A 127,781-nucleotide genomic window follows, 5' to 3' on the forward strand; every position below is an offset into this window, starting at 1 on the left:
ATTGATGGTGCATCATGCACTTACATCCATCATCATGAAGTGTTTCGAGAGGCTTATCATGAGGCATATCAAGACCCTGCTGCCCCACTCACTGGGCCCCCTGCAGTTTGCGTATGGTCCCAACCGCCCAACAGATGACGCCATTGCCACCACCCTCCACCTGGCCCTAACCCACCTGGACAAAAAAGACACATACGTTCAGATGCTGTTCGTAGACTCCAGTTCAGCATTCAACAGAATCATCCCTCAGAAATTGATTGGAAAGTTGAGCCTACTGGGCCTGAACACCTCCCTCTGCAACTGGAGCCTAGACTTCCTGACTGGGAGATCTCAGTCAGTCTGGATTAGGAGCAGCATCTCCAACACCATCACACTGTGCACGGGGGCTCCCCAGGGTTGCGTGCTCAGTCCACTGCTGTTCACTCTGCTGACCCACGACTGTGCTGCAACACACAGCTCAAACCATATCATCAAGTTCGCCGATGACACGACTGTGGTGGGTCTCATCAGCTAGAACGACGAGTCAGCTTACAGAGGGGAGGTGCAGCGGCTAACGGACTGGTGCAGAGCCAACAACCTGTCTCTGAATGTGAACAAAACAAAAGAGATGGCTGTTGACTTCAGGAGGGCACGGAATGACCACTCCCCGTTGAATATCGATGGCTCCTTGGTAGAGATAGTTAAGAGCACCAAATTTCTTGGTGTTCACCTGATGGAGAATCTCACCTGGTCCCTCACCAGCTCCATAGCAAAGAAAGCCCAGCAGCGTCTCTACTTTTTGCGAAGGCTGAGGAAAGTCCATCTCCCACCCCCCCATCCTCATCACATTCTACAGGGGTTGTACTGAGAGCATCCTGAGCAGTTCTGGTTCGGAAATTGCACCATCTTGGATCACAAGACACTGCAGCGGATAGTGAGGTCAGCTGAGAAGATCATCGGGGTCTCTCTTCCTGCCATCACGGACATTTACACTACACGCTGCATCTGCAAAGGAAACAGCATTATGAAGGACCCCACACATCCCTCATACAATCTCTTCTCCCTCCTGCCGTCTGGAAAAAGGCTCCGAAGCATTCGGGCTCTCACGACCAGACTATGTAACAGTTTCTTCCCCCAAGCTATCAGACTCCTCAATACCCGAAGCCTGGACTGACACCTTACTGCCCTATTGTCCTGTTTATTATTTATTGTAATGCATGAACTGTTTTTGTGCACTTTTTGCAGTCCAGTGTAGGTCTGTAGTCTAGTGTAGCTTTCTCTGTGTTGTTTTTTTATTACGTAGTTGTCTAGCTTTTTGTACTGTGTCATGTAACACCATGGTTCTGAAAAACTTTGTATCATTTTTACTTTGCACTGTACCAGCAGTTATGGTCGAAATGACAATAAAAGTTGACTTGACTTGATGTTAAAACCATTATCTTTATTAGTATCTACTTATAATATTGTAACTTAATCAAGATAAACAAAAGTTAACAGTGTTATGTGTATAAATGTGTGTAAATATAACTCCCAAACTACTGAGCCTGGGGGAACAGGGCTTAGAGTCTTGAGATGGTAAAGTAGGAAAGTTCAGTAATCCAAGGAATAAATGATGGTTGAGAGATATTTGTAATCCAAGGTAAAATGTCAAGAGAAGGCAATTACATTGAATTCCACACATTCCATGATTATTATTAAATATCAGTTGTCAAAGATCCTCCGTCGAGCCATTCCAAATCACATACAAATTACCACCAAATGATCTGTCACAGGGATGTTGTCTTCAAGGGGTTACCACATAACATACCCGGGCAAGGGTTAACTTCGAGTGGTCCCACAGGACATTCCTAAATCCACTCCTATGGATTATACAAAATGACAGCCACACATTTGATGTGGACTGGATTGATAATCAACCCATCCTTGTGGGTATAGCAGAGTTCCAAATTCCCAGCTTCGACAAGCTGGAGCTGCTCCCCTTTTCCAGGTTTGCTTCTCTCCCTCTCCTCTTCTGACTGTGACTGTCTGTGTCCTTGTTTTAAAGGTAAACAAGCTGCGAGTCAGTCAGTGAACAACATCATAGTCCTGCCTCACTGCAGTGCTCTTTTAAAGTGACAGTCCACAGGAAAGAAAACCTGCGGGTTCGTAACACTCCCCCCCCCCCCATAAGGAAATTTTGATCCAGAAGAACAAAATTTTAACTGCAAACTACAATATATAAACCAATACAGGTGCAACTACTACATAACATATTGCAAACGCATATATTAAAAGAAACAGATTCTATTCCATACATTGCAAGCTTAACATCTGGAAAGACAATCTGCAATTATATTGTCCTTGCCTTTAATGTGAATTATCATATCATATTCTGGCAAAATCAGACACCAGTTTAACAATCTTCTGTTTTTATCCTTCATTTTATTCAAAAATACCAATGGATTATGATCTGTATTGTTACGTACTCGTGACACGTGACAGTGGTATCCTTGTCACGTGACTGGGGTTGAAGCTGTACTGGACTTGAGGTAATGGTCTTGTGATGGTGGAGTGATGTCATTTTCCCGCCAGTAGAGATCATGTGACAGGTTTTTTTTACAGGTTATAAAAGGAGGGGCAGTTCGTGGCTGGATTTGCCATGTTGACTTCATGCCGCTGCATGATTTAATGTGATGATGCTGTTAAGTTGAAGGATGAAGTTTTTATCTAATGCCTAAAGTTTAAAAGGTCATTGCCAGCAGTTTCTTTACAATACTGCTAGTTGAGGATCAGTGGAGAGTGAAGATCAGAGCTCGGGAGTTAAAGATCTAGGAGAATCTATTTCGACAGTGAAAACGGGTTAGACCTTGTTTAATCCTTATTCGGAAGGAATTCGTTGACTGTTCTCATGTTAATCTCTGCAGGATAGCAGAAGATTGAGGACAGTGTGATAAAGGAAAGGTCAGTGCCTTTAAGCCGTTACGTTTCGTAAATTCTTCGTGGGAAAAGTTCGACGTCGGGGATCGAAGCAAAACGACGTGAAAGAGAATTTAAATCGTCTTAAAAAGTCTCTCCTTTAAATGGACTGTGAGCATTTCGAACTTTTGGCAATACTGCTTTAAAGAACTGTTTTTGCAACATCGCTTTAAGAACTGTTTGAGCTGCATCGCTTTAAGAACTGTTTAAGCTGCCGCAGAGCAGCTGATTTCCGGTTTTGTTAGTGTTTGTTTACTTTTGGGGGGTTTGTTTTCAGTGTTTAATAAACGTGTTGTTTGTTATAAAAACCCTTGCCAAACTCATATATTTATTGTTGCCTGAATACGTAACAGTATAAACCACAAGGGGTTTCTGAGCTGCGCAAACATAAACATCAAAATGCTGCAAAAATAAGATGTGATAATAATTCTTTCTCTATGGTAGAATAATTTCTTTGATGCTCATTGAATTTCTTTGAAAAGTAAGCTACAGGATGTTTAACCTCATCACAATCATCCTTTTTTAGTAACACTGCTCCTGCAGCTTCATCACTGGCATCCACAGCTACAGCGAAGGGCTTTGTAAAATCAGGTGCTCTGCCCACAGGTTGATGACATAAAATGGCTTTCAATTGATCAAATGCCTCCTGACAAGGTTCTGTCCAAACAAACTTTTCACCCTTCTTCAGGAGATTAGTTAAAGGAAGAGCAATATCAGCAAAGTTCTTACAAAACTTACAACAATATCCAACCATTCCCAAAAACCTTCTAAGAGCCTTTTTAGCCATTGGAATGGGAACCTCAGAAATTGCCTGAACAGGAGCTAATTCACCTTGACCCAACACACAACCAAGATAGGTCACAGTGGCATGGCCAAATTCATTCTTAGCTAAGTTAACTGTAAGGTTGGCCTTTGAAAGTCTTTCAAACAACTTTCTACTGCAGAGATATGCACTTTCCAAGTGTCACTTCCTGCGACTAAATCATCAATATAGGCATCTATATGTTGTAATCTTTGAATTACAGAATTAATCATTCTCTGGAATATTCCTGGAGCATTTTTCATAGCAAATGGCAAAACATTGTACTCATACAATCCAGAAGGTGTAACAAATGCAGAAATTTCTTTACCTCTATCTGTCAATGGAACACACCAACACCCTTTAAACAGATCAATCTTTGTAAGAAACTTAGCTTTTCCAACCTTATCTATGCAAACATCCACTCTAGGGTAGGATAAGCATCAGTTTTTATTACTGCATTTACCTACCTATAATCAGAGCAAAACCTAATATTACCATCGGGTTTAGGTACTACAACACAAAGTGAGCTCCAATCTGATGTTGAAGGCCTGATGATATCATTTTTCAGCATATATTCAATCTCTTGTTCAGCCAATTTACACTTTTCTACGTTCATGCAATGTGGGTGTTGTTTAATCAGTTTGGCTTGACCAAAATCTTCGTCATGTACTGTGTCTATGGATTGACTGGGAACATCAGGAAATAAATATTTAAACTTCAGAATTAACTCCTCCAGCTGTTGTTATTGCTTTTGCTGCAGATGAGCCAACTTGTTGTCAATGTTTTTTAGAACATCCGAGTTCATTAGCCTAACTGGGACCACGTTTGGCTTGTGGAAAGTCTAAGACAAGTCAATTGTTTCACTCTTATGGTTGTCAGATGGTGCGTGCTTGTCAAAATAAGGCTTTAACATATTTATATGCACCACCTGTGTTGATTTGCGACGATCGAATGGTTTGACAACATATTTTAAATAATTAATTTTAGATATTTTCTGGGATGGTCCATGGTATTTCGCTGCAAGTGGGATTGTCATTATCGGAAATAAAACAAGCAACTTATCTCCTACTTGGAAATTCCTTTCATGAGCTTGTTTATCAAAATAACATTTCATCTTGTCTTGAGAGGCCTTCAAATTTTGTCTCTCTAGACTACAAGGTTGGTGTAGTTTATTTCTGAACTTTAAAACATAGTCTAACAAGTTAACATGTACGTCCCCATCAATCCACTGTTCTACTATAAACTCCTTCCTAGACAAAGATAAATCTTCCTCATCAAATTTACTACCTGAATCCTGTTGAAATAATGAAGGCAGAAAAGTTCCTGACAAGTCATCACATTCTGAATCCTGATTTTAGCTATCATGGGTAGCAGAATCATGCTGCACAGAACTATCTGCATTGACTGACTTCTAAGCCATGCTTTCAGTTACTGCACAGGAAGGATAAATGTTAGAATCCAGTTTGGAATCATCAGTGATTGGCTTAGCTGCCAGCTGCACTGCTGAAACAACTTTACCATCTGCTAGGTCATTTCCCAACAACAGAGAAACACCATCAACTGGTAAACTGGGCCAGAGTCCTAGCTTAACAGGTCCTGTCACTAACTCTGACTGCAAAATTACTTTATGCAGAGGTACAGGAACAACGTCACTCCCAAGTCTCATCATTAAACTTTAGAACACTGTCTGATATAAGTGACTGAGAAGCCCCAGTATCTCAAAGAAATTTCACTGGTACCGGGGTTGACCCTCCCTTCCTTTGCTGGTACAAACCCATCTGACATAAAATGATCAAATCCTTTCTTAACTTTGTCTGACTTCTCAGTTATTGACTGAGCCTCATCAGAACGTGCAGAACCCTATGGGTTTATAGGTCTTTGAACCTGCTGAATACAAACATTTGGGACTACCTTCTTTTCCTTTTACTTCTTCAGGATGGAATAATTAGCCATAACATGACCAGCTTTCTTACAATAGTAACAAGTAAGACCAGAATATTTCTACTTCACTTGCTTCTCTTCATCCTTACTTTTGTCATTAGACCCAGATTTAATTTCTGGTTTACCCTGGTTATCCCTGCTACTCTTTTGGAAGTACTCTTACTCGGGGTAAACTTAACCTTGTGAGTTAAAGCAAACTCATCTGCTAATCTAGCAGACTCCTGCAAAGTGGCAGCATCCTTTTAATCTAAATAGGTCTTTATGTCATCAGGGAAGCACCTTTTAAATTCTTCAATTAAAACCAACTCTTTCAAGCTGTTAAAATCATTATTTACATTTTTAGATGTGCACCATCTTTCAAAACACACAAACTTCTCACAAGTAAATTCCACATAAGTCTGACTCACAGTTTTCCTCAAACTTCTAAACCTTTGTCAATAGGCTTCTGGAACCAATTCATAGGCTTTGAGTATAGCCCATTTCACTGTCTCATAATTGGCTGCATCTCTAATTGACAAAGCAGAGTAAGCTTGTTGAGCCTTACCACTAAATACACTCTGTAACAAGAGAGACCAGCTTCCTTCCAGCCACTTTTGATTCTGAGCCACCTTCTCAAAATGCTGGAAGTATTTATCAACTTCATCTTAATTAAATGGAGGGACCAGTTTAACTTCCTGACTGGCAACAAGCTTTTCACCAGGGTCAATCGCTAAAATCCTCTGCTGCATTTTCTCTATCTTCTCCAACTCAAACAACCTCTGCCTTTCTGCTTCCAGCCTCTGTTTCTCTGCTTCCTCAGCCTCAAACTACCTTCGTCTATCCCCATACTGCCTTTGTCTTTCCTCAGCCTCTAACTTAAGTTGTTCTAACTTTATTTGTTCCAGCTGTAACTGCTGCTCAGGGTTAACTGGTTTACTTTCAGGAAACACCTCCAACTCCTCCACTTTAAACACATCCGTAGATACATAATGCTCAGCTATTATCCTTTGAATCTGTGCCCTCCTCATTGTTGATTTCAACTTAGTAAGTTTTAACTTTTTAGCAATACTCAACAACAATCGTTCTGGCGTCCTCTAATGCCTCAGAGGTTGGCTCTTCCAGAAATTTATCGATGTCCATTGCTGCTGATTTTCAAACACAAGTAAATCAAAATCAAAAAAAGCAGCCAATCAGATTGATAATCAATCGATCAATAAGCTTCAAAATTTGTTCACATCCCGGATGATCCCCCAATTTTGTTAAGAACTGTAACAATTTAGAGACGAACCAGCAGCAAAAGAGTTTACACTTGGAGTCTGGTTTTGATGTTAAAACCATTATCTTTATTAGTATCTACTTATAATATTGTAGCTTAAACAAGATAAACAAAAGTTAACAGTGTTATGTGTATAAATGTGTGTAAATATAACTCCCAAACTATTGAGCCTGGGGGAGCAAGGCGTAGAGTCTTGAGATGGTAAAGTTGGAAAGTTCAGTAATCCAAGGAATAACTGATGGGAGAGAGATATTTGTAATCTAAGGTATAAAGAGTTATATAGAATTTGGAACCTTTTCCAGGTTCGCTCCTCTCGCTCTCTTCTTCTGACTTCTGACTGTAGCTGTCTGTGTCCTTATTTTAAAGGTAAACAAGCAGTGAGTCAGTCAGTGAACAACATCATAGTCCTGCCTCACCAAAGTGCTCTTTTAAAGTGACAATCCACAGGAAACGAAACCTGTGGGTTAGTAACAACCTACTCTCCACGTCTGTCTCTCTTCTCTTCTGAGTTTTGATTTGCAAAGTTTAATTCTGGAAAGTCAGTCAGATCTGGGATGAATTCCTAAGGACCAGGATCCTGAAACTCAGAAGGAGGCCTTTCATCCCATTGTGCTGGTGCTATAACGAATGTTTTACAGATCATCCACACCCTTCTCTGTCCTCTTCCTCCCCATCTTCATCTTCTCCACTCTCAAGCGCTTCATCCCCTTGACAGAATGTGTTCTCTTCCACAGTCTGCTGGGTGCATCCATTCCACTGTTAGAAATCCAGTACAGAAAATCCTGTTTAAGATATTCGGGGGCATGATGAAATTTGACTGAAGGGATGAATTATTGTGTCCAAGATGAGACCTTCCAGCCCACTGCAGTGCTGTTAGGTTCTAGGTTCAAATTCACCAGGTCCTGACTTCAGAATCAGAATCAGGTTTATTATTATGGGTAAGTGACGTGAAATTTGTTAACTTAGCAGCAGCAGTTCAACATAACTTAGCAGAGAGAGAAAAAATAATAAATAAAATAAAACATAATAATAAATAAACAAGTAAATCAATTACATATATTGAATAGATTTTTTTTAAGTGCAAAAACAGAAATACTGTATATTAAAAAAGTGAAGTAGTGTCCAAAGCTTCAATGTCCATTTAGGAATCAGATGGCAGAGGGGAAGAAGCTGTTCCTGAATGCTGATGAACAGGAGGATCAGAGTTGTCACTTGAGGACTGAGTATACCTCAATGTCATTGTCCAAGGATCACGAAATCTGCAGCCAATATTGGGGAATTTTAACACATTGTGTCTGCACCAGCCTCCAGATCAGAAACATCCTCCGGCCATGCTCAGATTGGGTGTTCTGCCTCTGTTCCGCAGGTGATCAGAGCTTAAAACTTGTCATGGCACTGCTGCTCATTGTGATGTGTCAGAGTGGTCTTGTGATGTCAGGATTTGACCTCTCCCTGACGGGTCACTCATCAACATCTCTGTACTTAGTAAAAGCCCAAAGCCCAGGTCATTGGCTGGGTTACAACGCTGTGATGAGGGTGAATGGAATTAAGGTTTTCATGGAGACCCTGGGTCTGCTATTACAGCAGGATACCACCAGGTCAGAGAACACACACGCAAAGTGCTGGAGGAACTCAGCAGGCCAGGCAGCATCTATTAGAAAGAGTACACAGTCAACATTTTGGGCCCTTCATCATGACTGGAGAAAAAAAGATGAGAAGTCAGAGTAAGAAGGTGAGGGGAGGAGAGGAATAAATACAAGGTAGTGGGTGGCAGGTGAAACTGAGAGGGGGAGGGAATGAAGTGAACATCTGGGAAGTCAATTGGTGAAAGATATAAAGGACTGGAAAAGGTGGCATCTGATAGGAGAGGTCAGAAGACCATGGAGGAAAGGGAAGAGGGAGGTGCACCAAAGAGAGCTGATGGGATTCTTGGGGCATAAAATGACAGAGGAATGAGGAATTGGGAAGGGGGGGTTGTATTACTGGAAGTTCAAGAAATCAATGTTCACGCTATCAGGTTGGCAGAATATAAGGTGATGTTCCTCCAACCTGAGTGTGGCCTTAGCATGGCAATAGAGAATGCCATGGACTGACTTGGAATAGGAATGGGAAGTGAAATTAAAATGAGTGGTCACTGGGAGATCCCACTTTTTTCTGGTGGATGGAGCGTAGGTGCTTGGTGAAGCAGTCTTCCAATCTATGCTGGGTCTTATCGATATACAGGGGGCCACACTGGGAGCACCAGACAGAGTTTCTGGCCCCAACAGCCTCACAGGTGAAGTGTCACCTCACATGGAAGGACAATTTGGGGTCCTGAATGGTAGTGAGCGTGGTAGGGCAGGTGTAGCACTTCTTCTGCTTGCAAGGATAAGTGCCAGGAGGGAGAACAGTGAGGAAGGATAAATGGACAAGGGAGCGATCCCTGTTGAAAGCAGAAAGATGGTGGGGGCGGGGGGGGGGGAAGATGCACTTAGTGGTGGGATCCCATTTGTACAAATCCCACTATGACCGGATTTCCTAGCTTTATTTTAGAGTCTTTGTTTTCTACATATCGCACACTGGGTGGACTGGTTTACCCATGGTAAGTTGAAACTGGAAGAGCTCATTTTAGAGGGGACACACTTGTCAATTGCTGCTTGAAGGACCTCTTTAAGCAGCAATGTTGTGGAGTAACACCAAGTTGGAGAGTTGTCCACGGGGATCTGTCATCGCAGCAAGATGCCACTAGGAGGGAGTGTTGTCCACAAGTGATCTGTCATTCCAGACAAACACCATCAGGTGGTAGTGTTGTCAAAAGGGAGGATCTGTCATTCTGACTGAACACCACAAGGTGGGAGAGTCAGAGTCACAGAACACTACGGTAAAGAAGCTAGCTCTTTGGCCCATCTAGTTGATGCCAAATTATTAATCTGCCTAGTTACATCATCCTGCACCTAGACTATACCACTCACATCCATGTACATACACAAATTTCTCTTAAATGGTTAAATTGAACCTGAGTCCATCACTTCCACTAGCATCTCATTCTACACCCTCACCTCCCTTTGAAAGAAGAAGTTTCCCTCTAACATGTTACCTTTCATCTTTAACCCATAACCTCTAGTTCTAGTCTCACCCAACCTCTCAGTGGAAAAAGCCTGCTTGTATCTATCCTATCTATACCTCTTATAATTTTCAATACCTCTATCAAATCTCCTTTCAATCTTCTACATTCTAGGGAATAAAGCACTAACCTACTCAACTTTTCCAGCTAACTCAGGCCCTTAAGACCTGCGACATCCTTATAAAATTTCTCTGCACCCTTTCAATCTTATGGACATCGTTCTTGTAGGTAGGTGAGCAGAACTGTACATAATACTCTAAATTAGGACTTGCAACATCTTATACAACTTCAACATAAATCTTGACTCCTGTACTTAATATTTTGATTTATGAAGACTAATGGGCTAAAAGCTCTTCATACCATCCTATCTACTACCTTTGACTACCTTTTCAAGGAATTATGGATCTGCAATTCCTGATCCTTCTGTATTTTACACTCCTCAGTGCAATAACATTTACCATCTTAAGACATACATTGGTTTGTCCTCCCAAAGTGCAACACCTCACACACGTCTGCATTAAATTTCATCTGTCATTGTCCAGTCCATTTTTCCAGTTTGTCTAGATCTTGCTGCAAGCCCTGATAGTCTTCCTCACTGTCCACAACATCCCCAATGTTGGTGTCATCCAAAAATTTGCAGATCCAGTTTATTACATTATCATCTAGATCATTTAACAACAGTGGAGCCAGCACCAATCCCTGTGGCACATCACAAGTCTCAGACCACCAGTCAGAGAGGCAACCATCTACTAAATCATTTCCATAGATGCTGCCTGGCCTTCTGAGTTCCTCCAGCATTTGGTGTGTGTTGCTTGGATTTCCAGCATCTCTTGTTTGTGATTGAACATCTACTACCACTCTCTGGCTTCTCCCGCAAAGTTAGTATCTAATCCAATTTACTACCTCATCCTGAACCTTCCTGATCAATCTCCCTTCTGGGATCTTGTCAAAGGGCTTGCTGAAGTCCATGTAGACAACATCCACTGCCTTAACTTCATCAACTGTCCTGGTAATTTCCTCGATAAGATTACAACTTACCTCAAAATAATGTTGACTATCCCTAATCAGTCCTGGTCTATCCCAATATTGATGTATCCGGTCCCTGAGAACACCTTTGGACCTTCTGAATCAGAATCAGGTTTAATATCACTGGCATATGTTGTGAACTCTGTTGCTTTGCAGCAGCGGTACAATGTAATACATAGTAATAAAAAACTATAAATGACAAGAGGTATGTGTGCGAACACATACACACTTATCTATTTATTTATTTACTTAGTTACATACATAAATGTCGACCTGACGCTAACAATCAGGAACTTGAAACTGCTCTCTCCTTCTATTTCTGATACCTGGATGTGGACTGGTGTGTGTTTCCTTGAGTTTCCGTTTCTGAAGTCCACAATCAATTCCAATAATTTCCCCACTACTGATGTCACACTCACTGGCCTATAACTTCCTAGTGTATTCTTAAAGCCTTTCTTAAACAATGGAATGATGTTAGTTATGCTCCAAACATCTGTCACCTCTGCAGTTGCTAAGGATGTTTTAAGTATCTAGGCCTCCTGTAATTACTACACTGGCCTCCCACAAAGTCCAAATGAACACCTTGCCAGGCCCTAGGGATTTATACACCATAATTTGCCTCAAACCAGTAAACACCTCCCCCTCTGTAATCTGCACACAGTCCATTCCTGCTGTATCGCCTCACTTCTACAGACTGAGTCCATTTCCCCGAGTGTTGTCCACAGCAGTCTTGCTGTTGCGGATGGAGACCACCAGATGGGAGTGTTCCTCAGGGACTGCGATAGCGCTCGGTCACCACCAGGTCGGAGTGCTTGTTAATTGGAGATCCAGTGAGAGGAGTTTTGGAAGATTTGACTACTTGAGTTCAAGGTGAGTAAGTCAATCAGTCCATCCACTGAGTACATGACAAGGTGTCATGTTGCAGAGGCTTGAGACACTTATGAGACCATATTAAGAGTACTATCTGCAGTCTGGGTTTGCTAGAGGAAGGATCTGATAAGCTCGAGATGATGTTACTGCCCCTTTTTGGCCATACAATCCATAAGACATAGGCACAGAATTAGGCTATTGAGCCCCTTGATTCTGCTCTGCCATTGATCATGGCTGATTTCTCTCATGCCTTTTCTGCTACTTTTCTGTATATATGTGCTTGACGGTAGACAGGCTGGAGCTGGTGCTTTTGTAGAGCCTTTCTGTCAGCTGCAGTGCAGTTTCCATACTATAGCAACACACATAAGTCACTGGAGGAACTCAGCAGGTCAGGCAGCATCTATGGAAATGAATAAACATTTGCTGTTTCGGCACCAACACAGAACACCTACAACTTACTCATATGTCTTTGGAATGTGGGAGGAAAATCCACACCTTCACGGGAAGACCAGACAACTTACAGCATTGTGCCTTATGGACAGCAGTGGAAATTGAACCCATCACTGGCACAGTATAAAGCATTATGCCGACTGCTACACTACCTTGTTGCCAATTCAGTCTTGAAGTGGAGTTGCCAGATCTACCCTTCACCCTTACAGGAATGTGTTTCCCCTGAACTTGCACTATTTCATTTTGAAGGACTCTTACTGGCCAAAAATAGATTGACTGCATCTAGCTGTTGTCAGGTCCTGTGTGATGATATGGAAATCTGCCTTCCCCAAAATTATAACCAAGATTTCTGAATTATTCCAATCCCTTTCCATAAATACCTTGAAGATTAGTTATATCTTCTAAGCTATTTCCAAAAAGTCCCACACCTTCCCCTTACCCACCCAACTACTTGCCTGGTTATAATCCCAGAGATGACTTGTCCAGTACTGTCCATTCTCTGGTAGGACTAGCTCTATGCAAGCTTCGTCTCCTCTCAGCAGCCCATGGAGTAAGACACGTGTTGGCACTACTCCTTCCTTTTACAACTTACTGTACATTGCTAATTTTGTTTAAACTTTGAAGATTTATTACTTTTAGTGAAGGATTTACAATTTAATTACGATGGTTGGAACCCAAACTGGAATCGAATTAAGGGGTGGCAAAATTGTTTCTGAAACTGAACAAACAAAGGAGGCAGAGGAAGTCTCTACTTCAGAACGAATGTTTTCTTTGATGCAAAATATTAACACCAAGATCAGAATGGTGGACACTAAGATAGATAAACTGATGAATGCTAATGAAAAGCATGAAAAAACCATCTCTGCTGTCCAGGAATCTTTGAGGAATCTGGAATTTCAATATCATACGCTTAAAAAGGACACTAATAGAATCGGAAGAGAACAGGAGACAGTGAGTCAAGTGATTACAGAACAAGAGTTAAAGATATCTACTATGGAAAAGAAAATTGTTGAGGTTTCTTCAAAATGATCAAGAATTAAGAAGAAAACGATTGATCTGGAAACCAGAAGTCATAGGATGAATTTACACATGCTGGGTTTGTCTGAAAACATGGAAACCAGTGAGCCACTGAAGTTTTTTTATGAATATGCTATACTCATATTTTAGTGAGATACTCGAAGCTCCTCCGACGATAGATAGAGCTCACTGAATTCTCCTCCCGAAGCCTTCGGTGAAGATGAAACCTCGTCCGGTGATTTTACATCTGCATTACTTTGCTACTTAAGAAGCAATTCTTCAAGATGCTAGGAAGCGGGGTAAGTTAATTTATAATGGAGTAGAAATATGTACAGTTGAAGATTTTACCCCAGAGGTTTATGCAGAAAAAATTGAATATCAGGAAGTGATGGTTGAACTTTATAAGAAGAACTGTAGTCCCTCTTTGCATTACCCAGCTTGTTTGAGAATCTCCCTGCCTAATGCATGCCCAAAACGGTTTGACTCCCCAGAAGAGGCTTAGAAATTTATAAAGGAGTTTAAGCCTGTCTTGCAAGCAACTTAAACACTTAATCCTTAGCTGGGAGTCATTTGTAGCTGGATCACTGAAAAGTTCAATCTACGTTTTATGTCTGCCCAGACATCGTTTTGGCTGTTTTATTTTTTCCTTTAGGAATTGTAAGAACTTAACACTAGTTGTAACTTAGTATTTGGTTGGATTTATCTTTTTTGAATATATGATCAATTTTTATTAAATTAAGTTAAGATGGCCACTGTTAACCATGTTCTAACCTCTGTTAGACATAATATCAAAATATTTGGAATTCGTTTATTTCTTTATGTACGTTGTTGTGCCTTTAGTCGGTGGTGTTAGCATATAACTTTTTAAAAAGAGTCTGTCTGTTGGTGACAGGGGTTTAGGAATTTTAGTTTAGCATGCTGTCTGCCTATTGGATGGTTTTCGGGCTTTGGGGGGAGAGAGGTGGGGCTATTGGTTTAGGCTTTTTCGACTGGGCAGTTCTGAGAGGTTTTCCTGTCAATCATGTTGGTTTTTTTCCTTCTGATCGAATACATAATTTGTTCTTCCCTGCGGGTTTGGTCTGTGCTGGCGCATTAACTTATTTTATAAAATCTTAAATTAAAGCCTTATTATGGATGTTAATAAAATTAATATAATCTCTTGGAACCTGAATGGCTTCAACCAACTTATTAAGCATAGAAAGATCTTTAAGAAATTAAAAACACTCCAAGCTGATATAATTTTTGCGCAAGAGACCATATCCGTAGAGAGGATGAAAACAGTTTTTTTAAATTTTGAAAGGGCTCTCAGCTTCACTCTTCAACAGTAACTAAAGTTAGAGGAGTATCTATTTTTATTAATTTTAAAATCCCTTTTGTACATTTTAATACCGTCACTGATTCAACTGGAAGATACTTAATTGTTATTGGTTTGTTATGAGGTCAAAAGTTGGCTTTGGTGTGTGTATGTACCTATGTAGATAGCTCTGAATTTTTTGAGGTTATTTTCTGCATTGTTGAATTTAAATGAATATAAGTTGATCATGGGCGGTGACTTTAACTGTTGTCTCAATCCTTTGATTGATAGGTCATCAACCAAGCTGTGGCTTTCTAATAAGGCTGCGAACTGTATTAATTCTCTTTTACTAGAATATGGTTTGGTTGATATTTGGAGATTTCTCCATCCTAAAGATAAGGATTTTTCTTTTTTTTTCCACATGTACAACATAAATATTCAAGAATTGTTTATTTTTGTTGGATGCACGATTGGTGCCTTTTGTTGCTGACTGTGTGCACGATGCTATTGCGTTGTTGGATCATGCGCCCACGAAACTAATACTGAAGTTCCTGGATAATATACGAAATGCATCTCAATGGAGATTTAATGCTACACTGCTGCATGATTCAGCATTTGTAAGTTTTATTAAAGAGCAAGCTTCTCTATTTTTTGAATTAAATATAACTGAGGGTATGTCAAATGTTACTAACAGGATTAAAGAAATAGACAAAAGTTTATTCAGTAACACCTAGTGAAGATCTATAAAAGGAAAGGCTGGAACTTCAAACACAGCATGATCTGCTTTTGACTTTTCCCATTGAGCAGCAACTTTTGAAATGTAAAAGTCAATTTTATATACATGGGGATAAGTCAGGTAAATTGTTGGCCGGGCAACTTAAAGCAACTATGGCTAGAAGGCAGATTTTGAAAATATGAAGAACTGACAGAACTGAAATGTCAGATTATCAGGAAATTAATAACATTTTTGGATTTTTACTCTAACCTTTATAAATCTGATTTTCCAGACAACACTATTTTTATGAATAGATTCTTGCAAAGATTGAATATACCCAAACTTTCTATTCAAGATATGAATACATTAGATGCGCCTATTAAATGAGAGGAAATAGCAAGGGCTATATCCTCTTTTCAATCAGGACCAGATGGATTTACAGTAGAATTTTTAAAAGATGCTTACTGAAATACTTACACCTCACTTATGTCAAATTTTCACTGATTCTATATCCTCTGGGACCCTCCCAAAAACTTTCTATGAGGCATCAATTTCATTAATTCCCAAAAAAGAAAAAGATTTATCTGAATGTGCCTCTTACAGACCAATTTCTTCATTAAATGTGGATTCTAAAATTCTTTCTAAGATTTTGGCTAACAGGCTTGAGAATATTTATCTAAGGTTATTTCTAAGGATCAAAATGGATTTATTAAGAATAGATATTCATATTTTAATATTCAGAGATTATTGAACATTAATCATTCCTCTTCATCTAAAGAATCCGAGTGTGTTGTTTCCCTTGATGCAGAGAAAGCCTTTGATAGGGTAGAATGGTCTTATTTATTCAAGGTTTTAGAAAGATTTAAATTTGGTCCAGGTTTTATTTCCTGGACTAAGCTGATCTATCAAGCTCCTATGGTGACAGTTATAACTAACAATCAAAACTCTACTTATTTTAGGCTATACAGAGGTACCCGGCAGGGTCATCCTCTTAGTCCACTGTTATTCAACATGGCTTTAGAACCTCTTGCTATTGCTCTTCAGGACTCCAATAACGTTCAAGGTTAAAGAAAGGAGATAAAGTGCATAAAGTTTCGTTGTATGCAGGTGACTTGTTAGTTTATATTTTGGATCCTAAAGAAATCTATTCCTTCTATGTTATCTATATTTTCTGAATTTAGTAGTTTTTCTGGATATAAATTAAATTTGCACAAAAGTGAGTTTTTCCTATTAATAACTACTTGGATCAATATGATCAAATTCTTTTTAGCATTGCTAAAATAACTTTGCTTATTTGGTATTAAAATTACCAAAAATTTTAAGGACCTGTATAAATATAACTTTCTTCCATTAATTGAATACATGCAACAAATACTTTCTAAATGGTCTCCTATGACATTATCATTAATTGGTTGAATTAATGCTATTAAAATGATAGTGTTACCAAAGTTCTTAAATGTATTCCAAGCAATCCCTTCCTTTGTTCCTAAACTGTATTTTGATAGAATAGACTCTAAAATTTTATCTTATATTTGGAATAATAAAAATCTTAGATTGATCTCTGTTGCAGAAATTTAAAAAATCCATAGTGGTATGGCTTTCCCAAATTTTAGAATGTATTACTGGGCAATTAATATTCAATATATTTTGTTTTGGATTCATTATTCAGACATACATCACTGTCCTTTATGGGTGGATTTGGAGAAAAACTCAATGAAGGGGTATCCTTTGGCCTCTTTACTGGGAGCTCCTCCTCCTTTTTTGCTTTCTAAGATTGGTAGTCAAGACCTCAATCCCATTATTAAACATACATTAAGAATTTAGTTTCAGTTTTGTAGATTTTTTGAGTTTAATAACTTTGTTCTTTCTAAAAAGATTCATCTTAATTATTTTTTTAAACCATCAATTTCTGACTGGACCTTTTTAATTTGGAAAACCAAAGGAATAATAACTTTTTTAGACTTGTTTATGGGGGATTGTTTAATGTCTTTTACTCAGTTAGTGGACAAGTATGACTTATCTAATGCACACTTCTTTAGATATTTACAAATTAGGATTTTTTTTACATAGTTTACTTTCAAATTTTCCCTCTGCTTCTTCGTCCAATATGATAGATGCTGTTTTTCAGGTTAAACCATCTCAAAAAGGACTGATAGCTATCATTTATAAATGGTTATTGAATTTGCAAAAGGTTTCTAATGATAAAATTAAAGGTGCGTGGGAATTGGAATTTCGAGTCAATTTCAGATAAAATTTTTCATTTGGTAAATACTTCATCTATTTGTGCCCATCATTCCTTGATAGAGTTCAAGGTAGTACATCGGGCACATATGTCAAAGGATAAATTAGCCAGTATCTTTCTCAATATTAATTCTATTTGCGACGGATATAATATTGAGGTGGCTACTTTAACTCATATGTTTTGGTCTTGTATCAAGATAGATAATTTTTGGAAAGATGTCTTTAAAACTTTATCAAAAGTCTTGAATTTGGACCTACAACCAATTTTTGGGATCACTCCACTGGAAGCAGGATACAGTATTCCTGTTTCTGCTCAACAGATGATAGCTTTTACTTTATTGGTTAGGAGAGCCATTTTGCTTAAATGGAAGGACCCTAATCCACCTACTGTTTTTTATTGGCTTACTTCCATTAAGTCCTGTTTAAGTTTGGAGAAAATAAGAAGTCGGACCTTTGATACATCCTTTAAATTTGAAGAAACCTGGCGACTTTTTATTCAAAACCACGAAGTACACTGCAGATGCTGCGGTCAGAGCAATATCCACAACATGCTGGAGGACCTCAGCAGGTCGGGCAGCATCTGTGGAAACGAGCGGTCAACATTTCGGGCAGAGACCCTTCATCAGGACTGAAAAAGGAGGAGGAAGGGGCCCTGAAAAGAAGGTGGGGGGGGGGGAGGGTGGGAAGGAGAAGGCTGGTAGGTGCCAGGTGCAAAACCAATCAGAGGAAAGATCAAGGGGTGGGGGAGGGGATAGGCAGGAAAGGTGAAGAAGGAATGTCAGAGGAAAACACTATGGGTGGTAGAAGGAGGCAGAATCATGAGAGAGGTGAAAGGCAACTGGAAGAGGAGGCAGATTGAAACTGGGATGGGGGAGGGGGGGGAAGGGATGGGAAGGGAATTACCGGAAGTTGGAGAATTCAATGTTCATACCAAGGGGCTGGAGACTGCCCAGACGTTGCTTCTGAGGTGTTGCTTCTCCAGCCTGAGTTTGGCCTCATCATGGCAGTAGAGGAGGCCATGTATGGACATATCCAAATGGGAATGTGAAGCAGAGTTGAAGTGGGTGGCAACCAGGAGATCCTGTCTGTTGTGGCAGACGGAGCACAGGTGCTCGACGAAGCAGTCCCCCATTTTGCGGTTGGGTCTCACCAATGTAGAGGAAGCTGTACCAGGAGCACCGGATGCAATAGATGACCTCAACAGACTCACAAGTGAAGTGTTGCCTCACCTGGAAGGACTGTTTGAGGCCCTGAATGGTGGTAAGAGAGGGACAGGTGTAGCACTTATTCCTGCAGGGGTAAGTGCCAAGTGGGAGATCTGTGGGGAGGGACGTGTAGACCAGGGAGTCATGGAGGGAACGATCCCTGTGGAAAGCAGAGAGAGGTAGAGAGGGAAAGATGTGCTTAGTGGTGGGGTTCTGTTGAAGGTGGCAGAAGTTGTGGAGGATAATGTGCTGGATCTGGAGGCTGGTGGAAGACAAGGGGAACATGGTCCCTGTTGTGGTGACGGGAGGATGGGGTGAGGGTTGAAGTGCAGGAAATGGAGGAGCTGTGGGTGAGGGCATCATTGATGACGGCAAAAGGGAAACCACAATCCTTAAAGAAAGAGGACATTTGAGAAGTCCTGGAACAGAAAGCCTCATCCTGGGAGCAGATGTGGAGGAGACGGAGGAATAGGGAATAGCATTTTTGCATTTGGCAGGGTGGGAAGAGGTATAGTCGAGGTTTATTCAATATATTTTATTCAATATTTTCATATGGTTTGATTTATTGCTCTTCCAGTTACTTTCTCAAAACTTTGGATTTGATCAGAAAGTTTCTCTTTTTTCTTGCTTTTACTCTCAGTATGGGCTGCCCAGTCCCTTTTTTATTCTCTTTTTCCTTTTTTTTTGTTTTTTTGTTCAGTGTTTTTTTATGTATATAAAAATTATAAAAGTTTATCATTTTTCTTTTCATGGAATGGTAAAAGGAGAATTGATTAGCTTATTTTTTATTATATACTATTAGATTAATACTATGCATGATCTTGATAATGTTTATTTTACTTTTTATATGAATTGTTATCGATATAGATATTTGAGATAATTTTCCTCTTGTTTATATATATGTACTTTTTTTAAATTAATAAAAAGATTGATAAAGCTCTATACAAGCTTATAAAGCTCTCCTAGACATGTTCTAAAAATTCCAACCTTCCAAGACTTTCACATTAAGGCAATGCCAGTTGATACTATCACCCCACTGCTCCTACACCTCACTGTGATGTATCACTATAACTGTTCCTCCATCTCCTGTTCAAAGGAGGCCTTTAATACAACCCTGGCAAATCAACTACTCTCCTTTCATTCTTATGGTCTATCAATATGGCATTTTTGAAGAACCTTTGAGAATATCGTCCCACATTTTGAAGAACCTCTGACAACAGCTTCCCATATTGCTGTAGAAACTAATTCATCTTGCAACGCCATTTACTCTTTTACATCCCGTCACCCATCAATGCCCGATGCTGAGACACCAGTTCTGCTCTGCGTGGGATGTAAAAATACCATAATTCCATAATCTCATCCTCGCTTTGTCGATCTGCCCTATACATCAGACTCCTGGCATTAAAAGAGATGCTACTGATGCTGCCGAGCCCTACATGCCCCCTATGTGCTTTAGCATGCCTGTCTGCTCTACGTACAGGAGTTTGTCTCCTTCATAGCAAACACCCATCAGTCTACTTCCTGCCCCAATCTCAACAGTACATCTACACCATGGTTCATTCCTGTCAAATTGATTTCAACATTCCAAAAGCCCTTTCCCTCTGCAAGATTGTTGGACTCCTTCCATTTCAGGTGCAGCTTTTGCAGTTTCCCAGGAACAGTTCCAGTGTGGCAGAGATTTAAAGCCCATCCTGCTACATCACTGTATTCACTAACATTCATCTGATCTATTCTCCACAGATATTTGTGGGATGCACTGCTATGACTGGGAGTGGGAGCAGCTGCAATGGAGGTGTATACAAGGCTTTTCAATAGGCACCCAAATATGAAAGGGAAGGAGAGATATGGACCATGTACAGGTAGAAAGGATGAGTTTAAATTTGCATTGAATTTGGCACAGACACTGTGGGCTGAAGTGCTGTTCCTCTGCCCTACTATGTCACCAGGGTCAAAAAAGTTGTTTTATTAAAGTATATGCAGAATTGTTAACATAAAGACTGACAAAATGGTGTCAGAGGAGAGAAGAGAGACTTAAAATACTTTGCTTTGGAATTCACCATTGAAAGCAAAGGTTTCCAGTCTGGGGTCCACAGCATAAAAAACATTTGGGAATCTCAGAATGAGAAGGACCTTCACATTTGTGAAAAATAGGCTGATACTATATGCTATAACATATCAATTTTAAGAAAGAGGATGTGCTGAAACTTTTGAAAACCATTAGGATTGATGGGATACAGTATACCTCAGTCTACTATGGGAAGTGAGCGAAGAGGTTGCTGCACCTTTGGCAATGATCTTTGCACCAGCCATGAGATGATAGAAGCGTGGTAAATGTTATTTATTCAAGAAAGAGAGTTGGGATAACCTTGGGAATTATAGACCAGTCTTACTTCAGTGGTGGGCAAACTATTAGAGAAGAATCTTAGAGACAGGATTTACAAATTTAGTCTGATTAGGGGTAGCTAGCTTGTGTTGTTTGAATTTCCAGCATCTGCAGATTTCCTCGTGTTTGCTCTTGGGTTTGTGAAGGTCAGGTCATTGAATTTTATGAGGATGTGACAAACCACATAAGTGAATGAGAGCAATAGATGTGTGGTGTATATTGGTTTTAGTAAAAGGCATTTGACACAATTCCCCATGGTAGGCTCATTCAGAAAATCAGAAGGCATAGGATGGTTGTAGAAGGATTGTACTTTGTCTGGAGGTCAGTGACTAATGGTATTCCACAGGGCGTACGAATCTTGATTTGACCACAGCATCTGTGTTTGGTATTCCACAGGGTTCTTTTCTGGGACCCCCACTCTGAGATTTTTATAAATGAACTGGAGGAAGAAGAGGAAGGGTGGAGCTGTGGATAGTGTAGAAGGCTGCCATAGGTTACAACATGACAAGATGCAGAACTGGGCTGAGAAGAGGCAGATGGAGTTCAACCCAGTAATGTGTGAAGTGAGTCACTTTGGAAGGTCAAATATGAAGGCAGAATGGAGTTAATCGCAGCATTAACAGTGTGGAGGAACAGAGGGATTTTCGGGTCCACGTCCATAGAGCCTTCAAAGTTGTTGCAGACACAGTCTCTTCAGCCCATCCATTCTGTGCCGAACCATTTAAACTGCCTTGTCCCAGCAACCTGCACCCAGACCTCAGCCGTCCATCTCTCCCAGTCATGTACCAATCCAAACTTCTTTTAAATGTTGAAATCAAAAGGGCATCCATCACTTGCTCAAGCAGTTTGTCCACACTGTCGTTTCCAGGATTATTCTGTTTCTCGACATTTGAACTGTATGTTAAATCCTTTTATTTATTTATCTATGTGGCAATAAAGTGTGGAGTAGGGACTTCCAGCCCTTCAGTCACACCACCTCAGCAATCCTCAACAACCCCGATTAATCCGAACCTAATCATGGTACAATTTACAATGACCAATGAATCCATCTGGTACGTCTTTGGACAGTGGGAGGAAACCGGAGAACTGGGGAAAACCCATGCACTCCATGGGGAGGACAGGCAGAAACTCCTTACAGATGACACTGGAATTGAACTCTGAACTCCAATGCCCTGAGCTGTAATAGCAACACACTAACTGCTACGTTGCCATGGCAACTATTAATTTATCCCACTAATTGGTGAATGGTATCTGCAGACTCCCCCAACTCCTGGAGATTGCCCCACCACTGAAATGTGTCTGAGGTCATTGTAACTGCTCCGGGTCGTATCCAGAATGGGGTCAGTGGGCAGATCAGTTCTGTAACCCAACTCCAGGAAACTAGCACTCCTCCACCCAACTCCACGATGATACAGGACTATAGGGCAGTGTTAATGACTGTGGGGAAATCTTTGAGGGAGATCGGTTCTGTGAGCATGCTAGGGCCCTCTGAAAAGATCTGGGTTATCAGTTTAACTCTCCCCAAAAATAACTGAACCCCACTGATGTAAACTCTGAACTTAGTGTGTTGACCTTCATGAGGCAGGTGATCAAATTCAAGCACTGTGAGGAAATGTTACAGCTCTATAAAAACCTGGTTGGATCTCATTTGGAATATTCTGTTCAGTTCTGGTCATTTCATTATAGAAAAGATGTGAAAGTTTTAGAGAGGGTGCAGAGATTTACCAGGATGCTGCCTGGTTTACAGAGCACGTCTTACGAGGATAAGTTGAGCGGGCTGTCTTTAGCCTTTGGAGTGAAGGATGATGAGAGGTAACTTGATATAGGTGAGCAGCATAGATTGAGTGGATATTCAGAGACTTTTTCCAAGGCCAGAAATGACTAATTTTAAAGTGATTGTAAGGTGTCAGGCAGATGCTAGAAGCTCTTCATAGCAAGAACAGAAGGTGGTGTGTGCGTGGAACACTCTGCCAGGGATGGTGGTAGAGACAGATACATTCGGGGCACTTAAGAAATTCTTAAGACAGGCACATGGTGATAGCAAAACGGAGGGTTGTGTAAGAGGAAAGGGTTAGATTGATCTTAAGAGTTGGTTCAAAGGTGCACATTGTGGGCTGAAGAGCCTGTACTGTGCTGTAATGCTCTTTAAAATTTCATATGGCAGACTGATCAAAAAAGCTCATGGGAGAGCAACACTAAATCCAAAACTGATTAAATAGTAGAATGTGAAAGCTAAGGATAGGTGTGAGTTTCAGGAACTGGGAGGCTGGACTTGTTTCTTCAGTATGTATCAATGCTGTTTCTGATGGATTCTACAAAGTTGTGGATGATACTAAGATTGGCAGTTCCACTGGGGGAAGATTTCAATGAAGTAATATTGTGGACAAAAATGTGGCAGACAAATGGAATTTATTCCACAGATGTAAAACAAAATGTAGAACAAAGAAGCTTGACTGGATACCAGAAAGCAGAGTATGATATTGGCATGCACATCCTGATTCCTGAAGGTAGCGGAGCTGGTACCTAGAATTACCTGTCTTTATCATTAGCTGAGGACAGGAGTCATTTGGCCTATCATGTCCATACCAGCTAAAAGTAGAGCGATTTAGATTACTCTCACTTTAACGCTCTGCAGTACTTCAAATAACAGCTCAAACGCCTTGCCGGATACCATTTGTAAAGAGTGTCAGCCTTCATATTTTTTCAGTGACTTCAGAACCCCAAACTCTTTGGGAAAATAAACTTGTCAACAATGTAACTTTAATCTGCTGGTCTACTAAATCAGGGGTCCTCAACCAGGGGTCCACAGACCCCTCGGTTAATGGTAGGAGTCCATGGCATAAAGAAGATATTGGCAGATGTCAAGAAGATACAGACTGGATGATGGAATGGGCACAGTAAACATAGAGTGCTATATTCTGGAAGAACAATTTGTGTGAGAAAGTATCAAATTATGAACCATTTACTTAACAAAATTAAGTGTTCATTCAGGAATCAAACTAACAATCTAATCACTGAACATTTTTTATAATTTTGCCCAGCACCCAGAAATATCTTCAAAGAATGAGAAAAATTCCATGGCAATCTTGATTGCGTTTCTTACCACCACCTCCTGTAAAAATGCTATTCCCTTTATTCAGTTAATCTCTGCCATGCTTCCAGGCTGAAGTTTTCCTTTCCAGGGCATCAGAAATCTCCTCCTCCGTCAAAGAATGGGGTTTCCTTTCCTCTACTGATGCTGCCCTCAGCCGCATCTCCTCCATTTCCCAGACATCCGCGTTCAGCCCATCTTCCCACCTCAACAAAATAAGTTCCTCTTGTCCTCTCCTACCACCCCATGAGCCTCTGCATCCAAAACATCATTTTCTGCGATCTGCTATCTTCAATGGGATCTTACCAGCCCCGTCCACCCTCTGCAGGGATCATTCTCTCCATGACTCCCTTGCCCATTTGTCCCTCCCCACAAATCTCCTTCTTGGCACATATCCCTGCAAGCAACAGGGGTGCTACTCTTGCCCATTCAGCACCCCAGGCAGTTCTTCAAGGTGAGGCAACACTTCACCTATGGGTTTGTTGGGATTATCTATTGTATTAGGTGCTCTCAGTGCAGCCTTCATATTGGTGAAACCCAACAAAAATTGGGGGACTGCTTTGTCGAGCACTTCTACAAAAAACAATTTGCTAGTGGCCAACCATTTCAGTTCTTATCCTCATTCCCATTCCGACATCTCGGTCCATGGCCACCTTTTTTGCCACAATGAAGCCACTCTCAGGGTAGAGGAGCAACACAGGATAGTCTGTCCAGGTAGCCTCCAAACTGATGGCACGAATATTGATTTTGCCTTCCAATATTTTACCCCTCCCCCTTCCCTCTTCTTCTATTCCCCACTCTGGCCTCTTGTCTTCTCCTCACCTGCTTATCACCTCCTTTTTCCCTTTCGCCCATGGTCCACTCTCTTCAATCAGTTTCCTTCCTCTCCAGCCCTTTACCTGTCCCACCTACTTGGTTTCAACTCCTCGCTGCTGTCCTTCCCCTGCCTTCCATCTTTGAATTCTGGAGTCTTACCCCTTCCTTTCCAGGCCTGAAGAAAGGTCTTGGACCAAAATATTGCCAATTTATTTAGCTTCACAGATACTGTCTGACCCACTCAGTTCTTCCAGCACTTTATGTGTGTTACTTAGAAATACTTACATTACAGGTATGTAAGAAGCACTTAAGAACTGATAAAGTCTGAATTCAAAAGGGGTTCCATTCCTGCATGTGCTAATCAGTGCAGAAAATAACTGATGGAACTTACTACAGCAAAAACTTTTACACTTATGGGGGAGATGGAGGAGGGGAAGCAACACAGGCTTTCACTTAATGTCACTGGAGAGATGTGTCAGTTATAAAATCGGGATTGGGGTGTGTGTCAATATAGGGTTCAGTGAAACATTCTGCAAACATTTAAGTATTTTGTATTTCATTATAATGTCATCAACACAGAATTGTCATTTAAATAATGGCTGCATCCAAAAATGACTATTTCCTGGAAACATATTAGTACAAAACACAACCATCTGGTTAGGATTCCTCTCCCTTTACATCTCAACAGATGCACTGTGGAGGGAGAACAGCTCAGCATGGACTATATAACAAGGTTAGTGGGAACAGTAATTCTCAGGAAAAAAGTCAAGAGTACATGAGTTGTTCAAGGCAGACAACTAAAGTCACCATAGCAATACCAGCTCTTCTCATTCCAGAATTCTGAGACTACTGCACTCCTGCCGTTCCATCTGAAGGTAGGGCATCATCACAGATTTTTTATTTCTTCCCTTTTTTGGCAGTTTTTTTCCCACCTTTTGCAGACTTTCCACAGTATTTGGCCTCCATTGCAGTCAAGAAACTGTTCATTTCCTTCTCTCGGTCCTTCTGCTTCTTCTGAGGATATAAAGATAACATTAGTAACTTCAACTAAAGCTTAAAATATCTCCTTCAAACACAAGCTTCTCCCACATCAACTGAGGTGAGAACACAGGAACCGGAGATACTATTTCGACACTATTCTGCCAAAGTGCCCAATGGTTGATCTGAAACCTAATTCCACCTGCTTCTATCCCGTATACCATAACTTACTCTTTATTATGTAGGAGTGCTTCTGATAAGACTGCTCTAACTTTCAGACCGAAAACCTAATCCTTGGTTCCAAAGCTAAGCTTTTCTACATAAATTCACATAGCTAATTGAAAAACTTCAATCAAGTCATCCCTCAAATTCATAATAAGAGAAAAAATGGGTGAGACACATGTCAGGCAAATAATTCCAGGCTGAAGATGGTAAACTAAGTGACTTATTCATTGTTTTAAGAGGTAGGTAACACTAGAAAAGCCAGTTTTTTAAAGTCTGCCTTGAGGTGATGGTTGTGATAGATGGTGAAGTTCTTGCTGGAAATATAATTTGCCTGTTATCCAGCTGTGCAAGTCTTACTTGACACTTACCAGGCCACTACTAGTCCTTGTTGCAGTCCAGCATGGGCTGCTTTACTTAAGGAGTTGTATGTGGAACATTCTGTACAGTAACAATTCTATGAATTGATATGATTTTACCTGCCTTAATTTGCAGCCCTCCAGACAAGGTCTTGTATTCTTTTAGCAACTTAACTATTTTCCATGATCTGCATGCACAGACCTCTTTGGACTTCCACGGATTCAAGATTTTAATGCTTATAAGTGCTTTTCTATTCTTTCTTAGCCCAAAGTGAGGATCCCACTTTGCTGGCTTATCCAGCCATTTCACTCCTGATGCTGCGCTGAACTTGTTAAACAAAGGATATCTCATCCCTACTGCTGTACGTGGTCAACATCACACCATTCTCTGCATATTCAAGTCAGGCAGCATCTTAGGAAGTAGCAACAAAACTAACAAAGATCCTGTGTCTATTCTGGTTGACTGATGTGCTGCTTATTTCAAGTACTTGTTTTATAAAACTTATCCTCACTCCATCATGTCCTCCAGCTGATAGAAGCCACCTTTGTATTACAAAAACAGCGTTGGACCCAGTTTTTCTACTAGCCCTATCTCCCATGGGTTTTACCTTTTGAACCTGTCTCCCACGTTGGAGCTTGCTAGAGGCTTTACTAAAGTCCATGTAGGCTACATTACCCACACGGTTCTTATCAGCACATTTTGCTTTCTCTTTGGTAAGCTCAAATGTGCCAGGCAGGTCACTCCCCAACAAACCGAATATTTTTCTGTTCTAAGCACTGATTATCCTGTCCCTTAGAAATGAGTCTAATAACCGGTTAGTCTCAATAACCTGTAATTTCCCGTCTTATCCCTTCTGACCTTCTTGAATGAGGCCACCACACTTGCTGTGCATTTGTACCTCATTCATGACCCAGCAACCTTGTTCCTCACCTCCCTCAGTTGCCTGTGATACATTTCATCAGGCCTTGGGAAGTTATCCACTGTAAACTATGTAATATCACCTCCATTTCCCATGCACAAATTACCACTTGGACCATTATGGACTTAATTCTTCCCAATTATATTACTGTCCTTTATTAACTCACAAAACAATTCTGTTCTTAATTTTCTCATACTGATATTTCACACCCACTTTTTTTTTGCTCCTATTGCCAGATTAGATCGAGAGCCCATGAACCTTAGGAGTATGAGTTCATTTAAATACTTTTCAAAACTTAAGTGAGAAAATAGCCTGTATATTAAAGATTACAATGACAGCAGACAAACTCCAACGGAGGATTTCCAGGTCTGAGTGTGTCACCAAGCCTGCTGTCTCACCTGGATCAGTGCTTTGAGTGAGTCATCGCCATCCTCCAGCCCCAATTCCAGTCTCGCTGCTTCAGCCTCTTTAGCTTCTCTGTCACCCTGACATGAAGGTGTGCATGATAAACATAAATTAACATAATGACATTAGTGCAAGTTGAGAGAGTGAGAAATGGAATAAATGTAGAAACATGTAATATATATTTATTATATTTTTTCTAGTTTCTCTGCCTGAATATCTTGGAAAAATTAGATTAACCCCGAATTGAAGTACTTGCTTCCTTACCTGCCTCTTGCGTGCTCTCTGTTTATTTTTGCTCTCTTTGGTAAACGCAGTGTATGCTGGAAGCTCTTGTGCTTTGATGGCGCTCTCTAGGACTTCTCGTATCCGTGGTTCATCCCCAACTGTTGCACATAACACTGACTCCATAATGCAGTCCATGTCCCCTTTAAATTCCATATATGCCTGTTTTATATCCGTCATCTCCTCTTCAGATCCCTTGTACTTGTCTTCAAAGTTCTTAATATCATCAAATGTAATCTGGGCACAATAAATCACATGTGATAAGGTCACTCAGGAAACCGACGCCCAGTACAATGCAAAAAAAGAACCACATCAAACGAAACCTGCAGGACGACGTGCACATGCACGTACAGGTACCAAGAGCAGTGATAAGGCATTCAGTTAGAGTAATCCTGCATCCTGGTGACTTCTGTGGTGCCAGGTTCTGTGTTTCAGGATTATTGAATGTTACTCCTGTTGATACCCTCAAATACTAATTAATTTTGTTTTACATTTGTTACACAGTGGTGCAACATATTCAGCAGTGGGTTTAAAGGGAATAGACAGCAGAAATTGGCCAGTTGTTATTTGTAAATTTCAAGATATCAAAGTAAATTGAAAGAAGCAAGCACACTGGACCCTGGCTCTGGCCTTGTGCTCTGCTCACACTCATCAAAGGGTGAGCCCGATACCAAAATCAATCGGATTTCCAAGCGATCAATGTACTGGATTACAGGGGTTTTACTGTTTAGGCATCCCTGTAAATGAGTAGAGTACAGAAATGTTGGAAACACTTAGTGGGTCAGACAGCACCTGTTTTCAGAGGAGCAGAATCAATATTTCAGTTTGATGACCCTTCTGATGAAATGGGATGTCAATGATCTCAGAGGCTGATTTTGATTCTTACTCCTCAAATGTCTGACCAGCTGAGCATTTCCAGCATTCTGTTACCTTTATTTAAGGGCATCAGACACAAGTTAGGGAGTTACAGGCCAGTCTGTCTCATTAAAGTTCCTAAACACAAGGGATGGGTGGCACAATTGCACAGCAGTTAGTGCAACGCTTCACAGCAGTGCCTGTAAGATCGGGGTTCAATTCTAGCCAATGCCTGTAAGGAGTGTGTACATTCTCCCTGTGACTGTGTGGGTTCCTCTAGATGCTCACTTTCCAAAGATGTACAGTTATGTTTAATGAGTTGTGGGCATGTATGTTGCCAGAAGTATGACTGCCCAGTACAATCCTCGCTGATTTGATTTGACTTGATGCAAACAACACATTTCACCACGTCTTGATGTAAATGTGACATCTAAAGTTAATCTTTAAGATTCTACAAATGCTGGAAATTATGAGAAGCACACACAAAATGCTGGAGGAACTCAGCAAGTAAGGCAACATCTCTGGAGGAGAATAAATGGTTGACATTTCAAGCTGAGACTCTTCATTGTAAGGTTTTGTTCTCTAATAATTGTCCTGAGGCACAGCATTAATCTACAATTGGAAAGGAAGAGAATGATCAAGGATAATCGGCACGGATTTATGGGTGGATCACAGATATACACAAAATTATAACAAGCTCAGAAAGAACATTCTGACATGTCCAAGACCAGGGGGCATGATTTAAGGTGAGGACTAGGAGGTTTAGAGGGGCATGGGTAGATTGGTAGAGAACATTCATGGACAACATGGTTTTGCTTCGTCTATGATTTCATTATAAAGTGTATGTGGAGGATTACAACCAACACCACCTTCACTATATATGCTGTAATCCCAAGCAACTAATGCACAGAAGCTATAACAGATAGGTCTTCATAAACTATGACAACAAATCTCAGCACACCCTTTTCCCTTAAAAGGGATAAGCCTGATATTCCCCTCAGTGCCGTGAGATCCTAGGTGCTCTGGCCAGAATTATGTGTCGTGCTGAAGGAGCAATCTGGTAAGAGTGCTGTGCGAATGAATCTCAATAGGCTTTGTCAAACATTTCCTCAAAGATCCCCGATACTTCACATCAGTTCCCGAGCCTCTTAATTTCATGTCTGCCAGATTTTTATTGAAGTAATCTGTGCCAGTACCTTTTTAAACAGAAGTCTCCAATAAGCTTCCCAGTCACGATCCTGTGTTAAGGCATCTGTTTCGTCATCCACTATACCTTGCTCATCATACACTGCACGCTGCTCCTTGTCGCTCAGAACGGTGTATGCTTTACCCAGGATCTGTTAGAAGGACAAGCAATAATTAACTTGCAAATAATAACCAGGACTCGGGAGAGAGAAGATACATACTGGTTGCTTTGGGACCATAAGGAAGATTTCAGTTTAAACTTAACAATTGGGAAGAAATTGTCACTGGGGAGTCTCAGATATTGGGAGAGGTGAATGATTGAGATCCCTTTTCAATAGATGGAGTGCTGGGTAACTTTGGGGAGAATCAATTCCAGACATGATCCTAAGAAAACACGGAACTACAATGAGCGTTTAGTCCAGGATTGAGCATTACAATTACTGGGAATGCTACTATGGGGAGATTTCATCCCCTGGCTAGACGTTGGGAGAAATATGTTTCAAGTGATTTTGAAATTTTGAAAGCCTGTGTGTGGAATGAGAATGTGTGTATGAATTAGGATTTCCAATAATTTCAAAATTATGTACAATTAATCTGGAGGAGAGGCCAGACTAGACTTTGCATTAGGAAAGAAAGCTGGCCAGGTGATTATGATTTCCATGAGGGAGCATTTTGGGAAGAGTGATCACAACTCCTTAAGTTTTGAGATGGTCATTAATGACGATAAGTCTGGACTTTGAGCAAAAAGTGTGAAACTTGGAGAAGGAAAATTAAAACATTATTAAGCAGGAGCTGTGGATAGAAGATTGGGAGAAGTTGTTATTGTGCAAGGCCACATCTGACATCTGGGAGTTGTTCAAAGACCAGCTGATCAGAATTCAGGAGAGGCATGTCCAGTAAGTAGGCAAGACAATGATGGTAATATTCAGGAACCTTGAATGATGAAAATTTAGATAATTAGTTAAAAACAAAAAAAAAATGCATAGTCTAGGAAACTAAAATCAGACATAGCCCTCAAGGAATATAAAGAAAGCATAAAATATCTCAAGCAGGGAATTAGGAGGGTCAAACGGGGTCATGAAATGCCCTTGTTGAACAGGACTATGGAAAATCCAGACACATTATACATACATTAGAAATAGGAGGGCAGCTAAGGAGAAGGTAGGATCACTCAAGAATAACAGAGAAAAGTTGTACCTGGAGGCAGAGGATGTGGGCGAAGCATGAAACAAATATTTCACACTGGTATTCACCAAGGAAAAGGACATTGAAATCATTATGGAGTATGCTAACAATCTAGGGTACGTTGAGATCGAAGTACTTATGGTATTTGGTCCACTGAAGAACATTAAGGAGGGCAAGTCCATGGGTCTGACGTGATCTATACCTGGTTCTTGAGCAAGGCAGCAGAGGTTGTTGCTGGGGTCTTGACAAAGGTCACTGCATCCTCTCTAGAGATTAACCAACGTCATTCCTTTGGGAAGGGTTATGGGGATAATCCTAGAAACTATAGACCAGTGATAGGGAAGTTTTCAGATAGAGATTGAACTTACATTTGCAAAAGTATTTGCTTATTAGGGACAGTCAGTTTGCTTTTTGTAGGGCAAGTCACATCTTACAAACTTGGTTGAGCTTGAGGAGGTAAAAAAGACTGATGGGGGTAGGGGAGCGGATATTGTCTACGAGGACTTTAGTATTTACCAAGGTCTCTCCTGGTAGACTAAACAGGAAATTTTAAGCATAAAGGATCCATGGTGATCTGGTAGATTAGACTCAAAATTGGCTTAGCCATAAAAGACAGACATTAGTGGTTGAGAAGTGTGCTTCTGGCATAAGTCTGTGACTAGTGGCTAGTCCATAAGTAACTGTGTTGAGACATCTTTTATTTGTGATATCTTAAATATAAAATGTTAGACAAAAATGTAGATGGTTGGGTTAATAAATTTGCAATAACACAAAGATTAGTGGGAATAGTGAAGAAGGTTGTCAAAGGAAACAGATCAGTTAAAGGTGTGGGTGGAGAAATGGCAGGTGGCCTTTAATCTGGTTAAGTGTGAGCTGTCAATCTTACTAGGTCAAATGTAAATAGTTAATGGCAGGAACCATGGAAGCATTGATGGCCAGAGGAATCTTAGGGGCCCAAGCACAGGTAGGTACGGATGTAAAGGCAGCATTTTCATGCTTGTCTTCATTTGTTGGGACACTTAATCCAAGCTCAGAAAAACATATTGACACTGTATAAAACTTCGATTAGGCTACATTTGGGCACTGTGTGCAGTTCTGGTTGTTCCACTATGGGAAGCATGTGGAGGCCTTGGGTGGGTGTAGAAAAAGCTCACCAGGATGCTGTCTGGATCATACAGAGTTAGCCACAAGGAGATATTGGACAAAATTGTATTTTTTTTTCTCTGGATATTCAGAAACTGAGGGGAGACACGGTAGAGGTTTTATAAAATTACAATAGACAGGGTAGTCTTTCTCCCCACTAAATTAGAAACATCAAAAACTAGAGGGCATAGTTTAAGATGAGAGGGAGATTCTAAAGGAGATGAGCAGGGCAAGTTTATTTTTTACAGAGAAGAGCTGGTGCCTAGAACAGGCTGCTGGAGTGGTGATGGTGTTTCAATAGCCATGATGACATGCTGGGAATGGAGGGAGATGGATCATGTGCAGAGTTCTATTGTTAAATATGAAACCATGGTCAGCACAGACATTATGGACCAATTGGTCTGGTCCTGTTCTGTTCTCCAACTTCTTTCATATAATTCTAAAATAATCTGATGTGTATTCCATAACCAAAATGCAGGCTGTGACTGATCCAGGTATTAATTAGCTTCCATAACATAGTACCATGATGGAGACCAAACTCTTAAAGAAGGTCTCACACGATCTGATTTATTTCCAAACAAAACTGAAATGTTCATGTAACCTGTATCGCTCTGGACAACAATACATTAACCGCAGGATATACCTGGAACTTCTGAGTGGCTGTTTCCTTCTCCACCTCTGTAACTCGATCAGGGTGAACCTGCAGAGAAATTTTCCGATATCCCCTCCGGATCTCTCCTTCCGAGGCCCCTGTCTTAACGCCCAACACTTGGTACAGGTCTGAGGTACCAAACACCTCCTCACACTGTTCCAGGAGCCCCATAACCAAGCTAGGTTCAGCCACCTGTCACACAGCAGAACACAATGAGACAGCTCCGCTTTTACTGCAAGAGGGTTAAGTCAACTAGCTCTAATAATACACAGCGCTGGTGAGACTACAGCTAGAATATTATCCACCAGCAAACACGAGGAAATCTGCAGATGCTGGAAATTCAAACAACACACACAAAATGCTGATAGAACACAGCAGGCTGGGCAGCATCTATAGGGAGAAGCGCTGTCGACCCTTCGTCAGGGTCTCGGCTCGAAACGTCGACATCGCTTCTCCCTATAGGTGCTGCCTAGCCTGCTGTGTTCTACCAGCATCTTGTGTGTGATATTATCCACGAACCTGATTTCCCGACTGAAGGTAGAATGTACCTGTTAATATGGGAATATAGTTCCTAGGATGGTGAGTTTGGAAATATAACGAGTTAGGGCTACTGTAGGCTTTAAAAATGGGGGGGGGGGGGGGGTTCCTCAATGAAACAGAGAGAATTCACAAATGGTTTGACTGATGCCTCCCCTGACGGAAGCTTCCAGAACCTCAGAATAACGGGTCGGTCATTCAACACCAAGAGAAGGCAGCGTTCAGGCAGAAGGTGGGCAACCTGTGGATATCTGTAACCGATGGACGAGGGTGGGGGGGGGGGGGGTCTATGGAGCTCGGTCACCGGACGGACTCACCCAACGATTTAAGCGCCAGGGCAGGGGTGTTGAGGGAACACAGCTGACACTGGATGGGGAGGACGGGCTGAACGGCCAGGTCCCGGTCACCGAGTGACAGGGCGGCCGCTACATACAGACACCCTCACCCGGAGAGGTCAGGCCCAGCCATAGTCGGCCGTCAACTTCCCACCTTCAACACATCACGTCGTATCGGCACAGGGGCCGTCCTCGGCCCTCACACCGCAGCCATTCCCCCCGCCACCCGGTCAAACCCCGAAGAACGCCACCGGACCCAGTTCCTCCCTCACCACCAGCTTCGCGCCACTCCGAATTTTCCCGCACGGAAGGACTTGGGCGCGCACCGGAAGTACTGCTCCGCGGTTCCGCGACTCTACGGGTGCGCAGTGAGGGAGGAGTCACAGATCGCGACAGCGCACGAAGAAACCCTTCGGCCCCTCTAGTCCGTGCCGAACCATTAATCTACCCAGTCCTATCGACCTGCACCCGGACCCTAGCCCTCCTACCACTCCTAGGGAGATTTCGATCTACCTATCGAAATTTCTCTCAAATGCTGAAATCGAACTCGCATCCAGCAGCTCGTTCCTCTGAAGTCCCGGCAGTCTTAACGTGAGAGGGAGGTGGGGCAGAGGTAGGCGTGTGGAGGAGGAGGGATGTGGTCAATGGGCAGTGGAGAAGGTGGGACACAGATGGTCTGGATTTGGGGAGTGTTTATGAAAAGAGGGGGGATCTGGATGTGCAGCACAGGTAAGATGGCAGATGGGGAGGGCAGCGCACAGGATGCTTGCTTTTTTCAGCCACAGCGCAGAATACACCTGCAGAAACATGTATGGTGTACAGTTCTGTTTGGAGGTATGTGGTTACACCGGAGAGGAAGTAGAGAGCTTCACCAGGACGTTGCCTGGGATGGAGTTGGGTTTGTTTTCGTAGGAATGGAGGGGGAACCCGACGGGTGTAAAGTTACAAGGGTTGTTAGTGGGAAACCTTTACGCACAGGAGAGGTGTCTGAAAATAGAGGACATGGTTCTAAGGTAAACAGTATGACCTTAGGGGGATCTGAGAACTTCATCATCGGAGGATGGTAGAAGATAGGATTTTCTCAACATTAAGCAGTATCAAGTTAAAAGTTTATTGTCATTCAACCATACACATGAACACCGTCAAACAAGAATGTTCCTCCGGACCAGGATGCACAATTAAGTAAATATAACTCAGAACTAACACAAAGTAACATCACAAAAAATGCATATATGATACAAATTAAAAAAGTAAACAATATAACACTTCTGTTGCATTATGTGCGATAAGACTTAGATGGTGGCAGGGAGGTCAGTTGTCTTACAGCCCGAGGGAAGAAACTGCTTCCCATCCTAATATTTGTAGTAATGTTAATGTACCTCCTACTCGATGGTAGGGGATCAAATATTGTGGGACAGATGGGAGGAATCATTGATAATGTTAAGGGCTCTATGTCTTGATAAATATCTCTAATGGATGGATGAGAGATCATGATGATCCTCTCAATCTTTTGTAAGGACTTGCAGTCAGGTGCCATGTAATTCCTGTACCAGATGGTGACGCAGCTGATCAGGTCACTGTTGATGGTACTCCTGTAAAATTTGGTTAAAATGGTGGGGGGTGGGGGGCAGGAAGTGGAGATGCTGCTGTTTTTATTGACCAAAGATGGTGTTGAGGGACCAGGTAAGATTGTCCATTACTCTACGTGCACTTGGTGTTACTAACTCTCTCCACGATGGAGTTGCATAAGTGCAAGTGAGGAGTGGTCAGCCTGCACCTTCCTAAAGTCGACAATCATCTCTTTGGTCTCATCAACTTTCAGACTCAAGTTTTGCTCACGTCATTCTACCAGCCACTCTACCTCCTCTATGTACACCATCTCATTGTGATTGTTGATGAGGCTAGCCACTGCTGTCTCATCAACGAGCTTGATGATTCCGTTTGAACTGGATCTAGCAATGCGGTCACGCATCAGCGGAGGGCCGAGTAGGCAGATAAGCAGATCAATCACCCAGGCAAGCAGGCAGAGATTGAGTGCTGGTCTTTGCTGATTAGCCCAGATCTGATGGGCTGAAGGGCCATTTTTGCCATACAACTCTAAAATGATAATGCTGAACACAAATTTTTGACTTGTGTAGTTGGTATTTTACTGTGCACACTTGAGTTTGCCCTATCCTTGCACATGCAGATAATACAAGGAATGAAGAAATTTAGGTTAATTTTACATCGTGTTCAGCACAGAAATGGACTGATGTGTTCCTTGCTGTACTTTTCTATACTCTATGCACATTAATATGAATTTGATTTGATGCTAGGCAAGTTGTTTCCAATATTCAAAGTACATTAAAAAAGGAACAAAACACCACTGACTTTGGTGTTTTTATTTTATAATCAGTTTAAATACCATCAGAAATCGGCTCATCACAGAACTTCCACTTCACATACCAATATGCTCTACAAATTGTAGAGAGTTGTTGGATACAGTTTAAGTCAGTGCAATCTATGGACCGGGAAACTGCATACAGCAAAATAATGACATACAACAAAAAAAATGGGTTAAATAAATTTTTGTTTGGGGTGTGAGGATGCAAGGTAATTTAGCCAAGCTCCTCGAGTGGGCAAATACAAGGCAGGTACAGCACAAAGTGAAGTTATCAACTTTGAGAGGACAGACGTTGATATTAAATGGTGCAACACTGGGGGAAAAGATAATGTATTGACAGCTGTCCTCGTACACCAGTCATGAAAAGCAAATATGCAGGTACGGCAAGCAAGCTGTGCTTTGGTCTTCATTGCAGAAGTATTAGAATACAAGAACAAGGACATTTACTCCAACCATGCAGGGCCTTGGTGAGTCCACACCTGGAACACTCTGTGCAGTTTTGTTCTCCATATAAAATACAGGAATATAAGGAGTGTAATGCAAGTCAACTAGACTAATACTTGGAATGGCAGAGCTCCTGAACATGCAGAGAAAGGGACAACTTGGCCTGTATGCATGAGTTTTAGAAGAAAATAAAATAAATCTAACTGATGCGTACAGAACATTGACAAGGCTTGACAGGCTGGATGCAAGGAGGACTGCACCCTTGGGTGCAAATCTTGTTTAAAAATAACAGGATAATTTACTTAGATCCATGTAAAGAAACTTCTTCATTCTGAAGGTGGTGAAATCGTGCAGCCACAACCATGAACAGTGAACATATTTAAAGAAATAGGTATCTAGACACAGATATCAGGAGGGAGAGCAGAGTGTCATCTCTGATTGTATTAACCGGTGAAGCAGGTTTGAAGGAATAAATGATCTGATCATCACCTGCAAGTACTTGATGTTTTTCTTCCAATCATTTCAGCGAATGAGCAAAATGCCAGCTTGAAAGCAAATGTCCAGATCCCGCTGTACTAAAAGTACTCAGTAACCCCTCCACATGTTTTATCAACAGCTGTTATATATCCTGTTAATTATATAATTTTTTTGTAATAATTATATCTATTTTACATAAGTGCTGCATAAATACAACAGCTCAGGATTCCAGAGGGGAGATGAGACTGCTGCAGGTTATTGAAAACCTCATATTTGGAGCCAAAGTCTGCTCAAGGATGAATTGGCTTGGCACATTCATTTGCAAAGTTACATTTCAAGTGAGAAATTCAATCCTTCTGCCCTTTGAAAAAATAACGCTCGTGACAAGCCAAAGGTGCCAGCAGTGTACTTTGAATGTAGCAATGAGTGAATAGTGGTCACACCCATTGCTCAGCTCCCATCCTCTCTGGAACCTGCCAGGTTTTCCCATTTATAACACCACCAACTGCCGATATCAGCAAAAACGCAGCTTCGTCTGGCTGTTGCAATAGCAGAAGGCATAGATTCACAAGGCAAAGAGCTGACACTGAACGAAAGATGGCAGAAGAGATGCAAGAGTGTAAGGCAATTCAAGGAATGAAGAGCTAAACACTTTCTTCACATCCTGTAATGGGGTTAATGTAGGTGGGTGGGATTAGTATAGATAGGTACGCTGGCTGGGATAGACTTGATGGGCCGAAAAGTCTGTTGCTATGCTGCACTGCTCTCCTCAGTCCTTTCCCTTACACATCATGCTAAGGCAAATTCAGATTACATCTGCCCTCTTCCGCATAAGCACGTAAACATCAGCCCATTGACTCGTACACCAATGTCTGTTCATTCCACCTTTTGCACGCTGGAAGCTGTTGGCGTTCACTTGGCAGACCCTTGACGTAGAGGCTGAAATAGTCACTAAGTCCCCAACACCTCTTCATGTACACGAGCAGCTGTAAGTCAATCGATCAGTAGGGAGCTGGCAGGATCTGAACAGACAAAATCACTTTTCTTATCGCAGGCAAGAGGTAAATAGAATTACGTCGAATGGCTCCCTACAAACTAGAGTTGATGGGAATGATAAAGTCCATTCATTGTCTTTGTTTATAGATGCCAGTGCTTGTTCGTGGTTAAACCTGTTGGTCACTAATTGGCCCTCTGTTGGTACTGATAATGTTCTGTGATTCGCTTTCATAGGCACTGTCCACAGACTGCTTCCCATCTGAAAGAAACAAACTTCCATGAGTAACAGACTCGGATACAGTCATGAGCATGGGTGATTTGTTGATCAGAGCCCAACAACCCCTCATACAAGGACAAAGACACCACTGCTGCTATCACCAACACCTCAACCCAAAGCCTCACAGGAGTTATCAAGCGTGTCAGCAAATAGAAAATTACTTTGTACATTCCCTGGGTTGACAAGCTGTGAGGGATGGGATATGACAGGGACTGGTGCCTGGACCTCAGCCATTCACAGTCGGCACAGAGGATTGAATTCACTGATCTCAGGAAATGGAGCAGTGACAAGGATAGACAGCACAGAAACAGGCCCTTAAGATAGAGTGAAGTTTAAAGGGATATAGACAATGGAGAGGCAACATGCTCGATAGGGAACAATCAGAAGTAGAAAAAAAATCAAAAATATTCTGAGGATTTCAAAACGCGAGGGAGTGGGAAATATTGTTGTTTGAAGGGACGCGTGCGGCTAAAGGTTAACAGCAGGAACAGCGGAGGGTCTCGAGGAAGGCAACCGGCATGACCACAGCTGCAGCACTGTGGGCAAAGAGGGACTGCAACAAAGCTTCACCTGACTGGTTCTACGACTGGCACGCCTCTCCATCAGTGAAGGGAGACTGAATAGCCGAGCATTCCATTCTCCACAGCTTATTAGAGTGAGCGGTGACCTCAGCATTCTTAGAGAGCTTGTCAGGGTGCAAGCAGGAAGGGTACTCAGCCTAACCAGGAGATCACAGTCTCCTGAAATGGGGTCAGCCGCTTGGGGTTGAAAAGAGGAGACATTTCTTCACTCTGTGCATCTTTGGGATTCTGAGGCTCAGTCATAGAGACTGCTCAAAGAAATGGGGTTAATAGAGTAGGGAATACAGAGGGTAACAAGTGATTATGGGGGTCTGTGCAGGAGGAAAGGTACTGAGGTCAAATATTCATTAAAGATGGGCAGGCAGGATGGACCAAATTGTCTTCTGGTCAGAGACACTCTTCTTAAAACTCTCCATCCCAGCAGCAGTGCAGATCGAACTGAGAAGTTGATGCCTCAGCTCTCTCATCCTCTGTCGCAGCCTTGCTCTCTGATTCTGCGAGATCTCATCCAAATCCGGTTCATGGATTAACAACTTAGACTATGCTCTTTCAACCCATCACCTCACCTGAGGACTGAAGCACTTTGTAGCTTTCTGTTTTCTGGATAATATTTGCAGCTTTCTCCAAGCCCAGCTGATGTAGTGCATTAATTAACTGCTCAATTGTTCCACCTGAAATCTGAAGAGAGAGAGAGAGATTCATTCATTCACTTTCCAACAGTGGGTCGGCGTCAATAACATAGTTACAGCACCACCGCCATGCCCTCAATCTGACACCAAGAGTTACCAGGAGAGGGCAAGCCTGTTGTAGGGGTCTGAAAATCTCCTTGCTGAAAAGCTGTCCTTATGATCTGTCCCTAGTTATTCTAACGAATTAGCACTGCAACTTTCCAGCAAGTGTAGCGTGCAGTAACCCTGATGGGACCTGCTGAGCTCTGTTTAACATTTCTAACATAGCTTGGTGAGAGGCAGGTCACCCCATAACCCACCCACAATGACCCTGTACTGACCAGCAGTAACAAACTGCTCCAGGCCGTGAGACCCCAAGATCTCCCTGTCAAAAGAGGCCAGGTCTGCCCCTGGAAACACTCTAGCAGCCAGTCTCAGTGTGGTCAAACTTTCAAAAAATGTTGTGAATGCAGACAGTCAAAACTAACCAAACACCATTAACATTCATACAAAAAATTCAAAGTTCATTTAATTAAAAAGGACCTTTCCTCTTTCTCTCCTGAGGCTGCATTTCTCTACCAAATTACAGGGAGCTCCTGCACTTGATCTGGGCTCAGTGGGAGAGCTTCCTCGACAGCTGCAGGGAGTGCCGCTCTGCCAACAGGCTTCACCAGACACCCCAGAGACAACAGCAGCAAGGACCCAAGCAAGGCACTGGAAACGCAGCTCTCCAGAGCAGTGTGGATTATCAATCTGGTCTCTCCCGTGAGAGGTTGAGGGTTGCTGATGACAGGGATGGGTTTTGTGGTAGAGTTAGTGGACTAGAGATGAACTACAGCCAGCCCTAGACCTCTCTCGTGCAAGGTTCAGGGCACACTGAACAGCTGAGATATTTCCATTAGCCATGTTAGTGTAAGGAGGACACTGAGAAGATCTGGGGTGAATAGAGGAGAGAATGACATATTAAAATAAGAACAAAATTGTTTATATTTTGTGGTTTGTATGCCATACACTTGCAGGGCCAGCATTAAAAATGACCAATGATTCAAGAACAGAAAAAGGTTAACGTACATCAAAATTATCCAGTAGCGACTTGCTTGGAGACTTGGCACTTTTGAGCAGCTCGCTGAGAGAGCCCAGGCCCAGCTTGTCTGCCAGCTTCATCCAGTCAGCCCCTGAAACCTCCTGGTTCAGAACTTTGTTCAGTTCTCCCAAGGCTTCAGAGCCTAGAAATGTGATGCTGCCTGAAAGATCAACAGACAATGTTTAGTTTCCACACCGATAACCAGGCACTGCAGACGCGGCACGACTGATGCTGGAATCTGTAGCACCTGTTGACATTTTGAGTCCCTTCAACACAAGCAGCAGGGCAAACTAATCACTTGACGAGCAGTGAGAGCTAGACTTTGTCAGGAAGCTGGTCAGTTGCATGGAGACATGCGACAGGAAGGCTCCTGTTTCCTTATCACATTGGCGGTGTTTCCCAATGAATGCTGATTCCTGAAGCAGCTTGCGCCTCACTACAGGGAGGCACAGATAGCATTCAAGCATGGGCCACATCATACGAGTGCCGCACATGACACTTACCCAAGTACCCAACCCAGCTGTAGATACTGCTGTTAAAATTAAATCAACATGCAAAATCCACAAAGTCAGCATCTGAGGTAGGGATTGAACCGTGCCACTGGGTCCATGAGGTAAACGTGATAATGACACCAGTGTGCTGCCTGCACTGAAATATCGACATTTATGCAGCAGCCATATTCTATAACCCTCTATATACCTGTCCAAGTACCTCCTCAATGTCATTGCTGATACCACCTCTCCTGGCTGCTCAATCCAGATTCAAACTATTTTCTGTGTGAAACATTTGCCCCTTAGGTCTTTAAAACTCCTCCCTTTCATCATATACCTCTTCCCTCTAGTTTCAGAGGGAAATGTGTTCTCCATCTATACCTCTCAATATTATTAACTTCCATCATGTCACCTCCCAGGGAGAACAGCCCAAGCCCATCTAATCTCCCCAAAAACTCAAGCCCTCCAATCATGTGTAATGGCCTGGTTCACATCTTTACTGTTATGCTGTAGCTATTTTATTTAGCAGCTCTGAAAGTGCAGTCTATCCTGTTTTCAGCTTGTTTTGGTTATTGTTGAAGATAAGGGATGATGTGGAATGTGTGCCATCCAATTAGGGGGACGTTTTCGTGGTGTGGGACACTAAGGTTGGTCTTGAGGTTTTTTTTGGTTCGGTGTGAGATGGAGAGGGAAGACGCTGGGGAGAACCAGTCGCTGGATACGACCCGGTGGGAGACCCGTTTGTTCGAGATGGATTGCGAGCAACGTTCGGAAAGTGGTGTTTGCTTTCATGTTGACTGAGGGCCCAGCGCATGAGTGACACAGAAGTTCAAGATGAGCTCCAACTTGTGCACATTTTGACTGTTTAATTAGAATGGGTCCTTTTCTTTCTGTTATTCTTTACTAACCCTTTAGTTAAGATTCATAAATATAATTCCTTTAATTGTATGCAGCATACTGTCTGTTATTTCATGGCACTAAATTGTAACAGGGTAGTAAATTACACAGCATCCACACAAACCAGGGTTTGGGGTGGGAGAGCCGTCTCAATCTCATGGATTTGGTGAGACTGGAGAGCGTTTTCCCTAGACTTACGCAGCCAAGGAAACCAGGGGGTTTCACATGCAACACCCTTGTGAATTTTTTCTGCACCCTCTCTGGCTTAATCACATTTTTGTTTGTGAGAATCTAAAGCTGGAGGTCATTCTTCAAAAGAGGGTCACCCTGCTTAGATGGAGAGGAGTTGGAAATGTTTGAATAGTTTTTAAGGCCGAGGTCGAAAAAGAAAGCCTGATAAACAAGGGGTGTGGAAGGTGACCAGGTACAGGTGGAGATGGAGAGGTGCAAACACCTTGGAGCTAATGAGCCACTGCCAGAGACAGGTTCAGATTCATTTGTGTATGCGAGGTGCTGGGAGCAGTTAAGCAGGAGCTCTCTGAGTTACAGAATGCTGTGCTGAGTCTGTACATCAATGTACAAACCCAAATGAGTCTGGTGAGCAAAGTTCTCAGACTGATTTCCCAGGTCAGAATCCAGAGGGCAGTGAGGCACTGAAAACAAATAGTGGGCAACGACACTGGCATGTTTCTGTCTTGCCGGGCACAGTGAACGACCAAGGTGCCAGCGCCCACCAACCCTCATGGCCCACACAGGCAATCAGAGGCAATAAATACCTTGCTGAATCTCGGATGAGTTTTCATTTTGTTCCTTCCATCTCCAAGATTGTCCTAGTAAAATGTCACGAACCTGTGTAAAATATAACTGATTAGTTTCTATACAAGGCATCACTTAAAATACCAACAATATTTAAAATTTGCTTGTTTCTTATGGTTTCACTGTTCCTTTGTACAAAATGTGAAAACTTTTCAGTTTCCCATAGTCACCTTTGAATCTGATTGATAATTATTAATTAGCAAAAGAGGATCCATCTACCATCTCCACGATAATCATCTGTGGGTATGTACGTTACTTGCACTATCCAGCTCCTCCTCTGTACCCTTGTGGGCTCCTCAAGTTGTGCTGGGTTGTGTAGTTTAGCTGTGACCCTACTCCTGAATTCTGCACCTCAGCTGATATACCAAGCATCTTTCTTCTCAACTCTGCTGCCTTCAGAGATCTGTCAGCATGCATTCCAAGGTCCACTGGTGGTTTTCCAGATCTCGGCACCGGTCTACCATAAACATTGCTCTCCTTTGGTCTGGGAAATGTTCAGCAATGCTTGGGTGGGGTGCCAACCAGGCTGATTGCTCTGGATGGTGTCAAGCTTCTCGAGACAGTTGAAGCTGCGCTTATCTCAGCAAGCGGAGGATGTTTCACTGTGTCTTGACTGTGCTTTGTAGATGGAGGAAAGGCCAACAAGTCCCTCCACAAGGTGTCGCCAGCCTTTGAGCTGTTTTTGGTGCTGTTTTTTTTTGTGGCTGGTTCAATTGAGTTTCAATGTCAGACTGTTGATGTATGATTGGCAATGTTAATGTCATTCTGTACCAAGGGCAAGAGGTTTGGCTCTCCTCTTGGAGATGGTCAACTGCCTGGCAACTGAGGCACAAAGGCCAGATCTTCATTCTGTTAAAATCAGATTTCAGCACCTCCAAGACCAATATAATCTTAATGAGGCTCAAATCAGGGCTTCAAATGAAGCCAGCCAGAAATGAGGAAGTGCTGAACAAAGGAAATTGCAAAATGACTCTATGAGTGGAAGGATACAGCATCTGGAGTCCGAACATCAGTGCTTCTCTTCCTTATCCAAGGTTGGCCAAACAAAACATTTTCTCAATGGCGAGAAGTTAGGAAACTGGATGCTCAGTGAGATTTCAGAGCGGGTATAATCACTAAAAACTAGTGGCCAAAACAATTCGACATAAAGGTTACCTACCTGTTAAAAGAACAGGGAAAAAAAAGCCCACAATGTAAGAAATAGGAATGGAGTAGCCAGCCAGCCAGCCAACCCTTCAAAACTTCTCCACCATCCATTAAAGATCGGGTTCTCTCTCTCCAAAACATTTCCCCATCTCTCACTTGACCTCACATACCTTCTGGTCACTGGTGATATCGAGAGGCGTGTGTCCACGGCAGATCCCCAGATCCGGATCATCCTCTTCATCAGATTCCATTATGGGCTCATAGTTTTCAGCACTTCGATCAGCTCCTGGTGTTGGTGCCAGCCAAGTGAGACCAGAGGTGGGTGAGGGCAGCAAGGGGCAAAACAAAAGATCGCTGGTCAAATATATGGCACAGTCACTGACGTATCCTTCATAACCCAAGAGTTAGCCACGAGGGAGAAATACCATGAGATCTATCTGACGTTGGAAGGGAACGTGGATTAGGTCAGGGAGATATTGGTGTGGAAAGAGATATTGCACTTGGTGCTGTGAAGCACCTGGATGAGAGAGGGGATGGCTTCCAGGAAAACAGCAGAGGATACCAGTAGGCAGACAGTGTCAGAGGCACGGCACCATTCAAGTGATGCCCAGTTTACTCCACGAATCACTGTTGCTGATGAGGAACAGACACAAGGTCCATTTCCTAGTACATTTCTAGAAATCAGCCTTCCCATGGAAGCATGACTTCAGACTACAAATCCTTCCGCATCCACGAGCACCAGCTCCAAAGTCTCTGTCACTGGATCCAGTCAGATGGACACCGACAGACTCAGGGGAGCTTGGGCTCCTGCCTGGCGCTGCGTGCGGTGAGATCATTCTGGTTAGGCGATACCAGCGATCCAGGTTCAATCCTGACCTCAGGCACTGTCTGGTCTGTACGTTCACTCAGCGACCCTGTGGGTGCTGCAGTTTCCTCCCATATCCCAATGGTGCTGGTAGATAACTGGCCCACTACTGTGGATTAATGGCTAAGAAAGTAAAACAGGAAAAGGAATGGCTGCAAAGGAAAAAGTGCAGGAACAGGGAAACGACGAGGGGAGATTGTGGTCCCGGTACTGGCACAGCCCTGAAAGGCCCACTGGCCTCCTCCTGCACTTCTCCATGAGAAGATGCAGCAGACTGTCAGAAGTTGGTGACAGGTGTAAAACATACATACAGACATAGGGTGCAGAATTAATTTGGCAACAAGGATAGAATCTCAGGAACCAAGTATTGGAATGACCGATGCAGTGGGAGAGCTGGTGGCCTAGAAGTGAGATCCCAGTTTTGAGTGAAGGAACTGTTCTTCGCCTCCAAGTGCATGGATAGCTTCGACTGGGAGTAGGGTACACATTTCTGAACTTCATTCCAATTGACGGGGCAGATGCCTCAGGCCAAACATTAATGACTAAACACAAGGTTCTGCAGATGTTGGAAATGCAGATTCACACACAGATAATGCTGGAGGAACCATGGAGCGGAATAAACAGTCAACACTTTGGGCTTAATCAGGATAGGAATGGACGGGGCGGACACCAGAATAAGATGGGTGGAGGGGGAGTACAAGCTGGCAGGTGATAGGTATTGGGGAGAGAGATGGGTAGGGGGATGAAGTAAGAACCTGGGAGATGATGGGTGGAAAAGGTGAAGGGCAGAAGGAGAAATCTGACAGGAGAGGACAGGACCATAGAGGGAAGGCAACGAGGGGGTGGTATGGGCAGGTGAAGAGAATGGCTGAGAAAGAACGAGAATGGGGAATGAAAAAAACAGGGAGAGGAGGGGGGGAAGAGGGGAGAGAGAAGAGGGAGGAGGGAGGAGGAAAGGGAGGGAGGAGGAAAGGGAGGGAGAACACAAACTGGATGTTGGAGAAATTCATGTTCACGCCATCAGGTTGGAGGCTACCCAGGCAGATAAGAGGTGCTGCTCTTCAAAGTGAAGTTTGGCCTCATCATGACAGTAGAAGAGGGCTTATAGTCCTGCTCCTTCTCCCACCCTTATTTTGGCTTTTGCCCCCTTCCTTTCCAGCGCTGATAAAAAGTCATGACATGAAACATCAACTATTCACTCTCTCCACAGATGCTGCCTCACTTGTTGAGTCATCAGCTTACCGAGACATTTGACAAGGAACCCCATGGTAGGCTGGTTTAGAAGGTACGGCACAGTTGGGATCCAAGGCTGGCTGATTAATTGCATCCAAAACCGGCTTGGTGACAGAGGCAGAGGATTGTGATAGAAAGATGCTTTACTGATTGAAAGTGTGTGACCTGTGGTGTACTACACGGATCAGAGCTGCGACCCTTGTTGTCCACGATCTATTTTAATGACTTGGAGGTGGACACCGAAGGCTTGATCAGGAAGCACATGGATGACACAAAGTTAGTAGTGTTGATTTTAAGGAAGGTCGTGAAAGGACATAGATCAGGTGGAAAGTTGGGCAGAGTGTTGTCAGATGGAACTTAATCCTGATGAATTGATACATTTTAGGAAGTTGACCAGGGATTGGATATATACAATAAATGGTGGAGCACTAAGGAATGTTATTGAGGAGAGAGCCCTGGGGTTCAAGTGCACAGCTCACTGAGTGTTGTATGTGGTTTGGTCACTCACAATACGAAGGACAGTGTGTGGCACAGATTCTGCAGGGTGCTCATCAGGATATTCCCTGGATTGGAGGACATCCATTATGGGGAGAAGATGGATCGGCTGGGCTGATATTCTCTGGCATGAAGGAGACTAATAGGGGTTTCTCATATCGTGAGCCGTAGATAGGGTAGAGTCAGAATCTTTTCTCTCCATTGGTAGGGATGAAAACAAAAGATTTTACGTTGAAGGTGAGAGGAAGGAGATTTAAAGGGCTTGGAAGACCTTTAAATAAGACCTTTGATATCTGGAACTTGCTGCATTTAGACAAGCGGGGCACAGAATGTAATAGAGCAAGTGGGATCAGATGTGCAGAATGGTCAGTATGGCGATGATGGGCTGAAGAACCCATTTCAGCACTGGACAACCGGGTGATACAGTTAAGGGAATAACCAGAGCCCTGTGTGAGTAGTGAAAACACCAGATCGGAAGCCTATCACCACCATTTGATAATGAAAAGAAACCATTTCCACTCCCAGGTGGCAAAGTAAGAGCTTAATACTTCATGTTAAATAGTCTTGATTTTGAACAGGGAGATGTTTTTCAGTTAGGGACTGGGACAGAGGATTTATCATCAACAGGGCAGGAGAAATCTCACTGAAGGCTTTTAGCTCAGAACCTTTGGGCAATCCCCACATTTTATTGAAAGAGCCAATAATTATTCACAGAAAAGGACAAGGCCTGTGAGATAACATTACAGTGATCCAGCAGAGGGCAGACAGAGCAGCCAACAACAGGAAACCTTGAACAACGAAAGTCTCAGTGCAGTTTCCATCAAGACAGAAAGATACTGAATGTCAGGTGGTGACAAACTTGTGATTCAATACAACCCCACAAAGCTACAGCCACAGGAACAGAAATGACCAACAAACCTGCGCCGAGGAGCATCGCCGTCAACTCCGGGAAGCTGTAGCCAGCCGCCAGGTGCAGCGCAGTGTTCCCCTGAAACGTTGGCCGGTCCACTTCCACGCCAGCCTGCGAACAGCAACAATGGCACATCAGGAGCACACATCTACACTGGGTGCTACAAGCAGGCCAGATTGAGCTCATAGCCTTAAACCCAGCCGATCACCAGTAACGCCTCGCGTGAGTGAGACACACAGGGTACCACAGCAGTGAAGCCAGGGCCAACAAATCAAATCATGGAGCTCAAAGTTCATGAGAACAATTATGGAATTTGAAACTTTAAAAGTCTGACAGGGGGGTGGCAATGAAACAACACATCTGACTACATAATGTGTTAACACAGTCCCCATAGTTAGCTTTGAGCATTGACTTCAACACCCAGGTCAGAAATAGCAAGGTTCAGGAAACCCACCTGCTAGAGATGAAGTCCAAGTTCGAGTTCAATTGTCACTCAACCATACTTGAATACCCATGAATACCGCCAGAGAAACCAAAGTTCCTCCGGGGTCAAGGTGCAAAACAGCACCAACAGTCACACACAGCACACAAGAAAGCAGTAAACATACAGCTATACTTCCTTTAGAGAAGCAACAGATGGCAGAGCACGTAGATACATTGCAGATAAGATTCACAGTCCCAGAAATGTTACAGCATTGAAGATGACCATTTTCCTCTGCCACATTCCCATCATTTGGACAGGGTCATGGATAAGAAGGTTTTATGGGATGTGGGCCAAATGCAAGCAGCTTAGATGGGAATCTTGGTCAGCACGGATGAAACTGGCCAAGGACCTGCTGACAGATTTCCATGGAGTTGAGCAGTTAAATGGCCACTGTTGGCTGCTCACACAGTGCACAGGTGAGAAGTTGAATCTGCGGAGAGTTGAATTGAACGCAGGGAGGGTACAGCAGGATCAGTGGAAGCAGGTGGTTGATACTCAGAACAGGCTTGGTGGGCTGAAGGGACAGTCCCCTGCAAACAACTGAGCCCATTTACAGAGTGTTCAGGTGCCCAGTCTCCAGAGAGTCCCTGCAGGAGCAGGGCTGACCCAGATTCCCATCCCAGCCGCTCCCACTTACCCACATCCCTCGATCCCACAGAGACCATATCCCTTAGCCAGCACCTTCAAAAAAAAATTGGACAGACTGAAAAGCAGGGAAACAGAGGAAAATGGTACCGATGGCATTTCTTCACAAGGAATGGGCATGCATTCAATGGGCCAAATAGCCTCTGCCTATGCCAGAAGATTTAATGATTGTAATAATTCTTGTTTAGATTGGGCTCCTCTCCTGCACTGTACACTTCTGCTCATAACAACATAGCTGCACATGAAGGATTTGTTCCCCAGTAAATGAGCCATACTTCAGAAAGTTTCCTCTTATAAGCACATGTACAGATGGAACCAGACACTCCGATGTGGCCAACTGCTGTGCTGACGAATATGGGGTGCATCTGGGGGACATTATTACCAGTGCCTTTCCCACCAATGCCAGTCTTGATGTGGTGAGTCAGGGAATATGAAACGCACCAAGCTTCGGTGCAAGTGGGGGGGAGGGTAGGTAGGTTGGGAGAACCAGGACCCATTAGCAACCCAGGAGACCCTCACAAAGTGACCTTACATGTACAAGGTGTCCAACCATCTTGAGGCTCCGAATCTCCACGGCCAGGTGCAGCGGAGATCGCCCACTTTTTTGCTCGGCCACGTTTAGCTCTGCACCGTTGCTCAGCAGAAGATCCACCATATTCTCATCCAGCGCTTTCACTGCCAGGTGTACAGGGTACAATCCTGAGGGAAAAGGCACACGAGGAGATTCAGAGTGAGGCTGTCAACCCACATGTGCATCAACTTACAATTTTCACCTCAGATCCCTTTCAAAGCAAAGGCTCTGGCCGCCAGTTTCCAATCCTCTCTAAGGAGGACAGAACAAATACAGGCCTGATGCTGGTGGTGGTCAGTTACTGGAGAACATTCTGAGGAGCAGCACAAGCGGGGAACAAAGATGTGACATATTTTTTGCTCAGGAGTGATGACGTGATACTCAAATGCTGTACACACAGAGTCAGTGCCTTCAAAAAGGAATACATAGATTAGAAAGCAGTTTGGAGATAGCATGAAGTTGTCCAGCTGACCAACAATTGAGGCACAAGTAATGTGCTGGAGGAGCTCAGCAGGTCGAAAAGCATCTGTGTGAGGGGTGTGGAGGATGGGGAGGAGGGAATGCTGGTACTTGTAGTTGAAACCCTACACCAGGACTGAGCGGAGAAGAGATGTAGTGAAGGGCAAGACAGGGGCCAGTAGGTGATGGGCAGATGAAGGAGGGGCAGAGGGGGAGGTAGCTGCTGTGCATGTTGAGGGCAAACACAGTGAGTGGAGTCTGATTGATAAGGAAGCTGATAATGGGATCCATTCGGAGAGAGGTGAAGGCCGTTGGAACCTGATAAAGAAGGTATATGGGACAGGGGTAAAGTAAGTTGCTGGTAGGTGGATAAAACCAGGAGTAGGGTGTGTCAGGGGAAAATTTGATGGAAGATGGAACACAAATAGGAAGACTGGAAATAGATCGGAAGGAGAGCGAGAGAGAATATCTGAAATAAGAAAACTCACTGTACCATTGCATTGTAGATTCTACAGGATGAATAGAAGGTGTCAATTTGTATTGGGCTTCATCGTGGCAGTAAAGGCTGTGGGTGGACAGGTCTGTTTGGTTACGGGAGGTCAAATGGCATGCAACTGGGAGCTTGGAAATGGTCACCTACAGACACAGAGTGGTGTGCAAAAGAGTTGCCCAGTCTGAGCCTGGTTTCACTGACGTAGAGGTGGTCACACTTGGAGCACCAAATGCAATAGGTGAAGTTGGAAGAGGTGAGCATGGATCTCTGCCTCACCTGGAGGGCCATTTAGACCCCCAGATGGTGATGAGGGAAGGAAGTGGACCGGGGTGGGGGTACATCGAGAAAGGAGTTCCAGCTCCTGTGATTGCAGGGAAAAGTGTCTCCCAACAACTCAGCTCTTTGGAAGTAATAAGGACGGTTGATAAAGGAGTTGAGCAAAACCGCTGACACCTGTGAACAGGCAGACTGATCAAAGTGGGGTCCAAGAGACTGGGGAATGACTGGAGAAAATAGGCTGTGGGTGAACACAAACAAACACAGGAACAGAGCAACAAGCCCTTCGGCCCACAATGGGTGGGGGCGGGCGGGGGAGAGGTGGTTTGTCAGCGTGGCCTGCTTCACCTGCTGAAGAGCCGCGGGAAAGGCCGATTGAGAACACGGGCTCACCCATTTGTAACAGGCAGTTGCTTCTCCGCAGAAATGATCAGTTTTTGTAACTTTGCTGGTGGCGTAGCAGTGCAGCGGGTAGTACCCCACAGCTCTGGCAGCCAAGGTTCAATCCTCACCTTGGGCACTGTCTGTGTGGAGGTTGAACGTTCTCCCCGTGGGCTTGCACTGGGTGCTCAGGTCCCACCCACATTGCCAGGACGTGCAGGTTGGTTTTGGGTTAACTGGTCCCTGTGCAGATGGGTGGTAGGAGGAAGGAACAAGGCTTGGTGCTAATGGAAATGTGAGAGCAAACAGGTTTCAGGGAAACAGGGGAGTGCTCAGAACAGGCAGAGACCAGAAAACCATTTGGCCCATCAATATTAGTAATTATCCACATTTCCTTCTAATAACTTGTGGAGGGGGTGTCATTTAATGAAGATGATTTCTGATCTACAAGGAGTCCCAGATTATAGGGAATGAGAGGGAAAGTGAAAATCAGGGGAGCTGTGGTGGAGCAGGCTGCCTTCTGGCCTTGCCCAGGATGGGCTATGATTCAATCACTTCTTAACAATGGGGGTTAACATCATAACAGGTAGATTGCTGGGAATAACACTACAGTATATTAAACCAAACGTGAACAGATGGGATGGCTTGCTGAGCAACATGGTTGGCATGGCCTAGTTGGGCCGAATGGCCTGTTTCTGTGGTGCCAGTCCATTACCTACCGTCACAGTCTGGCAGCTTAATGAGCTTGTTGAGCACTTGAGGTTTCAGTTGTTGCACCAATAACTGCACCATCTGTTTATCCTTCCTATGCAGAGCAAGGTGGAGAATGGAGTTCCCATGGCGATCCAAAATCGCAGCATCGGCCCCAGCAGTCAGCAGCAGCTCGACCATCTTGTACTGCTGGGTGATCACTCCGAGGTGGAGCGGAGTCTGAGACACAGGAAAAGCAGTCACATAACAACTCGCGCTACTCTGCATACGGTTACTCTAAAACCCAGTTATCCTGAGCTGTCTCAGACATCATTGGTCCCAATAATGGTCTCCATAGGTCTGAGCATAAAATCTAACAAACCTGCCTCCAGGAAGCAGAGGTGTGAGTGGCAAAACCCACCCAACCGGGCTTTCATACTTCCGCAAAACAGACAAATAGCGAGATTAAAATAAAAAGCGCGTTTGGTGCCTTTGTGTGGAAAGAGTGAGGAGGCCATGTGCTCTTTGGATTTGAGAATCTGAATGAAATCAAGGAGCAAAGGGATGTGGAAGAGGCAACACCATCTGCTGTTCATGTGGCACTTGTCATTGCTGGGCAAAATGATGCCAACACAGAGGTGGCAAACTTATGGCACACATGTCCAGGGTGGCACACGTTTGGTGGCACATGGAACGCAGTGACACCCCGTTTCTTTCAATACCACCCATAATAATAAAACAATATATGCCAATACTGATTATATAGAGCATTGAGATGTTTTCACTGGAAGTGTCTCACGTCAGCTTGGTGCCAGCTAGGTGGTTGACAGAGCTCATGACACTGCATGATACTTCTGAAAAACTCACAGACCTGGTGTAGACATCAGCATTTTGGATAGTACACAATTACAGTATTGGTAATACTTAGAAATGACCTTATTTTTCAATTGTCTATTTAAAGATTAATATGACTAACTTTTGAACAGGTTTTTGAAGGGCTTCATTTATTTCAGAGTCTGTTATACTTTTACTAATAGTAAAGCAATGAAAGTACATAAACCTGCAACAGGATGCATCCCTTACCCATAAAATCTATAATTGTTACTAATTCATTAACCAATGATAATTTCCATTCAAAATTACCACGGCAAGCGAGAGAATATATTTTAGAAAATTATTACCAATTTGGACACAAACTCTGAGAAATGTTCACCTCCCCTGCCAAAGAACAAGAGTACCTAAGGAAATGGACCAGCAAACCACACACCATGCAAGGACAGATAAGCAACTCTGCAGTCCATGCTTGCAAGGGGCAACTTTCGAAAAGAAAGGAGGCAGCATTCAGTGAGCAGGGGCTGGCTGATCACAGAGATTGGAGAGGTGAGCACACATGTGATCTGAAATCAAGACTGAGATTTCTGGGGCGTTTTCCCCAAGAGCCAGCCTAGGCCAGAAGCCCTGGGGGAGGGTATGGGAATCTCAGCACAGAGCGACAATGGTCCTATATTGTCAGCAAGCAGATGGAGGAGGGGGGCTGTGAAATGTTAGATTGCCATAGTAATGCAAGTTTGCAGGAAGGTTTTAGCAGCTGGTGAGCCGAGGGAAGAGCAGATAGTGAAAACAGGTGAAATCACATCCTTGTCTCCCCACATCTCCCTTTGTCTCCATTCTGAATACACTTGGGGTTGAAGCCTCCAGAACCGAACATAGGAGAATTCCAAAGATTCTCCAGCTCCAGGTAAAGAAATAACCTCTCACTCTGTCTTGGAGGGCTGAGACTGTGAGTCTTGGGTGCAGACATCCAGACTGCCAAGGCCCAGGAATGTGCACGGTTCAATGAACGCAGGAGACTGGTAACATGAAGCAGGAAGGGCAGGAAGAGGCAGAACTGGACAGTAATTGCCATTTCAGGGAGAGGCGTCCTTGCAGCATGGCACACAGTTAGACGATGCAGCACCGAGGGAGACTGACCTGCCGCAGGTGGTTAGGGACGTTGATGATGTTCTGCCACGGGATGCTGACGATGACCTGCAGTAACTGTTGAGCCACCAATGGCTGCTGATGGATGACGGCCAGGTGCAGGGACCTGTGAATAGAGTGCCCTTTACAAGAACCATCTTAAGGTGCTGTGCAACAGCAGCCCCTACCCCCACACCGCCAGCTCCCCACCCACAGGACAGGAGAGATCTCGCACCACCCCTTCCCCAACCAGCAACTGAGGCTCCTCCATCAATGTGTCCTCAACCATACCCAGACCCGCCTTTCTCTGTGTGAGCTGCTGGCGGCAGCCTCACAGAGTGCACTCTGAATTATTCCACCTTCCCAACATGCTAGAGACACACTCCACCTGGGGCTGAGCACTGGGGAGAGGGAACTTTGCAACACCAAACAATTCCCCCCTCGGAAAATGGAGGCCAGATACCATGCCAACAATCAGCTAACTCAGACCAGATTGGATTATCACAGAGACACACTTTCTCCTACCCCTCTGGGTACCAGTAGTCCCAACCTGGGGTTCACAGACCCCTTGGTCAATAGAAGGGGTCCATGGCATAAAAAAGTTAGGGAAGCCCTATTGACTCTCTGCAGACGTGATTTAACTTCTCGAAGTCCAGGTCGCAGTCAGAGAATCGTTCAGCATAGTAACATATCTCTCAACCCAGCATGTCCATGTCAACTTTTCTGTTCATCTACACTAGTCCCATTTATCTGCATAGGGCCCTATCCCTCTCTGACTTGCCTACTGAAACATCTGTCTAAATGCCTCTTAAACACTATTATATCTGATTCTGCAATCTTCCTTGGTATTGCGGTCCAAATACACTCGGTGTAAAACTTACCCTCAAGTCCCTTTTAAAACTCCTTCCTCCATCCTAAGGGCAAGATCCTCTAGTTTTTGATAGCCCTGCCAATGGGAAGAGATAGACTATCTAGCCTTTCTATGCCTCTTGTCACTTTATGTCCTTCAATCCAGGCAGCAATCGGGTGAATCTCCTCTGCACTCCCTTCTTGCTGCAGTGTGGTGATCAGAACAGTATCCAAGTCTCCAGATTCAGCCCAGTTCCGTTTGTTTGGTAATCCCACCGGTTCGGCTGTAGCTCACTCGTTAGTCTGAAGAGTGGGCAGTGGATTCAGAGTGAGTGGAATGAGTGTCTGCAGCTGGGATCAGGATCCATAAGAGCAGGAGGTGGACACATGGAACCGTACTACACAGAAGGCCTTTCAGCACACAATGTCTGTTCCAACTAGGATGCCAAATTAAATCAATCCCAACAGTCTGCACATGGTCCACATCCCCTTCATTCCCTGCCTGTTTATGTTCCTCTGAAACACTGCCATCATGTCCGCTTCCTCTCTGTGCAAATAAAATTCTCACACATCTCCTTTAAACTCCCCCCTGACCTTGAAGCTATGCCCTTATATTTGACTCTTCACCAAAAGAAAAGGATTTACCCTAAACCTACTTCTCACAATTTTATACTCTTCTATTAGTTTGATTCTCAGCTCCAGAGAAGCCAATTTTGTCCAACCTCTATTGTTAACACTCTCTAATCCAGACAACATCCCGGTGAACCTCGTCTGCACTCTCCCCGGAGCCTCCACATCCCGGTGAACCTCGTCTGCACTCTCTCCGGAGCCTCCACATCCCAGTGAACCTCATCTGCACTCTCTCCGGAGCCTCCACATCCCAGTGAACCTCATCTGCACTCTCTCCGGAGCCTCCACATCCCAGTGAACCTCGTCTGCACTCTCTCCAGAGCCTCCACATCCCAGTGAACCTCGTCTGCACTCTCTCCGGAGCCTCCATATCCCAGTGAACCTCGTCTGCACCCTCTCCGGAGCCTCCACATCCCAGTGAACCTCGTCTGCACTCTCTCCGGAGCCTCCACATCCCAGTGAACCTCGTCTGCACTCTCTCCGGAGCCTCCACATCCCAGTGAACCTCGTCTGCACTCTCTCCGGAGCCTCCACATCCCAGTGAACCTCGTCTGCACTCTCTCCAGAGCCTCCACATCCCAGTGAACCTCGTCTGCACTCTCTCCGGAGCCTCCATATCCCAGTGAACCTCGTCTGCACTCTCTCCGGAGCCTCCACATCCCGGTGAACCTTGTCTGCACTCTCTCCAGAGCCTCCACATCCCAGTGAACCTCGTCTGCACTCTCCCCGGAGCCTCCACATCCCAGTGAACCTCGTCTGCACTCTCTCCGGAGCCTCCACATTCCGGTGAACCTCGTCTGCACTCTCTCCGGAGCCTCCACATCCCGGTGAACCTCGTCTGCACTCTCTCCGGAGCCTCCACATCCTGGTGAACCTCGTCTGCACTCTCTCCAGAGCCTCCACATCCCAGTGTACCTCGTCTGCACTCTCTCCGAAGCCTCCATATCCCAGTGAACCTCGTCTGCACTCTCTCCGGAGCCTCCACATCTCAGTGAACCTCGTCTGCACTCTCTCCGGAGCCTCCACATCCCAGTGAACCTCGTCTGCACTCTCTCCGGAGCCTCCACATCCTGGTGAACCTCGTCTGCACTCTCTCCGGAGCCTCCACATCCCGGTGAACCTCGTCTGCACTCTCTCCGGAGCCTCCACATCCCAGTGAACCTCGTCTGCACTCTCTCCGGAGCCTCCACATCCCAGTGAACCTCATCTGCACTCTCTCCGGAGCCTCCACATCCCACTGAACCTCGTCTGCACTCTCTCCGGAGCCTCCACATCCTGGTGAACCTCGTCTGCACTCTCTCCGGAGCCTCCACATCCCAGTGAACCTCGTCTGCACTCTCTCCGGAGCCTCCATATCCCAGTGAACCTCGTCTGCACTCTCTCTGGAGCCTCCACATCCCACTGAACCTCGTCTGCACTCTCTCTGGAGCCTTGACATTCTTCTGAGTGAGCTAAACACAAGACTCCAAAATTGGGACAACCAAAATGTTTCTGTACAGCTGCAACATGATGCAACATCTTTTATACTCAGGACCTCGACCAATAAAGGCCAGCATGTCATACGTTTTCTTTACCCATCTATCCACTTCTGGTGCCATTTTATGGGAGCAATGGACCCCAGGACCCCTCTGTACAATGATGCTCACAATGGACCTGCTCCACTGTATGACATAGGTTGATCTGCAATTGGAACTGGATCTGGAATGTTTGTGTATGTCCCACTGCTTTTAAACTTACCGGGATGACTGGAACATTTATTACATCAGTGTGTAACATGCAGGGAAAAGGTGAAAAGAAAATATATTGAGATATTACCAGAAATAATATCCCATAGCTCAGAGAATCCAATGATATGGTGCTATGCCAAAGTCCGGATGATGGGAGTTGTTTTGCAGCCAGATTACTGGAAAGGCATTACCACGGTTAAGGAACACCAATTCTCTACAAAGCAATGCTTACGTGTCTCCATTTTCATCCTGAATAGCAGTCAGATGTCTCTGCACGGCCAGCAGCATGCGCACATCTGCCGTGATGGCGTAGTCTAGTAAAGCACGGGCCGTCCTCTCAGTGATCTGCAGAGCCTTCAGACCAAACAACTGCTCTGCAAGGCGAGGGAAGAGTGAGTGAGCAAAGCTGTCAGACACTGGGCTAACAAGAGGGGGATCTGGAGTTCCAGTTGCAGTTTACAGTTTGCAGATTATACTCTGTAATCGTCAGGAACCACCGTCCCTTCCACCTTAGGTCTAGGGAAGGGCCGTATGAAGCAGCTGAAGATGGTCGGTTTCAGGGCATTGCACGAGCCTGAGATGATTGATTTCCAACCACAGTCTTGCTTTGAGTTTGGTGCGACTCCCAGCCTAGGCAGGGTTTCCCCAGTGCCCACTGAGGAGACTCGTTTGAGGCCACAGGGGCCCGTATGTTAATGGCAGTCACAGGTTTTATCCGATGTACCGTTTAGCTTTGAAGTTCTATGTTCAGTCAATAGAATACCAAATCCCACCTCATTCACATTAAGGTATTTTCATATTAATTCCTTACTTTGCAAAAATTACCTTCATGCTGACGGAGGTGGAATCTTTATTCATTCCACAACCTCACTATGTACATCCCTGAAGCCATTATCAACAAAGCTCTGTGGCTCGCTGATTAACACACTGGAATATCTGAGATTTGGAACCACCTTTCTCACACCCGACATCTTATCCACGGTTACCACACTACTGTGGCTCTCCTGAACTCTGGTCACCTACCGGAGTGAGAGAGAGGGGCCTGCTGGTCACTGCGCTGCTGGACTTCCTGTGGGCCTCTGTCGGAAACCTCCATTGACTGGGATGAAGGATCCTGTTCCACGGCGAGCTCCATTCCTCCCTGTGCTCCCCCCGTGTGCTGCATCCCCTGCTGGTTTACCCAGAGTGAGCCTCCAAAATTATTCGAGTAGTTTAAAAAGTTGAAACCTGAAAGGAAACAACACTGGCCCTGAGAATCTTTACTCCTGGTCTGTCAGAGAGTTTGGGTATTCCAACTTCCAAAAGGTGGAGACCTCCACCAAGATCACATGCCAACATGCCCAGGAATGCTTCCCTCCCCCCCACACCAAACACCCACCTTCTTGGGAAAGCACTGCCAAAATTCTTCCCACCACCCCCCGTAACTGTCAGGACCGGCTTCATAAATGTCCCTCCTGTGGCTCACCACACCCCCCGGACCACCTGTGCTGCGTCCCATGCCCAAACAACAAGGCTTGCCCAATCCCTTCCCTCCCCCATATCATGGGAGTCAAACACTGGCCCCTTTCCAAACCCGACAGTAAACACCACATTCTTTAAGGATGAAGAATAAAATCCAGGCCTTACCACCACTTCCTCCACCACCTGCTCCTCCTCCTCCCCCGATTCCTGGAGACCCTCCTGATGGACCTCCAAAGTGATCGGAGAAGTGTGGAAGCCTCTTCATCCTTTTCCGGTTCACTTCTTCCCTGTCTGCAGAGGGAGAATGAGTGGCATGAATTGTGATTTGGGAAAGCTAGGAACTCAGTGCAAGAAAGTAAGTTAAGCCACAACATACCCCTCTAGCTATTAAGGAAACATTTAGAGGGAAGGTTAGGTACAGGGAAGAGGATGGGATTAGACTGGGAGTGCTGACACTAAGACAGATGCCAGAACGATTAGCCATTTTTTAATCTAACAGCATAAGTGTGGGGAGAGCCAGCCACATGTGCATCCTACAAGTGCATCCTCTGGCATTGCGTGAAATCATCCCACCCTGACCTCGGTCCACCAGGCAAGGTTAGGGTCAGCTCGGCACTGTACACCAGCCCCACAAACAACACACTGCACTACCCCAAGAACCGAGTGAACCAACCATTGGTTACACTTCTCAAAATGCTTCTTGTTGCCAGAGGCTGCTTTGAGTGCAAGCTCTCCATTTCTTTCAGCCGCTCGGTTCAGACTTTAATCATTGAACCCATCAAGGATCACAGCGCCACCCACTCACCGCTGCTTCATGCCAGCTCCAGAGGCTTACCTTCCACTCTGGGGCAATACGTGAAGGCTTTGGCTTCACTCGTCTCCCCATCTTTCCTCCTCTTCAGTTGGACAAAGACTGTGATTGGTCTTTCGATAGAAATGTTCCAGTAGCGGGGAGTCCGGAACACTATAGCAAACTGAGAAAACACAAGAAATTACACCTAGATTGAATGGACTACAGCTGAGGGTGCACTACAGAGGTAGAGGCATCTACCAACCTAACCATGATCAGGGGTAGCCCTCTTATCTGTCAGGCGGCAGGTTTAAATCCCACTCGGGCACATCTCATGGTACCAGGGCTGGCACGTGGCCTCACAGATTCAGTCCAGCTGCACTTGAGAGACTGCTGCTGGTTCAGTAACAGTAATTAACTTATCCCAAAACCTCCTTGTTACCACCCACGGTACAGAGGACATCATTGTGTCGAGCTGCAGGAGATGGGAGAGGTCCTCCATGAGTGTTTGTCTGATTTTACTGTTGATACAGACAGAAAGACTTTGGGACTTGAGATAGTTAATGGGAGGTCTTGGGGAAAAGCTGACATTATAGCAGAGGTGGTACTGGATGTCTACCTTCATCCCTTAAATGCAAATCTCAAAGGCCTGACTAGGTACATTTAAGGACACAGTGGGAGACTATATAAGAAACTGTGGGAGTCTTGACTGAGATATTTGTAGTGTAGACTGGAGAGTAACAAATGCTGTGCCTTTATTTAAAGTTTGCAAAAAAAAAAAAATCAAAAGCTCCAACACATCCTTTCTTAATGTCTATATTCTCAAGCGTTTTAGTCTGCTGCAAGTCACCCCTACAATTGCCAGGGTCTTTTTCCCTGGTGAATACTGAAGCAAAGTATTCATTAAGTACCTCAACTAACTGCTCTGACTCCATGCACACGTTTCCCCTATCACACCTGATGGGTCCTATTCTCACACGGCTCATCCTCTTGCTCTTCACATACTTGTAGAATGCCTTGACGTTTTCCTTAATCCTGCCCGCCAAGGCCTTCTCATGAGGTGTTACGTTAATGTAGTACTTTCACAGTGAGGGCTCTGGAGAATGTTGTGGAGCAGAGGGAACTTGGAGTTCAGTAAAACAGTTCCCTTAAAGTGGAGTCACAGGTAAACAGGGCAGTGAGCAAGGCTTTAGGCATGTTGGCCTTCATCAGGCTGCGCGCGGAGCATAGAGGCTGGAACGTCATGGAACGTTTTTACAGAACGCCAATGAGGCTATACTTTGGAGTTCTGGGTACACTGCTACATTAAACTGGAAAAATTATATTAAATTGGAGAGAGTGCAGAGAATATTTAAGGATATTGCCAGGATTCAGGGGAGTTGAAATTATAGGGACAGCCAGAAGTATTACGCAAAAGAAACTCTGCTTATAAATGGATTATGGGCAGAAGGTGGCATACCTGCTGAAGACGTGGACAGAGCCTTCACTGTGAACAGTGCAAACAGAAGTAATACACAGGGGAGGGGAAAGAGGAGGAGAGGGAGGTGTTGAGAGGGGCAGAGAGAGAGGGAGAAGGAAAAATTGCACAGAAAATAATAGATCACAGAATGATTGACAAATCTGGGATCATACATTTTGCATCTAAAACTACAGGACAGAGCTCATTCTGAATGGACAAAACTAGAAATAAGCAGAATTAGGGCATTTGGCCCATTAAGTCTGCTCCACCTTATCAATCCCCTGCACCCCATTAAATAAATATTCTCCTGCCTTCTCTCTATAACCTTTGACATCCTTACTAATCAAGAGCCCATCACAATGACTGCCGCTGTCTATGGCAATGAATTCCATAGATTCGCCACTCTCTAGCTAAAGAAATGTCTCATCTCTGTTCTAAAGGGATGTTCTATTCTGACACAGTGCAAGATTGATTGTCATTCAACCACACACGTGTATACCGTTAAACAAAGCAGTGTTCCTCCGGGGGCAAGGAGCAAAACAGTACCAAGACACTCACAGCATACATCACCTAATGCTCATGTACAGTTACAACAGCAGAAAAACACAGTCACAAATTAAATAATATTAGCCCAGATCCCTGAGTGTCATGGCCTGGAGACTGATGGTGCATGGGATGCTGTCCTGAAGCCACGATTCTATGAGAACAGGCATGCAGCATTATGCACTGGTGGAGCAGCAGCACTCCAGCGAGCCTTCGCAGAGTGAATGCTAGAGCACAGCAGCGACGGGAGGGGCCAACCCCTAACCTAGCATGGGTTCCAGCCCGCTGGCTGCATCACTGCCTTCTACCACTTCGCCTTCGGCACCTCCTCCCCTGGGCAGCTGCAGCAAGTGAGGCCACGGCACAAGGGCCTGGTCTGTGCAACAACCAAGGCCTCGCAGCCGTCGGTCTCGGCAACGAAAATGACTTGCAGTATTCTACGTTACCAACGTCCAACAGGGTCTTTCAATCACAAGAAAAACTTCCGACACAACTATCTGCACCATTTGTAAGACTGTGACTGCATCCAATGCCTACTTCCCTGGGTGGCTGCAGCAGGCGATAACACAGTACACAACAAGCCCAGCTCCACTGCTTTCCAGCAGCTCTCTACCGGGGTAGACCTGCAGGACCTGGTGTTTTAATACGGGCAGTGCCTTGCAATTGTAAGAATGACAAAGGATGAACAACTACACCACTGGTTGGACCCGAAGAGGCTGATGCAACCAAGCAAGCCACCATCTTACAGGACCGAGACTCTCCCACTACAGGCAACATCTTCTCCACATCCACTAACTAGGACTTTCAAGATTCAAAAGGTTTCAATGAGATCCCCCTCCACGTTCTTCTGAACTCCAACAAGCACAGGCTCAAAGCCATCAAACACTCCTTATACATTAATCCTTTTATTCCTGGGATAATTTTCGTGAACCTGCTCTGGACCCTTTCTGAGATGAAGAGCCCAAAACTAAACACAATACTTCAAGTGTGGTTTGACCAATGGCCTATAAAAACTCAGCACTACATCCCTGCTTTTATATTCTAGTCTTCTCAAAATGAATGCTAACATTATATTTGCCTTCCTCACTATGGACTCAACCTCTGGTGAGGTGGCCAGATCCACTGGCAGCTGCAGTTCTGGAGGGGGAGCAAGGAGATGCAACAGGGACTCATGGGACATTTGGAAAGGAGACTCGAGATCAGGGAGCAGGCAATCTGAGGTTATAGCAGCTGGGAAGACTTAAAGAACAGATGTTATCCTTTCCTTCATTAACTGAGGGAGGCAATAAGGAAGTTAAACCTTTCTAAAATGACTAATTATACCTCAGCTGCTCACAAAGTGTGAACTTCCCTGACCAATTGGTGAACTTATTTTAATTTTGAAATCTTTAACCACTAACTTCCCTTCATTTTGTCATTTGAAAATGGAGCAATGTAGAGGAGATTTAGGCTCTCATTTTGTCGTTAACCAACCATCACTGTTCAATTGAAGGCAGGTGACTCCAGCACTGTTAGCTGGGAATCTCTCTGTTGGGCTCACCCATTTCTACCCTCCTATCACGTGTTACCTTTCTCCAAGTGTAGACTATAAGGGCAATTGTGTCAGAATTAAATAAGTTAATGAAGGTATCTGAAATAAATGTTTTCACGTGGGATGACAGCTGGGGTCTGTGGGATTCAACCTCCACCCGAATTCACTGTGACCACATCTACAGCTAATATCCGTAGTTTGAGAGGATCTTCAGTTCAAAGTTGATGCTGGACCCACACACTGCAGGACTGCTCAAGAGGCTCAGGAGGGGCTGACTGATAGAGCCAGGTATGGGATTCAGAAGGGAGGGTCCAAGGAACCTTAGACCTTGCATGATCCAAAAGACCAGTTCACGTGGAGACTGTGGGAGTATTCAAGCAAGGGCAGTGAAAAGAAACGTATTGGTGAGAATGCTTGGACAGATATATACAGGATTGAGGGATATCGGCCAAAAATAAAAACACAGGAAATTGGGACTAGGTGGGTGGACAGCATGGTTGACATGAACCATTTGGGCTGGAGGGAGTGTATCCATGCTATTGCTCTATGACTCAGTGGACAGAATCGTAGGGATTATCTGCAGCTACAAGTGAGAGGTTCCAGGGCTGCCTTGGACCAGAGAGTAGGGACTGCACCTCGGAAGGTGGAACACATACAAGACAGAGGAACACTCTGCTGAGGGAGTGTGAGCAGCCTCAGAGCCATAAAGGTAAATGCCCAGATTCCTACCTGAGCCATACAAGGACTGGCAAAAGGAGGAGTGAATTAAACATGTGGTTCAGGGACTGATGTGTGGGCAAACGGGTTTCAATTCATTGGACACTGGCACCAGTGGTTTGGAAGGAAGAAAGGCCTGGCACCCATATCTCCAGACCAGAATAATGGGGCTTGACTTGATCTTTAAAGCAAGTCTTGGTGGTGGATGAGTTGCTCGTATTTTCAGCTGATTAAGTCTTCACTTGGTTAAAAATAAATAAATGACTTTATTTTCCCTTGCACCCTGATTCAAAAAGATGATCATTTCCTTACAGGCGTACAGGAGAAGTTATGCTGGGGATAAAGGAAAAGATGGAGAAATTCAGAGGACAAAGAAAATCTCCCACAAATAATGGAGAACCATGGATTCAGAATGGAGGAGGAGCACAAAGGAATCAGCACGAATTTTAAAATATTGCAGAAATAGATTAGGACACTGCTAGAGGAATGAATCTCAATTGACTCCTACAAAACTGAAGATGGTATCTATGGTTGTCTTTTTCTATTTGCCCCAGAGTGGACCCATAGACTGGAACATAGCAAATAAGGGAGAGAAAACAGATTAGATTATCTGACACCTTCAGCAGGGATGATGCTGGACTTTCATTAATAAGGAAATACAGTACTGTGCAAGAGTCTTAGATATATATAGCGCGCTAGAGTGCCCAAGACTTTTGCACAGTGCTGCATATCAGGGAACTTAGAAAATAAAGATAGGATTGGTAGAGTCAAATTGTTAATCATATTTCACAATTCTGTTGAAATTACTTCAGGTTATAACTAGCAGTATAAACAAAGGTGAACTGGTTGCTGTATGTTTGGACTTTCTAAAGGTCTTCAATTAAGGCATCACAGGAAATCAAAACAAAATTAGAGTGGAAGGCAGTTAGATGAGTGATCTCAGCCTTAAATATTGACTGTTCATTTTCCTCCATAAATACTTACTGTTCACTTCCCTCCATAGATATTGCCTGATCTGCCGAGATCGTCCAGCAGTTTGTGTGTGTTACTTGAGAGTGCACAGTAACAAGCAAGCAAACAAATTTAACACAAGGCAGTTCAAGGTGGTTTACATGGGACAAGATATGCACAGTATTGGGCATTTTATGCTAATGTGGATTATGGACTGATTAATAAGCAGAAAACAGTGGGAATGAATGGGTCAGGTTTAAGATGACTGTCACCAGTAGGACTCCACAGGGATCAAAGCTGAGATTCAGGGACATGCATCAATTGAGGGGACTAGGGGCAAAAGAAAATCCGGGAGCTACAGAACTACAAATCTAAATTAAAAAACAAAGATAGTTGGAAACATTCAGTAAGCCAGGCAGCATCTGTAGAATTATTTACTGATGATACAATGTGAGCTACAAAGAATATGCAGACGGGATTCAGGGGATGCACCAAAAATCTGCATACAGGTCACAGGCACACGATGGTTATCAGGTATTCTTATAGGGACAGCAGGGTCTTTTGGCAGTCACCTCTGTAACCAAGCACCCCTTTTCTTCAGCGTCCATAATGGTGCTACACTTAATTGAAGACCCACTAATTTCAATGAATGTCAATCAGTTCCAAAGAACTGGTGATAGCAACAATGCATAGTACTGTCTGGGCATTAGTGCTACCAGGGAAAGTTTACAAGACCAATAACATGAGATTCTGCAGATGCTGGAAATCCAGAGTAACACACAAAAAATGAAGAACTCAACAGGCCATGCAGCATCTATGGAGAGGAATAAGCAGTCAATGTTTATCAGGACTGATGATGAGCCTTTGCCCAAAATGTCGACTGGTTATTCCTCTCAATGATATTGCCTGACCTGCCGAGTATCTCCCGCATTTTGTGTGTGCCGCTCAAAACTTCCAGCACCTGCAGGATCTCATGGTTATGGTTCAGCTCCATCCACCGCTGCAGGAACTCAGCAAGTACCCTTCCTGAAGCGTCTCAGCCTGAAACGTCAAAACTCCTCTCCACAGATGCTGCTTAACAGCATTTTGCGTGTTTTACTCCATGTGACCAACACCTAGAGTAGCTGGTGTTGCAATATGATTAAATAGGACAGGCGTGTATCTGCTAGGGTCTGGAGAGGTGAGAGGAAACTCAACTTGAGGGTTTTGACAAGTGGATACATCAGATCCTTGGTGGGAAGACTCAAGGCTGTAATGTGACACTCTTTGAAACTCTCTCAAAAAAAAAAGGTCGGAAGTAGAGACTGTGAATATTTTGAAAGCAGAGATGCACTGTGTTTAATTTATTAGCATGGATTATTGGGGTGGATGTGAATATAGAGTTGAGGTTGTAATCAGATCAATTGTGATCTTATTGACTAGTGGGGTAAGCTCAAGAAACCAGGCAGTATGTTTCTCATGTTGTTAAATGTAGAGACTTTGAAAGGTCTTGATGTCCAGGGGGATCTCAGTGACTTTCCACAGCAGCCACTGATGTCTCAATTTAGCCAGGCATTACCAAAACTGAGGGAGGGCCACTGACCTGCAACTTTGAACAGCTTCTCTCTCCACAGCTGCTGCACGGCTGGCTGAACTCCGAGCATTTTACATGGTTGTTTCACCAGAGTGAATATTGGGAAGATAAGCTTATCATTCAATTAAAAATGATCACACTGACCATTTACTCTCAAGTTTAGTTAAATGAAAGGTGATCGTACTGAATAGCTCCAGTCTCAGGAGCTAGAAACTACAGGACACCCACAGTCCAAAAATTAATCAAAGAAATTAAGAACCTTGGCAAGTGTATCAGATGGAATTGGTGAATATATTTTTATACTAATGGCGATCTGGATTGCACAAGGAATGGTGGAACTAGAGGAATTCAAATCAATAATGTAGAGATTTGAGTTGTAGAGAGGGAGCTCCAGAATGGGGATCTAAAACCTTTCAAAGTGACATCACAGCACAACCAATGGCTTCCTTCCAGCTCGTGACTCAGCGATGTTTGTTGATTACATTTACATTTGTGGGTATGACAGGGCAGAACCACACACATACCCAATGTGCAGTGTAGATGGAGTTAAGTAACAATTGCTTACCTGTCTATGAACATCCGTGGGACCAAAATCTCCATACGCTTCCCAGCCGTTTTCGTCATCCTCATAGAAACGGATCTGGATGTCATCTGCAAAGCAACGAGAGCTGCTACTTCCTCCACTGGAGATTGATCCACACCTGCTGCACTCCAACCCCCACCATGAACAACCAAGGGCAGAATTCTCTGCCCACTTTTCCATTCTCAGAGCAGCCGATGTTCTGCCATCCTTCTTGTCACTTGGATGGCATGGAATTTGGCTTCACTTCTCTCGTCATGGGAGAAAGTGAAGGAAAACAGGACTATGGGGAGGAATTATCAGCTATCACAAGGGAATAATATAGTCATGGAGTCCTACAGCATAGAAACAGGACCTTCAGTCCACCTAGTCCATGCCAAACTTTTATTCCTTTTGCTCAAAAAACTGACAGATCTGTTGGAATTCTTTGAAGAAATAACAAGCAGGATAGACAAAGAATTGGTGGATGTTGTGTACTTGAATTTTCAGAAGGCCTTTGACACAATGCCACACGAGGCTGCTTAGCAAGATAAGAACCCAGGAAAGATAACTAGCATGGCTAGAACATTAGCAGATTGGCAAAAGGCAAAGTGGGGAATAAAAGGAGCCTTTTCTGATTGGCTACCAATGACTAGCAGTGTTCCACAGGGATTGGTGTTGGGACAGATTCCTTTTACATTCTATGTCAATGATTTGGTTGACAGAATTGATAGCTTTGTGGACAATATGAAGATAGGTGGAAGGGCAGGACTGTTGAGGAAGAGGGGAGTTTGCAAAAGGACAGATTAGGAGAATGGGCAAAGAAATGGAATATACAGTCAGGAAGTATATGATCATGCACTTTGGCAGAAGGAACAAAAGCATAAACTATTTTCTAGATAGGGAGAAAATTCAAAAACCTGAGGTGCAAGGGGACTTGGGAGAGCTCATTCAAGATTGAATCAGTGGTGAGGAAGGAAGTGCAATGTCAGCATTCATTTCAAGAGGACTTCGATATAAAAATAAGGATGTGATGCTGAGGCTTTTAAAAGCACAGGTGACCCCTCACTTGGAGTATCCTGAACAGTTTTAGGCCCCTTATCTAAGAAAGGATGTGCCGACATTGGAGATGGTTCAAAGATGTTCATGAAAATGATTCTGGGAATAAAAGGTCGTAAATTTTGGGCTGAAATTCCGGGTACGAGAAGCTTTTGAATGCTCTGGGCCCGTACTCACTGAAATTGAGAAGAATATGATGGGGGTGGGGGGGGGAGAATGTCATTGAAACCTATGGAACTATGAAAGGCCTAGATAAAGTGGGTGTGGAGAGGATATATACTATAGTGGGGGAGTCTAGGACTAGACACAGCCTCAGAATAGAGGGACGTCCATTTAGACTGTAGATGAGAGTGAATTTTTTCAGCCAGAGGAGGGTGAATCTGTGGAACTAGTTGCCACCCGTGGCCATGGCGGTCAAGTCATTAGGTGTATTAAATGCAGTGATTGATAGATTCTTGCTAAGTCAGGGCATAAAAGATTATGACAAGGCAGGAGAACGGAGTTAAAAGGGAAATGGATCAGCCATGATGAAATGGCAGAGCAGACTCGATAGGCTGAACAGCCAAATTCTACTCCTATGCCTCATGTTCTAATTGCAAGAAACCACAGAGAGTGATGGATACAGCTCAGCATAATCTCAGAAACCAGCCTCCCCTCCATGGACTTCTTGCGCAGTCAGCGTCATCAAAAGCCGCACCCTCCCCGGATATTCTCTCATTGCCCCCCTTCCACTCAGCAAAAGATACAAAAGCCTGAGAGCAAGTACCACCAGGCTCAGGTGAATTTCTACCCCACTGTTATAAAACTACCGTATGCTTCCCTAGTATGATAAAATGGACTGTTGATCTCACAATCTACCTTGATGTGACCTTGCACCTTACCGGCTCCCTGCAGTACACTCTATGTTGTAACACTATTCTGCATTTGCTGTTGCTGGACTTTGTACTACCTCAATGCACTGTTGTAATGAATGGATCTGTATGAACAGTTATGCAAGAAAAATTTCTCATTGCACTTCAGTGCCCTATTTCAGTGCAATTATTGGTCCTATTCTAATGTGATTTCTACTCAGATCCACAACCCACAAATTGAATTCTCTGGTAACTGTGTGTGGACTGCAGCCTAGATTGGAGAACTCACTCAGTTGGACAGAACCAGAGTACAACTGGTGTAAAGAGGTGGCACAATAGCATAGGGATTAGTGCAAGCACTTCGCAGCGTCAGCTGTAAGATCGGGGTTTGATTCCTACTGCTGTCTGTAAGGAGTTTCCATGTTCTCCCCGTGACCATGTGGGTTTCCTCCGGGTGCTCCGGTTTCCTCCCACATTCCAAAGACACATGATTAGTTTAGTGAATAATGGGCACGCTTTGTTTGCACTGGAAGTGTGATGACACTTGCAGGCTGCCCCCAGCACAGTCCTCGCTGATTTGATTTGATGCAAACAACACATTTCCTGCACGTACATGTGACAAATAAAACTAACCTATCTTCATAGAATTTGTCACCAACTGCTTTTTGCCCAGTATTTGACGTAATCTGTGCAATGACAAATCAAAATTGTGACTGGCACTTGTTGAAAGTTATTGAGAATTAAACAGTGGCAAAAGTGAATGAACAAAGTCTCAGGTGTGGCAGGCTGAGTGTTGACAGTATGGGTGTTCTTCCCCCCCCCCCCCCCCCCCCACAAAGGTAGAGCGTTCCTATGAAACCTTTCTTAAGCCGAAATGGTGAAAAGCAAAGAACCATTAATTTATATGGGGAAAATTTTCGGAAAAGCAAAAGTGTGTGTTGCTTGAATTTCCAGCATCTGCAGATGTCCTCGTGTTTACTAACGTAGGTCTTTTTTAGAAGCGAAGTGGCTTAAAGCAAACATTCGTAAAGTGGGGGACACCTGTAAATGATCTACTTACAGGATCTACGCTTAGATCCCTCCTGCTGCAAGTTAACAAGGGGGTAGAGGCTAGTGATGCCTTGACAACTGGGCAATTTACACCAGTCCTCAGTCACTGCTGGTAGGGGGCATACAGAGAATAGACTGTGTGACTAGTCTTACTGTGAGGGTAACACTCAAGAGTGAATACAAAAACCAGGAAAAATGTAGTTCAGTGGGTATAAACTACCTGTTTCTTATGAAGGACCAGCTTTAATGGAAACTATTCAGACTGAGGGTGGAGTAAGGCAGAGAATGAGGACAAGTAGAGTAAAATCAGTAATGAGGGTGGGGAAAATGTAGCATTCTTTCTCTTAGTATTGAGCCACATCTTGCACGGAAACAGGATGAGCCACATGGACAGAGATAATAGGGCCATAAGACCTTTAAACTAGTCAGGAAGGTAGAAAAGTAGTCAGCAATAGTACGCAGCATTCAAATTTCAGGAAAAGCTAGAAGACACAAAATAATCAAATGTTTGAATAAAACATTAGAGCAAGATGTTAGAATATGGCCCCATTTATAAAAAATCACTGCATGGAGAATAAAATAACGCATCTCAGGTACAAATTCAACTTGCAGGGCATAACGTGTCAAGCACTGGGCTACGATTGTAAACTTAATATTGGAGGTTATGAGCATTGGAGAAAAATGGATAAATGACAGAACGGGAGTAACAGGTGAAAACTTCAACAATGAGTGAGGCTATAATCAGAAATGTGTAGATGGTAAAGATGAGAAAAATTTATGATTCCAATAGAAGTGATTGACTCTGTAAACAGGTAGCAGAACACCTAAATAGAGATTAGATGAACATGCAGCAAAATGGCTTTCATTTGGATATCAAAGTTCAAAGTATACTTATTATCAAAGTATACATAAACTTTTTGCTTTATGAACCACCAGTAGGCTGTCACCCATCTTTAGTGCTATCTTAAACTGTATACAAATTGACATAAGCTGAATAACAGTGAATTTTTAAGTGCTGAAGGATAGCCAGTTATTTCCGACCTCAGCTCCATAAAGCTTGAGTCTCTCATTAACTAAAATTCTAAGTCTTGATGAAGCATGATGGCTCAGCATACACCGTACTGTCGGACAATGCTGAAGATTCACAGCAATCAAACAAAATATCTGACATTTAACGAGGTCCTTAATTGTAGGCTGATCCAGAGATTAAGGAACATGGAGAGTTGGTAAATTGGACTCAAACTTTGTTTAGTCATTATATGACCTTTGGCCTTCTGGTAAAGATGGCACTGGCAAGACATGGCAATGTTTTACCGGCAGCAAACAAAACTAACTATTCTATTAATTACACTTTATCTGGATTACAATGACTGTAATCCACAGTCTGTAATTCCCCTTTAAGAGTCATGTTTTTGAACCATCTGTATGACCTGACATTTTTGTGGTATCCTGAAGGATTCAGCAAACTGGGCTCTCAATAACACAGGTATGGTTACAGCAGCCATTTATGGAAAAGACTTGGGGCTGATTGAAATGGTGGGACCTAGGGCCGAGGGTGAAAAACAAATCAATCTTTGCCTGAATTAAGCACTGAGCCACATTAAAAATAATAAGGTGTCAAGGCTGAGGGTGAAAGACAAACTGCTGTTCACTGGTCTGTGAGGTTTACTTGCCCCAGCACTGAACCTCACTTTTGGGGACTCTGTGGTTCATGCTCCATGTATTATTTGATTACATTTTTAATGTTTGCGTGATTTGTTCTCCCCCCCCCCCCCCAACCCACTGGGTGTTTGACAATCTGTTGTGTGGGATTTTATTTAAATGGATTCCATTCTTTCTTAGCTTTATGGCTGCTGCAAATCTCTTGCTTGTATTTAGCAGACATACTCCGATTAAGAAATACACTCTGAACTTTGAAGACTAAAGATGACAGCGGAAAAGGGGTATTATTCTGACAGAACAGTGATGTTCTGTATGGAACAGTGCTGGGAACTTGTTTATAAAAATGACTTGCATGAAAATGTAGACAGCCGCTTAATAAGTTTGCAGGTGACACCGAAGCAAGCAGAGTTGTTGAAAGTGAAGGAGGTTCAGAGAGAACGGAGGGATGTGGACAATTTGTAGGCAGAAAGCATTAGTTTAGTTAGTTGTTTAATTATTAGTTTAATTTGTTCAGCACAACAGTGGGCAGAAGGGCCTGTTCCTAGGTTGTGCTGCTCTACTGTCACAGTTCAACGTTACGTTTATGGGCAGAGAAACGGCAGAGTATAATCAGGGCAAGAGAGCGGTCAAGAGCAAGTGGGAAGTTTACAGTTAATGGCAGTACCCTTAACCGTCTTGATACCTCTGGCGTCCAAGTCAATAGCTTTTAGAAGTGGCATGACAAGTAAAGAAGGAATACTTGTTCTTCATCAGTTGAGTATAGCAGTTGGGATGTCATGCTGCAACTGTATAAAACTTTGGTTCGGCCACATTTGGAGTGTTGTCTGCAGCTCTAGTTGTTGCATTACAGGAAGCGCGTGAAGTTCTTTGGAGAAGGTGCGCAAGAGGCTCACCAGGATGCTGCCTGGATTTAAGAGCATTAGCTACAAGGAGAGGTTGGATAAACTTGGATTGCTTTCCCTGGGTCATCTGAGGCTGAGGGGAGACCTGACAGGGGGTAGCTCCAATAATACAAAATACAAAATGGGAAAGGTGAGGTAGATAGTCAGAAAGGAATATCAAATATTAGAGGAAAGAGCTTGAAGGTGAGAGGGCACAAAAGATCCTGTGCATGCCGTAAATCCAAAGCAAAACACATAAAATGCCAAGGGAACTCAGCAAGTGAGACTGCATTTATGGAAATGAATAAACAGTTGACTTTTCGGACCAGGACCCTTCAACAATCCTGATGCAGGGAATAGAGGGATACGGATCATGGCAGGCAGATATAGTTAGTGCTTTTTTATTTTAAAAAAGGATCTAGTGCTTTCCCGGTATATATGACAAATAAACTCTTCCCGGGCTTCCAGCCGGGTACACATATTGATTATATCTGACGCTTCAATGACAAACTCTGGCATCTTCATTGGGGATGGCAGAGTTTGTGATTGAGATGTCATTTATAATTGATACTTGTACCCGGCTGGAAGCCTGAGGAGAGTTTATTCATTACATTTAGTTTCACTTGGCATTACAGACAGCATAAACATTATGGGCCATAGGGCTTGTACTTGAGCTGTTCTGTAACTGTATAAAGTGGCTCACTCCTTTGAGAATATCCTCTAGGTTCATACTCTCCTGTTTAGGTGGAACACTCATAGCATCCACCTTGTGTTATTGAACACTTGGCCGGTGCTCAGCCTCATGCCAGCCATCACTCACTGAAATTACAGTTGATCTGTCCTTTGTCTCACTTCCATGTTACTGTTCTTTACCATAACTAGTTTACCTACCCTCCAAATATCTGTTCATCATCTTTCGCAATAGCTTGGCCTCCAGTTTTCTGGGGTTTGAGAAATCCAAATTCTTCCCGGCCTTGAATAATGCAGGCAGCCCCTTTCTCTGAAACTATGCCCACATGTTCTAAACAAGAACAGTAAAGTTTCAGGTCCCCTCAACTTCCTCCCCTGAATGGAATCATGCACACTCATTTCAATCTTCTAAACACTGTAGAGTGTGACCAGAATGGGACCTCCTTGAAGGACCCTCACAAAAGAGCCAACTTTTGCTACCTAGTAGGGTGACAACCCCATCTGTCCCTTTACCGCCACAGATGCTGCTCAGCCTACCGAATTCTTGCAGCTGTTTGCTTTATTACTCCAGATTCCAGTATCTACAGTTTCTCATCTCTTTTGTTTCCTTCAAATACATCTTTCCTTAAATACAGAGACCAAAATTCTACCAAGCTCACCATGTGTTGTCCCATCAAAGCCTGGTACATCTCCAGCAGGACTGACTTGCTTTTACATATCACTCCTCTTGTAACAAGCATTTGCTCTCCAAACATGAACATTTTCTGCACCGTTAAATATTATGCTTCAGTATCCTTTCCATCAAGGTGGGTAACTTCATGTTTCTCCATACCACACGGTTTTACTCCATTCACTTAGTCTTACATGACCTTTTTGGTTGCCTCTCTGACTTCCCCCACCTGCTGTCAACTGGAATGAAAATACCCAGCTCTTTCACCCACACCATTCCTGTAGATATAAATAGCCAGGCGCCAGCACCCAGTACTGTGGCGCCAAGCCTGGTTAATGAAATGTCCTGTTTATCCATATCCTGTGTATCCTATCTGTGACCAACCACTTGAACAGGGGATTAAAATATCAAACACCAACCGCTCACAAGATCACAGAAATAAGTCCTTCAGCCACCTGAGAAGGTGCTGGTCATCAAACACTCGTCTATTTAGATCATATGTTGATTGCACTTTAGTGTCCATCTTGCTCACAAATCACAGACAGTGACATTTATGCAGTCTTTACTGCAAAGGGAATGCTGGGCTGAAGTACAGCTGCGTAAGGGAGCGGTGGCACTGTTCTTTCAAGCAGGATGTACTTTCATTGGAGGCAGTCCAGGAATTTCACTACTTTTATTCCTGGCATGAAGTTGTTGATCTGAGGAACACTGAGCAGATATGGCCACTGCAGGGTGTGCCTAATGTCAACTTTTCGTAATCGTGTGTCTGTAATCCCCTCTTTAACAAAGAATTACAGAATTATCTCAACAACTGATCTTCACTTCCAGCCAATTCCACCTCAGTTACTGTCAAGGTGAACTCCTTGCCCACTGGAAGATGAAGCCAGCCAAATGTAACAGCTACAGTACACTTCCACACTCAGCTTCCCATAAGACACAGAAACTGAATTAAGCCATTCAGTCCAACGAGTCTGCTCTGCCATTCCTTCATGGTTGATCCCAGATCCCACTCAACCCCATAAATCTGCCTTCTTGCCATACCCTTTGATGCCCTGACTAATCAGGAAATGATCAAATTCCGCCTTAAATATATGCACGGACTTGGCTTCCACTGCAGGCAGCAGCAGAGCATTCCACAGAGTTACTCCTCTCTGGCTAAAAATATTCCTCCTACTCCTGTTCTAAAGGGTCTCCCCTCAATTTTGAAGCTGTGCCCTGTGGTTCTGAAAACCCCACCAGAGGAAACATGCTCTACACATCCACTCTATCTAGTCCTTTCACAACACTGACAGAAACAGTGGATTCACAGTGAAGACCTGGTTGCAAGGAGACACTAACACAGTGGATCTGCATCCCACCTGAAGCACGAGCTAGAGCCTAAAATGAACAGTGACCTGCAACAGACTTTTCTTTCTCTGATCTCCCCAACTCACCTTTTTGAACCTTGTCACACAGGAGGTAAATCTCATCTCCACCGAGCACGCAGCCAGATGTTTTATCCATCCTTACAATCTTCAAGTTGGAAGCATTTGGAGCCTCTGCCAAACAGAAGGTCAGAAACATTAAAATATTAACAGCAACATTTAAACTAGGAATGCAGTGAAGTGCATAAAATGTCTCACATGTAAACAATGAAGACCCTAACCAAGTCCCTAAAGCAGCTCTTGAGCAAAGAAACCCAAATTTCATCCTTCCATTCCCTGAAATGTCTGCCAGTTTCTACTTCAGAAAACGACCAATGGGAAAGAGTTATACACGTATAATTTCAAAAGTAATCGTAAAAGCAACTGCAGGGAATTTCCCGTTCTACATCCTTGATGTCTTAAGATGAATTGGTTGGAAATACCTCAGAAAGTCCACAGGCAGAACCTGTGATTAATAGCAATTTTTAAAAAATGGATAAAGTACATAGGTACCTTGTGTCTCACTACTCTCCAGTACTACTTCCTGCAGTCACTGTTTCTAACCTTACCAAACTCCAGCAATCTAAATCAAACCATGTGCCCCTACTGAAGTTAATACACGTTGCTACCTTGTAAGCTATGGTGCTCTCACACCAGCTAATGGTTTTACTCAAGATTCTTCTTTCAATTAACATTACCCAAGTCTCTCATCAAGTCAGATCATGTGCTGTTCTATACTTCATTGGAAAAAAAGTAAGTAGTAGGTAACCATCGATCCCAGGGGTTCATGAGTTTGCACCTCTGGTAGACTGTCTTCTCCTGGGTGCAAGCCTGGGTGGGAGGATTTGAAGAACTGTCTGTTGCCCAAGCAGCGGGTTCGCCCCCTCCATGTCACTGATGTAGTCCAAGGGAAGGGCAAGCACCGATACAGCCTAGCACCAGTGTCGGAGAGGTTGCCAGAGTAAAGTTGTAAACAACATCAAACTACCTTAGGGACACCGGCTCTGGACTTCTTCCTCAGAGTTTGCTCCCGAAGCCTTTCCCATGGTGGATATGGCCGCAAGGCAGCGGAGGTTTTCCTTCTCCCAGGCAGGCTGCTGTCCATTGCTGTTGAACCCCACCTGTCCGAAGCAACTGGTTTTGAGGTGCCAGTGGTCTGCCTTTGCCTGTTCTCTTGTCAGTATAAACAGTTTCACTGGGCCTAGTGGCTACAGTGAAGGCCTAGAGTTGGATTTGGTTGTCAAGGACACATGCCATTTGGACCACTTTATAGTTAGTGGGAACTTATCCCCACTACCACCCCCGACTATGACAAAAAAAGTATAAAATCAAATAGAGAAATCAGGTCGCAAATGGTTAGGGTTCCAAAGGAAGATCTGTAGTTTCTATGGTGGCACTGTCTTGTTGCTCAACTTTCAGTCATCTTTGTCAATGCCTTGAAAGATGCCCCAGTTACCTTCCCTCATTCTGATACTTATTAGGGTGGCTGCTGGCTCATAAGAGGCTTCTGCTGGACAGCAAAAGGTAGAAGCTAACAAAAAAAATTCATAAGGTGCATGGGATCCAAGACAGACAGACACAATTGTTAACGAGCTGGAAAGGGGATCAGCGACAACTAAAGCCCTTCCGCCAACCACTCAAAGTAAGTTCAGACCCTTTAATGGATCCATTTGTTCCCAGTCTATTCTCCCAGAAACATCTTCCAGCAGCAGGTTACATGACAGATTTTCCTCACTGACGTTTATAGTTGTGATCAGAGCTGAAGAATTTTAGCTAAGAACACCTCATCACTTCAAAAAGCATGGTTCTGAAATTATGAATTATCTTATTAGTTAAAATACAACTTACAAATGCACAGGATATTCATCAAATGAAACATTGAAGCGCTCTCTCTCTCTCTTTCTGGAGAGGTGGCAGAGGCAGACACTTTTTCATAACATCCAAGCTTCTAGTCAAGGACTTGAATTACCAAAGCATCAAAGACTATGAACCTAATGAAGGTAAATGGGATTAGTGTAGATGGGTACAAAGGATAGCATGGACATGGTGGGCTGAAGGGCCTGTTTAAAGTGCTGTACAATTCTGTAAGAATACTGCTGGTCCCTTTACCCAAAGGTGGTGTATATTCTATAAGGAGCACGGAGAAGATTAGTTACATTGGAAATGGGGATGTGCTTTGCCATTAGAAATATTGACAGACAGACAGACATACTTTATTGCTCCCGAGGGAAATTGGGTTTCGATATTGATCAAACTATTCTCCATAATGAAAGGAGGTCTCAGTGAAACTTAGATTTTGTGGGTGGTTTTTTTTTGCTCGGCTCAACAGGCTGGACTCAGGTAGGACATCTACCCAGCTGAGGGGTCTGGGGCCTGAAGGCACAACTTCTGCATAAGGAGTAGATAGTTTTGGACCGAGATGAGATAAAGGTGGTGAATATTTAGTAACTTGATCTCATGGTTGGAAACACTCAGCCACTGTGTCTTGTCAAAGGAAACATCAATAGATTTCCCATTATTGAGTGAATGTAGGGGTATGGTGATGCTGGAAAACAGAAGTGAAGTAAAAATTCAGTAGTGATCCAGATCAATGGAAGAACTGTCCCAATGTGCTACTTACTCTTCTTTTTCTAACAGTCTTAATACATTTACTTATTTCAACCAGTTACAGTCCTCTGGCAGAGAAGTGTCCATCATGGCTTGAAATGGCCTCGAAGATACTCAACAGTAAGTTGGCTCTGCAGTCAGCCATTCCCTGTCTAACATACCACCACAAACCCCACTTTATTCTGCCTCAATGAAGCCACCCTGTCTTGTTCCTCAGTCTCACAGCCTGTCTGAAGAACATACTACATCATGCCCAGGAACTCTAACACCACAGAGATCAAGCAGGCAGATACCCAAATATATACCCAAGTCCCACAGTGAAGTCCCACAGTAAAAGTGAGCACTTCAGCACCAGATCCTGGTGTTGGGAGCTGAATAAAATGTGCAGAGAAGGGGAGTTGAGGCCAGCATAGATCAACCATGGTCATCTTGAATGGTGGGGCATTCTGAGGGTCTGGTGTTGTGTTCTTACTCGCACCAACAGCAAAGCTGTGATGTGGACCAGCATCTGCAACCGATTTCCTACCTTGTTGAATTAGGTTTTAGGAATCCTGCTCACACCTTGCAGCTTCAGCAAACCATCACCATCCCTATCTGCTACCCTCACTGTTCAGTTAACCCAACAACAGCATGTTAGGATCCCAGGGAGTTCTAAATAAATCCACAACATTTCCACAGTAAGGAACTTGCTCAGATTGGTAACATTGCAACAATAATCATTCCAATCCCATTCTTTACCAAACATCGGTTGGATGAGGTCGTAGGACAGTGGTAGTAGACAAATTATTTTCTAGCTCAGCCACCATCTCACTGGCCTTGGTTTCTCCCACTGACTAAGTCTGACCAATTCCAATACTAGGTACAAACGTCAATTGAAAAACCCAAGAACAGCAGTGGGAATTTTCAGTGAGTCATGACCGTTGCCTTCTGAACAGACAAATGACAATTTTTACCTCAGTTTGTTAATCCTAGTATCAGTCAGTCACAGCCATCCCACACCAACTCAGATCCTTGTCCAGGACAGAGCTCAAACACATGAAACTCTGTTGACTCGTGTTCAAACTCTTTACCAAAATAGTGTCCTTTTCTTCAGCAGCAAAGCATGAGATTCGGTGTCTGCTCATCTGCTACATAAAAAATTATGAAAGGGATAGACAAGATAGAGGCAGGAAACTAGAGGACAGAACCTCATGGCTCAGGGAAGTAGATTTAGGAGAAGAGGAACTGCTTTTCCCAGAGAGTGGTGAATCTGTGGAATTCTCTGCCCAATGAAGCAGCGGAGGCTACCTCAGTGGATATATTTAAGACAAGGTTGGATCAATTTTTGCATAGTAGGGGAATTAAGGGTTATGGGGAAAAAGGCAAGTAGGTGGAAATGGGTCTATGGCCAGATCAGCTATGACCTTATTGAATGGCAGAGCAGGTTCGACGGGCCAGATGGCCTACTCCTGCTCCTATTTCTTATGTTCTTACATTCCTTAACCAGCTGTATTATAAAAGGAATTAATATTCTCCAACCCGGATTGAAAACTCAACAAACACTGTGGGGTAGGAGCCCAGTGACAGATGGAAACTGCAGCTGATCGGGATGGACTGCAAGGTAGAATGTGTAGTTAGTGTTAGATTACAAAGACAGGTGAGAGAGGCAAAAATGGGGGATTGGAAGGAGCATGAAAGAGACCCAATATTGGAAGACAATGTTCGTGCCATTGGTTTGCAGACCACCCAGAACAAATACGAGGCTCTGTTCCTCTCTCAGCTTGGTCGTGTAGGATGGACAAATTGGTGTGGGAAGAGGAATTGAAATGGCAGACAGAGCACAAGGTCATCTGCAAAACGGTCACACAGTCTGCGCTTGGTCTCTCTGCTGTGGAGGCCACACGGAGAGCACCAGGTGAGGGTTGCAGGAGGTGTATGAAAATCTCTGCTTCACCTAGATGGGCTGCCTACTTCAAACCTCAAACTCTCTCTCCCACCTGTGCCCATCTAATTTTGGTTCCACCTGCCCCTCAACCCTCTCCTGATGGTTCCTATTCTCACCACTTTTACACATCAGCCTTCAGCACTGGTAGCTTTTGTGTCCTTGCCAATCACCCTTCAGCAGCTCTCCTTCCTCCATTGATTGCAATTCTCCAGTGGGGGACCTGCATGTCTCCCAACTCCACCTCCCCCTTCCCCCACTGAGCTCCACCTGCCCATCACTCTTCACTCCTTCTCAGTCGACCAATCACCTCAGGCTCCTAATTCACCCTTCCCCCCCTTCTCTTTATAATGACAATCTCTCCTCTCCATTCAGTTTAGACACACAAAACATTAACAATTCCTTACCCCACCCCTACCCCAACAGAGGCTGCTTGACTATGTTCCGCCAGCAGATTGCTTGTTGCTGCAGATTCCAGAACCAGCAACCCCTTGTGTCTCACTCTTTTGAATGGGCTATTTCATTGAAGCTTCACCTACACGTCAGCTCTAACTGGCCCACCAGTGAATTCACACCTGCAAGTGCTGTGTGACCTTGCCTGGACCAGTTCAGCACCTCCACATTTACAGCACTACTGTGGCCCACTGTCATGTCTTCAGCTTTGACATTAACTGTGATGCAAATTTCTGACTGAACTACAGCAAGGGACTAAGAACAAAGTCCTTGATCCTGTACCTCACAAATGAAGGATGAGCACAAAGTAACTTTGGGATGTTTTTTATTACCTCAAAGATAATAAATGAATGCACTTTTCTGTTTCAACCCCGAGTTATTTGTTTGCCAATTTGTTCTATTTCAACAGGGACAAAGCACAGGAATAGACTCTTCAATAAATACATCATGTCCACACCAACAATCAAATACTCAACCAGACTAATTTCACCTACCAGCACCTGGTCTGAGGCCTTAGACCAATACTGGTGATTAAGTAGTTGCACAGATATTTCTTAAATACAGTCAGAGCAACCTGCAAGCATCTGTTGCTGCACCTCTGGTCCCATCCACACTTTTACTGCTTCACGTTCTGATACTTACTGCTGTCAAAGATGGGATTGGAGATAACTGGTTCGAGAGGCAATGTGTACATGCCCTCGCCGTCAGGGAGATACGCTGTGAACTGCAGCCTCACAACACTCAGGTCCATTTCCTTGGCCAATTGTTCAGACTCTTGTCTGAGGTGCTGGAGCTCTTGTGCTGTGAACGTTGGTTGAGAGAGAGTCAATATTGATTACTGATGTACACAGATCAATTCTCACAGTGTGCTCGGTGAACCTTCAGTAAGCCAGGAATAAAAAAAATACCATGCACTAACCACCCATCCAGGAAGTAAACTTCACAGTGCACCCACACAAAATGAAATACTACATCTGGGTAGCTCTGCATAAGATTGGGAAACCATGGGCTTCATTTCTGAATGGCCAAACAGATAATTCCAATGGTCTTTGCAAGGCAATAAATACAGGTGAGCTAATAAATGGACAGGAGCTACCAATGCCCACGTTGCTATTTGTCGCATGTACCCCAAGTGTCCCATGTATTTATAATTCAACTGGGCTGATCTTGGCTTAGTTTTCTACCCATTTGACTTCTTGATTGACAAATTCAGATTTTTGTTGTAAAGGACCCTCAACTTTACAGATCTATCCTGTAGAACTTGACCAAAGACCAAACAAACAAATAAATAAATGGTAGAGTGCAGTTAGCACAATGCTAAATCGTACCAGGGACATGGATTCAACTCCCGCCAGTGCCCATAAGGAGTTTGCACATTCTCCCTGTGACCACATGGGCTTGCTCCGGGTACACTGATTTCCTCCCACAGTCCAAAGATGTACTGGTTAGTAGGTTAATTGCTCATTGAAAGTTGTTCCCTGATTAGGCTAGGATTTAATTGAGGGATTACTGGGCGACATTGCTCAAAGGACTTAATCCACAATAAAAAAAAAATTATGGATTCACACACTCACAACTTCTAAACTTCATGCTAATTACTAGGGCTTTACAAGAACCAGTATTGGACTGGCCAGTGAATGAACAGAATGGATGTAGGGTTGATTGATCAGGATGGACACATTTGATAAACAATTTGCTCCATTCCAGAATAAATGCCATCATGGACGGTGTCTGTAGAACACACGGGGACTGTGTTGCAACTGATTTGGAAGCCATTCTTGTCTCAGATCCTCAAGTAAGCTCACCCTGCCCCAATAATAATCCTGTGTCCAAATTCAGAAGAATTCAGAGTATTTATAACGTTGCACTATTCTAACCTATTTCCTCACATCTCAATGCCCACAGGACTGTAGGTCCTGGTTTGTAGAACACTGCCACTGGATGCAACCCCCACTGCTGGCACTAACTCCTTCTTACCCTAAAAAAAATTCTTAAATGAAAGTAAACCCTCAATAAAGTTAGGTTTATTGTTAAGTGCTAAAAAGTTTGTGAACCCTGTAGAATTTGTTCTATTTCTGCATAAATATGACCCAAAATGTGATCTGATCTTCACACAAGTCCTAAAATTAGATAAAGAGAATGTAATTAAATAATTAACAAAAACATTATACTATTTATTTATTGAGAAAATATTACACGTATTTGTTGGAAAAAATGTGAACCTCTGGGATAATGCCTTCTACAAAAGCTATAGGGAGATAGGGAATCAATGAGATAAGATTGGAGGCATGGATTGTAGAGGTGCCCTGCCCTATAAAAAAGACACACAAAGTTAGGTTACTGACAGCCTGTTCTCAAGAAAAATCTGTTTATGTGCACCACACCTCAATCAATAACAACTTTCAGAGGACTTCAGAAGAAATGTACAGGAGCATGAGGCTGGAAAGGCTATAAAAGCATTTCTAAAGACCTGAGCGCTCATCAGTCCTCAGGAGTGGGCATTCTGCAAAGATCATACCAAGAGCACAACATGCAGTGCTGAAGGAGGTGTAAAAGAACTCAAGAGTAACAGCAAAAGACCTGCAGAAATCTCTAGAACTTGCTAAGGTCTCTGTTCACATGTCCACTCTAAGAGAAACTCCGAACAAGAATGTTGTTCATGGAAGGGCATCACAGAGGAAACCACTGCTCTCCCCAAAAAAAAAGAAATTGCTGCACGTCTCAAGTTTTCAAGACCACCTGGATGTTCTACAACAGTTCTGGGTCAATGTTCTGTGGACAGGTGAGACAAAAGTGGAACTTCTCGGCAGAAGCGCACATTGCTATGTTTGGAGGGAAAAGGGCACTGCACACCAACACCAAAACCACATCCCAACTGTGAAGCATGGTGGAAGAAGCATCATGGCTTGGGGCAGCTTACAATTGTTGCAAGAACAATGATTTCAAAATGATTACAGGAGAATGCTAGGGTAGCAGCCTGTCACCTGAAGCTTAATAAAAGCTGGATAATGCAACAAGACAATAATAATCAACAACAGAATGGTTTAAATAAAATTAAAAAATTCGTGTTTTGGAATGGCCAAGTCAAAATACTGACCTTAATCCTATAGAAATGTTGTGGAAAGACCTGAAGCAAGCAATTCATGCAAGGAAGCTGACCAACATCCCAGAGTTGAAGCAGTTTTGTAAGGAGAAATGGCCTAAAATTCCTCCAAACCAATGTGCCAGGACTGATCAACAGTTATCAGAAATGTTTGGTTGAAGTTATTGCTGATCAAGAGGATCACACCAATTACTGAAAACCAAGGTTTACATACATTTCCAACAAATACATGTAATATTGGACCATTTTTCTCTAAAAGTAAATGCTTTTTGTATTTTTTATTTGTAATTGGGTTCTCTTTATCTAGTTTTAGGACTTGGGGTTCACAAACATTTAGCAACTCTGTAACTACATACATGCAAACCGCCAAACAAGACATTTCTCCAGACAGAAGAGACAGAGCAAACTGAAATACGTATACAGACACCCAAAGATCTCACCTGATAGCAAAGACTTGCTAATAAAATTTGGATTCAAGGGATTCTTGTGGTATCTCTCATTAAATATCCTGTCCAGCAGCACCTCTGGAACGTTCTTCTTTGTGACATGTAGAATGCCCAGGTTAGTAAACCTGGTGACCAGAAACACAGTTATATTAGTTTGGCATTTTTCTCTGACCAGCTTCTACCAGGGAAACAGGCTCAAATGATTTGCTTACTCGTGTTCCCAACACTGATCCCTCAGCAACAGCACTCAAGAGATTTGCGGGTGATTTATGGAAATTTGCTCTGTGCTTTTTGGCTGTCACGTTTCCCACAGCAGAGACTACTCTTGACCCCAGGACTGGTGTGCTCTGGGTCACTTTGAACTTGGAACGATGCAAATGCAAATTCCTTTCTCCATCGTGCTGGATTGGTGGGTGCAGGAGAGTTCCTACAACATGGGGTCTCTTCATGGGAATTATGCCATGAATCGAGGCAAAATGCAAGAATTGTGAACTCACTGTGCTGTCATGTCCTTTGGTCCAACTTGCACAATGCAAACACCGTCATCGGTGCATTGTTTCCCAACCAGGCTGTGTGCATGCAATCTGGGTGGGTCTTTGGCCGTCACCAGCTGCACTACAACCTTTGCGTTACCCGTGTAATTGCAGATCTGGAGAAAAATTCAAACAAGTCAATTAGTACTCACTCTGTGACATTTGCTCTCTGCCAAACTTTGCTCTCGCGTTCACTTACCTTGACACTTGGGTACGTCTTGCGGTTTTTTTCACTGGAAGCTCCAGGTAGGCCCCCATGTGAAGGCCCCTCACACCCATAGCGGAACCGGAATCCTCTCTGCAAGGACACACTAACATTATAATGGACCATGATAGACGGGGCAGAGATACAAACAGTTGACAGCCATGGAGCAGATTAATCTTAACAAAGGAGCGCGAAGTAATATAATGCAATGGGAGATCTGAGATAGTGCTGTGCAAGGGAACAAAAGAGAGACAGAGTCCAGATACACAGGACAGTAGGACAAATCTTTAAATTACTTAAATAAAAGTACACAAATAGAATACTGCAACCTTTTCCATGCCATGGATCACTACCATTAAGCAATGGGTCAGTAGACTCAAGGTTGGGAACTCCTGGGTTACAGTAATCTGCTTTAAGCTGTCAGTTAGGGCCAAGCCCGAGTACGGTTCAGTTCTAGGACTTAGAATCTTCTTTAGTGGGCAACTTGATTCCAATCACCCTCAGGTTGGAGTGGTAGGAAGTTGTCAGGAGGGAAGTGGGTAGTTTTATATGCAAGATGCTCTGCATCTGCCACATAGGGGGCTTCATTGTGCTCCCAACATGTGGATGAGACTTTCAATACCACCCCCAAACACTTCCCCATTTTGAGCTATAATGAGCTTGGAAATCCCAGGAGTGAGAGGACGTTTCACTTTTCTGCACCCGTGGCATCGAGCAGAAACATGATGTTGTGCTGAACTAACCGAAGTAACAATTAAATGCTTATCTAATTTCATTCTTTTTGTCCATATCCATTCATCTCTGCATATTCACGTGCACAAAATCATCTGAAACACCTCTGTTGTATCTGCCTCCATCACCACCCCTGACAGTTCATTTCAGGCACCACTGAACATCTCCTTTGAACTTACCCCCCTCACTTTAAAGGTATGCCCTTTTGTATAAGATATTTCAATTCTAGGAAAAAGATGCTAGCTGTCTACTTTATCTATGCCTTTCACATCTTTGCAGTTTTGTTCCTGTCTGCTTGGTAATCTTCTCCAGCAACAGAGTTTGGAAGGGAGTTGAATCCGGAAGACTGATCAGCCAGATGATCAATGCAACCTGCCAATGCAGCCAACTGTATCTAAAACAAACCCAGCTATGGGTGTGGCCTTGAGAACTTATGCGAAATGGTTTATCATAGAAGAAGCACTGTCCAGATCCAAGGCTTCCAGAATCTCAGGAGTTGTGGATGACGCGTGCACTTGTATTTGCTCAGAGGCCAAGTTGCAAGACAGCTTCTCTGCAATTGATTACGTGGCCTCCATTCTATAGGATGTGGACCTCATCTACTCTCCCTATCCACAATCTGTTCAACAGCCTAGGGATTTTCTACGGGTCCTTGACCTTCACATGCTGGTGGAGCAGTTTTTCCACCCTTCCTTTGATGGAGCTTCCAATCCACCTCTTGTGTTAATAAACTCTTGGCTACCCTCATTCTGTTCAGTAGAGAACCCAACAGTCCTTCTGCATGGCCCAATAATGTCAGACTTTGGGAATGCCCAGAAGCTGAGGACACATCACAGCTGCTGGCTGTAGACACTCTGTATGCAAGCTGCTGCCTTTGTCCAATGCTTGAGAGCTTCAGTATTGGTCCAATGCTCTTGATGCAGATAATGCACCAGATTATGTAGCAGCCAGACCAGCAGTCACCAGTGTAGTGGAAACACTGGAAACTGCAGAAGTTGGAATCTGAAGCAACTGATTTCCTCTATTGGAGGAAATCAGTGGGTTGAGAAGCATCTGAGGGAGGAAAGGAATTTTCGACTCTTACAGGACTTTGACATGAACCATTGACGATTCCTTTACTCCAAAAGATGCTGCTTGACATGCTAAATTTCTCCAGCAGATATGGTGATCATCAGCACACATCTTGGTGGGCAATCTGTCACTCAGATGGCAGCTGGCAGTAGTTAGTAGGAGGGAGGGTACACTGAACTCCCATTCCGAGTTATTGGGGTTACAACAATCTGATTCAGTCTTGCTGATGAGTGGAGATCAGGAAACATTGACCATCTCTGCAGCACTGGTGAGTGAAATGCCAGCACAGACAGCTGTCAATGGTGATTCTTGTTCCGTGAAGACCGCGCCCCTCTTCCAGTCTATACCCCCAGAAGGTGCTGCCTTCACCTTGCTCTTTGAGCCAGCTTTTAGACAATAGACCACAAGACACAGAAGCAGAACTAGGCCATTTGGCCCATCGAGTCTACTTTGCCATTCAATCATTGCTGATTGTTTTCTCGCCGCCTCAACCTGCTCCACAGCCTTCTCCCCATAACCTTTGATGCTGTGGCCAATCAAGAACCTATCAAGCTCTGCCTTAAATACACCAAATGACCTGGACTCCATAGCAGCCTGTGATAACAAATTCCACAAATTCACCACCCTCTGGCTAAAGAAATTTCTCCACATCTGTTTAAATGGACACTCCTCTATCCTGAGGCTGTGCCCCTTTGTCCTAGACTCTCCCACCATGGGAAACATCCTTTCCACATCTACAGTGTAGGCCTTTCAACATTTGAAAGATTTTAATGAGATTCCACCCCCCCCCCCCCCCAATCATTCTAAATTTCAGCGAGTATAGACCCAGAGCCTTCAAATATTCCTCATACAATAACCCTTTCATTCCCAGAATCATCCTTGTGAACCTCCCCTGAACCATCTCCAATGCCGGCACATCTTTTCTTCGGAGTACAAAAATGTACACAACACTCAAGGTGAAGCCTCACCAGTGCCTTATAAATCCTCAGCATCACATCCCTGCTCTTGTATTCTAGTCCTCTTGAAATGAATGCCAACATTGCATTTGCCTTCCTCTCTAGCGACTCGACCTACAAGTTAACTTTTAGGGTGTTCTGCACAAGGACTCAAGTCCCTCTGCATCTCAGATTTTTGAACTTCCTCCCCATTTATGAAATAGTCTGCACATTTATTTATTCTACTTAACTGCATGACCATGCATTTTCCAACATTGTATTTCATTTGCCACTCTCTTGCCTATTCTCCTAATCTGCCCAAATCCTTCTGGAGCCTACCCGTTTCCTTCACACTACCTGCTCCTCCACCAATCTTCGTATTCTCTACAAGCTTGGCAACAAGGCCATCTATTCCTTCACCTTTCTCCAGAGGTAACTGTCCCCAGCATGGATACAGACTATGGAGTTTTGTAATGGTGATGAAGGGATCCTGCTCCCACAGGAAACAGTCAGGGTGAGACAACTTCCACTCTGCCACAGTAGAAATGTGAACTCACAGACCATTCCAAAAGCATCCAGTGAGCCATCACTAAAATCCCCACTGTGGCTTTTCACCTTTCAGCTTCCAGCTGACTGCAGTCTGCAGCAGATTGATAACAGTGTGGTCATTAGGAGAGGTTCCATCTCTGGTACCCAGCTTCCTAGGACCATCAGCACAGTGCTCAACACCCTCTCATCTCAATGACTTCCAGCCTCCTACTGCTACCTGCACGTGGGATTTCTCAGAGGCATTCCCAGAGATCTTGAGCAACATACGCCACACACATCGTGTTCCGAGCAAAACTATACTTTTCTTAAAAAATCACAGCCACCCAAAAATGTTGTAGCTTAGAGGACTATTGTAACTCTATGCCCAGCACACTCTCAGCTCCACAAACAATCATTCAATTATTTCCACTTCCCCACACTTGGCCTATATCCCTCTAGCCATCTTAGCCATGTATCTGTACAAATGCAGTTTAAGTATTATAATTCTATCCACCTATATCACTTCCTCTACTAGCTCGTTCCATATACTTGTCATCCTCTGAAAATGTTACCCCTCAGGTTTCTTATAAATTTTTACCCTCACTAATTTACCTCCAATACTCCCCCCTTTGGCCAGACATTTCATACCCCGCCACTCACTGCATTAAAAGTTCTCCCTCAAATCTTCTTCCTGTGGCTGTCAACTGCTCCATCCATGGGAACAGTTCTCAGTCTACTGTTTAAACAACCCCATCAGGTTCCCTTGTACTCTACCTACTTGCACTACACTTTACTTGTAGCTGTTACACTGCATTCTCTTATTGTTGCCCTTGTATGCCTTCAATTCCCTGTTGTAATGAATTGAACTGTATTAACGGTAAGACAAATGCTTCCAGTGTTTTAGTACAAATAATATCAATTTAGCTCATTCTAACTGTTCTGTTTTATCTTATTGTACATACTACTTATTACAAGTTACTATAATTTGCACATTGCACATACAGGCATTTTTACTTCTCATGTACGTGAAGGAGGTAAGAAAGTCAATTCAACATGTTCCAGGGAAAACGACCTAACCTCCAGTCCACACATGCAACTATGGTCCTCTCACTCTGGAATGATTTTGGCAAATCATTCTGCACACTCTTCAAAGCCTTCACAAATTTTCTGATGTGCATTTCCTCAAGCAGGACTGTCTTCAAGTTGCTGCCAAACCATTGTTTTATAAAGGTCATCGTGAGAGTCAGAGCACTACAGCACACAAACAAGCCCTCTGACCCAGCAGGTCCACACTGATTGGGATGCCCATCTCAGCTGGTCCTACTTCCCCACACTTGGCCTATATCCCTCTAGCCATCTTAGCCATGTATCTGTACAAATGCAGTTTAAGTATTATAATTCTATCCACCTATATCACTTCCTCTACTAGCTCGTTCCATATACTTGTCATCCTCTGAAAATGTTACCCCTCAGGTTTCTTATAAATTTTTACCCTCACTAAATCTATCCCTCTAGTTCTGGACTACCTTGCCCTGGGAAAAAGACTGACCATTCACTTTACCTATGGCCCGTTATTAGGTCACCTCTCAGTCTCCTACACTCTCGGGATTAAACCCTTGCCTATCCAGTCTCTCCTTATGACCCAAGCTCTCTGGTCCCAGGAACATGCTCATAAATCTTGCATCCACATGGCTCGTTTGCTCTCCGCCTCCATTTACAAAGCTCAGGATCCTTCACTCTTCAGTTCACCATTTCCTTAACCTGCACTGCCACTTTCAGTGACATACCCCACCGCATACACCCACTGTTCTCTTTTCCAGAACCATTGCCTCACCCTGTCCTTCTAGTTAAATATTAACTTGCTGCATTTTGTAGCATCAAGCTACAACCATTTCTTCACCCTGACTACGTCTAACACACTGCCAAGTGTTGCATCATATAGAATATACAACACCCAAGTTATTAATTTACTAATGCTGGGGAATTCCATGAACACCCCCCCGCCAGTTCCCAAGACATCCATCCCTCCATTGTTTTTTGCCACTCAGCTCACTCTACTGCTGTTCTACAGTCCGCTAATTCATCTGGAACCAATTACTGTCACAAATTATCCCTTTATTCCCTCATGGAGTAGGATTTACCTGCTTTGGCTGTTCACAGATGTCAATATACGGACCACCAGCTGCAATAGGAAGACAAGAATTGGTCAGAGTTGCACCAAGAGGGCATCATAGCTTCTCCTAGGTCAGGGGTTCCCAAACTGGGGTTCACAGAAACCTTACTTAATGGCATTAGCCAATAGCATACAAAAGGTTGGAAACCCCTGTCCAAAGCCCACCACTCTACCAGAGGCAAAGCCCAGCCCATGACCCAAATCCCTCCCAACACTCAGCCAGACCTACACAGCCCTACATCTCAGATTGGCACCCCTTCACCCAAACTCTGCTTCCCCATCAGGAATCTCTGTACCTCCCATACTCATCCCACACCCTAACAACCAACCCAGGCCTTGAGACTACCTTGATCAAAGCCATACTCGCCTGCATCCCTGTTCAAGGGGACACACAGCTCCAGACATCCCTCAGCCACTCCCACACTCACAGTACACAGATCACTTATGCCAGCTCCCTACTCCACCCGCAGCCCGTCATTGCACTTACTGGGGACAAGGGAAGCCTCCGAGCCAGTTAACACATTCAGGTCCAGCTGCCCAAAGTCACTGTCAGCCTGGGGGAAGGACACAGCAGTCAACAGGCTGAGCAGAGGCAGGGCCAGATCGAATTATCCCCCAACACCACATCATACTCACATCTCGTGTCCCAAGGTTATAGGCATCCTCCATCCTGGAAGAAATCAAAAGTTATCACTTTAGACCAACTATGTACATACTAATATATTAGTTTCAGAAGAGGAGAGCCACTCACTCCTGACCACAGGACTTGTTTACACAGAAACCTTTGGAGCTTTCGCCTTGCCAGATGTGACAACCATGCCCCACTCTCTCCTCGTTCCTCACATCCCCATCAAGTTCTGAATGGTTCATCAACCCATGAACATTATCTTATCTCCTTTTTAGCTCTATTTATTCTTGTAATGTATGGACTTTTACCATACATCTTGCACAGTACTGCTACTGCAAAGCAACATATTTCACGACACAAGTCAGTGACAATAAACCTGATTCTGATGTAGAACAGCACAGCACAAGAACAGGCCCTACCAGTAGTGCCTTCAGCTGACAGGCCTCCAAGTTAGGCATTAAAAACTAAGCGACACACAAAATGCTGGAGGAACTCAGCAGGTCAGTCAGCATATATGGAAAAGAATAAACAGTCGACACTTCGGGCAGAGAACCTTCTTTAGGAATGGAGAAGACATCAGGTTAAGAAGGTGGGGGAGGTAGGAGGTGAAGGAGGACTAGCAAGGTGAAGCCAGGCAGGTAGAGGAAAGGTAAAAGGCTGGAGAGGAAGGATCTCGACAGGAGAGGAGAGTGGACTGTAGGAGAAAGGGAAGGAGGAGCCAGGTGAGACACTGAAGCCTGAAAGCACATAACACTAAGTGCAATGACAGATCTATCCTGCATTCGCCACACTCTCAAATGGACCTCTTCAAAGTAAATTTATTATCCAAGTACATACATGTCACCATATACAACCCTGACATTCATTTCCTTACGGTCATTCTTAATAAAATACTAACCATAATAGAATCAATGAAAGGCTGCACACCTGGACTGAATTGTTGATGGTGCACTTTATTCAATATTGTCCTTGCAACTTGTGCTCGACAAGATCAGCCTGGACGGTATCGGACCAGAACTCTTGCCTTGCAACAATAAACCAATTCCAATAACAGAAGGTGTGATGGAGAGAAAGGAGCCCATAACAGGAAGAGGAATTGATTCCACAAGCTACTATGAAACTGAGACAGAATAATGCTGAGACAGGAAGGAAAAGCCCCAACAATACCAGCACTGCAACAGGATGTGTTCATATCAACCCATAGTCTGCTTCTCCTTGCTGAACAGCTCAGCCCAACAGCATGTACGCAAGAAACTACGTCTGCGTAGCTTTCTACCATCAAACCTGGCTTCATTACTTTTTTTTTCAAAACACCAAATCCCCAATCCTACAGCTTCTCAGCCATCAACAGTACCTCGCAAACCTACAACTTCTCCCCCAACAAGGAGAGGCACAGCACACACCCCATACTGATTTGGGAATGTATCACTCCGTCTGCATGCTGGAACACTCTCCCCAAGAGGGGGAGAGTCCCTCCACTGGTCCCACAGTGGTCCAAGGAAGCAGAGCCCACCTCCTTCTCCAATGCAGTTATAGATGGACAATAAGGAAGGAAATCAGCAGTAAAGTTCAGATAAAGTCATAGAAAACTACAGCACAGAAGCAAGTCCTTCGGCCCATCTCGTCAATGCTGAACCATTTAAACTGCCTACTCCATTGACCCGCACCCGGACCATAGCCCTCCATGTCCCTCCCATCCATGCTCCTATCTAAATTTATCTTAAACACTGAAATCGAATCTGCATCCACCACTTGTGCTAGCAGCTCATTCCACATTTTCAACACCTTTTGAGTGAAGTTCACCCTTATGCTCCCCTTAAGCATTTCACCTTTCACCCTTAACCTGTGACCTCTCGTTGTAATCTCACACAATCTCAGTAGAAAAAGCCAGCTTGTATTTACCCTTTCTATATCCCTAATAATTCTGTACACCTGACCAAATCTCCCCTTCAGTCTTAAGTTCTTGGGTATAAAGTTCTAACCTATTCATCCTTTCCCTATAACTCAGGTCCTCAGGTCCCAGCAACGTCGTTGTCAATCTTTTCTGCATTCTTCCAATCTTATATACATCTTTCCTATAGGTAGGTGACCCAAACTGGGCACAATACTCCAAATTAAACCTCAACAACAACTCAACACAATTTTAACATAACATCCCAACTCCTGTACTCAAAACTTTGATTTATGAAGGCCAATGTGCCAAAAGCTTTCTTTATGACCCTACCTACCTGTGATACCACTTCCAAGGAATTATGGATTTGTATTCCCAGATCCCTCTGTTCCACTGCACTTCTTAGTGCCAACCACTCATCGTGATTTGTTCTCCCAAAGTGCAACACCTCACATTTAACTGCATTAAATTCAATCTCCCATTGTTCAGTTCATTCTTCCAGCTGGGTCAACATTGTGCTGCAAGCTTTGATAGTCTTTCTCGCTGTCCACTATACGCCCAATCTCAGTGTCATCTGCAAATTTTCAGATCCAGTTTACCACATTATCATCTACATCAACAACCTGAATGATAAACAATGATGGACCCAGCACCAATTCCCTGCAACACACCACTAGTCACAGGGCTCCAGTCGGGAGTCAAGCTACCACTCTCTGGCTTCTCCCGTGAAGCTAGAGTCCAGACCCTCAAATACCTTTCAATAACTTTCCCACTTCTGATGTCAGGCTCATGGGGCTATAATTTCCTGCCTTATTCTTATCTTAAATAAAGCAACAACATCAGCTAGTCTTCAATCCTCACCCATGGCTAAGGATCTCTACTAGGGCCCCTGTAATTACTGCATTAACCTCCAGGGTCCAAAAGTACATCTTGTCAGGCCCTGGGGATTTTCCTCAAAACAGCAAACCACTCACTCCTCTCTGTAATCTGTATAGGGTTCATGACCTTGCCGCTGCACTGCCTCACTTCTATCGACTGTCAGTTTCCTGAGTAAATAGATACAAAAAATTAATTTAAGATCTCCCCCATCTCCTTCAGCTGCACGCATAGATTAGCACTCTGATCTTCCTGTGGTAAACTATTTGTATACCGGTCTGGACTCACCCCTCTGCTGACTGCTCCTGTGGTTCCTCCCACAGACCCCTGGATAAAGGCGATTGGAGGCACTGATCCTCCCTCAGTCTCCGAGATGTTGTGGTCACTTCTGCTGCTAATAAAAGCTTATCATTCGCCTCCCGTCTCCGAGAGTTATTGATGGTGCATCAATTTTATTAGCAGCAATTTTGAAAAATGGAGAGCATTTTACGACCTGACAAATTGGATATTGACCCTCAATCTCCGGAAACCAGCTTTACTTTTGAACTCTGGCTTGCATGCTTCCAATCGTACCTGGAAGAGATTCGTGTGACCGAGCCTGCAACGATGCACAAAATTCTCCTCTCCAGGGTCAGTCCACGGGTCTACTCCCTGATGTGGAACCTGCCGACCTACCAAGGGGCACTGGACGCCCTCAAAAGACAATACCTGTGGCCGGTGAACACCTTCTACGCAAGACATCGCTTAGCGACACAGCGGTAGTGGGCCGGAGAGTCAAGCGCTGAGTTTGTCCGGGCCCTACAGACACTCGTGCGGGCCTGCGACTGCAGGGGACTGACGGCAGAGTAGCATGCAGAGCTGCTGGTAAGAGAAGCCTTCATTACGGGGATCAGGTCAGTGTACGTGCGCCAGTGGCTGCTGGAACACGCCGATCTTACCTTACATTTGGCGATCGAGCTGGCCGACATGCTGGAGGCTGCTCTGCACAACACTGACGCTCTCCAGCCGTGCGATCTCCCGCCAGCCCCATGGACACTGCAGACCCCACAACCCGCCGGCGAATTGACCTCGGCTGCTGCCAGTCGCGGGTCCGTGAAGTCCCCACAACCCGGCGTATCGACCACAGCTGCTGCCAATCGCAAGTCCACGCAGTGTTACTTCTGGGGACTCGAAAAGCACCCCCGAAAACGCTGCCCAGCCCAAGAAGCTACCTGCTCAAGCTGTGGAAAGAATGGCCACTTCGCCAAGGCCTGTAAGTCCAAACCACGAGCGGGGTCGAGCAGCGCTGCATGCGAGGCATGGTGGTCGTCATCTTGCCTGCCCGCCTTGTGCGAGGCATGGGGCGGCCAACTTTGTTGGCGCCACCTCGCCCCGCCTCCGACCCACGGGTGTTTATCGAGCACCAAGACGGCAATGCAACTCTGGCCTCCGTGACCCTCGACCAAAGCGCTCCACACCAGCTCACAAGGTCAATGATGGACATCCTGGTGCCTGTTTGACAGGGGCAGCACTGAGAGTTTTATTCACCCGGACACGGTGCAACGCTGCGGACTCGTGACACAGCCGGTAAGCCAGAAGGTCACCATGGCATCTGGACCGCATTCCACAGATATCCGGGGGGGGGGGGGGGGCTGTGTAGCGACACTGGTGGTGCAGGGCACAGAATATTGGAACTTTGCGTTACTGGTCATGCCTCAACTGTGTGCCTCTGTGCTATTGGGGCTCGACTTCCAGAGCCACCTGAAAAGTGTGACAATGGAGTACGACGGGCCCCTCCCACCAATCACTGTCAGAAATCCTCAGTTTTGTGGGACTTCGTCATATACCCCGCTACTGACCACACACACACACATTGACCCGCACACACCACCCAACACCATGCCAACAGCCGCGCTACTGACACCACTTGCAGCCTCTCCACCCTCAAGATCCCTCCCCCACCGCTGTTCGCCAACCTGACCCCCAACTGTAATCCTGTGGCCTAAAAGCAGGAGGTACAGCGCAGGGGACAGGGTCTTCATTAAGTCGAAGGTGCAGCAGCTGCTCAGGGAGGGGATCATTGAGCCAAGCACAAGTCCTTGGAGGGCCCAGGTGGTTGTTGTTCGGACCGGGCAGAAAAATAGGATGGTCGTGGACTATAGCCAGACCATCAATAGGTTCACGCAGCTTGACGCATACCCCCTACCCCGCATTACGGATGGTCAATCAGATAGCTCAGTACTAGGTGTACTCGATCATAGGCCTGAAATCCGCTTATCATCAGCTCCCCATCCGCCCAGAGGACCACCCCTACACCGCCTTTGAGGCGGGCCGCAGGCTCTATCACTTCCTGTGCATCCCCTTCGGTGTCACGAATGGTGTCTCTGTCTTCCAGAGAGAAATGGACCAGATGGTTGACCACTGCCAACTGAAGGCCACGTTCCCATATGCCTACGTGGTCTTACCTGATGGGCGGGAGGACACGGTCTCCATCTACGACCTGGCGCCCACAGCAGCCCTAACCCCTAACACTTCAAGGTGACTATGAACCATGTACCCACCAATGTATATACCCATGAGACATCGCACACACCAAGCCCTACACAGACTCCTCACGACACTCCCATACTGGGCGCCACGCACATGCATGAGGAATTACTGATGCCTAACGGGCTGGCACCTCAAGTCAGGCCGGAGCCAGCACAACCACGGTAACCGGTACTACGTAGATTGCAGCGACAGACTCGACCACCTGATAGACTTAACCTGTAAATATACTTGTAAGAAACTTCGCCCTGTGGGGACTCTCTTTTAAAACAAAGGGGGGGTGGGTGAATGTGGTAAACTACATGTATACCTGTCTGAACTCGCCCCTCTGCTGACTGCTCCTGTGGCTCCTCCCACAGACCCCTGTATAAAGGCAATTGGAGGCACTGCTCCCCCCTCAGTCTCCAGGATGTTGTGGTCACTTCTGCTGCTAATAAAAGCCTATCGTTCGCCTCCCGTCTCCAAGAGTTATTGTTGGTACATCACTTCCAGAGGACCAATTTTCACTCTTGCTACCCTTTTGCTCTTATGACAGTGCCTTGAAAAATTATTCAACCCCCTTAAGTATCTTCATGTTTTACTGTCTCATTTACTAAATTTAAATTAGGATATTTTGAGCTAAGCTACAAAACATTGTACATGTCAAATAAAAAAATTCCAAAATATGTCAATAATTAACTAAAAGTTAAAAACCAAAATTGTGAGGCTGAAAATGTATTTATCTCATTTGTAATTACTACACAACCTTTCCTCAGGTGCAATACTGTATATTATCTTACCAACTCACCCAGATTGTTGATGTAGGAGAGTGGAGGACTGTCTAAATAGCAACCCCCACCTCGCTCTCTCTAAATTCCAACAGCATGGTAGATTTTCAAAAATCAAAATGAAGACAAAAGTGCATTCAAGGCAAGCCAGGGAAATAATAGAGAAGCACAAATCTGGGGAAATTCTCTAAACCTGTTAACCTTGCTTTTTATTCTGACAGGAACATAGAAGATACCTACTTTTCAAGGCCTCCCACGTACCAAGTACACCTTTATCAGAAAAAAAACCTGTCCCAGTCCACACTTGCCAGATCCTTTCTGAGAAAACTGGCCTTCCTCCAACTTAGAATCTCAACCAGTGGACCAGGCCTATCTTTTTTGCATACTTACTTCGAAACTAATGGTATTATGATCACCAGATGGGCAAAGTGCTCCCCTACACAAACTTCTGTCACCTGCCCTGTCTCATTCCTTAATGGGAGATCTAGTATCGCACTCTCTCTAGTTCTATGCACTGATTAAGGAAGCCTTCCTGAACACATTTGACAAACTCTTTCCCAACCAATCCTTTTACAGTATGGGAGTCCCAGTCAATACGTGGAATGTTAAAATCATCTATCACACCTATGTTTCTTGCAATCCTGAGATCAAAACACAGCAGGTCCTGTCCTTTAACTTAGCAGCTAACTCCTTTAAGTCACTTTGCAGGACATTGTCACCCATCCTATCCATGTCATTGGTACGGACATGGACCAAGACCTATGGCTGCTCCTCCCCTCCCCCCCACATTTAAGAATGCTGTGGACTCTATCCAAGATGTCCTTGATCCTGGCACCAAAGAGAAAACCAGGAATCTCAATCTTATCTTCAGTATCTCCTTTCTGTTCCCCTAAACAAATCCCCCATCACTACAGATCACTTCTTCTCCTTCCTTCTCTTCTGAGCCACAGAACCAGACTCAGTGCCAGAGACCTGACACCCCTGGTGTTCCTCTGCAAGGTTCTATCCCTCAACGGTATCCAAAGCAGTATACCTGTTGTTGAGGGGAACAGCCACAGTGGTACTCTGCACAGGCTGCATAGTCCCTTTCTCCCTCTTGATGGTCTCCCAGTTGCCCGTGTCCTGCACCTTGGGTGTAACTACATCCCTGTGCGTCCTGTCCATCAATCCCTCAGCCTTCCAAATGACGCAGAGTTCATCTGAATCCAGCTCCAATTCCTTAACAGGGTCTGTTAGAAGCTAGAGCTCGATGTGCTTTTCACAGATGTAGTCATCAGGGACAATGGAGGTCTCCCTGCCTTCCCACATCCCGCAAGAGGAACATTCAACTAACCTACCTGGCATCACCAATGCTCTCAATGTGCAATAAAGAAAAAATAAGTAGCAAAAAAAAATACCTACGGCCTATGCACCTCCTTGCTGAAGCCTTGATCTCTGAAAATGATCAAGAACTGGTCTGTACATGAATCTTCCCTTTCCTTTATTCCCAGAGTAAAATTCCAAACTGCTGAATGTACTCCAGGAATAAATTTCTTCCCCTTGTCTATGCCCATGCATTAGGGTTAGGGCTGGGCAATTGGAACACAGAACACTACATCTCAGGAAAACATGAGGAAATCTGCAGATGCTAGAAATTCGAACAACACACACAAAATGCTGGTGGAACATAGCAGGCCAGGCAGCATCTATAGGGAGAAGCGCTGTCGACGTTTTGGGCCGAGACCCTTCGTCAGGACTAACAGAAAGGGAAGATACTAAGAGATTTGAAAATAGGAGGGGGAGGGGAAAATGCGAAATGATAGGAGAAGACCGGAGGGGATGGGATGAAGCTAAGAGCTGGAAAGGTGATTGGCAAAAGTGATACAGAGCGGGAGAAGGGAAAGGATCATGGGACCTAGGGAGAACGAAAGGGGGAGAGGAGCACCAGAAGGAGATGGAGAACAGGCAGAATGATGGGCAGAGAGAGAAAACAAACAACTAAATATATCAGGGATGGGATAAGAAGGAGAGGAGGGGCATTAATGGAAGTTCGAGAAGTCAATGTTCGTGCCGTCAGGTTGGAGGCAACCCAGCCAGTATACAAGGTGTTGTTCCTCCAACCTGAGAGTGGTTTCATCTTGATAGTAGAGGAGGCCATGGATAGACATATCAGAATGGAAATGGGACATGGAATTAAAATGTGTGGCCACTGGGAGATCCTGCTTTCTCTGGCGGACATTGTGTAGGTGTTCAGTGAAACGGTCTCCCAGTCTGTGTCGGGTCTCACCAATATATAAAAGGCCACACCGGGAACACCAGACGCAGTATACCACACCAGCCGACTCACAGGTGAAGTGTCACCTCACCTGGAAAAGGAAAAGGCCCTTCAGCCCACCATGCCTCTGACTTTCCATCTCACACTTGCTGCGATTAAGCCCCATCTGCTCCTTCTATGTCTATATCTGCAACTTTGACAAGGATATCTGTATCCTTTGACAATCCTTCTTCACTGCAGCTCCAATAATTTTTGTCATCTGCAAATTTACAAACCAGCCCAGATCTAACATTGTACAAATCATTAACATATAATCATAAGTAGCCCCAATGGATCATTGGTCACAAACCTCCAGTGAGAGTAACACCCTACCACCACACCCTGAACACTATGGGCAAACCGATTTTGAACACAGCCCACCAGGTCCCATGCACCTTAATCTTCTGGATCAGCCAATTTTGAAGGACTTGTACTTATTTTCAGTACTCCAGCAATGAGATTCTAGTTCCACAGTAAGAATCCTTCCAGATGACCCAAACTGTGAAACCACATTCCCCAATGTCAGCAACAAGACACCTTGACCTCCACTCTTAAAATTCCTGCCCTCGTCACAAACTGAAGCTACACAACGCCTCATGCAATCCCAACGCTCTGACTGTGACATTCAGAAGGCGTGAGGAAGGAGACACATTGAGAGACAAGAGAAAAATGAAAAGAAATAAGTGGGAACGAGGTAATCATCAAGCTCAGATGCTGGGTTGTCAGACCTGGAAGTCCAGGGGCTGTGTGGAAGATGGAGGACAATGCAGGGATGTCAATAGGACTGAGTGGAAAAAGTGTAGAACAAAACTTTAAGAGAGACCGTGCTTACTGAGGAATGTAAGAGCCTACATTCTTGGAGAACAGGCATAGTTTTAACCAGCATTCATATCTGAGATAGCCCTTCTAACAGTGTCTGAGGGAACAGGAGAAAAGATACAGGTCTGAGCTTGACCTAGGAACTTCACTCAGGAGCCATTTTCAGTGCACAGCCAGTTCACTCCCACAGGAAGAGTCAGTGATAAACTACACTTACCACAAAAAAAAATGTTTTCCCCTTTCCCATTAACACTGAGGTTAACTCCTTCCATCATAACATCACTTTCAATCCACGCATAGGCAGGCTGCAAAAATTATCTAATTCTGCCGTCAGATGGGATATTTGGCGTCAGCACTTTTCCTGGAACAACTTGGGGTTCAGAATAACAGAACTTCAGAAATTTCCCATTTCAGAACTGTTTTCACTTGCGTGGGCGGTGGATTAATCAGATTCTTGGCTTCAAACACACAGCTGTTTTCGTCACCGATGCTGATGTGGGCAGATCAGCCTGGGGTGGGTGGGGGGACCCAGTGCTGAGGGCAAGGACAGAGAGCAAGGGGGGGGGGTGAGGTTGAGGGGTAGGGAAGAGCAGACAGTCATTGCTGGCAGTGGGCAAAGCTGTTATTTAATGTTGGGGGGGTAAGGCCAGCTTACAGTTAGCAAGGTGGGCAAAGGACAGAAAGCCCGAAGTAAAAGATGAAACCATTGGGAAAGAGAACAGAGGGTAAATGAACACAGGGGTTTGTCCGTAGTGAAGACTGTACACAGGAAAGAGTGGCTTTTGATTAAGGACAATCCCTCTTTAATTATCATAGAAAATATGATCAGAGGCTTGCAGGTGGGGGAGAAAGAATAAAGAAAAAGGAATTAACTTTGGGAAGTGTGTGACCACCTGACAGCAGGTCTGAAACAGTCAAATGTACAAATGAAGAAATCAAAATTGGAAAAGCTCAGCAGGTCTGGCTGAGGAGTGGAGAGAGGCTCAGTCGGGAGATTTCATCAGAATACAAAAGTGAGAGATAAAAACCCAACCCTGGTTCCCACGGTAACTAGCATTGTTAACAATTCTCACAGTCAGAGATACAGCCATTCAGCCCACTGTATCGATACTGACCTATTTTCATTAATCCCTACAATTAATCCTTTTTTTTTTAAAAAAACTGTATTTTTCCCATGTTCTCAACCACACAACTCTCCTACAGATTCTACCACTCATCTCCCTCCAGGTGAAAACACAGTTGCCACTTAACTTGCCAACCGGCACGTCTTTGTGAAATGGGAGGACACCAATCAGTAAGAATGTCCAAATTCCACACAGACCGCACTGGAGGCCAGGGCTGGGAGGCAGCAGCTCTGCACTGCCCTGGCTTCTGAAGCCCTCGTCATCACTCCTCCGAACAGCAGCCTAATCCATCCACCCCTGAAATAATTTCCTCTCTTTATTTCAGATTCTTGAATATAACACCATCTCTAAATTCATCCCTCACCACACCCCCCCCCAGCTACTCCGATTCCTTACTCAAATCAGGCCCCCGCTTCCACACTGATAAAGTCATGGAGGTCATCCAGCTTGATTGGGACAACACTGACATCTCATCCCATCCTTCTCAAGAAAGATGTCTTCTTTCCCTCCCTCTCCTCTTCCTCTTTTCCAGTCCTCACAATCGATCTTTTAGCACTACTTATTTTTTAATATATACTTACTGCAATTTAGTTTTTATTCTGTATTGCAATGTACTACTGCCACATTATCAACAAATTTCAGGACATATACCAGTGACGTGAAACCTGATTCTGGATCACATAATTCAATCCATCACTCATTTCCCTGTGCTTTTAGCTCTCTTGTTCTCATTTCACATTCATATGGTGTCCTTGGAGACACTATCCAAAAATATGGAAGAAGTTTCATCAGCATAAACCAATAAAACTCAGCTCCTCCTCACTCAATCCAGCCATCATTTCTCATGTTGCATTTCTCAGCTAACACAGGATCTGTGTTGAAGACATTGCTACTCAGTAGACAGTTTCCTTCCTGCCACAAATGCCATCAGCTCCAGCTCTGACAAGCTGCAATGTCTTACACACAATCCGCGTGCTTCAAATCACAGTCAACTTAATTGCTTCGTCCCACCAGACTGCTACACCCCCAAAGCTCAGCTGCAGCTGAAACCCTCTCCGATTCCTTTTCATCTCACTCACCTCCGAGTGGTACCTCGTACACAAGGTCATACAAAGCTCTGCTGCTTGTAATAATTCACACTGTTCATTTTATCCAACCATTCACTGAAATTGATCTGTGGCCCAAGCTTACAAGTACTTTCTTCGTTTTTAAATGCCCACAGTGCCATACTCCATTTCGAAATTCACTCAGCCCATCATCACAGAGAACCCACGTTCTTTCAGCTCTGACTGCCTCTTGATGTGCTGTTGTTATTTAAGTGGTACAACATTCCCCAGCCAAATGATTGTAACATTTTTAGGGAGAGGATAAAATAGCCTTTAAAAAGGCACAAATTAGGGCAGACATCATAGATTCATCTCTGACTAAAAGCAAAATTGTTTTTTTTTTGAGGAGGTGACAGTGATGTCTGATATGGGATGAAAAACAAAAATACACAGGTGTTGGAAATCAGAAATAAAAATAGAAAATGCCGAAAACATCAACCAATCAGACAGCATCTGTGAAGATGGAAAGAGTTAACTCTTCAGGGAAATGAACCACCTTCACAAGCAGTTGAATTTAAGCAGAGGTCACCTGAACCCCTCACCCCATCTCCCCCTCTCCAGATGTGCTGGATGTTTCCAGATTCATCATTTGCATTTTAGGTTTATGCAATGGACATAGATTTTAAAGACCCAACAAGTGGATTGATCACGGGATTCAAAACAAAGTGACAAATTGCAAGGTCACTTAGCGAGAGAACACCAGCTGTCAGTCGGAGAGAGTTTTAGCGCTGGGGGGCTGTGTGCAGTGCAGCTTGTGTGAACTCACTGCCACAAAGCTCGCCTTCTCTGATACATGCTAATAACTTGCACAAATGGGCTTAGGAGGCACATTGAAGTTTGTGAGATACCAAAACTAGCTTCATACGCCAAGGCTCCAATCTCTGTACTTCCCTTCTCTCCTCACCTCTGGCAAGACTGGCCCAAATGATCTCACTGGCAGCTTGCTCTCAGCACAACTCTGGGATGAAGAGGCGATAGAGGGAGGGCCGACCTTCTAGGCCCTGTCAGAGAGGGACAGAGAGGGTCAGACAGAGAGAGAGCAAGACACACACAGACACAGAGGGAGATGCAGAGAGAGAGGGAGACAGAAAGAGGAAGAGGTGGGGGGGGAGGAGACAGAGAGGGGGCGAGAGACGGAGAGGGCAGGGGGTGGAGACCGAGGGAGAGTCACAGAGAGAGACAGACACACACACAGACAGAGACAGAGACAGAGAGAGGAGAGAGAGAGAGAGAGAGAGAGAGAGTCAGAGACACACACAGACAAACCTCTCTTTTTATCATTTCCTCTCTGGAACATGGGGGTTGAGCAGTGTGAGGAAAGCATTTATTTGTCTCTGGTTTGCTGTCCCCATCCTCTCCAACCTGCTGTTGTTTCAGTGTATGTGGGGAGCGGCCAGACTCTCAGTGCTTCCCAAAGTTATTGCCTTGTGAATATAAATGACCTGTGATCTTCATATACACTGTTGATTAGAAGTTGAAGCTTCCAACATCAAGAGGAATCCCTATCCTGCCTCTAAACAATGCAACATCTACCCTGGCAAGATTTCTCTGATTAACACACACCATTCACTAAGACCATTGTCAAACATCTGTAGCAAACCTATGTTCACAATCAACTCTCATTACACAATTCCCATGGCATCAAAAGTTTAAATTGATTTAAGTTTTAAATATAATCACCATACCTCCCCAGTACAGCAAGTCACTGACCCCAGTACTCATCTCCCTGAAATCCCCTCTGAGTATTCCACTGGTGATTTTAGCCTGTGCCCTCCACACAAGAGAAACACCAGCAGAAAGAACACTTGCCCACTTCATACTCCATCTGCGTCCAAGAAAATTCCATGCGTCCTCCTCAGAGTTTATTTCTCCATTTAGCATGGTGTTGTAGAAAGGTCAATGTACTCATCAAAGCCATCAATGGCTGAGGTCACAACACTGGTCCCTGCAGCAATCCACACTAAAGAAAATACCCATTTGTTCCTTCTGCATTTTCTACTTGACAATGAATTCATGCTAATATTAACTACAAACCCATGAGTCCTAATCTTGCACATTAGTTCAAATCATTTCTATAAACTCAAACACATGCTCTCACCTACACCTACCACTTACATCTTCAAAATGTAGATCTTCAAGATTCCCTTTCCCTAAACTGCAATTACAATTGACAGGTGTGATTTTCAAAGCTGTTATATCTTTAACAAGGAGTTTCCCTCATTACTGATATCACAGCATACAATTTTCACATTCCCTTACCCCTTCCTTTCTCAAGTAGCAAGGTTAAATTGGCAACCATACAACCAATGGTTTTTAAGAACCTAGCAAACATTAGAAAGTCAAAACTATTACATCTATCTTATCCACTGGTTCCTGTTTTAAAGCCCTGGGATTATTTTGTTAAAGCAATTTCTAAAATTTTCTTAACCAATATTAATTTGAATGTTCTTCACTCCTTTGCACTTCAGTTTCCATTATGCCTGGTGTAGGTTTTACTGGCAGCAAGTGAAAACAAAGATAATAAAGATTTGATTATTATTTCCTTATTTCATATTGCAATCATTGCTGCCTTTGCTACTGCGAAAAATCAATTCTTACATTTTCATTTCTTGGCCAGTTTAGTACTTTTTCCAACATTTTGTTCATCTACTTGCTTGTTTTTTTATTAACTTATGAACTCCTGAGGTTTACTATTTTTGACACCTTCTAGGCTTTAAAAAATATTTTGATTAACTATTGTTAAACTTCTTCCATTAGAACTTCAAGGACTAATTGCAAGAATCATAAACTGTAAACATTTTCTGTGTTTATCTTCCATCACTTCTAATCTAAGTTACACCTCAGACACCTCACAGATAAATTGCTCCCCAATTTGCTTAAATTCAAGATACTGATTCCAGTAATTAACCACATAATTCTCACATGCACGAAGGCAATATTAGTAACTCCTACTCAGAGAGAGCTTTATGATCATAAACACAAGTAAGTCTGCAGGTACTGGAAATCCAAAGCAATACATGCAAAATGCTGGAGGAACTCTGCAGGTCTGAAGAAGGGTCTTGGCCGTAACATTGACTGTTCATTCTTTTCCATAGATGCTGCCAGGCCTGCTAAGTTCCTCCAGCATTTTGTGTGTAGAGCTTTGTTATCAGTTGTTTTTTTTTTAATTACACATGTTGTTCCAAGTTTTATTTTCTAATTTTCAAATAAAAATTATTCATAAGCATTTATCTACATTGGGAGATACTCTCAGATCAATTGGACCAAGTTGTTGCTTGAAGTAACTAAATATATTGATAAGAGCACTACAATTGATGTGGACTTCAAGAAGGCTTCAGTCTATTTCATACGTGCGAGACTGGCCTGAAAGGTTGGAGCCCATGGGATCCAAGGCAAGATGAATTTAATCTTTATAAACTGAGGTGGTACACTTTGGGAAATTAAATTGAAGATATGGATTCTGTACATATATAGGACATACACCAAGAATGGCAGGGCCTGAAAGAGCAAGAGTAATGGAGGGCCCATGTTAGACAAGTCCATAAATCCCCAAAGCTGGCAGAACAGATAGACAAGCTGGTGGCCTTATTAGCTGCGGCACAGACTACAAGAACTTCAAGAAGAACTACAAGAATGAGGTCATTGTACAACTTCATAAAATGCTACAGCTAGTGCATAGAACACTGGCTCATCATTGTCACATGTATGAGATAGTGAATAATTGTCTTGTATGCCATTTGCCCAGATCATTTCACAATAGAGGTACAACTATAGCACATAATCAGGATTTGATTGCACTGCAGACGACTTAGGAGGTTGGTGTCTCGGATGGAGGAGAAACTGGACAGGCTGGGCTTGTTTCCCTTGGGAGTGGAGGGATGGGGATCCTGATAAGAGACTTTAAAAACAGAGGCCTGGATAGGATGGATAGTGAGAAAGCTTTCTGCATAATGGAGATATCTGAAACCACAGGGTGCGGGCTTAAGGTGGGAAGTACAAGAGTTTGAGTGGATCTGAGAAAGCCTTTTCATCGATGGTTGGTTCCAATCTGAAACCTAGCACTTGATAAACTACCTAGATGAGCACTTTAATCATCGGGGTGCAAGAAGAAGCACAGAAGAAATGGTAAATTGGACTGGGATAGATGGGTACTGGGGAGTCAGCATGCAAATTATAGTATGTTTCTGATGGTATTGCACAATTAAGCTACAAAGCAATCAAAATGATCGATTTGATTCCAACAAATTTGGCAACTGGTGGCCAGATGGACAGCAAGCCTGGCTGATCGCCAAGTTGGCCACTTTCTGAACTCCTGCTTTCAAAGGGGATTAGTCCATCCTGATGCCATTTAGGAATTAAGCTTTAAAGATGTTCAAGGGCAGCTGGACCCTCCAGTGGCAGGAGATCGCCAACCGAGTGAGACCTGGCCATGTACAGAATATCCAGATCAGCCAGGGCCTCCTCAGGGTTGACGGTGGGGAAGGAGTTGAAGCCAAGTTAGTGAGACAGCCATCAGACAACTCCTCATGCCAATAAAGGACAAAGAGAAATTCTGTCAGCCAGAGCTCCCAGGCTAAATACCCATAAACCAATGGGGAGTGGAGGGGGGGAGAAAGGGTGTGATGCCAAAGGAAGGGAATCAGTCACATGTTGGCTTGCCTTACCAGTCGCAAAGATGCCAGGAGTCAACCAGTTGGGATCTCAGCAGGTTTGAAGATTGCCAAGTGGTGCGTAGTTGCCTGTTACCAGGAACTGGCAGATGTTCAAAATAATTCAGGAGAAACTCACACAGTCCTCAAGCAGGCAGAAGAGATTAGTTTAGTCTGCCATCGTGACCAGCACAGACATACTAGGCCACAAAGCCTGCTTCCATGTTGTAGAATTAGTGTTATACAGCATAGAAACAGGCCCTTCAGCCCAAATCATCCATGCAGACCAAGCTACCTGAGCTAATCCCACTCACCTGTGTTTAGTGCACATCTCTGCAAAGCCTTTCTCTCCATGTAGTTGTCCAAATGTTGTTGTTGTTTTTTTTAATAAATGTTGTGACTGCACCCACCTCTACCATTTCATCTGGGACCATATTCCATACACTCATCATCTTTTGTGGGATAAAGTTACCCCTCAGGTCTCTATTAAATCTTTCCCTTCTTAATTTACACTTTATGTCCTCTAATTTTAGATTCCTCAACTCATCCATCTTATCTAGGCCCTTTATTTTATGCATCTCACAAGGACATCTTTCAGGATCCAACACACCAAGGTCCCAGCCAATCCAGCCTCTCCTGAGGACTCAAGAACTCCAGCCAGCTAACATCCCTGAAATCTTCTCTGTGCCCTTTTCAGTTTAATGATATCCTTCCTATAACTGGGTGACCATAACTGAGCACAATATTCCAAGTATCATCTCACCAATGACCTGTATAAATGTACCATGACATCCCAACTGCTGTACTGTACCCAGCCTCCTGACAGGTGGGAACAAGCACACTGAACACCCTCACCACCCAGTCTATCTGGGTCACTTTCAGGGAACTATGTAGGTCTCTCTATTGTACCACACTCACCAGGGCCCTTCTGTGTGAGAAGGCCCTAGTTTAACGTCAAAATACAATACTTCCTCTCCAGCTTACCCAGTTCATCTAGTTCCTGTTTGTAATCTTAGATTACTTTCTTCACTGTCTACACCGCCACCAATTTTGGTGCCATCTGCAAATTTAATAACCACCATTACCATGCAATTCATAAACATATATGACAAATAACAATGGACCCTGCACTGATTCCTGTGGCACATCATTGGTCACAGGAGTCCAATCTGAATAACAATCTGCCATTACCACCCTTTGTCTCCTTCCACCAAGTCTATTTTCTATCCAAGATCGGTTCAGTTTGTATCCTGGTATACTGTTCAACATTCCAAGTTGTCTGTGCGGCAAGCCGGAAATCTAATGGTCAAGCAACCTCCTATTAACTATAGTGTGATAATGTTCAAATCATCTGTGTTCTATTGATATTGAGTGATAAATATTGGCCAGGGTACCAGAAAGATCATCCCCCTCCTTCAAAATAATGTCAGTGTGTCACACACACCTGCAAGAATGTGCAGTGTTTAACACCTCATCCAAAAGCTACCTCCAGCACTTCTGCACCTGTCGACAGTGCAGCAATGTCAGCCTGGATTTCTGAGCTCCATTCTCTGGAGTAGGAAGCTGGGAAGCTCCTGGGAAGGAGTTACAGGAGCTTTAGGTCCCACACCACCAGATTCAGGAACAATTATTACCCAACAGCCATCAGGCTCCTGAACCAACGTGGGCAACTTCACCCACCTCATCGCTGAACTGATTCCATAACTTACAGACTCTCAACAACTCTACACCTCATGTTCTCAGTATTAGCTACGTATTTATTTTATTTCAACAGTTTGTCTTCTTTTGCACGTTAGTTGTTTGTCAGTCTTCATTTGCGTTTTCATTGACTCTATTAGATACCAGCAAGAAAGCGAATCTCCAGTTAGCATATGGGGATAAATACACACTTGGATAATAAAACTTACTTTGAACTTAAAATCAGTGCCACTAACAAGGCCACAACTAACATGAGACACAAATGTAACCCTTCACCACGCAATATCAACAATAACCAAATATAAGGTTGCACAAATAATCTTTACCTTACACAATGCATTAGTAACCTAAAGTGTATTGTTTAGTACATTTTCACAAATATCCATTGTTTGGGAAGGGCCAAGTTAGCCATGTGGATGCTTCCCTTGCAGAGCAGAATTGTGGGTGCATCTCATGTCTGGAAAGGCCCATGCTTTGGGTGTCTGGTACTGTATTACTGACTGACTACAGGTATCTGTTGGCCAGTTTCAGCTTTTTTTTTTGAGTCTAATTCTCATAGTAACAGCTTCATCATTGTTCTTTTCTCGGGAAAATGACCCAGGAATTTCCCACAGATACTTCCTTCTCAGCTTAACCACCAGAGAATGACACAGCACCGAATCAGAAGTTACAGTATTTTTCATGAATCACACCCTTAAAGCTGAAGGTAGCTCTGTAATAAAGTGCTGTGATCAAGTAAGTACAAGGATGGCTGTCTACATTAACTATAGAACTGACTACTTTTTAAAAATTGTAGTAAGAGTGAAATATGCTGATCTAAAAATGACATTAATTATTAATTATTGTATAAATACATTAATTATTTCCAAAAATACTGTCTGACTGAGTTTGTCCAGCATTTTCTTTTTTTGCTTCAAGTTAAACAGTAAAATGTCTCCCTACACTGTACTATCAAACATTAATGTAAAAGTTGCTTAGGTTTTGGGTGATGATATATAACAGTCACGTTCAGAGAAACATTCCCATTTCGCACTGGTGGCCAAATGTGGAGGTTTTCACTCCTGGAGTACCAGATCTGCTAACTACAACACAGTCACAAATTTACTTCACTCAACTGCCCCCTACCATCTCAAAGGAAAAACATACCCATTTTTTCCTAATCCAAGGCATTTATAAAATCAGTGATTCCCTTTAATGACACACAGGGCAATAAATTTTCAAGCTCCTGTTCTTCAAAACAGTATGCTAATGGGAACACACTATTTCAAAAGGGAGGCAATGGCTCGAGCTTCATCACATTCTCACTTTGACCCCATACAGCAGAACCAAATCTTCTGACTTAGCCAACACTATAACCATGAAGATAAAGTAAACCTCCTGTCACTATTAAAGCCCCACGTGTTTGCCTCAGCAGTGCACGTTCCCACAACTATTCCCCAGCCCCACTGACTCCAACTCTTGGTGTGCATGAGGCAGGATCCTGAAATCACCACTTATCATCCTTAAAACATCTTAGTCAGCAAAAGCTTGGTCACCCTGCCACTCTCAAGATGAACTTTCATTACCCAATAAAGACTTTTTCTTAATCCATTAACAAAATATTACAAAATATTAGCTGTCACATAAACCCACATGGACACAAGGCCAAACCTCACATGGTGGTAGATTTCTTTCAAAAAAAAATTCCCAAACCAAGAAACAATATGGTCAGCGAGCACAACAATAATGACAAAATTAGCAAAGCTGCAAAAAAAATAAACTGTTGGTGGAACTCAACAGGTTAGGCAGCATCTGTAATGGTGGTTGTGTTGAGAATAGATTTTGGGTCAAGATCCCAGTGTAGGTGAAAGGTCTCCACCTAAAACATCAATTGTCCATTTCCCACACCTGACGCTACTCAACATACTGACCTCCCCCCCCCTCCCTCCCGGTAGTTTGTTCCTGGATGTAGAAAGGAAATACTTTAAGACCTACAGGGAGAAATGTGTGTGTTTGAGATTAAGCCTATCCTGAAGCAAAATCTAAAGTTCAGGGCAAATTTATTGTCAAAATACATACATGTCACCACACACCACTCTGAGATTCACTTCTTGCAGACAATCACAGTAAACACAAAGAACCACAATAGAATCAATGAAAAATAAAAGCACAAGACAAACAACCAATGTGCAAAAGGCAACAAACTGTGCAAACAGATATAAAGAAAAACAAATAATAAGGAATAAGTGAGCAATAAATATGGAGAATATGAGATAAAGAGTCCTTGAAAGTGAATCCAGGGGTTGTGGGAACTTTCAAGTGATGAGGTGGAGTGCAGTTATCCTCTCTGGTTCAAGAGCTCCTGAGCCTGGTGGAACCTGAGACTCCACCAGTAGATTAACTGCAGCAGAAACTCCTTAACTTGTAATAACATTACAGCAACGTTTTATTCGAAGGCTGCTACCTTTCATTCCAAACAGACTTGAGAAGATAGCAAGGAATGGACCTCCACTGCTAACCCAGATCCTGCTTCCACCACTCACTCCGCCCTGGATCAACCGAATAGATTAAAGAGTTTCCAGCTTCATAGCGTACACACGATAACAGTTTCAGGGCAGTTACAAAGATTGAATCATAGCGCAGCGAGAGCTCACCCTCTCCCCGACCCACTTCCTTAGCTCTACCCGTCAAACTGTCCGGGACAACTGAAGGCGACCGCCCCTCCTATCAAGGTTTCCAGCATCTGCAGAATCGATTCTGTTTGTGATCTGGGATGGGACGTTCTCCCGGTAACCTAGGTCTGGCCCATGTCGTTCATTCGGGGACGGGGCGAACCGACCCCAGTTCGATGGCAACCAGTCGGGCCGTGTTGATGGGAGGAGACCTAACTGAGTGCCCCGACTCCAGCTGACCTGTCGCCCCCACCCCCCCAATGACCAGGTACCTGGATATTAGCCCGGCGTTAGATGCTCCGAGCTGGCGCTCTCCCTACCTGACAGAACGGTGCTTCGGTTCCAAGCTCCGGCCACTACTGCTCCGCGCACTCGGGCCCTACCGAACCGCTCGCCCCACGCCCAGGGCGCCGCTTGAACGCTCCCTCGCCCCAGACCCGCCGCTCGGGTCCCTGGATGTCGGCTCTCCGCTGCGCCCCGGGTGCAGTGGTCCGCCGCCGCCGCTCCGCTCTCTCCCCGCGCCGACCCTCGCCCCTCTCTCACGGCGGAAAGTCCCAGTTGCTATTTGCAGCGCGTGTTGGAGACCGGGGATTTCCCATGACGTTCATCACGGTCAGCGCGAAAGCGCATTGGTTGCTCGGAGACAAGTCGCCGCTTCATTGGTCGATGATGCGCAAAGATGCAAATCTATCCAATCCCCGTGCTGCAAACGGCCAGAAATTTAAAGGGACAGACACCTGTTTCCTCATCCACTCGCCCCACAATGTCGGTGAAAGATGGAATTTCCCAAAACAATACATATTTTGGCAATGTCCTCATGCATTCACTAGAATTGCACGGTAAATATCTTGCACCTCTGAAGAGGGACTTGGGCAACTTCCTGGGACATGACTCTGGAAGCTGGTAATCTTGATCATAACACACAACGTGCTGGAGGAACTCAGCAGTTCAGGTAGCATCTCTGGATCAGAATTAGCGGTCGACTTTTCGGGCCGGGACTTCATCAGGGGGATTTCCATGATTGGACAAATTAGTGGCAAATAAAATCAATCACTTGCTGAGTTATCAACGCCTTTGGTCTTTGGGGGATCACATTTACTTATTTACGGAGATTTTAAACAAAACATGACATTTCTTAAAATTTTAAAAGATAACATAGCCAAGCAAAACGTGAAATAGATGTTATTCCCAGGAGATTTAGTGCCTAACTGTCATTGGTCAAGTCACCCACAATAACCGTTACAGCCGAACCTACCCCACTTCCAACCTTGTATATCTGCCCAAAACGTAGCAACTACCGTACTGTAAAGGTCATTTCAAAGCAAAACTATAATCAAATCAGTAAACGAAAATAGGAAGCTGAAAATAAAACGATGCAGATGCTGGAAATCTGAAACAAAGCCAGAAACTGCTGGGAAAATTCGGCAGGTCAATATGATGACTGTTTCTCTTTCTGCGGCTGCTGTCTGACCGGCTGTTCCAAGCATTTTCGGTTTTTTTTAATTATCAAAGCAGTAACCATTGCTAAACCAAATAAGCAGATCAGATTAGTAAAACTTTGAGCAAAAAACTTTATTTTAGCGAGTGGCTTCAGATTGGGAAGAGAAGAAATGTGCAGGGAGGGGAATTCCGTAGGCTGGACTCGTGGCAATTTTGACCACTCTGTGCATTAAACACTGAGCTAAATACATGGACATACATTCTTAACGAGTTAGTAATTCCTAATTTCAACAGACCCCTGTGTCTTGGTGGTTGAAGTCACAACCTCAAATAGTAAGTACAGAAAGTGCTAGGACTCAGCCAATCAAACAGCATTTGCAGAAAGAGAAAACAGTTAACATTTCTGCTCAGTACTAGAAAGCTGCAGGCTCACAATGTACTTGGCTAAGGCCTGAAGTTACCTGCTCTGATTATGACTGAATGGCTCCAAGTCAGAATGTCGTCCAAAAGTCACTGCTCGTCCACCTGAGTTCTTCCAACATCTGCAGTTTTACTCATTTCCCATCACAGCCTCTAGTAATGAGGTGCAATTAAATTCAGCAATATAGTCAGAATCAGGTTTATTATCATCAGCATGGAACATGAAATTTGTTAACTTAGCAGCAGCAGTTCAATGCAATACATAATCCAGCTGAGAGAGAGAAAAAAATAATAAATAAAATAAAACAATAATAAACAACTAAATTAGTTACACATATTGAATAGTTTTAAAAATGTGCTAAAATGGAAATACTGTATATTTTTTAAAATGAGGTAGTGTCCAAAGCTTCGAAGTCCATTTAGGAATCAGATGGCAGAGGGGAAGAAACTGTTCCTGAATCGCTGAATGTGTGCCTTCAGACTTCTGTATCTCTTTCTGTATCATGGTAACAGTGAGAAAAGGGCATGCCCTGGGTGCTGGAGGACCTGCTTTTCTGAGACACCGCTCCCTAAAGATGTCCTGGATACTTTGTAGGCTAGTGCCCAAGATGGAGCTGAGTAGATTTACAACCTCTGCAGCTTCCTTTTGTCCTGTGTAGTAGACCCTCCATACCAGACAGTGATGCAGCCTGTCAGAATGCTCTCCACTGTGCAACTACAGAAGTTTTTGAGTGTATTTGTTGACATCTCTTCAAACACCTAATAAAGTATAGCCACTGTCTTGCCTTCTTTATGACAACATCAATATGTTGGGACCAGGTAAGATCCTCGGAGATCTTGACACCCAGGGACTTGAAGCTGCTCACTCTCTCCACTTCTGATCCCTCTATGAGGATTGGTTTGTGGTCCTTCATCTTACTCTTTCTGAAGTCCACAATCAGCTCTTTTGTCTTACTGACATTGAGTGCCAGGTCTCTGGGATTAAAGGAAATAGATATTTTAGTGGACCAGGAACAAAAGGGAAAGACCATGAAACTGAGGCATTCCTGAACTGCAGGCTGATGAAATGAGTTTTAGAGTAAGTTACAACATGGCGCCAATTTTTCAACAAATTTTCTTTGACCATGACTAGGTATTAACAATTTCTTGTTGGCTGAAGAAAAAAAACAAACTGTACATCGCTATCAAATACAATGAGTTCCCCTTAATCACCTACAAAAGGTGTGCCTTTGAACTTCTGCAGAGCTTGTAGATTCAGCCAGCTCCATCTGTGATGGTATTGGGTTTGCTGACTGTGAAGTTCTAAACTCAAATGATTACCTTAAGTGCCACTGGATATAAATAGCCATGGCTGCTCTCACTAAAGAGAGATTATACTGTAATTACACAATCTTCTAAGACTGGTTCACTTCCCTGTTTATTCCCCATGATGAGTTCAGCTGCCAATATCCACTATTCAGAGGGTGAGTCCCCTCTCCCTGCCGAGAAGATACTTCCAGCTAACAAAGTAGTTTAAAACACAGTTGATTTATTTTCATCGATACATGTTTAAATCCAACATTCTTAAAACACGCAAACACCAAACCTCCCACCCCCTCACACAAAAAAACCAACAGATCGCCCACCCGGAAGAGGCAACCAAAATATCAAAACCACCAAACCCCCAACCTTCTCAGTCACAAAAATGGTGACAACATCAAACCCCCAACCCCTCCCAGCAAAAAAAGCACAGACAGCACCAATCTCTAACCCCCTCTCCCACACACAAAAATGAACAGGTCACCCACACAGAAATAAAACAATAAGAACATCAGACTCCCAAATCCCAACCACTCCCTCGTACAAAAATCAACACATTGCACACCAGAACACCCAGCCTGATAATCGGCAAAAAGAAAGAAAACACAGAAAACTGAATGAAAGCAATATAAACTGCAGTTCAATAATCACATAAATATCAGAATTTTGAAACACCCTCCCACCAGAAGCAAGAGCAGCCGCTCAAACTTAGTCCTTCCGCAAAGAACGACCACTGTGCACTGACCTGCGGCCTTCTGAACCGCATCAACCCACGACCTCCACGGAGGGCAACCACTGACCTCCTCCATATTTGCCTCAATACTTCAATCTTCCTCGACACTTCGAAATAGAGTCAATCATGGACTCGCGCCCCATCTCTGGTCTTCTGCACGAGGCAGCCCATGCCTGCGATCCTCAATGGGGACAGCAGAGCACCAAATCATTCAATCAAATTCCAAACTACACATCTCAGGCTCCAACAGTCTCCAAAACACAGTCAAGTCAAAAAGAACAAGCAGAAGGCATAGAAAAAGTGAAATAACTGAAGAGATTGACTATCTGAAAGATGTCACCTGAGGAATCGTTCATTGGTGCCATTTTTACCTTCTTTTCGATGTTCTAAAAAAAAATGGAAATATTGAAATATAAACAATAATTGGGAATCAATTGGCACTGAGGTATCGAAAGCGCAAAGAGAATAGGGAAGGATCATTGATTATTTATGACTCAGGAGTAGACAATTCAGTCCATCTTGTCAACTGGTCAGTAAAGTGTATCCCAAACAAATTGCTCCATCCAGTACTAGGTCTGTGACCCTGCTACACAAGGCTCTCAAACACTACTTCTGTCTCCATTGTCTTTTGCATATTGCGTTCCAGACTCACCCACAATCTCAGCGTTTTCACTTTCACCCTTGTCTAAATCTTCTTCACTGCAATATCACACATTGCCTCCTACAAGCTTTCCACGAGAGTATCTATAATGTACACTGTTCAGTCTATCTCACTTCCACTGTAGAACTCAGGTTATTCCACTCGCAGTATCGAGCTGCAGTACACAGATGACGTATGTGTCTCTCTGCACTTGTTGGTGTGAATGTTGTATGGAAATTTGGAAATATATAATAAAACATGAGAAAATATTACAGCTTGCCCACCGAAACTCCTAATGCTATCTTTCAATAATCGCAGGATAGCAGGACTCTTTCAAAAATATTGCTATAATCCCCACAGTCAACATAAACCTTGTTACCTTCTCAAAAGGATTCAATTGTTAATTAAGCACACTCTTAACAAGGTTTCCTCTATGCCTTTTTAAGTAAAGATTTATGTTGTCCCTTAGATTTAGTAATTTGCCCATCAGCCCCACTGAAGTTCCAGTATCTGCTGAATCGCTTGTTTAAAGTAAATTTATTATCGAATTGCATATATGTCATCATATACAACCCTGAGATTCAGTTTTTTGTGAGCAAGTCCATCATTGAATAATAACCACAATACAATCAGTGAAAATCTACATCAACTTGGGCAATTAAACCAGTTTGCAAAAGACAACAAACTGTGAACATACAAGAAATAAATAATAATAATTAACAAATAAGCAATAAATATTGCGAACATGAGATGAAGAGTCCTTGAAAGTGAGTCCATGGATTGTGGGAACAGTTCAATAATAGGGCAAGTGAAGTTATCCACTTTGCTTCAAGAATCTCATAGTTCAGGGATAATAACTGTTCCTGAACCTGTTGGTGTGAATCCTGAGGCTTCTGTACTTTTTCCCTGATGGCAGCACTGAGAAGAGAGCATGCCCTGGATGGTGGGGGACCCTGATGATGAATGCAGCTTGCTTATGATAATGCTTTGTGCAGGTGTGCTCAATGGTGGAGAGGACTTTGCTGTGATGGGTGTAGCTGTGATAGCCATTTATGAAGTTAAACTAACTGAGCTAATATTACTTGGCTTATTGTTTCCTTTATCTGTAACCAACATTACAACAGTAGCAATTGTCCAATCCTGCTACATCACTGATTTGACCACGGACAATTGGACAATGAAAAAAGTTCAAAGCTCAAATTTTAAATTTTAGTATCAAAGTATATATATGTCAGCATATACAGCTCTGATATTCATTTTCGATAAATCTATAGAAAAATAGCCATAGCAGAATCAATGAAAGATCACCCACGTAGGATGTTCAACCAGAATGCAGAGGACTTCAAACTGTGCAAATACAAAAAGAAGTAAAATTAATAATGAATAGATAAATAAATAAGCAATAAATATTGAGGACATGAGATGAAGAGACCTTGAGAGAGAGAGTCCATTTCAGTGATGGGGCAAATGAAGTTATCCCCTTTGGTTCAAGAGCCTGATGGTTGAGGGGTAACAACTGTTTCTGAACCTGGTGGTGTGAGTCCTGAAGCTTTGTACCTTCTTCCTGATGGCATCAGCAAGTAGAGAGCATGACGGTGGTGGAGGGTCCCTGATGATGGATGCTGCTTTCCTGAAACAGCATTTCATGTAGATATTCTCAATAGTGGGAGGACTTTACCCGTTATGGACTGGGATATATCCACTACTTTTAGTACAAGTTTTTTGTTCAAGGGCATTGGTGCTTCCAGACCAGGCTGCAAACTACTAAGGAAGTAGAGGTGCTGCTATTCTTTCTTCATAATTGCACTTACGTGCTGGGCTCAAGACAGGTTCTCTTAAATAATAATACCTTGGAATTTAAAATTGCTAACCCTCTCCAGCTTTGATCCTCTGATAAAGACTGGCTCAGAGACTCTGTAATTTCTTTCCATGCTTTTTTAACAGCCATGAATATATTTCATCTGGACCTGGTGATTTATCAAACTTCAGATGATAAACTTAGAATACCACAAGTATGGTTGCCAGGTTTGTTGATGAGACAAATAAAAGTACAAAATTACTTTGTGAAGAGTACATAACAAAAATGTACTGGACTATACCTCTTAGCACCGTTACTTGTAAAAACGCCATCCTCTTCTCTCGATTCTTCCATCTCCACTATATCCACTCTCAAGATGAGGCTTTTCATTCCAGAATGAAGGAGATGTTCTCCTTCTTCAAAGAAAGGGGCTTCCGTTCCTCCACTATCAACACTGCCCTCAACTCATCCCTTCCTTTTCACGCACGTCTGCTCTTAACCTATTCTTCCGCCACCCCACCAGGGATAGGGTTCCTCTTGTCCTCACCTACCACCCTACCAGCCTCTGCATCCAGCACATAATTCTCCGTAACTTCTGCTATGTCCAGCGGGATTCCACCGCTAAGCACATCTTACCCCTTCCCGCCCCACTTTCTGCTTTCTGCAGGGATCACTCCCTACGCAACTCTCTTGTCTGTTCTTCCTTCCCCACTGATCTCCCTCCTAGCACTTATCCTTGCAAGTGAAACAAGTGCTACAGCTGCCTCGACTCCTCCTCCCTTACTACCATTCAGGGCCCTAAACAGACCTTCCAGGTGAGGTGACACTTCACCTGTGAATCTGTAGGTGTCATCTACTGTATCCAGTCCTCCTGGTGTACGTTGCCCCACTTTCTACTCTGACTCATCTTTTTTCCCCAGTTCGGATAAGGGGTCTCAGCCCAAAATGTTGGCTGTACTCTTTTCCATAAATGCTGCCTGGCCTGTTGAGTTCCTCCGGCATGTTGTGTGTATTACTTGGATTTCCTGCATCTGCAGATTTCCTCTTGTTTGGTACAAAAATGGAGGTTAAGTAAGCAGGCAAAGACCCTGCAAATTAGATAAACTGTGAGAAAATGTGGAACTATCAATTTGGTAGGAGAAAGGAAGAAGAAGCATGCTCTGTAGTTTCAGAGCTCTGAAATGCAGAGCAATCAGGTTGGACCAACAGAAGATTTGTAAAAGACTCATGCTCTGGACAATTGAAGAAATGTGGGGAAAGTGAATTTAATTAGGAAGGTTATGCTGCAAATACATAGGGCATTGATGAGAACACATGTCATATTCTGTGTTATGTCAGTGTAGGGAAGTTATTGGTGAGGATTCCTAGGGATAGAACTTAAGAGCATTTGGAAAACCATATCCAAATTAGGAACAATCAGTATGGCTTTGTGTGGGGCAAGTTGTGTCTTACTAACTTGATTGAGTATCTTGAGGAGATGACAAAGATGATCAATGAAGGTAGAACTTGTTGTCTGTATGGACCTTGGTAAGGTATTTCATAAGGTCCCTCATGGTAGGCTCATCCAGAAGATTAAGATACATGGAATCTATGGTGACGTAGCCACTTGGATTAGAATTAGCTTGCCCTTTGAAGTCAGAAGGTATTGGTCAATGGGACTTACTCTGACTGGAGGTCTGTGATTAGTGATATTCCACAGGCTTTAATTTTGCTTGTTTTCATTGGTTGAGGCATTGAGTTCAAGAGTTAGGAAGTTATGTTGCAGCTTTATAAAACTCTGGTTATACCTCATCTGGCATATTGCATTCAATTTTGGTGGTCTGTTTTAGGAAAAAAGTAGAGACTTTGGAGAATCCAGACTTTGGAGGTTCACTAGGATGCTGCCTTGATTAGATGGTAGACAGAGGTTGCAGCTTTGTAGATGAAACAGCAAAAGATGGTTTAGTTAAGGAGACTGTACTAAGGAACTCCTGTTGTAATATAAACACAAGAGATTCAACATATGCTGGAAAATTTGAGCAACATACACTAGATGCTGGAAAAACTCAATAGATCAGGTAGCATCTGTGGAGGGGAATATAAACAGTTGGTGTTTTGGACCACAGCCCTTCATCAGGACAGAAAAGCAAGGAGCTTGGTCTCAGCCTGAAATATCAGCTGTTTATTCCCCTCCATAGATGCAGCCTGACTTGCTCAGTTCCCCCTGCATTTTATATGTGTGGCTGTGTAAAGAGCCTGCAACAGCCACAACCATCTCCCTTTGTTCAAGACACACCAACCACAGAATGTCCATTGATCTCAGCTTTACCAGAGCTTCTTGATGCCATATTCAGTTAAATACTGCCTTGATGTCTCTATACCCATGACAGTGTGGTTAGGCATAGCTCAAATACCATCTATAAATTTACTAATGATACAACCATTGTTGGTAGAATCTCAGAGGGAGACAAGATGGTGTACAGAAGTGAGATATATCAACCAGTTGAGTGGTGTCGTAGCAACAACCTTGCACTCAACATCAGTAAGATCAGTAAGATGAAAGAGCTGATTGTGGACTTCAGGAAGGGTAAGGCAAAGGAACACATACCAATCCTCATGGAGGGATCAGAAGTAGAAAGAGTGAGCAGTTTCAAGTTCCTGGGTGTCAAGATCTCTAAGGACCTAACCTAGTCCCAACATATCAATGCAGCTATAAAGAAGGCAAGACAGTGACTATATTTCACTAGGAGTTTGAAGAGAGTTGCTATGTCAACAAAAACCCTGAAAAACTTCCATTGACGTACCATGAAGAGCATTCTGACAGGCTAATCACTGTCTAGTATGGGAGTGAGGGGGCTACCGCACAAGACCGTAAAAAGCTGCAGAAAGATGCAAATTTAGTCGGTTCCATCTTGGGTACCAGTCTACAAAGTATTCAGGACACCTTCAATGAGCAGTGTCTCAGAAAGGCAACATCCATTATTAAGGACCTCCAGCACCCAGGGCATGCCCTCTTCTCATTGATACCATCAGGTAGGAGATACAAAATCCTGAAGGCACACACTCAGCAATTCAGGAACAGCTTCTTCCCCAGTGCCACTGAATTCCTAAATGGACAATGAACCCATGAACACTACCTCATTTTTTTTTAGAACATTTACAGCACATTACAGGTTCTTTGGACCACAATGTTGTGCCGACCATGTAACCTACTCTAGAGACTGCCTAGAATTTCCCTCTATTTTTCTGATCTCCATGTAACTATCTAAGAGGCTCTTAAAAAACCCTATATTTTAGGAAAGGATGTGCTGACATTGGAGAGGGTTCAGACAAGATTCATTAGAATGATACCAGGAATGAGAGGGTTAACATATGAGAAATGTTTGACCGCTCTTGGACTGTATTCCTTAGAGTTTAGAAGAATGAGGGGGGACCTCAGAGAAACATTTCGAATGTTGAAAGGCATGGACAGAGTGGATGTGGCAAAGTTGTCTCCCATGGTGGGAGAGTCTAGAACGAGAGGGCATGACTTAAAGATTGAAGGGCACCCATTCAGAACAGAGACGTTTTTTTAGCCAGAGGGTGGTGAATCTGTGGAATTTGTTGGCATGGGCGGCAGTGGAGGCCAAGTCATTGGGTGTATTTAAGGAATAGATTGATAGATATCTGAGTAGCCAGGGCATCAAAGGTTATGGTGAGAAGGCAGGGGAGTGGGATTAAATGGGAGAATTGATTAGCTCATGATGGAATGGCAGAGCAGACTTGATGGGCCAAATGGCCAACTTCTGCTCCTTTGTCTTATGGTCTTATATCCGCTTCCATCACTCCATCACCACCTCCGGCAGTGCATTCCAAGCACCTCCCCCCCCAATCTATGTGTGAAAAACATACCCCCTAACATCCCCTCAGTACCTATTTCCAAGCACCTTAAAACTATGCACTCTTCTGTTAGCCATTTCAGCCCTGGGAAAAAGCCTCTGGCTATCCACATGATCAATGCCTCTCATCATCTTATACACCTCTATCAGGTCACCTCTCATTCTCTGTCACCCTAAGGAGAAAAGGCCAAGTTCATTCAATCTATTCTCATAAGGTTTGCCCTCCAATCCTGGCTACATCCTTGTAAATCTCCTCTGCACTCTCTCTACAGCATCCACATCCTTCCTGTAGTGAGGTGACCAGAACTGAACACAGTACTCCAAGTGGGGTCTGACCAAGATCTTGTATAGATTTAGCATTACTTCACAGCTCTTGAACTCAATCCCACAGTTGATGAATGCCAACACACCACATACCCTCTTGACAACACTGTCAACCTGTGCAGCAGCTTTCAGTGTTCTATTGACACAGACCCCAAAATCTCTCACATCTTCCATACTGCCAAGAGTCCTACCATTTATATTATATTCTGTCTTTAAATTGGACTTACCAAAATGAACCACTTCACAGTTATCTGGGTTGAACTCCATCTGCCACTTCTCAGCCCAGTCTGTATCCTAGCGATATCCCGCTGTAACCTCTGATAATCCTCCAGACTATTCACAACACCCCCAACCTTTGTGTCATCAGCAAACTTACTAACACATCCCTCCACTTCCTCATCCAGGTCATTTATAAAAATCACAAAGAGGAGGGATCCCAGAACAGATCCTGCAGAACACCACTGGTCACTGACCTCCATGCAGCTATAAAGCTATACATTTTTAGTATATATTATTTCTGTTTTTGCACTTTTAAAAATCTATCCAATATACATATACATTTTTAATCTATTCAATATACATATACTGTAATTAATTTACTTATTTATTTATTATTTTGTTCTTCTATATTATGTATTGCATTGAACTGCTGCTGCTAAGTTAACAAATTTCATGACACATGCCGGTGATAAAAACCTGATTCTGAAAGGCAAACTTACCTCTCGGAGTTTCAGCTCTCTGGTCTGTGTGTGAATCAAGGCTGTGATGAGACCCGGAGCTGTGCTCCTTGTGAAAACCAAACTGGGCATTGATGAACAGCTTATTCATGGGCAAGTCTATCTGATAGCATTATTGACAACAGTTTTCATCATTTTGTTCTCAATTGGGTCTGATTGGGTTTGTTTTGCTTCTTGTGGACGGGATGTACTGCGCCTGGGCAATTTTCCACATTTTTGGGTAGATGCCAATATTGTAACTGTACTGGGACAGCTTGGAATTTTACTGTAATTACTGGTGTGATCTTTTCTAACCAGGGACTTCTCCGTCCTCTTGAATTTTCCCATACTGTACTTTATTTGCCAGATTTTTGTCAACTTACTTATACAGCATCCCTTTCGAATCATTCAGTGCTTTTGCTGTGGAAGAAGCAATAACTTCAAAAGTCTTCACTTAGAACCTACATACAGGAAGCAGAGATGAGGAGGAGGTCTGGGTAGCACTGGATAAAAGGCTGCATAAAAGGTTGCACCATGTATCCCACAAAAAGACAAACACAGCCATAGCTTCAATCCAGAAAAAGTGGCAGAGTCGTTCAATGTGAGGATGAGGTGGCCCTGAGTTAATGAAGATTAATTGGGCCTTTTTTCAAAGAAGCCAAGGCCTCTCACAACCTCCCCCCCCCCCAAACTGATGTGGGATGGGGGTGCTAAGAGATAAATCAGAGAAAACTGGAAACTGTCAGTGTGGTAGAGAGCAGTAGAAAGGGAATAGCCCATAAAGGAAAAGATGGAGTCAAGAATGTACAAAGAGCAGGGCACCCTGGAGAGTGTGGTAGGACTTACGAGACCTAGGGGTACAAGTACATAGTTCCATTATACAGGTGGATAAGGAGTTGAAAAGCATGTATGGCATTTTTGCCATCATTGGGTTGGGCACTGAGAGCAAGAGTTTTACGTCCATGCAGGTTGTTGGTAAGACTGTACCAAAGTATATTTCTGGTTGTCATATTTTAGGAAGGATACAATTAAGCTTGAAAGGCTGGGTCAACATACTGGGGGGGGGGGGGAAAAGAGATTTAAAATGGAGCTGAGGGGCAAGTTTTGTACTCAGAGGGGTAGTGGTATATGGAACAGCTGCCTGAGGAGGTGGTAGAGGTGGGTACATTTACAACACCTAAGGTTTAGAGGGATATAGGCCAAATCCAGGCCAATGCGATTAGCTCAGGAACGCATGAATGAGTTGGGTCAATGGCCCTGCTTCCATGTCATATAACTCTGTGATGCTAAACTAGGGGAAATAAGGTTAATCGGATAAACCCAGACAGCACTGCTTGTGGATGTTGGCCAGTTGGTAGAAGCAGGCAGTGAGGAGTTGTAGAGCTCCAGCCTCACACAACTTGCTTCAACCTCTGCCCAAGCCAGAAACTGCAGAGGGAGAAGGTCTGTCACTGTGTGGGCGTCATGGGCTATTGGTCAAAATCTGGGATGTGGTCTGGGGGATGTGGTCAGGAGGTATCTCAATACTAACGTTTGGTCTCATTTCACCAAAGCACAATCTCTCTCTTTTTGGTGGGTTTAATTGAGTATATTTTTAGTGTGTGAAGTGCTACAAATTCAGAGGGAGGGAGGTATGAATGAATGAGTTCAATAGAACCAATGTCCCATTGACGTTTACCAAAGAAAAGCTCTGCAGAGGATAAGAGGCCAGATGAAAGCATCCAGTTGGTTTGAAAACTCTGATGTGAAAGAAATGTCTGCAGTTAGACTCCAAACCAAGGAAATGAGCATAGAAGTGGAGGCGGTAGAAGAAGAATTCAAAGTCGAGTTGGGCTCAGAATTCACTCACACAAAATGAAGCAGAGGCCACTGATGAAGGTCAATCCTTCAGGAACAGGGAGGGGAAGTTGAAACATGGCAGGAGCTGGAGCTGGAAGGAGAGGTGAGGTCAGAAGAAAGTGATGCAGGTGAAAGGTCAGGATTGAAATTTAAGGGCCATTGAACGTTGCAATCTGTGACCTCTAAAAGGGCAAAGAAGTTGTCTGTTATATTTCTCAATGCAACAGAGAATAAAGAAGAAACAGGGACCATGGCAGACCAAGTTGATCTTGTTGCAGAAAGTGATCACAAAGTATGGATCTGATGTTGTGTTCAAGTTTATTGTCATTCACCCGTACACATGTATACTACCAAATGAAACAACATTCCTCCAGAACAAGTGCACAACAAAGTTCATATAACTGACACACAACACACCAAGTAATGTCACCACAAATAAATTAACAAATAACATATTGTGGTGAGGAACTGCAGCATAGCTTGAATACTCCAGCGATCTTGGGTGGATCAATATTGTGAGCTGTGAAATTACAACTGGAATTGTTCTGGGATGAGTCGAAGTGAGAGAATCTTTAAGAGATGTGGCTATGGAAGTGAGTCTTTGCCTACATCTTTTCAAAGAAGGTGACAGAGAAACAGAAATCCTGTTGGAGCAAAGAGCCGAACTTCGGATGTCAAAACAGTATCTTCCTTCAATGTTAACATTAATGGAAGAGAAGTGGCAGTAATTAAAAACTCTAGTGTAATTACAGTAAATGAGAATCAGCATACTGCAGGAGCTAATTATCTGAAACTGAAACTGCTGGAACACTTTGTTCAGGTTACCTACCCTTTGCCTGTCCCATATCCGTCTGAACCATTCCAGTTCACAACCCCATTAATTTTTGTAATAGTATATCCCATCTCTTATGCTTTAATGCTCTTTGACTTCCCTTCTTAGCCACAATTGCCTCATCCTCCCTTTACCATACTACTTCTGCTTCGCTTTGACTGGAAACCATTTCAGCCAGTGAAATTAACCTTCCCTCAGCTTCAGTTCCATTTTACATTTCTCTTTCCTCTCTATTTCCACAACTAATCTAAACCTCAGGGTACAGTGAATATCGCTCAGATATTTTCACCATAAATGTGCAGACTCTCCTCGGTTGTGTTACATTCCCCGGAATCAGATGCAAGAGCCCATCTTGACAGGAGCCCAATACGTCCAAGGTAGCCACTTCCTCCTTTGGCCTTTTCCCTAACATTCAAATTTGTGGTAACTAACATCCTCCCTCCTATTCTTGCCCCCAATATCTCCATAGTTCTTGTGTGTTTTTGCTAGTTCCCAGCAGATTTGCTCCACTCCTGCTCTCTAATGGTCGCTGTTGTTTGCCGGTAGAAAACCCACTGTGGCAGTGATATTCAGCTCTCAACCTTTAAACTCCAGCTCTCAAGGCTATCCTGTCTTTCCAACCCCATCACTTCCTCCTTACCCGAGTCATGGGATTATACAGTACCGATTATACAGTTTTATTCAAGTTGCCTACCTAAAATACTGTCATTTGCCTGGGTTTGTCCCACATCCCTCTGAACCACTCCAATTCACAAGCCTGCCTAAATATCTTTGAAACATTGTAATTGTATCCTCCTTGATCTGCCCCCTGGGCAGCTTATTCCACGTATTCATCACCCTCTGTGTAAAAAATCTGCCCTCAGGTCTCCTTTAAATCCTTTCTGTCTCACATTAAGCATATGCTCTCTAGTTCCAGTCTCACCAACCCCGCAAAAAAGACTGTGACCTCATCTATGTCCCCCGTGATTTTAAATTTCTTTATAAAGTCACACCTCAGCCTCCTTCAATCCAGAGACAACAGTCCCAACCTATCCAGACCCTTATTGTAACTCAAGCCCTCCCTGCCCAGTAACATCTTGGTGAAAATCAGTACTGTTGCCCCAGCTCCCATTCTTTCCCGACCCGCCTTTTCAGAACACTCTGCCTTGCAATATAAACCCCCAGCCAGGTTATAGTTATCAATTTCCAAAATTACTATCTTGATTTGCAGTTTATTAATCTTAATCACCATACCATACATTTACATATACACATTAAAAGCTATTTTAATATTCAGGAATCTGCTGCCAATAACATTCATAGTTCTGATATCATCCAATGCTTCTTGATTACTATCTAAAACGTGCACTGGGTTGTTTACCTCTGGGTTTCCTGCCATGGCAGAAACACTGGGGGTTTCCACATCTTCACTCCAATATGAGCTGTTGACGGAAGAAACGGAAAACCCCAACTCCAGAGGCACATGTAATAATAATTGTGTAAAGTAACTGCATGTTGCTTGGCAATTTTATAGCATTAGCACTGAAACAGGCTTCAGTTCACCATTTGCCAGAAAATGTGGAAGCGGCTTGACTTCAGCGCAGAGCAGCAGAGACGATTTGGCGGCGAGCAATAATTTTGATGACAGCCTGCAAAATAACAAGCCACGAGGGGCCAGAGACGAAGAAGAATCCAGATACTAAACATGAAAAAGTAACTGAAAGTTAGGAGCAACTGATTGAGGCTGGTTGGTTTGATGAGTGAACAAGGACTGTGGATGAGAGCTGGGTTTAAATAGGTTGCAAGTGATGAGTTGGAAATGAGCAGCTAACTCCTGTTAGCTGGGTGGAGACTGGGAGGTGCCTGTAAGTTCAGGCCAGAAAGGACCCTTCTCCTACAGCTAGCACTTGACTGCCCAGATCAATCTGGATGGATCCAGTGAAATTCTTCCACGAGGAATGGATCCAAGATGAAACTGTGCGGCACCCAAGACCTTTCCTCCAGACCATATCCTTGCCAGTTGACCAGGTACTGCACACATCCCCCCCTGCCCCCCCATCCACAAGGACATGAATCCATCAACTGCTTAATAATGTCCACTGGACCACCCTCCACCATCCTGGGCTCTGGATGTGAGGACACAGGTGGTCCATGAACAACTGGTTTGAGGCAGGACACATTGAAGGTAGGTGTAATCCTCAGGGAAGGAGACAGCTGGAGACGGTAAGTGACCAGATCGGTGTGTTGGGTGCTCTTGAAAGGACTGATGAACTGGGGTGAGAGCTTGTGGGAGGCAGTATGCAAGGCAATATCTCAGGTGGACAGCCAGACATGATCTCTAGACTTGGTGCCAATAGCGGTTAGCCTGGTGGTTGATAGCTAGAATGACCCTCCCAAAAATTCCAGCAATGACAAACCAGGGCCCTGGTGGACAGGACCTTCACCATTGGCTCCTCTGCAGGGTACAACAGGGGTTGGTAGCCATGAAGCACTTCAAAGGGTGACATACCCATGGCAGAGGAGGTGTGTATACTGTACTGTGGGACAATTCAGCCCAGAGCAAAGACCATGTGGAAGGGTTAGAGAGGGTGAAGCATCACTGAAAATTCTCCACTTGCTCATTGGCTCCTTCTGACTGTCCGACCAACTCATTGTTGGAGGGAGACCAGAAATGGGGGACAAATTGTGGGCACTGGTCAGATACAATGTTCTGGGGGAAGCCATGGAGGCAAACTACATGTTGGAGAACCAGGTCTGTTGTCTCAGTGGTTGATAAAAGTTTGGGGAGAGCGGTGAAGTGGGCCAGTCCACTGCTGTTTTAGCCCCAATGGAAGGTGACAAACCCATGATGACATCCATGGCAATGTAGGACCATGATTGTCCAGGGATAGGCAGGGGCCACAGAAGCCTAGAGGACTATGTGTTGGAGGGATTGGACTGGGCACATTAAGGGTAGGCAGTGACGAACTAAAGTACATCTATGATCATGGTGGGCCACCAGAGCCAACACTGCAGAATATCCAGGGTCCATCGTGAGCCTGGATGGCTGGAGGGAGGTGAGGAGTGGGTCCACTGGAATACTTCCGAGCACGAGGCCAACAGTGTGATTGTCAAGTGTGTCAGCCAGAGCAGGATAGTGGTGTAGGGCCTCGTGGATCTGGTTCTCAAGGTCCCAGATGATTTGGGCTAGG

General features: G+C 43.9%; 2 protein-coding genes across 5 annotated transcripts; both read right to left on the minus strand.

Annotated features, from left to right (window-relative positions):
- Window positions 1-23,628: 23,628 nt before the first annotated feature.
- Window positions 23,629-34,813, minus strand: dnajc9 (DnaJ (Hsp40) homolog, subfamily C, member 9). 4 transcript variants are annotated; one of them, XM_059946211.1, is made up of 6 exons: window positions 34,715-34,813; window positions 33,321-33,521; window positions 30,361-30,501; window positions 28,292-28,546; window positions 28,021-28,107; window positions 23,629-26,157 (listed from the first exon to the last, which is right to left on the minus strand). In XM_059946211.1, the coding sequence occupies exons 2-6, from the start codon at window positions 33,498-33,500 to the stop codon at window positions 26,041-26,043; spliced, it is 780 nt and encodes a 259-aa protein (XP_059802194.1). In that variant the 5' UTR covers window positions 33,501-33,521; window positions 34,715-34,813; the 3' UTR covers window positions 23,629-26,040. The 4 variants fall into 4 exon arrangements, with proteins under 4 accessions (XP_059802194.1, XP_059802193.1, XP_059802196.1 ...); XM_059946210.1 differs by lacking the exon at window positions 34,715-34,813 and adding an exon at window positions 34,474-34,561; XM_059946213.1 differs by lacking the exon at window positions 34,715-34,813 and adding an exon at window positions 34,458-34,477.
- A 485-nt stretch (window positions 34,814-35,298) lies between these two features.
- Window positions 35,299-111,312, minus strand: nfkb2 (nuclear factor of kappa light polypeptide gene enhancer in B-cells 2 (p49/p100)). The gene is made up of 23 exons (XM_059946208.1): window positions 111,034-111,312; window positions 90,322-90,355; window positions 90,173-90,239; window positions 89,654-89,694; window positions 84,241-84,339; window positions 84,006-84,157; window positions 83,503-83,633; window positions 80,602-80,760; window positions 75,009-75,113; window positions 66,719-66,804; window positions 59,425-59,563; window positions 58,755-58,880; window positions 58,152-58,355; window positions 57,361-57,502; window positions 53,935-54,049; window positions 51,993-52,203; window positions 49,626-49,792; window positions 47,973-48,075; window positions 44,632-44,747; window positions 43,276-43,348; window positions 41,099-41,271; window positions 39,926-40,037; window positions 35,299-38,760 (listed from the first exon to the last, which is right to left on the minus strand). The coding sequence occupies exons 2-23, from the start codon at window positions 90,352-90,354 to the stop codon at window positions 38,669-38,671; spliced, it is 2,646 nt and encodes an 881-aa protein (XP_059802191.1). The 5' UTR covers window position 90,355; window positions 111,034-111,312; the 3' UTR covers window positions 35,299-38,668.
- Between the last annotated feature and the right edge of the window lie 16,469 nt (window positions 111,313-127,781).

Source organism: Hypanus sabinus, chromosome 21, assembly GCF_030144855.1.
Source record: "Hypanus sabinus isolate sHypSab1 chromosome 21, sHypSab1.hap1, whole genome shotgun sequence".
NCBI lineage: Eukaryota > Metazoa > Chordata > Chondrichthyes > Myliobatiformes > Dasyatidae > Hypanus > Hypanus sabinus.

Coding starts and splice junctions, on each gene's coding strand:
- nfkb2 (XM_059946208.1), bottom strand. CDS start 90,354: ATGGAGGATGCCTATAACCTTGGGACACGAGAT. Junction 58,356..58,754: donor AGGTGGTGGAGGAAGTGGTG/GTAAGGCCTGGA, acceptor GTTTCCTTTCAG/GTTTCAACTTTTTAAACTAC. Junction 54,050..57,360: donor CAGGATGAAAATGGAGACAC/GTAAGCATTGCT, acceptor CTCTATTCACAG/GTCCCTGCACCTGGCCGTCA.
- dnajc9 (XM_059946211.1), bottom strand. CDS start 33,500: ATGGGGCTCCTGGAACAGTGTGAGGAGGTGTTTGGTACCTCAGACCTG. Junction 30,502..33,320: donor CAGCCACTCAGAAGTTCCAG/GTATATCCTGCG, acceptor TCCTTCTAACAG/ATCCTGGGTAAAGCATACAC. Junction 26,158..28,020: donor CACTCAAAGCACTGATCCAG/GTGAGACAGCAG, acceptor TTATATCCTCAG/AAGAAGCAGAAGGACCGAGA.